This window comes from Pelophylax lessonae (assembly GCF_965119305.1).
Source record: "Pelophylax lessonae genome assembly, chromosome: 3".
NCBI classification, from domain to species: Eukaryota; Metazoa; Chordata; class Amphibia; order Anura; family Ranidae; genus Pelophylax; species Pelophylax lessonae.
The window spans coordinates 25,538,605-25,653,973 of NC_138770.1; the positions used below are offsets into that span (position 1 = coordinate 25,538,605).

The 115,369-nt window shown below is 45.7% G+C and overlaps 1 protein-coding gene and 2 pseudogenes across 3 annotated transcripts; 2 read left to right on the plus strand and 1 right to left on the minus strand.

Moving 5' to 3' along the window:
- Window positions 1-1,262: 1,262 nt before the first annotated feature.
- Window positions 1,263-58,767, plus strand: LOC309550251 (uncharacterized protein; the record flags this gene model as incomplete). Its single annotated transcript, XM_082250661.1, has 3 exons — window positions 1,263-1,315; window positions 8,548-9,129; window positions 58,503-58,767. 3 exons carry the CDS (start codon window positions 1,263-1,265, stop codon window positions 58,765-58,767), a joined length of 900 nt encoding a protein of 299 aa, XP_082106787.1.
- Window positions 58,768-59,915: 1,148 nt separating this feature from the next.
- On the plus strand, window positions 59,916-72,207 carry LOC309550252 (annotated as a pseudogene). Its single transcript has 2 exons — window positions 59,916-60,756; window positions 71,197-72,207. The product of its transcript is annotated as an uncharacterized misc_RNA (transcript).
- A 24,389-nt stretch (window positions 72,208-96,596) lies between these two features.
- Window positions 96,597-98,382, minus strand: LOC309550253 (annotated as a pseudogene). The gene is made up of 2 exons: window positions 97,652-98,382; window positions 96,597-97,017 (listed from the first exon to the last, which is right to left on the minus strand). The product of its transcript is annotated as an uncharacterized misc_RNA (transcript).
- Window positions 98,383-115,369: the final 16,987 nt, after the last annotated feature.

A 115,369-nucleotide genomic window follows, 5' to 3' on the forward strand; every position in this document is an offset into this window, starting at 1 on the left:
TTGTATTGAGGGAGGTGCTTTTCCTAGGGGAAGGCATGGATCAGTGCCTCTGCTTTGCAGGAACACAGGATCCATGCTTTCCCTACTGACATAACGGCAATCTGCCTTGTTTACATAGATGGATTGCAATTCTGCCTGTGTACCGAACGATCAATGGGTGCTGGCGGACATCGCATCTGCGGGACCTGCTGTGTAGAATCACAGTGGTAGTGAGCCGCTGGCAGCGCGCACTTGTGCACACTACCTGGAAGTGCAGGATCACGTTTATATACGGGGTTCTGAGCAGCACGGCTGCCCTGTAGCAATAAAACTGCTATAGGGAGGTCGGAAAGTGGTAAAGACTTTTTTCACACCCCCAAATTTTGAGTCCCCCAAATATACATTCCAGACTCTGAATCTAGTAGGTGTTTAAAGCAAAGAAACAAAAAAAAAAAAACTGTGTGAGGTCAGCCGGGAAATAAATACAAAACTGTTAATCCGAGCATGAAGCCTGCCTGGCCAGGAAAGGGGGGGGGTGAGCGTGTGAAGGTAATAGGCAGTAATATATTTCTCCCCCCCCCCCCCTGGTGGGAGTGGAGATGACCCATCTATAAGGATATACAACACAAGGCTGTGTTCGCACTACGAGACGTTTCTCGGGGCTGCAGTTCCTCTGAGCTCCACAAGCTCGTGATCTCACTTCTACCCAGACAGGAAGTCTCTATGGAAGACAGGAAGTGATGGCAGGTACAGACACAAGTTCCATGTGGCACAAAGGAGAGAGGAGACATTGCTGGAAGTGGCAGTAGAGGAGGTAATAAGATCTTATTTTCTATTTACACCCAGTAACCCCCCCCCCCCCATCACGTCCGTCCTCCTTCTCCATAGTCACTGTTTATCTCCAGCAGCTGATGATATGCACATATATAGTGTGGAAAGCTAGATCAACCCCTTCAGGGTCGAAAAATTATCTTGAGATTATTCTGGAGATTTGTCACCTTTCCCACCAATCATCTTCTCACCTTAGCAGTCTCTTGTAACGAGGGATGAGGGTTCTCCTGAAATTTGCCCTTTCACACCCTTCCTCTGAAGACACAAATATCTTCATGCTTCCCTATATTAACCATGTGCCTGCCCCTCCTGTAGGCCCAGGATCGGCATGGTGGATGGAGTGGAGGGTGATCAGTTCTCAGATCTCTTCTCTGGTGAATGAATGCTGAAGAGATGAGCATTTCATCACTTCCAGGTTTAGTGCCATTGTTCCCCGGTCACTGTGGTCAGGGATGAAGCTGGTTGATCCCAATCTGTACTTCATCAGCTTCACTGGGGTCCATAGGTGACTTTGGAGGTCTAATAAACCCCTAATGTCTCCTTAACCGGTTGCCGACCGCCGCAAGTACATATATTGCGACGGTCAGCCCCGGGCAGGCATAGTGATGTACCGGTACGTCACTAGCCCGGGAGCCAATAGCGGGCGAGTGCGCGTCGCCGGAGGCGCGCTCCCACCTCGGCTCGTTCACGGACACCTCCATGCGTGTGACCGGTGGACCCGATGTCCGTCGGTCACTCGCGAGCGTCCGCTGTGAAGGGAGAAAGGCAGGCGGCTAATGTAAACAAAGCCGCCTGTCATTCTTCCCTGTGAAAAAGCACTGATCTAACGGTCCTGCTATGTAGGACCATTGATCTGTGCTGTTACACACACAGCCACATCCCTGCACAGTAAGAATCACGCCCCTAGTGACACACATAGTCACTGCATCTCTAATAAAGTTAACCCCTTCCCTGGCAGTGTCATTTTTACAGTAACAGTGCATATGTATAGCACTGATTACTGTAGTAATGTCACTGGTACCCCCAAAAGTGTCAAAAATGTCAGTCAAGGGTCCGATCTGTCCACCGCAAAGTCGCAGTCCCGCAAAAAGAAATCGCAGATCGCTGCCATAACTTGTTAAAAAAAAAACAACAACAAAAATGACAAAAATCTTTCCCTTAGTTAGTAAACGCAATAACTTTTGCGCAAACCAATTAATATACGCTTATTGTGATTTTTTTTTTTTTACCAAACATAGGTAGCAGAAAACAAATTGGCCAAAAATTTTTAAAAAATTTGATTTTTACATTTTTTTGGGTAATTTCATATAAAAAAATGTGAAAAATATTGTTATTTTTGCAAAATTGTCGCTCTTTTTTTGATTATAGCGCATGATCAAAAAATCGCAGAGGTGATCAAATACCACCAAAAGAAAGCTCTATTTGTGGCAAAAAAAGGACATCAAATTCGTTTAGGTACAGCGTCGCACGACTGCGCAATTGCCCGTTAAAGTCACGCAGTGCCGAATCGCAAAAAATACCCCCTGGTCAGGAAGGGGGTAAAATCTTCCGGGGGTTAAGTAATTAAAGAGGACCTGTCATTTATATTACGCTGTCACAAAGGGGGTATTGGCCGCACACTAGAGTGAGAGCAATGATTCTGGGGCCATTATTACCGGGTTTCTCTAAACGAATGACCTGTAGGAGCTTTTATAGCGTTGTCTTTGCACCATGTTGGGTAGTGAATTTAGTTACCATTTCATGGGAACACAGAGTTTTAAGGGTTGACATAATTGTGTGTGTGTGTGGGGGGGGGGGGGGGCTTTGTTTTTACAAGTTTAAAATACAGATTTTATTGTGTGTGAAAATGTTATTTTGTTTAAAGCCCATCTCTGGGGAAACAAAAAATTACCAAAACCCAAATGAGCATTTAACCCTCAAATAATGGGGGCAGCCCCACTTCAAGGGTTACATGGTCATTTTGGTGTAGGGAACCAGTAAAAGCACTTTTACTTATCCGATCCGCTGATCTCTCAATACCGACACTCTTCTCTACTCCCCTACACTCTGGCAGTGGACTGTCCCTCCTCCTGTCCAATCAAGGGCTATGGGCTCTGCATTGGTCTTGATTGTCTCAGAGAACCTGTGACCACTCTTTATAAAAAGATCCCCCTAATTAACCCAATCTACATGTTCCAATTCCCACTAGGGGCAACCCGCCTATAACCCCTTATATTCCAATTCTAATATTGTCCAACCAATGCAATCCAGATAATTCTTCATTATCCGTCTACAGAGAAACCCGCATAGATCACATAACCACACCAATGAGGATGGAGGAGGATCGGTGTCACATGACTGAGAGGTTATTAAGCCACACCCTGGAGATTATCTACCTGCTGATCGGAGAGGTGAGGAGGATTCTGGGAGGTCACATGACATCACTCTTATCTCTATTAATAAAACACAGACCTGACTGGAGAGGTGAGGAGGATTCTGGGAGGTCACATGACATCACTCTTATCTCTATTAATAAAACACAGACCTGACCAGAGAGGTGAGGAGGATTCTGGGAGGTCACATGACATCACTCTTATCTAGTCTGGTCAATAGACCATGTTCTTATTATAGACATGTAGATGATGTCAGATGATTGATATCGGTTTATCTTTCTCCTGATCTGTAGGATTGTGTTGTAGTGAAGAAGTCTACTGGAGAGCCAATCTCAGGAGGATGGAGCAGGACCCAAATCCCCACCATGGTGCCTCCACCTCATTCTCCTTTACCTGAGAGGAACAGATAGCAGAAGATCCTGGAACTGACCACCATGATGGTCCATCTGCTGACAGGAGAGGTGAGCGGTGCTGGGAATTCTGGGACATTATCCAGTAACAGACAAGGGATGTGTCTGGATGGTGACTGTATCATTGTGTGTGTCAGGTTCCTATAAGGTGTCGGGATGTCACTGTCTATTTCTCCATGGAGGAGTGGGAGTATTTAGAAGGACACAAGGATCTCTACAAGGACGTCATGATGGAGAATCAGCCGCCCCTCACATCACCGGGTAAGAGGAGACTTTATTGTAAAGGAGAGAGCAGTACGGAGGATCCACCTAGATCCCCCATCATCTGATAAACACATAGAAACAATGTATTCAGTCAGTGTGTGTGTTTCCTACAGATGGATCCAGTAATGGGAACCCACCAGAGAGATGTCCCCGTCCTCTGTATTCCCGGGATTCCACACTAGAAGGTCACACCATCCCCCACCATCATCAGGTAGATGAGGAACAATCACTGATAGTATCATTAGGATCTGTATATTATCTGCATTGTTACCATTGATGTCATTTTTATTATATATTCAGAGTGGAAACCTGAGAGATTCTAAAGTTGAGGTTAAAGAAGAGATAAAAGAGGAGGATGATGAGGATGGGGTGATGAAGGAGTCAGAGTTTCTAAAGGAACACAAAGATCTGTACCAGGACACCATGGTGGAGTCATCCAGCTACAGAAACCCACCAGAGAGATGTCCCCGCCCTCTGTATTCCCGGGATTCCACACAGGAAGATCACACCATCCCTCAATGTTACAAGGTTGGAGGATTGGAGTATCTAGAACATGGACTTCTGGGGAGGATGTGTTTTTTTTTTTTTTATAATATCACAGTTTTAAAGCTTATAACCTACAGATGATATTCTCTCGAATTTTCTTGATTTAGAGTGGAGATCCAATCGATATAGAATTTGAGGTTAAAGCAGAAGAAGAAGAGACGTATGTGAGGGATGATCAGCAGTCTACGGAGGAGGATGGAATAACGGGGACATTTATAGAGGAGGACACTCCTACAGAGATCAGCACAGGTGGGTCATTAACACTAAATACATACATGACATAAATACATGTAATCCACCACTGATTACTGAATACCAATATTATGAGTCCTGACCCCTCCACTATATACTCTATGTTGTACATTACAGACTTCTGCTCTATCTCCTCTACCCACCGCTACACTATCTCACAAAAGTAAGTACTCCCTTCACATTTTTGGAAATATTTTATTCTATCCTTTCATGTGACAACACTGAAGACATTACACTTTGCTACAATGTAAAGTAGTGAGTGTACAGCTTGTATAACAGTGTCAATTTGCTGTCCCCTCAAAATAACTCAACACACAGCCATTAATGTCTTAACCGCTGGCAACAAAAGTGAGTACACCCCTAAGTGAAAATGTCCAAATTGGGCCCAAAGTGTAAATATTTTGTGAGCAACCATTATTTTCCCCTCTTGGGCATGGAGTTCACCAGAGCTTCACAGGTTGCCACTGGAGTCCTCTTCCACTCCTCCATCACGAAGCTGATGGATGTTAGAAACCTTGCGCTCCTCCATCTTCCATTTGAGGATGCCCCACAGATGCTCAATAGGGTTTAGGTCTGGAGACATGCTTGTCCAGTCCATCACCTTTACCCTCAGCTTCTTTAGCAAGGCAATGGTCGTCTTAGAGGTGTGTTTGGTGTCGTTATCATGTTGGAATACTGCCCCGCGGCCCAGTCTCTGAAGGGAGGGGGATCGTGCTCTGCTTCAGTATGTCAGAGTACATGTTGGCATTCATGGTTCCCTCAATGAACTGTAGCTCCCCAGTGCTGGCAGCACTCATGCAGCCCCAGACCATGACACTCCCACCACCATGCCTGACTGTAGGCAAGACACACTTGTCTTTGTACTCCTCACCTGGTTGCCGCCACACACACTTGACACCATCTGAACCAAATAAGTTTATCTTGGTCTCATCAGACCATAGGAGATGGTTCCAGTAATCCATGTCCTTAGTCTGCTTGTCTTCAGCAAACTGCTTACGGGCTTTCTTGTGCATCATCTTTGGAAGAGGCTTCCTTCTGGGATGACAGCCATGCAGACCAATTTGATGCAGTGTGCGGCGTATGGTCTGAGCACTGACAGGCCGACCCCTCACCCCTTCAACCTCGACAGCAATGCTGGCAGCACTCATACGTCTATTTCACAAAGACAACCTCTGGATATGACGCTGAGCACGTGCACTCAACTTCTTTGGTCGATCATGGCGAGGCCTGTTCTGAGTAGAACCTGTCCTGGTAAACCGCTGTATGGTCTTGGCCACCATGCTGCAGCTCAGTTTCAGGGTCTTGGCAATCTTCTTGTAGTCTATGCCATCTTTATATAGAGCAACAATTCTTTTTTTCAGATCCTCAGAGAGTTCTATGCCATGAGGTGCCATGTTGAACTTCCAGTGACCAGTATGAGAGAGTGAGAGCGATAACACCAAATCGAACACACCTGCTCCCCATTCACACCTGAGAACTTGTAACACTAACGAGTCACATGACACCGGGGAGGGAAAATGGCTAATTGGGCCCAATTTGGACATTGTCATTTAGGGGTGTACTCACTTTTGTTGCCAGCGGTTTAGACATTAATGGCTGTGTGTTGAGTTATTTTGAGGGGACAGCAAATTTACACTGTTATACAAGCTGTACACTCACTACTTTACATTGTAGCAAAGTTTCATTTCTTCAGTGTTGTCACATGAAAAGATAGAATAAAATATTTACACAAATGTGAGGGGTGTACTTACTTTTGTCAGATACTGTATACACATAATATGGATTCTCTTTGTTACGCCTATTTCTGGACATTTTATATCTGATGAAAAAATCAAATGAAAATGAAAATAAATTTCTTCCCCCAAATCTGTGGACAATAAGTGGGAAATAATAATCCAATCTGTGCGATATCACCGCGCCGTGTAACAATCAGACTTACAATTCAAAAATATGAAATCTATTAAACAGTGTCAGGAAATGAATAAATAGTAATGTGATCGTCCAATAAGAGGATAGAAATGTGTGTCATGTGACACGTGTCATCAGTCAGGGCCAATATAAATGATAAAGTGCGAGTGCAGAAATTGCAGATGAGAAAGGTGCTGGTGGTCACTTCCACTCACCTTACCATCTGACTCCTGTGTTACCAGCGAGTCCCACAGATCCCTTCCCCCTCTAGGGATATCGCTCACTCCTTTCCTCCTTCCTCTTCCTCCACGGTATATATGGGGGGGAGGGTAGAAAATAACCCCCCTCTAGTGCTCTCCGTCTATCTGCTTTATTCAACATTAAAATCCAAGATGATAGAATTACAAAGCCGGGACTTGAGCAGTGCGGACTAAACAAGCTTCACAATGTGATCCTTCACTCAGATACCCCTTCCCTGGGATGGCCGAGATGGGACGTCCCTGCGCAGGCTCCGCCCATATTTTCTACCCCCCCCCCCCCATATATACCGTGGAGGAAGGAGGAGAGGAGGGAAATTATTTCCCACTTATTGTCTACAGATTTGGGGGAAGAAATTTATTTTCATTTTCTTTTGGGCTGCATTTTATTTGTTTTTGTGTTTAGTGAAAGAAACTTTCTGAATGTAAGCTGCCATTGGCTGAATGTTTCTGTGAATATTTATACACCATTCTTTACACTACATGATTGTACCGATTTTATTATTTATTTTATATCACATTTTCTATCTGTTGATTTGATTGGAGGACAGACTTTTACATGTTGATAATAATGTGATAACATCCTCCAACTTTGGGACCTTAAACAGAAAGTGGTAATGAGGGAGGAGTCAGTAACCCAATGATGGTGGTCTTCAGGATCAGTCCAGTCTTCATCTTGGTTGTTCTCCCCCCCCATCCTCACTCTCTGACCTCTGGTGGGGCTCAGCCCCGCTGTTATTCATGACTAAATCATGGACTAAATAAGGAAATGCAGGACTTCTTGTGTTGGGAAGATGGCAATGAGTGATAGAGGGGGAGGGGGCACTCATCCTATAATCCCCTCATCACTGTCACTCCTATAAAAGACAGTTCTCGTTGTTTCCTCACTCTCTGACTAAGGTCCATGAATACAGAAATGAACTGGTAGGAGATCAGAGGACCCATTTACTAGTTACCTTGAGGGGGGAATTGTAAGATCCTCAGAGACAAAGCTGCCTGATGTGGGCGGAGTCCTGGTTTAGGAGAACCAATCTGCTGATGTCTAGTAAATAATCTTTTTATTTCTATTTTAGTAGATGGACGGGAGATGAGGAAAACCTCAGAGGATTGTCTCACTTTGTCTCCAGACTGTAAAGTAGAAGATGAGGACATCACACAGTATAGTCCAGGAGAAAACCCGGCTACCTCACATGTCCATCCGCCACCACACAGTGTAGATGGACCATTGTATTCCTCTTATCCTGAGGAACCTCAGACTGTGAGGGACGGTGCCGGACCATCGTATTCCTCTTATCCTGATGAACCTCAGACTGTGAGGGACAGTGCCGGACCATCGTATTCCTCTTATCCCGAGGAACCTCAGACTGTGAGGGACAGTGCCGGACCATCGTATTCCTCTTATCCTGAGGAACCTCAGACTGTGAGGGACTCTGCTTTCCTTTCACCAGATAAGAGGTTCTCCTGTACTGAGTGCGGGAAGCGTTTCAGTTTTAAATCCAAACTTAATGTGCATAAAAAATATCACACTGGTGAGAAGCCGCATTCCTGTCCTGAGTGCGGGAAATGTTTTTCAGAGAAGTTCAGTCTTTCCAGACATTAGAGATTGCACACTGGTGTGAAGTCGTATTCCTGTCCTGAGTGCGGGAAATGTTTTTCAGATAAGTCCGCTCTTTCCAGACATCAGAGATTGCACACTGGTGTGAAGTCGTATTCCTGTCCTGAGTGCAGGAAATGTTTTTCAGATAAGTCCACTCTTTCCAGACATCAGAGATTGCACACTGGTGTGAAGTCGTATTCCTGTCCTGAGTGCGGGAAATGTTTTTCACAGAAGTCCAATCTTTCCACACATCAGAGATTTCACACTGGCGAGAAGCCGTATTCCTGTCCTGAGTGTAGGAAATGTTTTTCATATAAGTCTGCTCTTTCCAGACATCAGAGAATGCACACTGGTGAGAAGCTGTATTCCTGTCCTGAGTGTGGGAAATGCTTTTCACAGAAGTCTGATCTTTCCAAACATCAGAGATTGCACACTGGTGAGAAGCCGTATTCCTGTCCTGAGTGTGGGAAATGTTTTTCACAGAAGTCTGCTCTTTCCAAACATCAGAGATTGCACACTGGTGCGAAGCCGTATTCCTGTCCTGAGTGTGGGAAATGTTTTTCAGATAAGTCCACTCTTTCCAGACATCAGAGATTGCACACTGGTGAAAAACCGTATTCCTGTCCTGAGTGCGGGAAATGCTTTTCAGAGAAGTCCAATCTTTCCGTGCATCAGAGATCGCACACTGCTGAGAAGCCATATTCCTGTCCTGAGTGCGGGAAATGTTTTTCACAGAAGTCCAATCTTTCCATGCATCAGAGATCTCACACGGGGGAGAAGCCAATTTCCTGTCCTGAGTGAGGGAAATGTTCCTCACTGAAGTCCTGTCTTCCTGTACATCAGGGGTTCCACACAGCCCTTGAGGTGTAATAGTGCCTTGAGTGCGGGAAATGTCTTCTATATGAATGTTGGTGGACATGTGGGGAAGAAGCACACCCTGATATACACCTCAGATATACTCCATGGCTGATCTTCATCATGTAAGAAACACTTCAATAAGGAGATCAGAGATCACCAAAGACATGGATGAAGTGTTGTCCCGGGTTGGCCATTAATAGCAGGAGAAAAATAAAAATGGAGGGCCCTGCCACCGGCGGCCATTTGCATTGGCTGGGAGCCCAGCTGTTAGCGGGTGGCCATTAAGTGTTAGACACGTGAAATTCGTTTCGGTGCAAATACAAATTCCGACATATTTTTGGTTATTCCTAGATTCGGATGTATCCAAATCTCCAAATGAAATTGTAATGAATTTTGTTGAAATCTGTTAAAATTTGTTTTGTTTATTCATTTTCTAACGAATTCCAACTTTTCAGAACGATTCGAATTCGGATCAGTCAAAAAAAACAATCGACCAATGCTAATTCTTTGTGAAGAAATAGCTGGTTGTTAATCAGCAAGCCGGGAAGCCGCCCGCCCGCATCCTTACCAACCATGACTCATCAGCTGTCAGCGGGCTTCCCCACTGACAGATGAATGGAAAGAAAAGAATGCCGGCATTTCCCGGAAATAGAAAAAAATGATGTGCTCCCCGACCCCCAGTCCATACCAGGCCCTTAGGGGCCAATATTGAAAAAAGGTGATGTAGACAGGTGGCCCGCCTCTTACCAATGTAAATGCGGAACCTGCAGTAGGCAGAGGGCCTCCATGATGGCGAGAGCGTCTTTTTTTATTTATTTTTTCGGGTGCGGCAGGCATTGTGATTGATGACGGATCTACATTGGGGGAGGCTGGCTTTTATATTTTTAATAAAGAATTTTTTAAAAATTGTGTTTGTGTATTTATTGCTTTTTGACACTTTTTTTAGTGAATAGGTACAGGTACTATGGTCCCGATACTCATTCACATGGGGGGGGCAGGATCTGGGGTCCCCTTGGTAAAAGGGGCTTTCAGATTACGATGATCCCCCTGTCTGCAGACCCCCACAACCCCAGGCCACGGTTGTGGGAAAGAGGCCATTGTCCCCATCAGCATGGGGACAAGGTACTTTGGGGTGGGGGGGGGGGGCAGAACTGCCAGAAAACACCCACCCCCACCCCATGGTGAGGGCATGTGGCCTTTTATGGGTTAGAAGGGGGGGCGCTCGCTTGTCCCCCTTTTCCTGACTTGCCGAACTGCATGCTCAGGTTAAGATCTGGTATGGATTTTGGGGGGACCCCACGCCATTTATTTTTTTTACATTTTGGCATGGGCCTGGTATAGACTGGGGGGGAGGGGACCATACGTCATTTTTTTAATGAGAGTCCCAACATCCTATCTGTTCAGAGAAATGGAAACTACAGATGTTCACAAGGAACCACTGTCATATGTGTGGACTTTAAGGGCACAGCATGAGACAGATAACAACTCCATGGATTTATCCTAAAATAACATTTATTGATTTATCTAAAACTAGATCTCAATAAAATGAGGAAACTGACCTCAAACTGAGCTCAGCTCGTACACAGGAGATCAATGTCTCCTACTAATTTCACTCATGTACATCATACATATATAAGGATAAGTTGGTATATATCATAAGGTTCGTGTAGGTATAGATATTTCCTCTCTTCACTTAGATGTAACATTTAGTGATGGCCATGTACTTTATTACTGAATATATCTTATTACTATTATAACAATCTCCTTACTATATGGATTTTTTTTGTCTCAGCTTTTTTTGTATACATGTCTGCATCATATTTGTTACTGATGTCAACATTTGTATCAATTACTGTATGTATAATAAATGACTACGTTCAGATTCTATTTTTGTATATCTTAGTTGATGACTGGCCTCATATAAAGTCCTACGACCTCTGTTTTCTGTTTGCATTAACCAATCAGGGATGGAGGCATGTCACTGTGTTTGCTTTGGATCATATTCCTCTATCTTCGTCTGTTCACTAGTCAACGCGTTTCACACAAGGCTTCTTCAGGACTATGAAGATGTACAGACAGTTTTCTCTTAAAATTAACAGACTCGATATTAGTGTTTCATAGACATAGAACATAATCTGTATTTATGTACATCATAATAAATACAAACATGGTTTACTAGCACATGGCATTCCTTCCAACCCCCAACAAATTAACCCGACCTGGGGCGGACACAGGGGGAAAATCAGAACAAAATGTGTTGTGTATATAGGTATCTGTCCTGAAGATCCTAGGTACAAGATAAAATATACAGTATCTCACAAAAGTAAGTACACCTCTCACATTTTTGTAAATATTTTATTCTATCTTTTCATGTGACAACACTGAAGAAATGACACTTTGTTACAATGTAAAGTAGTGCGTGTACAGCTTGTATAACAGTGTATATTTGCTGTCCCCTCAAAATAACTCAACACACAGCCATTAATGTCTAAACCGCTGGCAACAAAAGTGAGTACACCCCTAAGTGAAAATGTCCAAATTGGGCCCAATTAGCCATTTTCCCTCCCCGGTGTCATGTGACTCATTAGTGTTACAAGGTCTCAGGTGTGAATGATCAGCAGGTGTGGTAAATTTGGTGTTATCGCTCACACTCTCTCATACTGGTCACTGGAAGTTCAACATGGCACCTCATGGCAAAGAACTCTGAGGATTTGAAAAAAAGAATTGTTGCTCTACATAAAGATGGCCTAGGATATAAGAAGATTGCCAAGACATTGAAACTGAGCTGCAGCATGGTGGCCAAGACAATACAGTGTTTTAACGGGACAGGTTTTATTCACAACAGGCCTCGCCATGGTGGACCAAAGAAGTTGAGTGCACGTGCTCAGCCTCCTTGCCAGAGGTTGCCTTTGGGAAATAGACCAATGAGTGCTGCCAGCATGGCTGCAGAGGTAAAAGGGGTGGGGGGGGGTCAGCCTGTCAGTGCTCAGACCATACGCCGCACACTGCATCAAATTGATCTGCATGGCTGTCATCCCAGAAGGAAACCTCTTCTAAAGATGATGCACAAGAAAGCCTACAAATAGTTTGCTGAAGACAAGCAGACTAAGGGCATAGATTACCAGAGCCATGTCCTGTGGTCTGATGAGACCAAGATAAACCTAGGTTAAGATGCTGTCAAGCATGTGTGGCGGCAACCAGGTAAGGAGTACAAAGACAAGTGTGTCTTGCCTACAGTCAAGCATGGTGGTGGGAGTGTCATGGTCTGGGGCTGCATGAGTGCTGTCGGCACTGGGGAGCTACAGTTTATTGAGGGAACCATGAATGCCAACATGTACTGTGACATACTGAAGCAGAGTATGATCCCCTCCCTTCGGAGACTGGGCCATAGGGCAGTATTCCAACATGATAACAACCCCAAGCACACCTCCAAGATGACCATTGCCTTGCTAGTGTTTTGCGTGCGTTTCTAGTGCGGTTTCTTTGCGGTACAACCAAGGAAACTTAGACCTTTGTGGTGTGTAAATATCCTTTACTATGAAAAAACAATCTGTACATACAAAACTATTACAATATTTAGGAGCATAATACAAGACTAGCAGATACAGATAAAGATAAAGGAGATATACTTAACTAAAGAAGTTTGTAGCCATGGAGTCTCATTCCAAAGCACATGGCTCAGGGAAGTCAGGTTTAGCTTCTTGCTTCATAGATGTTCCGTTTGAGACTGCAAACTTGCAGCTTTGAGCAGTCATTTAGACTTGTGATTAAAGAATATACCATCCCCCCAAACCAACACCATTTGTCCTGAGAACAAAAGGGCTGTTTATCCATTGTACAGTGACTTTGAAGGGGGGGTTAGGCTTGGCCAAACTTCCTTCCAAAATCTTTACAAAAGAAAACTATCATTTAGTGGGCCACTGTCAAATATGCAATTTCCACAACACTCCACCCCTTGGCTCACAAATGACATAATGCCTCCAACTTTACATAAAGACATCTAATAATTCTCCCACCCCCTGGTTTATCTTAAATAAAACACAATGGGGGAACTAACTAAAATACAACCCCTCCTATAACTATGAAGGTATTTCAGTCTTTGGCTAAAAGTTCATTAGAAAAGTCCAATCCAACGTTCTTTAGAAAACAAGTCCAGGCTTGTAATACATCAAAAGGCCTTGCTCTCCATAGCTCTTGCGGTCTTCCATCATTCTGTCCATCATGTAACCACTTTCTCTGGTCTTCCTATGGATCAAATCGGAGACAGCCTGTGGAGTGGAAAACAAAGCGGATTAGCTGATCCTTCTAATAATACATATACAGTAGATCCCGGCCCTTCAGCTACAATCTCTCCTCTAACTGACTTCTTGCCTGGATCTCCGACCAACACTTTTCCACCTGCCTGTATCCACTTCTGACCCTCCCAAAGGACATCAATAGGGAGGAGAGGAAATATACTGATATTTCCTAGAAGATCACTGCTGTTTATTTTGGTAGGTTTGATATTATAGAGCCTCAGTTTCCACTCTTGCTGAGAAGTATCCACTAACCAATCAGAGTCCCAGCCACTGTCTTGAAGCTCATCTGCCAATGCAAATATAACTTCAAACCTTCCTGCCAGATTCCCTCTCATTCCTAGATAGGCTTCAGCTTCAGATACGTCACTCTTGGTTTCTATGTCATGGGAAGCAGTAACTTGGTACCTGTTAAACCCTGTTCTTTCAGGAACCTTGTGTAAATACTGAACTCTGCACTCTAGCTGTGGAATCTGCACCCCAGCCCCAACCATCCTTTCATATGGTGTGCTTTTGGCTAGTGGCCTAGAATTTAACAACATGACTGCCTGTGTGAGGACCCGATCCCACCCCCTTAGTGTACGTGTGGGTGTAAGTTTGCGTATCTGGTCCTTCAATAGCCCATTGTATCTTTCAATCAAACCAGCTGCCTGTGGATGGTATGGGATGTGACACAACCAGTACACTCCAGAATCTTTGGCCCATTGCTGTACTGTAGATCCGGTGAAGTGTGAGCCGTTATCACTTTGGACTTGTTTGGGACAGCCATACGCAACAACAATTTTCTGTAGCAGTTGAAGTGTTGCGGCTTGATCTGCACGTTTGCAAGGATGAACAAACAAAAGTCCTGAATAGGTGTCCACTGCAGTGCAACAATACCTCAGTCCATTGTTTCCCCGGGGCAGGGGACCGATGAAGTCAATCTGCCAAATCTCTGCAGGCCTCTCTCCCCTCTTAATCGACCCGGTGGAGTACTTTTGCAATGGCCATTGTCGCACTTCTCCACACACTGTACAGTGTTGTGCATATTTAACAGTGGCTCACTAATGATACCTGTCTTTTGTAAAGATTTTAGAAAGGAAGTTTGGCCAAGCCTAACCCCCCCCCCTTCAAAGTCACTGTACAATGGATAAACAGCCCTTTTGTTCTCAGGACAAATGGTGTTGGTTTGGGGGGATGGTATATTCTTTAATCACAAGTCTAAATGACTGCTCAAAGCTGCAAGTCTGCAGTCTCAAACGGAACATCTATGAAGCAAGAAGCTAAACCTGACTTCCCTGAGCCATGTGCTTTGGAATGAGACTCCATGGCTACAAACTTCTTTAGTTAAGTATATCTCCTTTATCTTTATCTGTATCTGCTAGTCTTGTATTATGCTCCTAAATATTGTAATAGTTTTGTATGTACAGATTGTTTTTTCATAGTAAAGCACATTTACACACCACAAAGGTCTAAGTTTCCTTGGTTGTACCGCAAAGTAACCGCACTAGAAACGCACGCAAAACATTTGGGGGCTCGTCCGCGATTTGCGCTATAAATTCAACTGAAACAGACCTGTTTGTTTTCTGTGGTGTTGTGTAGCTTGTGCTAGGTAAAAAATGCTGCGTAAGCTGTTTAGGAAAAGCAAGGCTGCAGAGGTTTCTGGTGTCCAGAAGGAAATGTGCAGTTTACCTATCTGGGCCAGAGACAATGAGTGGGAGTCTATTGCTAAAGTATTTGCAAAGTATGCTTCTCCTTTGAATAAGACTTGGGGTGGTAAAATCTCAGATCATTTTGTAGATTTTAGCCTTAAGGGGTTGGATTTAAGTAAAGCAGAGAAGAGAACAGTTTCCACAGTGGGCTGGTATTTTCTTCATTCTCTCTATACAGAATCACAGAGAAGGGAGAAGGCAGAGGCAGAAGTTAAGTTATTGAAAGACCAGCTAGCAGTTGCTTCAGAGTGTGTGCGTTCAACTGCTAGTAGGGCTGATGATTTGCAAGAGCGGTGTGCAGCCCTCATGACCAAATCAATTAATGCCTTAAGGAAAAGAAAGGGACATAAACCTGTTAGTAAAGCCAGGGTACGTGCCATTGTCACATCCCAAAGCTGGGATTGTGAGGATGTCTCCTCCAATGATAGTGAGGATGAGGAGATAGAATTTGATGTTTCTGATGATGATCATCCAATGGGAAAGAAAAAGTGTGCCAGACCTCTCATTACTAAGCATAGGAAAAGGCAACATGATAGAGAGGATATGGCAGATGGGGAGGTGCATTATCGCAACCCCAGAGATGTTGAATTTGAAGAAGTCAGGGAGTTTACACAAACTGAACTCCATGAGCTGGCAAAACAATACAAACAAAGGTCCGGGGAACCCCTATTGAGTTGGCTCTTACGTTTGTGGGATGAAGGGGCGGACAGTGTTGTTTTGTCAGGCAAGGAAGCAGTGGCTTTGGGAGTGTTAACCCATGATCCACAATTGCGTCAGGCCATGCGAAAAGCCCGAGAGTTTAGTGTGAATTTTTCACTCTTAGACCTCGTGAGAGATGGTATAGTCCGAGTATACGCTAATCCTAGTGACCTGGAAAATACCTACTCGTGGAGAACATTAGGAGAAGGTATTTCCAGGTTACGTGAGATGGGTTGTATAACCGGATTAAATACATTTCCAGAATGGATGGGTCCAGATATGGAACCCTTCACGTCTGCTCTGCGCTCTAAGCTAATGAAGTCTGCACCATTTAATCTCAGGGCTCCTTTATTGTCTTTGCTGGGAGGCCTGGGTTTAAACAGCAAAATTCATGAAGCAACAACCCTTTTAAGCCAGTTGGGGGAGCTAGAGGAGACTAAAACAAAACCTGTCAGGGCAGTAGATAAGGTCAGACAGGCAGAGAACAGGCTGAAAAGGACTTTTAAAGAGAAGAAAGGGAATGTGGGAGAGAAGACAGGAGGTGAAGAGAAAACCAGGCTAGTTATCTCTAGGAAACAAATGTGGGTAGACCTATTAAAAGGCAGGAGTACCTAAAAGTGAGATAGATGGCATCTCTACTGCAGAAATTTTGAAGCGGTGGAAACATTTAGTGGGGAAAACTGTCAGGGTTAGAAACACTACTCCTAGTGAAGATAACATCAGCCTAGATTTAGAGACAACAGAACAGACCCCTCCTGTTAGTCCCAAACCCATTCCCAAAACTGAACATGAACCCAAACCCAAATCCCTTTATCCTGGGGAGGAGTTAGAGAGAATTAGAAAAGGGGATTGGGAGGTTCCTTATCCTTTATGAAGGGAAGGTGGGTCTCCTGTAATAGCAATAAGAACAGTGACAGCAGGAGACCGACGCCCATATGCACCTGTCACTGTATGGTGGGGGAAGTCGTCTCCTCCTACACATGTCATGGCTTTAGTGGATACTGGAGCTGAAGTTACACTTTTGCAAGGAGATCCTTCCCATCACAAAGGAGAAGTGATTTATGTAGAAGGTTTGGGAGGGCAAACCACACCAGCAGTTAGGACACGGGTGAAATTGGCTATTGGCAAGGGACCAGGATTTTGGACAAATGTTTTGGTATCAGAGTTACCTGAAAATATTCTTGGGATGGATGTACTTCAAGGTCAGTCTATTCAGACTGAACAAGGTACATTCACATTCGGGTATCCTGATAAAACGTATCTGGTCAGGGCGGTGAAGGCTGTGGTCAGAGGTCATGCAAAATGGACCCCTGTCTTTATTCCTCCACCAGAGAAGCCAGTCTGTCTCAAGCAATACAGACTTCCTGGAGGCCACAAAGAAATTGGGGAGACTATTCATGAACTATTAAGAGTAGGGATCCTTAGACCTGCTGTAAGTCCATTCTCATCTCCGGTGTTCCCAGTAAAGAAACCTGATGGGACATATAGAATGACTGTGGATTACAGAGGTCTAAACAAAGTGGCACCTCCATTAAAGTCAGCTGTACCTGATATGATCTCGATCATTGAGAAAATTGCTAAAGAGGCAGGAGAATATCATGCTGTGATAGACCTGGCTAATGCTTTCTTTTCGATTCCAATAGACCCAGCGTGTCAGAACCAGTTTTCCTTTGTGTGGAATGGCCGCCAGTAAACTTTCACTGTTCTTCCTCAAGGATACCTTCATTCTCCAACGATTTGTCATGGACTGATTGCCCGAGATTTAAGCACCCTAAATCTGAAAGTCGCTGTGTTTTACTACATTGATGACATCATGATCTCTGGAACAAAGGAAGATGCAACTGAAGCACTGCACCTGCTGATACAGCACATGGAGAACAGAGGGTGGGCTATCAACAGAGACAAAGTCCAAGGACCTGCCACAGAGGTGAAATTCCTGGGAATGATGTGGACTGGGCCACAGAGGAAAATTCCAGAGACAGTTGTGCAAACTATCCAGGCATTGTTGCCACCTACTACCAAAAAGGAGGCACAGAAGTTCATTGGAGTTGTGGGATTCTGGAGATCATTCATCCCACATCTTGGACTGATTCTGAGGCCTATATACAATGTCACAAGGAAAAAGACTGAGTTCACGTGGGGTTCAGAGCAGCGGACCGCATTCCTGGCTGCTAAAGAAGCCATTTTGCAGCATCAAGGATTGGGACCTGTGAGACAAGGAGTACCATTTCAGCTGGATGTAGTTGAGCAGGATGGTACAATATCTTGGAGTCTGTGGCAGCCAAATGAAAAGAAGGGACTGAGAGCAATACCCATTGGATTTTGGTCCAAACAACTTACAGGGGCACAGAAGAGATACACGCCTCTAGAGAAGTACCTGTTTGGGGCCTACACAGCACTTCAACACGTAGAGACCATTACAGGAAAGGACACAGTCACCATCCATACTGCATTGCCAATAGCAGGATGGGTGAGAGATAATGGACTGACCACTAGGGCAGCTGTAGCCCAGAACCAAACACTGATGAAATGGAAATGGTACCTTCAAGAAAGAGGGGTTATTGCAGCTGGGGATGTCAGAGACATTTCAAAACAGTTAGCTGGGCTTGTCACTTTTACCAGCACCCATACAGAAGAAGAAATTCCTGTGCTGCAGTCATCCCCCATTCACGAGGCTCCACCCTTTGAGTCTCTGTCAGATAAGTTAAAGGAGTCAGCATGGTTCACTGATGGTTCAGCCATAGTCACCTCGTCTGGTCGTAAATGGACAGCAGCAGCCTACAACCCGAGTACAGACACAGTCCTGCAGGAGACCGGAATTGGAGGGTCCAGTCAGTATGCAAAGTTGAAAGCTGTAGTGATGACTCTTCAGGAGGATCTTTCTTCCCATGTCACTATCTACACTGACAGCTGGGCGGTCTTTAAAGGACTGACAACTTGGATGCCCACGTGGAAGTCCAATGAATGGTTGATTCATGGAAAGGTGGTGTGGGGAGGCAAGGAAGTCTGGGACTTCATCTGGAAGGAAGCTCACTCCCGCACCATAAAAGTGGGGCATGTTGATGCACATGTGCCCCTGGTCCCAGACTTTGAGAACTATAACAGAGTGGCAGACGAAATTGCCAAGGTGAATGCAGTTGTGCCAATTGATCCTGTCTTGATGAACTTGGCCAACTGGGCCCACAAACAATCTGGACATTTGGGGCAGAAAGCCACATATGAATGGGCACAGCAAAGAGGATTGCCCATATCAATGGACATGATAAGGACTGTAATAGGCAACTGTACAGTGTGTGGAGAAGTGCGACAATGGCCATTGCAAAAGTACTCCACCGGGTCGATTAAGAGGGGAGAGAGGCCTGCAGAGATTTGGCAGATTGACTTCATCGGTCCCCTGCCCCGGGGAAACAATGGACTGAGGTATTGTTGCACTGCAGTGGACACCTATTCAGGACTTTTGTTTGTTCATCCTTGCAAACGTGCAGATCAAGCCGCAACACTTCAACTGCTACAGAAAATTGTTGTTGCGTATGGCTGTCCCAAACAAGTCCAAAGTGATAATGGCTCACACTTCACCGGATCAACAGTACAGCAATGGGCCAAAGATTCTGGAGTGTACTGGTTGTGCCACATCCCATATCATCCACAGGCAGCTGGTTTGATTGAAAGATACAATGGGCTATTGAAGGACCAGATACGCAAACTTACACCCACACGTACACTAAGGGGGTGGGATCGGGTCCTCACACAGGCAGTCATGTTGTTAAATTCTAGGCCACTAGCCAAAAGCACACCATATGAAAGGATGGTTGGGGCTGGGGTGCAGATTCCACAGCTAGAGTGCAGAGTTCAGTTTTTACACAAGGTTCCTGAAAGAACAGGGTTTAACAGGTACCAAGTTACTGCTTCCCATGACATAGAAACCAAGAGTGACATATCTGAAGCTGAAGCCTATCTAGGAATGAGAGGGAATCTGGCAGGAAGGTTTGAAGTTATATTTGCATTGGCAGATGAGCTTCAAGACACTGGCTGGGACTCTGATTGGTTAGTGGATACTTCCCAGCAAGAGTGGAAGGTGAGGCTCTATAATATCAAACCTTCCAAAATAAACAGCAGTGATCTTCTAGGAAATATCAGTATATTTCCTCTCCTCCCTATTGATGTCCTTTGGGAGGGTCAGAAGTGGATACAGGCAGGTGGAAAAGTGTTGGTCAGAGATCCAGGCAAGAAGTCAGTTAGAGGAGAGATTGTAGCTGAAGGGCCGGGATCTACTGTATATGTATTATTAGAAGGAACAGATAATCCGCTTTGTTTTCCACTCCACAGGCTGTCTCCGATTTGATCCATAGAAAGACCAGAGAAAGTGGTTACATGATGGACAGAATGATGGAAGACCGCAAGATCTATGGAGAGCAAGGCCTTTTGATGTATTACAAGCCTTGACTTGTCTTCTAAAGAACGTTAGATTGGACTTTTTCTTATGAACTTTTAGCCAAAGACTGAAATACCTTCATAGTTATAGGAGGGGGTTGTATTTTAGTTAGTTCCCCCATTGTGTTTTATTTAAGATAAACCAGGGGGTGGGAGAATTATTAGATGTCTTTATGTAAAGTTGGAGGCATTATGTCATTTGTGAGCCAAGGGGTGGAGTGTTGTGGAAATTGCATATTTAACAGCGGCTCACTAATGATACCTTTCTTTTGTAAAGATTTGGAAGGAAGTTTGGCCAAGCCTAACCCCCCACCCCCCCTTCAAAGTCACTGTACAAACAATGGATAAAAAAGCCCTTTTGTCCTCAGGACAAAGGGTGTTAGTTTGGGGGATGGTATATTCTAAATACTTCTGGCCAAAGCTGCAAGAAAGTCTTCAGTCTCAAACGAAACATCCATGAAGCGATGACTACTGACTTTTCTCTGTGCCATGTGCTTGAAAGCAAACGGGACTCCATGGCTGCAATCTTCTTTTAGCTAAGTATATTTGCTTTATCTTTATCTGTATCTGCTAGTCTTGTATTATGCTCCTAAATATTGTAATAGTTTTGTATGTACAGATTGTTTTTGCATAGTAAAAGCACATTTATACACCACAAACGTCTAAGTTTCCTTGGTTGTACCGCAAAGTAACCTTGCTAGAAACGCAAGCAAAACATATGTGTGTGTGAGTTATGTGTGTGGTATGTGTGTGTGAGTTATGTGTGTGTGGTATGTGTGTGTGGTATGTGTGTGTGAGTTATGTGTGTGGTATGTGTGTGTGAGTTATGTGTGTGGTATGTGTGTGTGAGTTATGTGTGTGTGATATGTGTGTGTGAGTTATGTGTGTGGTATGTGTGAGGTATGTGTGTGGTGTGTGTGTGAGGTATGTGTGTGGTGTGTGTGTGTGGTATGTGTGTGTGGTATGTGTGTGTGAGTTATGTGTGAGGTATGTGTGTGGTGTGTGTGTGTGTGTGTGGTATGTGTGTGTGAGGTATGTGTGTGTGGTATGTGTGTGTGAGTTATGTGTGTGGTATGTGTGTGTCATGTGTGTGGTATGTGTGTGTGAGTCGTGTGTGTGTGAGGTATGTGTGTGTGAGTCGTGTGTGTGTGTGTGAGGTATGTGTGTGTGTGGTATGTGTGTGTGAGTTATGTGTGTGGTATGTGTGTGTGAGTTATGTGTGTGGTATGTGTGAGGTATGTGTGTGTGTGTGTGTGTGTGGTATGTGTGAGGTATGTGTGTGGTGTGTGTGTGTGTGAGGTATGTGTGTGGTGTGTGTGTGAGGTATGTGTGTGTGGTATGTGTGTGTGAGTTATGTGAGTGGTATGTGTGTGTGAGTCATGTGTGTGTGTGTGTGGTATGTGTGTGTGAGTCGTGTGTGTGTGTGTGTGGTATGTGTGTGTGAGTCGTGTGTGTGTGTGGTATGTGTGTGTGTGAGTTATGTGTGTGTGTGTGAGGTGTGTGTGTGTGAGGTGTGTGTGTGTGGTATGTGTGTGTGTGTGGTATGTGTGTGTGTGTGAGTTATGTGTGTGTGTGTGAGGTGTGTGTGTGTGTGGTATGTGTGTGTGAGTCATGTGTGTGTGTGTGGTATGTGTGTGTGTGGTATGTGTGTGTGTGTGTGTGTGTGTGTGTGAGGTATGTGTGTGTGAGTTGTGTGTGTGGTATGTGTGTGAGGTATGTGTGTGTGTGTGTGTGGTATGTGTATGTGTGAGGTATGTGTGTGTGTGTGGTATGTGTGTGAGTTATGTGTGTGATATGTGTGTGTGTGTGGTATGTGTGTGTGTGTGAGTTATGTGTGTGTGTGTGTGTGAGGTATGTGTGAGGTATGTGTATGTGAGTTGTGTGTGTGTGTGTGGTATGTGTGTGAGTTATGTGTGTGATATGTGTGTGTGTGGTATGTGTGTGTGGTATGTGTGTGAGTTATGTGTGTGATATGTGTGTGTGTGTGGGAGTTATGTGTGTGTGTGTGAGGTATGTGTGAGGTATGTGTGTATGAGTTGTGTGTGTGGTATGTGTGGGAGTTATGTGTGTGATATGTGTGTGTGTGTGGTATGTGTTGGGATATAGCTTAATCATACTGTCAGAAAAGCATATAATGAACTTGGCTGCCAATATCATTTGTTAAAAAGCGTATTCTGTGTATTTCAGATCCTTATGCTGCAAAGTCGCCGCCACAGACCTTCAGTTTGGACAGTAAACCGAGCTTCTGATTGGTGGGATGTCATTGTTCCCAGTTTTACAAGCACTCAGTGGCTGGAGAAGTTTAGAATGTCAGGAGAAACATTTGCCTACTTGTGTAATAAAGTGCGTCCAGTGATGGAAAGACATGACACAAACTTTCGTGTTTGTGTTCCTTTAAAGAAGAGAGTAGCCACTGCACTGTGGAAGCTCGCAACTGGCTCTGAGTACAGAAGTGTTGGACATCTGTTTGGTGGAAGTATAACAACTGTTTGTCGATGTGTCCATGATTTCTGCGCAGCAGCAGAGATTTTGTTGGTACCAGAACAAATTTGTTTTCCAGATCAGGAGAAGTTTAAAGAAATAGCTGCCTACAATGAGAAGAGGTGGGGGCTTCCACAGTGCATTGGTGCTATTGATGGATCTCACATACCCATCATAGCACCACAGGACCATCACTGGGACTATTTCAACCGTAAAGGCTGGCACTCCATCATCCTTCTAGGTGTTGTTGATGGAAAGGGACTCTTCTGGAATGTTTTTACTGGGCTGCCTGGAAGCCTGCATGATGCTCGGGTTTTGAGACTGTCCACACTGTGGGAACTGTTAATTCGTGGAACCCACAAACCAGCTAAAGGCCCGTACACACGTACCGATCGTCGGCATACAAACGTCGGTGGACGAAGGATCTGCCGATTGTACGCGTGTTAGTATGGTGCCTCCGACAGATGTCTGCGCACAATCCGCGGACAAAAGTCTTTCTTGCAAACATGAAAATTTTTGTATGCCGACACCAGAACGGACGATTGTTCGCCTGTCAGTACACAATTCGGCCGACACACAGCTACAAATCCCAACACGCATGATCAAACCAAATGAGTTCCCGGAAGAATTTTCTCTAGTAAACTCAACATTTTATTCAGAAAGAACTTTCGGCTCGCGGAAGTCCAAGAAATAGGTGAAATGCGGAGCACATGCTCATCTTGATAAATGTGAGAAGAAGGAAGATGCTGCTCATAATGCCATACTTTTCTAATAAAAAGGCATGTGTTCTGTTATGATGAAGATAATGTTTGTCTATTCTATCTGTTCTATCAAATTTTATAATTAAATAATTTGAACTCTTCACCATTATTTTTGTATTTTCACACCAAAGATCTAACTATTGATATGACCCTTTATTCTTGTCTGAATTAATGTCTAAAACATATTTTTCAGGTTATGCACAATATTAAACATGTTAACAAATTCAGATAGGCCATTTTTTATTTTCATTTTCTTTATTTTTTGGATCTCAGCAAAAAAAAACCAAAGCAAACATCAATACTTTCCGTATAATAAACTAAACATAAAAAAGGTCCATTTGGACAAAATTAAACTAGAAACTGGCAAACAGGGGTAAAATAAATAATAGGGGGTTACAAAAATTAAAGTTGCTGGTAACTGTAATCAGGTTGCCATGAGGGCAGGTTTGGATCCTGCTGGCCATATTGCCACTGGCCATGTGGCATTTGGCGAGGTGGTGGGTGTTGTGGAGGTGGAGGTGGAGGTGGAGGTGGAGGGCACGGGTGCTCCTGGCATGCATGGCTGTGCTCAGTAAGTATGCCGTTTTCAGCCTTTTGCAGCACATCAAGAATAATTTTTCTGGCATACTGACACTGCCTGAGGTCCACCTTATCCAAAATTTTTGCCGTCATGTTGCCGAAGGACTCATTGGCCTCCGGTTTCCGACGTAGGGCTATGGTGGCCTCCTGGATAAATTCATCGGTTATGTCATCCACGTGCTTCCTCTTTTGCCTCCGTTTGGCAGGAGGAGGTGGTGGTGGAAAGAGTTCCACAGGCTCCTCAGGCTCCGCAGGCTCCCCAGGCTCCTGGCTGCAACCTGGCTCCTCCTCAGTGACACTTCCCTGTTGATGAAATGAACAATTGGTTAGAATGCTATAGTGTATATAAAAATGCATGTTTGTTATATTATTGTGAACAAATAGCAGACTTTACATACAGTGGCGTATCTAGGGTCTCCAGTGCCCTTGTTGAGGAGCTGTATTTGGCAACAACCCCCCCCCCCCAAGATCAATGTAAAACTGTAACCCACCCCCCAAAAAAAAAATTAAAGGGCATTAAAAGTTTCTAATTTGCCCCTTGTTTGCCCAGTGTAGAGCTCTCTAGTGGGCAATCATTGTCTCAGGTGTGAAAAAGAAAGAGAGGGTTGAGAGATAGAGAGAGGGAGAGAAAGAGGGGGTGTGAGAGAGAGAGGAGGGGGTTGCAGAGAGAGAGGGGCCTGAACTTGCAGAGGGCTTGATGTAGGGCATTGAGGGTGAAGCAGTGCAGGGAAACAGGAATAAGGAAGCCACCTGCCTTGCTGACCCAGAGTGAGAGACCAGAGACATGGAAGCAAGGATGGATGGATCATTTGCAGGAGCTGTTAGTTTTGTATTAAAAAAGGTTGAGCCAGAGGAATGCTGAGGCTACAGCAGTGTTTGTTAGGACCAGAGGTGTGCTGGGGATGCAGCAGTGTTTGTAAGACCGGAGGTGTGCTGGGGATGCAGTGAGAGGCAGTCTCAGTCTCCTGGTCTTTTGGCTCAGCTGCTCTCAATGTTTTACACCTGCATGAAGCTGCTCTCAATGTTTTACACCTGCATGAATCCGCCTGCAAACTGGGGGTTCTGGGGTGTGCAGGCTGAGTGGATTGTTAAAATAAACAATAAAACAATGCCAATGTTTTTGTGACCCACCCCCCTTGGCCTGCGCCCCTGGCGGTTGCCTGTCATGCCAACCCCTTGCTATGCCCGTTTACATAAAGGGTCAATTATGGTTTAGCTTATAATTTTGTTACATGATTACATTTTAGCAGACAATATATTGTGAAATGCCATACCTGAGTAAAACTCTCCTCCAGGAAATCCTCATCCTGGCTTGGATCAACCGACACTGAGCCCTCTGCCGAAGTAGAAGGCAGTGTTGAAATTGACGGCCTGGATTCCATGGTGTCTGCCAGGAATCGCATGTTATCATAGTACCACAGCCGTGGTACATATACATTCCGTGCCCCTGCTCCAGACTGGGTGGACTCCTCTATTTTTTTTAACTCCCGCCTGTAGGCAGTGCGAATGCTGTTTATTTTTTTGCGGATATACTCAAAATTTGCCCCAGGACAGACGGGCTTGTAGAAGGCCACCAAATGTTCCATGGCCTGTTTTCTGAGTTTTCTATTTTTATAATCTGCGGACTTGACTTGCCACAAACACGGCAGTTGCCTGAATTCATCAATGAAGCTGATGAGGAAATTATGGCTGGTGAAATTGTCCACCATATTGCAGGACAGTATATGCCTGCAAGACACAAAACAACACAAAACATATTAAAATAGCATGTATTTTGGCACATAATAAAGATATTCCTAATAAAAGCTGTATAGGGCCCAAAACACACACTTTCTATTAAAAGAGTCGTACCTTTGTTTGTGGGGAAAAGTCGTGATTCGCCGCTCGATCGTGCTCCAACTCTCGATATGTCCGCTAGCGAATCGTCGGCCGAACGATCTGGCGTCCTTTAAATACAGCGCAGGCGTCAACTCCTCCTCCAGTGGCGGGCTTGTGCAGGGGTGTGTACGTGCCGAAGATCAGGCCTACATGCGGCACTCACACCTGAGGCAGTGGAATAATCATTGTTTAATTAGGAACCATGTCTCAACAATCTGGGAGCTCAATTAGTGGGGGCCGAAGTGATTGGGCCACCCGAAAATCAAGGGCTACACCCATGTCAAAGCCAGAAATGGTGGAGATGGTCTCCATTTTAGAAAAAATGGATTACGATGGAAAGTTGGCAAATTACGATCGGCCCAATGCCAGGAAAGATGGCATCATGGACAAGGTGGTGGCCTGTTTGGTCAAAAAATTCGGTGTCGAGCGATCGAAAGATCAGATTCGGAAACGGTGGTCTGACCTCAAACACCGTGAGCAGGATCAGCTTTCCCAAATCCATCAGATTTTGAAAAAAAGTAAGTTTTATTTTTTTTTTTTTTTTTAATCATGCAATATGTTTTTTATAATTTGGTGTATGTTGTATTAACATGTCTAGATTATAATGTCTATGTAAAAAGTTAGATTACTCATTTTAGTTGTCATGTCGTGATTTGATCGATCTATTGTTGATGTTTTAGTAAATGACATTAAAAGTCAGGAAGCCATAGTTAAAAATATATGTATTGTGTTGCAACGAACGTTCTTTCCTGCACGAATCTTCTCAGCAAACATTCCTATTAATCACAGATTATTATTCAAACCTTTAAATAGGAGAAAAACGTAAACTCCGTGCCAAACAATGGGAAAGGAGGAGGAGAGGTTTGGCAGCTCCATCGGCAGTTGTGGAAGAAGATGAGGACATGGGCACAGAAGGTGGCACAGATTCCACTAAAGGTAATTGGTTCCTATGCACTGTCAAACATTAATGTACCATATTTTTCGTAGATAACCATGTACATGTCTTCATATTTGTTACTAAAAGAGCTATCAAGCAGGGCACCATGTCCTAACAAATGTACCTCTTGTGACTTTTATGATATGGCCAATGTTTTGTATTATGTAGATGAAGACATTATGCCTGAGGTGATTCTGGTGGAGCCTACAAGTTACCAGACACCAGAGCAACAAGAAGGTTGGTAGTCACAGATTTTTGTGTAGTGGGATCATAGAAATATGTGTATTTGCAATGATTGTTTAACCTTATATTCTTGTATTCCCTTACAAATTTACATTGCAGATGTTGCGTCATGCCAGGATGTGGCATCCCCAGCCAGGTCTGAACCAATATCTCCTGGCAACTTGCCAAGCAGCATGGAAGCCACTTCAGAAACTGTGGAGGAACCAGGACCAAGTGTCCAAGAGCCAATTGTGTGCCCACGTAGGTTTTTTCAGAATGATTTTTATCAGTGTTATTTTTAGCCTCCAATTTACAACACTAGTTCCCTATGGGAGCCTCTTTATTTGAATGGAAGTCGCACCGTAAGTCGGATCAGGATGCTCTGACTTGCGGGGCCACTTGCGTTGTGAAGATTTTTGAGGGGGAACTACACCAAAAAATTGAAGAACCCACCGTGGGTGTCCACCCCAAGTTTACAACCAGGCCTTTTGTGTGTGTTATTGAGTTTGAGGGTATGCCCACAACAAAAAGACAGCGTGGGTTACCCCCAAAACCCCTACCAGACCCTTATCCAAGCATGCAGCTTGTCAGGCCATGAAAGAGAACGAGCAAGCGGACCAAACACCCCCTGGACCACAGCAGGACACATGCCCTCAACATGGGGGGGTTTTGTTGCTTTGGGCCAGGGGGCCTCTGCACCGCACACACAAAAGCACCTTGCTCCCATGTAGAGGAGGACAAGGGCCTCATCCCCACAACCCTGTCTGGTGGTTTTGGGGGGTCATGCGGCCAGGGGGTTCCTAGGACTTTGGAAGCAACCTTTAACAAAGGGTGGCCCCCAGATCCCAGACCCCAATCCCTATGTGAATGGGTATGGGGTACATAGTACCCCTACACATTAACCACATAAATGGAAGTGTATGTGAATAACGACAGGAGACGTTTATGAAATGTTCTTAAATATCTTCATCCGGTCTTCTCCACTCTGCTCTTTGGATCTTCTCCTCTCCACTCTTCTGCTGTCCAATCTTCTGCTCTTATGTTGTCTGCTCTTTTGCCCTAGGCTCTTCTTCTTCCTCCTGTCCTCCTCCGATGCTGTTGCCGTGCATTCTGCCCGTCTCTGGTCTCTGTATCTTAATATATATACATTACGACCATGCCCTCACAATGACGTCATCATGCGTTCACACCCCTAATAAATCTATAGTAAGCTCAGGAGACCGGCAGAATCATCAGCAACAGCATCGGAGGAGGACAGGAGGAAGAAGAAGAGCCTAGGGCAAAAGAGCATAAGAACAGGGTAGGTATTAACTCGAGAGGAATTTAAGATTACCTGGACACCAAATGTTTCTCTATTATTATGACCTCATGTAGGTGATTCACATTGACTCTTTTTTTTTTTTTTTTTACAGACCATGTTTTACATAGTTGCACATTAGCCAAATTGACCCGTGAGGCTCTCCAATGCTGCGCAGACCTGGAACAAATAAAGGAGACTGCAACGGCATTACAAATCAAAATGCGCAATTTTGTGGACATGATTGGCAAATTTTAAGCCACAATTTTCCTACGTTTTTAATGTTTGTATTGGGATGTTCCTGATGTTACAAATTTTTTATAATGTTTTATGGCATTTTAATTACACTCAGATGTTAAAGAGTGTACCCAAGTTTGGGAAAAGCACTTTACAACACCCTAACCCTAACCCTAACCCTAACCCTAACCCTGTGAATGTTTGATACTAAAACATTTTTACATTCAACAATGTGTGTTCAATTCTTTATTAGACTTTCGTTGGGGGGTCGAGGTCTAAAGCTGTGTAAAGAAGCACTAAATGTATGATGGCTGTCCTATTCACATATTTACATGTTAATGAAAGCATTTTGGACACTGCCATATGCGAGTTGCTGGAGGTGTCAATGAAATGTTAAAGATACCCCCAGTTTTAACGCATATCACAGTGCGATCTGACATTTCACACAGGATCGGATCACACAAGTTTGAACGACTGTGCGATCCTATCCTGATGCGGCTGAATAAATGCATCATGTGCGACTTTTGTGCGAGTGCAGTGCGAATTGAGCCATACAAACTGTATAGCTGATTTTCGCATGAACATCTGATCGCATGTAATAAATGTAGCACCACCCCCGCAGGAGCTGCTGATTATATTATTGGGTCTACACCCTGCCTAACAACCCAATCAAATTGGCTCGATCCCTCCTCAGGCACAACTGACCCAGAATAGGACTGGACTATCAAATAGATACACAGGTTGGAATACAATACTTCACTATGCAACAATACCTTGTTACCTTCTTGGATAGTAGTCCTTCTGGGTGACACAATGGAACAACGCACAAGATTGTAATTAACCAAACTTAGTTTACTATGTATCAAATTGAATAGGGGAGATACAATACAATACAATACAAGTCCATAAAAGGTTATTTAAAACAGCTTTAAAAAGGTAAAAGAATACCCCCACACTCCTCCTGCATTAAGGCTAGACACAGTACCAGGTAGGTGGGCCTATCTGAGTCCCTCCCCCAGAGTTCTCTTCTTTCTTGTTGATCTTCGCTAGCAAGTTTATTGAATAGAGCTCATTTGTAATCCAGATTAGGAATAAAGATCAAGAGAGAAAAAAAACAACGAGCTGTTAGTTGTCACCGCAGGGTGTCTGCGTAACTGAGCAATAACTTCTGCGAGAGAGATAAGCCTCTGGCGACTCCTTTACAGACCTTATTGTTTGTCTATGAGTCTCCTGAGAGAGTATGGTGATAAACCCCGGGGTTTTATCACCTCCTGCTGCGCTACCGCTATCTGTAGATAAAACTGTCTCTTCAGCAGATAAAGTCAGTTATTGGGCATGTGCCCTCTCACCAACAGAAGTTTCTCCTTCGCGCGCTTCCACTGCGGTCTCAGTCCTTTGGCTATATGCCAGCCGCGCGGGGTCCTTCTGGCGGATGACTTCCGGTCTCGGCAAACAGCAGTATGACCTCCAGGAATGTGCCTCGTGCTTGAGATGGGACGGTTCCACGTCGTCCCTCCAGGCTAAAAGGCTCTGGCCCAATATCCAGTGTCAGTCCTTCACTCTCGCTCGCTGGTTCCTCAGAGTCCAGCGCAGAAAGGCCCCCCCCCTCCGCGCGCTTCTCTCTTCCTTTAAATAACCTCCCCCATAGTGCCGTGCGGTGCAGCCGTGCACCCTGGATCTTGCAAAGCAGCCTGGGAGATGTAGTTTCTTCATCTTGTGAAAAGGAAGTCACAGCCCGGGAAATTCCATGCAGCTACCACTAGAGGGAGCCTAGTTCCTGGATCTTGCAAAGCAGCCTGGGAGATGTAGTTTCTTCATCTTGTGAAAAGGAAGTCACAGCCCGGGAAATTCCATGCAGCTACCACTAGAGGGAGCCTAGTTCCTTCCCACATATCAAACAGTGTCTTTAGGCATGTTTAACCCCGCTACACACTCCCCCCACTTGAGAAACTTTGGTCCCCAAAGAGGTCAACAGTATGTACCCTAGTGCATAGGTTGGCATTATACAACAAAAACATTAACATTTTGCTGAAATAAGTCAATCTGAATACATCCAATTTTGTATTCTAATAGCAGTGCAACAGTAAAACGATAAAGTGCAATTAATAAACAAATAAGTGATTTCTACAGTGTTAATATAGTGCTGATTTCTAGTGCTTTTATATAGTGCTCCTTTAAAAAGCACATGTGCCTTTGCAATTTCTTAAACACTTACATCTTAAAGTTTGTGTTGAAAAAAAACATCAAAAGGTGAGAAAGAGAAAAAAACATATAGTGAGGTCAGAGCAACAAAATGTGCGCAAACATTAACTCACAAAGTAAACCAAATTGTGAACATCAAAAACTGTGCTTATTATAATGGCCAAACCCAATATCCTTATGTACAAACTTAAATGCAAACGTTTTCTACTTCAATACTTTGTTCTCATGATCTCTCACAGACCCCCCAAAACTTGGGTGGCTTGTACAGTTGTGCCTGGGGGTGAGCTAGGGTTGTCCCCCACCAAATCTACAGTGGAGGAACTAGGCTGGTCAGGAGATCTTTTGGAGGTAAAAACAGCTTCTTCCGAACATTCACCCAATTGATCATAGGTCAGTCTCTTAGGTGGGTGAATGACTCTCCTTTCCCTCTGTTCCCGTGGAGGCATGCTCTCAGAGGTACTAGGATCAGGCACTTCTGAGGATTCTTCCATGTCCCCCTCCTCATGTTCCAACACAGAGGCACCTGATGGTTCAAGAGAGGTCAGTTCTTCTTCAGAGAAGGGTGCAACCTCCTCCTCAGGATCTTCATCCTCAGCTGCTTCTTCTGGAAGCATATGAAAGGGTATGAATTCAGGGGCTTCTGCCCGAAGGGCTCCTCTATCAGCCAAGTCAGACGAAGACAGGGAGGCAGGTGTGGGTTCTGGCAACTGAGATGACCACAACCAGTCGGGTACCTCCTCTTCATCTTCCAAATCTTCAGATGGAGAACTTCCCTCTCCCTCATCTGGGAGCATCGTCTGAGATCTGGTAACTGGTCTGGACCGGCGAGAAGTCGAAGGGGCCGCTGACAAGTCTTCCACAGGGGGCATACGAACCGCTTCAGAGAGAGGCAGCAAATGGTTCCGATGCCAAGCCTTCAATGGACCCACACTTCCCTCAGGCCGAATTTGGTACACAGGAAGGTTTGGCAGTTGCTTACAGATAACATAAGGTTGGGACTTCCAGCGGTCTGCCAACTTGTGTTTTCCCGGGACACCCAAGTTTCTCAACAAAACCCTGTCCCCTGGTTGCAGGTCATGGATCCGAACTTTTAGGTCGAAATTTTTTTTATTCCGCAGTCCACGTTGATCACATGTGGCCTGAGCCTTGTCATAGGCCGCTTTCAGACTCTTCCGCAGTCGGTCCACATATCCTCTATGCGATGCTGAAGAGGTATGATCAGGCGAAATGCCAAAGGCCAAATCCACTGGCAACCGAGCCTCCCTTCCAAACATCAGCCGATAAGGGGAATATCCAGTAGCATCACTGACAGTGCTGTTGTAGGCATGCACAATGGCAGCTACGTGCCTGCCCCAATGCTGTTTCTTCTCTGAGCTCAAAGTCCCCAACATATCCAAAAGAGTCCTGTTAAATCGTTCAGGCTGGGCATCCCCCTGTGGATGGTAGGGAGTGGTTCTAGTCTTTTGAATGCCTAACATATCTAACAGTCTCTTGATCAGTCTGCTTTCAAAGTCCCTTCCCTGATCAGAATGGAGGCGCTGTGGTAACCCATAATGTACAAAGAACTTCTCTACAAGAACTTTGGCTACCGTTGAGGCCTTCTGATCCCTTGTTGGGAATGCTTGAGCATATCTGGTAAAATGGTCTGTTACCACAAGGACATTCCCCTGGCCACTCAGATCAGGCTCTAAGCAAAGGAAATCAATGCACACCAGCTCCATGGGTCCCTGACTTTGTAGATGGCCCATTGGGGCTGCTTGACGTGGCAGAGTCTTCCTCTGTATACACCGGACACAAGAATGACAGTATCCTTCAACTTCGGCCCTCATACAAGGCCAGTAGAACCTGTCCCTGACAAGCTGAAAGGTTCTTTCGGGCCCCAGATGGCCATGATTATCATGAAGAGCGGCCAGAACTCCCTCTCTGTATTTAGCTGGTAAGAACAGTTGCCACTTCTCCTCCAGATCTTCAGATGGACCTCTCCGGTAGGCCACTCCTTCTCTGATCTGTAACCGGGTCCACTCTCTATGCAACAGACGGGCCCCCTGAGGGGAGTCAGTTAGAAGCAACTCAGGGCTCTGGATCTCCAGGGCTTCCAAGAGAAGTTTTCCCAAAGGGTCTTCCAACTGCTCCTTCCGCAAGTCCCTTTTGGACAGCCGGGGCAAACCCTCCCCTTCAACTTGGGTCACCTGGCAGTAGCATTTGGGTACTCCGATAGCCGAAACCCCAATCTCTTCTGCTCTTGACCCTCCTCGGGATCGAAATTCAGTTCCCTGATATAGGGCACGCACCCCTTCTGGAGCCAAATGAGTCCATTCTTCCGCAGGTTCCTGTGGAACATGCAACCTTCTGGATAGGGCATCTGCATCCCTATTTCCGATTCCTGGCCGATACTTCAGGCTAAAATTGAAGCTAGAGAGGGCAGCCAACCATCGATGTCCTGTTGCATCCAGCTTGGCCGTAGTCAACAGATAGGTGAGGGGATTATTATCTGTCTTGACAATGAATTCAGCTCCGTACAGGTAGTCTTTCAATTTGTCAACCACTGCCCACTTCAAGGCCAAGAATTCAAGTTTGTGAGTAGGATAATTCCTTTCAGCAGGCAGTAGGCTTCTGCTCACATAGGCAACAGGTCGCAGATGACCCTCATGCTCCTGATAAAGTACCCCCCCCAGCCCATCTCGGCTGGCATCAACATGCAGTTCATATGGTTTTGTGGGGTCCGCATAGGCCAACACAGGGGCAGTGGTTAGGGTTTCCTTCAGCTGGACAAAGGCCCCTTCGCATTCCGGGGTCCACTGATCCTGGATGGATTCCTTAGCCTTCCGGGGGCCTATGGTGGACTTCGCCGGCTTTACCAACTCAGGGACATCATCTTCTTCATTCTTCAGGAGCTCATTTAGGGGTCGGGCAATCTGGGCGAACCCCTCCACAAACCTCCTGTAATAGGAGCAAAAGCCCAAGAATGACCGGAGTTCGGTCACATTTGTGGGTCTCGGCCAGGAAGCAACAGCATCCAGCTTGTCCGGGTCAGTGGCCACCCCTTCTTCAGACACGATATGGCCCAGGTAATGGACCGAGGACTGATAGAATTGGCACTTCTCAGGAGAAAGTTTCAGACCTTCTTCATGTAGCCTCTTCAAGACCTTTTCCAACCTCTCCTCATGTTCTTCTAAAGTTCTGCCAAACACGATAACATCATCCAAGTATACCAGTACCTCTATCAAATTCATATCTCCAACGGTCCTCTCCATCAGCCTTTGGAAGGTAGCAGGGGCCCCGGACAACCCCTGAGGCATGCGATTGAACTCAAAGAACCCCACAGGGGTGATGAAGGCTGTTTTCTCCCGATCTTCAGGGTGCATGGGGATCTGATAATACCCACTCCTTAAGTCCATCACACTGAACCACTTCGCCCCTGACAGACTCTGTAGGGCATCTTCGATTCGAGGAGTGGTATACTGGTCTGGGATGGTTCTTCTGTTCAGCGTTCGGTAGTCGATACAAAGCCTCAAAGATCCATTTTTCTTCCGGACTACCACTATCGGGGAAGCATACGGGCTCCTGGATTCTCGGATAATCCCGATCTTTTTGAGCTCTGCCAGCTGTTGACGTAGATCTTCTAAGTCACCTAAGGGGACTCGCCGGACTCTCTCCCTGAAAGGCTTGTCCTCACTCAGGCGGATCTTATGAGTGGCGCTCCTGGCACATCCCACGTCAAACTCGTCCTTAGAGAATATTTCCCTACATCGAGCAAGTTGTGCCTTGGCCCTCTTCACCCATTCCGGCGGGAGGGCAGCGTTTCCAGAGCAAAGCTCCTCTATAACCGCTTCACCCTGTTCCTTTTCTTTGAAATCAATGGGGGCAACTGGTGTAATAGAGGTGTAATAGAGGTGTTTCTGACACTCACTAAAACCCTTCCACGGTTTTCCTGTAACACCTTCAAAGGGATCACCTCAGGGATCACTTCTATCCCTCTCTGTCTCTCCTTTTGACCTGATTCAAAGATAATGAAGGGACCCGGCTGTTGCCATGTGAGTTTAACAGAAGCCTTAAAACAGGCCACCTCTCCTGGCTGTAAGACCTTTTCTGCTCTATCCAGCTTCCAGAGTCGTCCAACTCCTTCTGCGGGGGTCTCTTGCTCCAACACTAATCGTTGGTAGGCCTGCCGTAGCATGGGATGGATCCTTGGCGCCTGAGCATCTTGTCCCTGGACCAGTTGTATCAGAAGGCGCCTTACCAGGTCAGTGTTTGTTCCTACGATGAGAGAGCTTTTGTTGGCCCCTGGTGGACGAGGACAGACCACCGCTAAGGTGTCGAAGGTTTCCGCTTCACCAGCCACTGATGGATCAAAGGTCAACTTGATTGGCAGATACCCGTCATAGGGAAAACTTTGGGTCCCAATACCCCATATCTCCAGATCTTCCAACTTCTGCAAAGGTAGATGGGTAAGATATTTATCATAGAAGTCTCTATACAAAAGAGTCACCTGGGCCCCTGTGTCAAGGAGGGCTCTTGTGTAAATTCCTTCCACCTGAACCGAGACCACTGGGGAGGGCCCGACCAAGTTAGTTGGGAATTCTCTTGATGTAGCCTTGTTATCTGATTCAGTTCTCTGTACCCTGGCCCTCTTCTCCTTTTTCTTCCTTGATCTAGGCCCCCGCCGAATCCGGTGTGCATTGACTTTCCTTCCCTCAGTAACCCGGAGTCTAGAACTGGGGGTGTTATATTTGGGTCTGACCCCCTGACTCAGTTTCCCTGATCCTGCACCACTTCTGGAGTCCCTTAAGACTGGCGGACACCCGGTTGACTCCTTCACCGGTGTCCTCTGAAGTTTCCCGCTGGCTCGCGAGGTTTCGCGGCAGCATTTCCTGAGCTGGGACATACCCTTCTAACATGCCCAACTCCCCCGCAGTTGAAACAAGTTAACAATCTTACAGGCCGTGGCTCTGGATCTGTGCTGAGACTAACAGGTTCATCTGGCCTCTCCGATATACTCCCCTTGGGTAGAGTGGATACCTGACCAGTCAGGATGGACACCATTTCTATCAACTGAGACACTTGGGTCTTTAGGAGTTCAACTTGAGAGTCACCCTCTTCCACACTTATCACTCCAACCCGGGCAGTTGAGTCAAACTGCCGACTTTTCTTCTTGTTGTCCAACATGACCTCTTCCTCTCTGACCATTCGAATCAGATCGGGGTATTCTAGAATGCCGCCATCTCGACGAGTTCGTAACAGTATGGCAATGGGATCTAAAGGTTGAGCCCCTTTCAGAACCTGTCGTGCACGAGTCTCATCTATTTTCCGGGGGTCTATTCCTTTCTTTAACAGAATCTGGTGGATAATCCTATCCAGACGTTTAATGAATTCGGACAACTTCTCCCCCTCTTCTTGATAACAGTGGTCCAACTGGTAGAGAAGTTCAGCCGCGTTCTCCGTCCGACCAAACACATCTTGCAGAATGTCCAAATAATCCTGTGCAGTGCAGTTCTTCTTGCTAAGCTTTAGATTACGTACAGCCTCTAATGCAGGTCCCCTTAAACTCTCTGTGATCCTCTGCTTCTTGTGCTGTTCTGGTACCTCCCATTCCTCCAAAGCCTGAGTGGCGGTATCTAGCCACTCTTCGAACCCATCTTCTGCTGAAGGCACAGGCTGTTTCCCAGAGAATGTCCGGAGCTTCCTATATCCAGTCATCAGATAGCTCGAGGAGTCCCTGCTACATTTTGCCACAATCTCCCCAAGAACAGCACACAGTTCTGAGCTAAAAGTCGACAAAGGTGATGACTCAGGATGCCCTTCTTGGACACCTTTTTCTTGGCTGGATACCCCAGGGGTGGTGGATGAGGGACCCGCAGTAGGAACTCCTGGATGTATCAGGAAAAGTTCTGTTTGGTCAATAGTTTTTACACTGTTTCCGTTGAAATAATCAGGGACCCCTTTCCTCCACTCACACAGTGCATACGTGTGTGGGGCAGTGGTGTCAGTTTTTATGTCAATCACCCAGAATTTCCTGTCTGTGGATAGTGCCCTTAAAACAGGGAGGAGCTTTTCTTCAGTCCAGGCTTCTCCCTTGATTTCAACCACCAGGCCATTTTCCACTATGACATTCTCTTCCTTGCACCACTCAGCAGCAGCGACAGGATCCATTTCTGCGTGGGAGGGGATTCTGGGGCTGAGAGGGTTGTGTTGCAGGACTGTAGAAATCCCGGACGAGCCCCCACGTGTAGCACCACCCCCGCAGGAGCTGCTGATTATATTATTGGGTCTACACCCTGCCTAACAACCCAATCAAATTGGCTCGATCCCTCCTCAGGCACAACTGACCCAGAATAGGACTGGACTATCAAATAGATACACAGGTTGGAATACAATACTTCACTATGCAACAATACCTTGTTACCTTCTTGGATGGTAGTCCTTCTGGGTGACACAATGGAACAACGCACAAGATTGTAATTAACCAAACTTAGTTTACTATGTATCAAATTGAATAGGGGAGATACAATACAATACAATACAAGTCCATAAAAGGTTATTTAAAACAGCTTTAAAAAGGTAAAAGAATACCCCCACACTCCTCCTGCATTAAGGCTAGACACAGTACCAGGTAGGTGGGCCTATCTGAGTCCCTCCCCCAGAGTTCTCTTCTTTCTTGTTGATCTTCGCTAGCAAGTTTATTGAATAGAGCTCATTTGTAATCCAGATTAGGAATAAAGATCAAGAGAGAAAAAAAACAACGAGCTGTTAGTTGTCACCGCAGGGTGTCTGCGTAACTGAGCAATAACTTCTGCGAGAGAGATAAGCCTCTGGCGACTCCTTTACAGACCTTATTGTTTGTCTATGAGTCTCCTGAGAGAGTATGGTGATAAACCCCGGGGTTTTATCACCTCCTGCTGCGCTACCGCTATCTGTAGATAAAACTGTCTCTTCAGCAGATAAAGTCAGTTATTGGGCATGTGCCCTCTCACCAACAGAAGTTTCTCCTTCGCGCGCTTCCACTGCGGTCTCAGTCCTTTGGCTATATGCCAGCCGCGCGGGGTCCTTCTGGCGGATGACTTCCGGTCTCGGCAAACAGCAGTATGACCTCCAGGAATGTGCCTCGTGCTTGAGATGGGACGGTTCCACGTCGTCCCTCCAGGCTAAAAGGCTCTGGCCCAATATCCAGTGTCAGTCCTTCACTCTCGCTCGCTGGTTCCTCAGAGTCCAGCGCAGAAAGGCCCCCCCCCCTCCGCGCGCTTCTCTCTTCCTTTAAATAACCTCCCCCATAGTGCCGTGCGGTGCAGCCGTGCACCCTGGATCTTGCAAAGCAGCCTGGGAGATGTAGTTTCTTCATCTTGTGAAAAGGAAGTCACAGCCCGGGAAATTCCATGCAGCTACCACTAGAGGGAGCCTAGTTCCTGGATCTTGCAAAGCAGCCTGGGAGATGTAGTTTCTTCATCTTGTGAAAAGGAAGTCACAGCCCGGGAAATTCCATGCAGCTACCACTAGAGGGAGCCTAGTTCCTTCCCACATATCAAACAGTGTCTTTAGGCATGTTTAACCCCGCTACATAAAGGAGCAGTGGGCTACGATATTACATGCCATCAGATGTGCAGTGTGAATTGAGACATACACTTTGTATGGCTACATTCGCACTGAACACGCATACAAGTCGCACATGACCCTTTATTTCTGATGTATCTGGATTGGATCGCACAGTGCTTAACACTTGTGGAATACAATCCTGTGCAAAAAGTAAGTGGCGGGTCACCCTTATGCAATGCTGGAAGGCTGCAAAGTCGCAGACTTCCCGCATCGCATAAGTGTGACTCAACACTCAAGGTACTAGCAGTCCTAGGATTCAATATGGCATTGATATTGCCAGTAGCAATCAGTGTAGGGAGATCAGTGTAATCTATAGTGTATTGCTTGTTCGTTGCTCTAGTTCACTTTCCATTACCTATATATATAACACTTTGAGATGAACAATGATCAAGTTTCACATAACACTGACATATCCTAACATTGGTGGGCAGTGAGAAGGATGTCATAAATGAACACAACATAACAGGTGTAGGTACTTTGTTAATACCCTAATGTATTATATGAAATATATAGTATGGGCAACTTCTGGACAATGAACACCAATGTAAGGTGACATTAGATGAACCTTGGGTGTGACCTAGTTCTCAATGTGACAGGGTTTGTGTACATTTTGTGGGGTGCAGAAGGCCCTTGTATTTACACCACTGGCTAAAAAATAACACATGGCCATCATCACTTTGGATCAGCTGGTGAGAGACTACAGTCAAGAAACACACTGATGAATGTATTAACCCTTCCAAAGTCACACATATATAACACATGATTAACCCAAATAATTGTGTTTGGCATATGTGCCCAAATGATTATAATCCACAATACAGAATCATTGCAATTTTTGTTTAATGTGTTGAAAAATAATATATCTCTGACATTTATCTTGTGTGTCCAATCTTTAACAAGATTAATGGGTGTGTGACAGTGATTGCTGCCAGGACACAGCTCCTCTCCCCACGAAATAGTCCAGATATTCCTGGCGGATCTGACGGGCCCTGTGTGATGCCAATGCTGACCGTCCAACTTCCATTGACGGCATGGACTCCACTTGGTTAGAAGGTTGGGCCTCTCCACTTGTACCTGGCATAGCAGGGTCAGTATCCAGTTGCTGCAATACATAATTTTGTGCATTCCTGCGTAGGAAGTTGTGCAAAATGCAGCAACACAAGACCACATTATCCACTTTGTACAGTGCCAGGTTTATGGACGTCAGGAATATCCGGAACCGGTTGGCCATTATCCCGAAGGCATTCTCCACAACTCTGCGAGCTCTGGACAACCGGTAGTTGTAAATCCTTTGGTCTGGGGTGAGGTTCCTCTGAGGGTAGGGCTTCATGAGATGCTCCCCAAGCGCAAAAGCCTCATCTGCGATAAACACAAAGCTCATACCCTCAACAGTTTGCTCCCTGGATGGCAGGTTCAGAGTGCCGTTCTTTAGACGACGAGCGAACTCCGTCTGATCAATAACTCCCCCATCCGAATTGCGGCCATTTTTGCCAATATCCAAAAAAATAAACTCATAGTTTGCATTAACTATGGCTAGCATGACTATACTAAAAAAACCTTTATAATTATAATAAAATGTGCCGGAATTCGGAGGGGGGACAATGCGGACGTGCTTCCCATCAATAGCACCCCCACAATTGGGAAAATTCCACTTCTCCAGAAATTGAGCAGAAATCTCCAGCCATTGCTCTGCGTTTGAAGGAAACTGTGGGGAAAAAATAAAAAAAATAAAATTAGTGCTTGAGCACATCACATTATTAATTACACACACAGTTGTCTGTTAAATGCTTATGCAACTTGCTAAAAAAATATACAACAGGAAGGCAAAGGTTTGGATATGGGGATGTAACATCTACATACATTTATTTTCAAACTCCTATTGTTCTTATATTGTAAAGGGCCATACACACTAGAAGATTCTCTGAAGACTTTTTCGTGCAGATTTACCTTTTCTATGTAGTGCAAGGGCCTACCAGATTGCATAGGATTTGAAAGTGTTTGTTGGACCTCATATTATTTGGTTTTGGTAAATCGGAAGGATAAATTGTTCTGACAATCTTCTAGTGTGTATGGCCCATTATACTCACCAGCTAGAGCTGAGATTTACAAACTACGGCCCTCCAGCTGTTGCAGAACTACACATCCCATGAGGCCTTGTAATTCTCTGACATTCACAGACATGACTAGGCATGATGGAAATTGAAGTTCGTGAACAACTGGTGGGCCATAGTTTGAAGACCTCTGAACTTGAGCTTTGGTATATGCTGACTTTGAGATTTAGCATGTGGGTGGGGGATGGGTAAGTAAAACTGGGCATTTATACATCAATAAGGGCTTGTGGTCAGTGAAGGTTTTAACATCATTACATAAACATACAGAATCATAGGTGGGAATGGATGGACTGATGTATTTTAGATAAATCATTAACTAGGTACTAAAACATTGGCCAAGGAATAATTGTTTGAGGGAAAGCAATAAAATGACCCAAATTCAAAATACTGTTAACAGGCAATGCGTTTAGGGACACATAGGAGAGAATGCTGGGGTGGTTAGTGGGTAATTTTACAAATGGTTAAAGATAATCTACATCTTTACTACTATGTGCATGCGGACAGAGGGTAGTTTACAAATAATGGCCTGTGTCAATTGCTGTACATCCAAAAACATCATAATTCGGGTGAAACTAGTAATACATGTAATGTAATGTAAAAAATCAAACATACCTTGATATAGTCCTTCTGCAAGACCTTGATGATGGCAGAGCAGGTCTCAGGGATGATGATACCAAGAGCTTGGGGGGAGATGCCTGTGGTGAACTTCAGATCCTGCAGGCTTCTCCCTGTTGCAAGATACCTCAACGTCGCAATTAACCTTTGCTCAGGAGTAATTGCAAGCCGCATACAAGTATCCTGCTTCAGAATATAGGGGGACACCAGGGCAAGAAGACGGTAAAAGATGGGATCCGTCATCCTCAAATAATTCCTGAAGTCATCAGGATTATTTTCCTGGAGCTCCCTCAGCAAGGACATATGAGAAAATTGATCACGGTTAAGCAACCAATTTTTCGTCCAGGAGGTCCGCTTCTTCTTCCTATTGCTCGTACGTCGTCTCAGAGCCAAAACTCCAACACTAACGACAGCAACGGACGAATTCACGGTCGCCATAATAAATTCTCGAACGATGTCTCGGAAAATAGCGAAATGTCGTCAACCAAACAAATGCTACCGAAATCAGCGCGAGATGCCCAGAAGGGTCACGGCCAAACACTCACTTCCTCTTTTGTAGCGGCGAACGTGCGTGGAACGTAGTGACGTCATTTTCTGTCGGAAGACAAATGTCCTGGGCAAGTTTAGAGCACTTTTCAACAGACAAACAACAAACACACCAGCCGCGAACATTTGTAGGACGTTCTGTCGGCCGACGATCGGTACGTGTGTACGGGGCTTAACACTAGAAACATTGGTGGTGTGAATGTTGGCTACTACATCCTAGGAGATTCTGCCTATCCCTTGCAGCAATGGCTCATAAAACCATTCAGTGACACTGGACGGCTGACAGCAGAACAGCAGGTGTACAACATGAAAATCTCCAGAGCACGTGTAGTGGTAGAAAATGCATTTGGTAGATTAAAAGGAAGATGGCGTTGCCTTATGAAAAGAAATGACTGTGCAGTTGACCTTGTGAAATCTATGGTCCAGACATGTTGTGCGCTACATAACCTTTGTGAGAGTCATGGAGAAGCCTATGAGAGTTCATGGGATTCACCTGTAGTGGCACTGGCACAGGCTGTAGAGGAGGAGGGCAGGGATGTACGTGAGGCTCTGATGCGTAACTTGAATAGTTGACTCCTGTCAAGCTATAGCAAAAATAGTACCAAGTATAATGTCTCGCTTCCCTTTTTCTTTTAAAAGTGCTTTAATTATTGTGGTATGGTGATTTGACAGATCATCAGCACAGGAGGTGAGAAGGCTATCATCACCACCGAGCATCGCTGCTGACCACACCACCTGCTACTGTATACCTGCTACGTCAAGTAACACTAGACGTTATTGGCCGCCCGCCGTACTTTGAATACCGAATTCATACGTTCAGATTCACCAATTCGACAAAATCCCGGCGTTAGACAAATAGCGGGACTATGAATTAGGCCCTAAGTGTTAGACACGTGAAATTTGTTTTGGTGCGAATACAAATTCCGACAAATTTCTGGTAATTCCTAGATTCGGATGTATCCAAATCCCCAAATTAAATTGTAATAAATTTTGTTGAAATCTGTTAAAATTTGTTTAGTTTATTCATTTTCTAACGAATTCCAACTTTTCAGAACGATTCAAATTCGGATCAGTCAAAAAAACAATCGACCGATGCAAATTCTGTGTGAAGAAATAGCTGGTTGTTAAGCTGCAAGCCGGCCGCCCGCATCCTTACCAACCATGACTCATCAGCTGTCAGCGGGCTTCCCCACTGACAGATGAATGGAAAGAAAAGAATGCGGCATTACCGGCAATAGAAAAAAACAGCGTGCCCCCCTCCAGTCCATACCAGGCCCTTCGCGGTCAAAATGAAAAAAAAATCCCAGTGTGGTTTCTTCCCTGAAATCCATACCAGACCCTTTATCTCATCATTCAGCCCGGCAGGTCAGGAAAGTGGGAGGGACCTTGGTAAATGGGGCTTTCAGTTTATGATTAGCCCCCTGCCTACAGACCCCCAAAACCACAGGCCACAGTTGTGGGGAAGAGGCCCTTGTCCCCATCAGCATGGGGACAAGGTGCTATGGGCTGGGGTGGGAGAGGTGCCTCAAAGCACCCACCGGGTATGGGTTAGGGGGGGTGCTTGCTTATCCCCCCTTTCCTGACCTGAACTGCATGCTCAGGTAAAGGTCTGGTATGGATTTTGGGGGACCCCACGCAATTTATTTTTTTTACATATTTGCGTGGGCCTGGTAAAGACTGGGGGAGGGGACCCCACATAATTTTTTTTTAAACATTTTTCTAGGGCCGGGCAATGCCGCATTCTTTTCTTTCTATTCATCTGTCAGTGGGGAAGCCCGCTGACAGCTGATGAGTCATCGGTTGTTAAGGATGCGCCCCCCGCTTAACAACCAGCTATTTCTTCACACAGAATTTGAATCAGTCGATCGTTTTTCGACCGATCGGAATTTCTAAACAAAAATAAACAAATTCCGAAACCGAACTAAAGGAATTCCATAATGAAACAAAATTAGTAACATAACGAATCAATCCGAATCAAAACAAATGTTTCCATTCTGCACATGTCTCCTAAGCGTGCCCAGCCCAGATATAGCAGTTGTGTTCCTGCCTCTGGGATCCGGGTCGCCCTGCGGATGCATCGATTGCCCTGTGGAAGAGGTCTGGGACACATGAGTATGTTTGGCTTGAGGTCAGCAGAAGGGAGCAGACGCCATGCGAGCTGCTAGGGAGTAACCAAAAGGAAAACCTATGGAGAGGACTCTGCTCTCTGGGTGATCGATGTGCATTGCAGCATCTTATCAAAGTTTGGTGCAGTCGCCTACCTTTGTCTTCTTTTCTGTCCTGAGGAGCAGGGGCGGCCCGTCCATTGGGGGCGCAGGGGCACTGCCCAAACCCAAATCCCCTAATCTACATGCAGGGTGCCGGACGCATGGATTCCAATTGGGCATTTTTTTTTGAAGCACATGATTAGAGCCAGAGCCTCTATTAGGCTTCAAAAAGGGAGGGCTCCGGGCACAGAGCACTGCCCCCTGAGCCCACCCAGTTGTGTGACAATAGCGAATGAATATTCACTGTTGTCACACTGACTCTCCTCCCAGCCAATCAGGAAGAGGGTTGTGAGACCCCTTTCCTAATTGGCCAAAAGGAGAAGCAATCTTACTGGCCAGGAAGAGGCAGAAGACACGTGGCTGGAGGAGGAGAGCGGCTCAGCCATCCAGCACTCCCCGACTCAGACAGGAGGGAGGAGAAGGTGAGGAGGCAGAGGGGGGGGGGGAATGTTTTACTGACTGACTGACTGGACTGGCTGAACTGACCGACCAAGGGGGGTAGAGGGGGGTGCATTGGTTTGCCGACTAAACTTATTGACTAAACTGACTGAACTAACTGACTGAACTAACTGACTGAAATGACTGAACTGACCGACCAAGGGGGGTGCACATTGGTTTGCCAACTGTACTAACTAACTGACTGGACTGACCGACCAGGGGGGGGGGCACACTGACCTCCAGCATACAGGGGGCACACTGACTGCCAGCATACAGGGGGCGCACTGAACTCCAGCATACAGGGGGCACACTGAACTCCAGCATACAGGGGGAACACTGACTGCCAGCATACAGGGGGCACACTGACTTCCAGCATACAGGGGGCACACATATCTCCAGCATACAGGGGGCACACTGACTGCCAGCATATAGGGGGGTACACTGACCACCAGCATACAGGGGTCACACTGACCTCCAGCATACAAGGGCACACTGACTGCCAGCATACAGGGGGCACACTGACTGCCAGCATACAGGGGGAACACTGACCTCCAGCATACAGGGGGTACACTGACCTCCAGCATACAGGGGGTTACACTGACCTCCAGCATACAGGGGGAACACTGACCTCCAGCATACAGGGGGTACACTGACCTCCAGCATACAGGGGGTTACACTGACCTCCAGCATACAGGGGGTTACACTGACCGCCAGCATACAGGGGGGTACACTGACCGCCAGCATATAGGAGGTACACTGACCTCCAGCATACAGAGGGTACACTGACCTCCAGCATACAGGGGGTACACTGACCTCCAGCACACAGGGGCACACTGGCCTCCAGCATACATGGGGGAACACTGACCTCCAGCATACAGGGGAACACTGACCTCCAGCATACAGGGGGCACACTGACCTCCAGCATACAGGGGGCACACTGACCTCCTGCATACAGGGGAACACTGACCTCCGGCATACAGGGGGCACACTGACCTCCGGCATACAGGGGGCACACTGACCTCCGGCATACAGGGGGCACACTGACCTCCGGCATACAGGGGGCACACTGACCACCGGCATACAGGGGGCACACTGACCACCGGCATACAGGGGGCACACTGACCTCCGGCATACAGGGGGCACACCGACCTCTGGCATACAGGGGAACACTGACCTCCGGCATACAGGGGGAACACTGACCTCCGGCATACAGGGGTCACACTGACCTCCAGCATACAGGGGTACACTGACCTCCAGCATACAGGGGGCACACTGACCTCCAGCATACAGGGGGCACACTGACCACCAGCATGCAGGGGGAACACTGACCACCAGTATGCAGAGCCACTGGTTACCAGTACACAGAGGACATAAAAAATACAGTAAAACATCTACAATGCAAGTAAAAAAATCTGAAAAACAATAATCTTGTTAGCTGGTTCCCTCATCTAACGTGCAACAATAAAAAGCCAAAAATGCAGCACTGCCCTACACTTCGTCTATAATATTCTACAAATGGACTTATAAGTGCAATGGTGACACCTATACATGAATATCCAGTGCAAATCCACCAATGTATTGCAACATAGCAGTGATGGTGTCACCCCCTCTGCACAAATATTCTGAGAAATTGTAGAGCTTCAATGTGCAAATAATGGTGAAACCCCCCACATACAATAATAATAACAGAGATGCTAATCATCCCGTGTATTAGAATATAGGAGTGATGGTGTCACTCTCTCTGCAAAACGGAAGAAATATTGCAGAGCTTCAATGTGCAAATAGTATTGACACCCCCCCCCCCCGATATATAATCATAATACAATGCACAATTGATGTGCATATTTTGTTATTATGATTATATATATATATATATATATATATATATATATATATATATATATATATATATATATCGGGGGGGTCTCACCACTATTGCAGCTCTGCAATATTTCTTACCTTTTGCAGAGAGGGTGACATCATCACTCCTGCCCTGGTTGGATTTGAATTTTGCTGCCCCCCCCCCTCCAATTTTTTCTTCTTTTCTTCTTAACATTTGGTAGTTATATCCCCAAAAATTCTAAGAAGTATCTTTTTTTTTTCTATCTCATGGAGGAAATGTGAGAAATAGCGTATTTATCTTACAACCACTCCATAAACACATCCCACAAACACCGCACATATCATTTGAAGAAAACATGCTTATAAAATAGTTTACCATTTGCCAATAAAAAATAAATGTCCCCAGATTTAATTTTAAAAATCTGGTCACCTTATTGTAATAGGCAGTAATATATTTCTCCCCCCCCCCCCCCTTGGTGGGAGTGGAGATGACCCATCTATAAGGATATACAGTACATACACACACAGCACAAGGACGTGTTCACACTATGATACGTTTCTCAGAGCTGCAGTTCCTCTGATCTCCACAAGGTGGTGATCTCACTTCTACCCAGACAGGAAGTCTCTATGGAAGACAGGAAGTGATGTCAGGTATAAAAAGGAATTTCCGGGGGATAGGTGAGTTGGGACGAAGTAGCAAGGAGACATTGCTGGAAGTGGTAGCAGAGGAGGTAATAAGATATTATTTTCTATTTACACCCAGTAACCCCCCCCCCCGTCATGTCCGTCCTCTTTCTCCATAGTCACTGTTACTTCTTTTATCTCCAGCAGATGATGATACACACTTATATTATTATTATTATTATTATACAGAATTTATATTGTGCCAGAGGCGCCGGGCCCCGGTGCAAGAAACAAAGAAGGACCCCCAAACCCCTAGCTGGGGCCCTTCCCTTCAAGCCTGGTGCTCTTCACGTGGATCCTGGGGCCCTTTGCTCTCATTGTGGGGCCCTTTATTACAGTCTTGCAGCAGGACCCTTTCAAAGTTCTGCAGTGGGCCCCTTTCCTGCCATCTTGGGGCCCTTCCCACAGTGGTGGAATGCCAGGGCCTGGTCGCAAGTGTGACCTTTGTGATCCTGGAAGTTCCCCCACTGGTGTCAGTAGTTTTTATTTTTTGATACTTTAAATGTAGTATTTTTATAATTTTATTTTATTTTTTCACAATGTCACTGACTATGACTCTGTTCATTTCATAAAAGGACCCCTTCCTGGTTCTCTATTGTGACACATCCCCTGCAGCAGCTGGCAGGAGAGGGGAGGGAGCACAGTGGGGGGTGGGGGGGCAGGGGTGCACACAGGGGCCCAGAGACAGCAGAACACAAGTGAACTGGATAGGAGGAGTTGCGGGGGCAGCATACAGAGGAACCAATCTCCTCCATTTTCCTCCTGCAGCTACAGCAGGAAAAAGGAGGACAGTAATTTCTCTACATGCTGCCCCCACCACCCCTCGTATCCAGGTGGAGCATGGGGCCCGGTTGCAATTGCAACCCCTGTAGTTACGCCCCTGTATTGTGCCAACAGTTTGCACAACGTGACGGCAGACAGTACAGTTACAATGCTCATTAGAGGTTACAATCTAAGAAGGAGGGTCAAAGGATATGTCACGGACCCTACTCCCCCCCCCCTTCTTTTCCTCTCTTCTGCAACCCCAGTACTTTACTATCTTCCCCAGCATGGGATTCTTTTCTCCCCCCTGGCTGCTCACTCCTTTGCCTGCCCCCCCCACTGTGCTGTCCCTCTCCCCTCCCCAGCAAGGTGCCTGAATGTCTGCTTCTCCGCCTTCATGCTCACTGTGGACAATGAACACATTCCTTGTGTGGGCTCAAAAAGAGGGGGGCGGGGCTGGTTGCTGGGGCAACTGGACGCCAGGCTGGGAGTTGCCTGGCCCACCTGCTGGGACACAAGTCCTAAGATATTTAAGCTGAGTGAGAGTCTCTCCTGGGTGTAGTTCATCTCTGCTGTTTGGAAGACTGTGTGTCCCTGGGCTGCGGCCAGGGAACACAGAATCCCCTATTGGTTCCTGCGGGCCTCTTCAAACCTTCCTACAACCTGGATTTTGGATTTACCCTGTCCCTTCCTACAACCTGGATTTTGGATTTACCCTGTCCCTTCCTACAAACTGGATTTTGGATTTATCCTGTACCTGCCTGCTGGTGAGTGGATTAACACTGGGCCTACCAGAACTCTGCCTGAACTTTGTCACCTCATTGTTTGCCCTGATCTGTGTGTGGCCCAATCCCTCGCTGGCCAGGACTTTGCCCATTCTATTGGGAGCCCCCTGTTACGGACTAACCCGTTTATCTGCAACTCTGTCCTACCCATGTTGGGTCTGACCCTGGGCACCATTGTTTGGCCCCTTTCTTTGTGAACCTACCCGCTACCGTTCAATAAAAGGCTTTGTTGGCACTCCTGCTCTCCATGTGCGTTCTGTCTTACCTACACTTCCGTCACAGGATACAAAAGGCAATTACTGTGGGGGATGAGCTGATGGAGAAAATAAAACTCCAGTTAGGTGAGGCAGGAAAAGCTTCTCTGAAGAGAAGGATTTTCAGGGATGAACTAAAAGTGGTCAGAGTAGGAGATAGACAAATTGGGATAGGGAGTTCCAGAAGATGGGAGAGGCTCAGGAGAATCCCTGGAGTCAAGCATGGGAGGAGGTAACGAGGGAGCTAGAGAGCAGGAGGTCTTGGGAGGAACAAAGAGAATGTTTTGGTTGGTATTGTGAGACTAGGTTAGTGATGTAACTGAGAGCTGAGTTTTGGATGGCTATCGGGGACACTGAATGGGGGCCAGTGGAGGGATTGGCGGGGGGGGGGTGTAGGACACTAAATGGAAGCCACTGGAGGTATTGGCAGGGAGGGGTGGAGGACACTGAATGGAAGTCGGTGGAGGGATTGGCAGAGAGGGGTGGAGGACACTGAATGGAAACCAGTGGAGGGATTGGCAGGGAGGGGTGGAGGACACTGAATGGAAGCCAGTGGAGGGATTGGCAGGAAGGGGTAGAGGACACTGAATGGAAGCCAGTGGAGGGATTGGCAGAGAGGGGTGGAGGACACTGAATGGAAACCAGTGGAGGGATTGGCAGAGAGGGGTGGAGGACACTGAATGGAAACCAGTGGAGGGATTGGCAGGGAGGGGTGGAGGACACTGAATGGAAACCAGTGGAGGGATTGGCAGGGAGGGGTGGAGGACACTGAATGGAAGCCAGTGGAGGGATTGGCAGAGAGGGGTGGAGGACACTGAATGGAAACCAGTGGAGGGATTGGCAGAGAGGGGTGGAGGACACTGAATGGAAGCCAGTGGATGGTTTGGCAGAGAAGGGTGGAGGACACTGAATGGAAGCCAGTGGAGGGTTTGGCAAAGAGGGGTGGAGGACACTGAATGGAAGCCAGTTGAGGGATTGGCAGAGAAGGGGGGGTGGTAACCCATGAAAAGGTAATCTAATGAGGAGGAAGTTTCAATAGTTGAGGCAAGAGATGACCATGGAGGGAACTGGGAGCTTTATGGTGTTATTGGTTAGGAAGGGGGGTATTCTGGAGATATTGAGGAGGCTAATTTGGATGTGGGGCCAAAAGGATAGTTCAGAGTCCAGGATTACACCTAGCACCCTGAAATGCAGGGACGAGTGGAGAGTTGAGAAGTTGATTTTGACACAGAAGTCAGGGGAAGGGGCACGTGGGGAAGGAAATATTATGAGCTCATTTTTTTTGATAGATTGAGTTTGAGGAAGTGATGTGACATCCATGTTTATATGTCTTTTAGTAAATTAGTTACATGTGAGGAGACTGATGGAGCTGAGGGGTAGAGACAAATATTTGGGTGTCATCAGTGTAGAAATGGTATTGGAAGGCATGGAGGCTATGAGCTCACCCAGGCAAGAGGTTTAGATGGAGAACAGGAGTGGTCCAAGAACAGAACCTTGTGGGACCCCGACCAAGAAAGGAAGAGGAGAGGAGGAAGTAAAGTTGTGACTCTGAAGGTGTGGTGGGATAGGTAGGATGAGAACTAGCGAAGAGTACAGTCACGGTCACGGAGACCAAAGGATTGGAGTTTTTTAAGAAGGAGGGGGTGGTTTACTGTGTCAAACGCAGCAGAGAGGTCCAGAGGTAGGAGTACAGAATAGTGTCCATTGGATTTGGCCATTAGCAGATGTTTTGGGAGTTTAAGGAGAGCGGTTTCGTGGAGTGTTGAGGATGAAATCCTGATTAAAAGGGATCAAGAAGATTATTGTCAGTGAAATGGGCGCTCAGTTGTTTGTAGACTAGACATTCAGGAAGTTTGGAGGAAAAGGGGAGCAAGGAGATGGGGTGTAGGTTGTTAAGATTGGTGGGGTCCAATTAAGGTTTTTTAAGTATGGGAGTGATGCCTGAAGAGAGGGAGTGATTGAAGATGTTGGATAAAGAGTGTAGGATAGAGTCAGAGGGTGACCGCAATATTTGCAAGGGTCCAGGGAGCAGGTGGTTAGGTGGGTGTTGAAAAAAGTTTAGCAACCTTGTGTATAGCAGCAGGGTTGAAAAATGGAAGAGTTGATTGTGCCGGTGAATATGGAGTGATATCTGTACAGGGGAGATTTCATCATGAATTGTATCAATCTTTTTTTGTAGTGATTGGCGATCTCCTGGGCAGTGGATCAGTTAGTGGATGAAGGCAGTGGAGTACGAAGTAGCGTTAAGGTCAGAGAAGGGTTGATGGGCATGGGAAGATAAGTTGTTAATGAGAGTGATAAAATAGATCTGCTTGGCAGTGAGGAGACAGGATTTGTATTTTTTGAGGGCAGATTTATATTGGTTGAAGTCTTTAGAAGACTTATTCTTACACCACAGGCGCTCAAGAGATGTTTTTTGAGACTTCTCATCTGTTTGCCACGGTTGTAGGGGTCGGGGCCTAAATCTGTGTGTACTGAGGGGGGTGAGCTCATCCAGGGTGGAGGACAGAGATCTATTGTAGACAGAAGTGGTTAGATTGGGGCAGGGCATGGGTGAGATTTTGTCATAGAGGTGGTCAGTAGCAGGAAAGAGAAGGGTTAGGTGGCAAAGGTTTCTATGGGTAACTGTTAGGTGGTTGGAGGGAGAAGAGGTGAAGGTCTCGGAGATTATGAAACTAATATTGTGGTGATCAGAGAGAGAAAAAGGATTGTTGGAGAGATTGCACCGAGTGCATAGGTAGGAGAATACATAGTCAAGGGTGTTGCCATCAAAGTGGAAGCATGAATCTATTGCTTCAGGTCAAAAGAGGAGTTTAGACTGAAAAGTTTAGAAGTAGCAGGAGTGTTAGTTTAAGTCACCAAGAATGATTTTGGGAATTTCAGAAAAGGGAAAGTAGGGTGGCAAGTCATCAAGAAAGGTTGATATGAGTCCAGGAGGCAGATAGATCACAGCACTTCTAAAAGAAACTGGGGAAAATCAATATATACAATGTGCCTTAAATGAGGAGAGTGACAGAGAGGCAGGTGGGTGAAGTACCTGAAAGATGCTATGTGGGGCTAGAAGGATTCCCACTTCACCTCCCTTCCATCCACAGGGTCTGAGGAAGTGAGTCCATTGTTACATAGTTAGTGAGGTTGAAAAAAGACATCAGTCCATGCAGTTCAACCTATTATGTGTGTGTGTGTGTTTGCTTTTAACCGTACATTGTATACCCCTGTATGTTGTACATTGTATACCCCTGTATGTTGTGGTCTTTAAGGTGCCCATCTAATAGTTTTTTGAAACTATCAATGCTCCCTGCTGATACGACTGTTTGCAGAAGAGAATTCCACATCCTTACTGCTCTTACAGTGAAGAACCCCCTGCGTATTTTAAGGTTTCCTCTAGTTTTAGTGAGTGGCCACGTGTCTTCTTGTTTTTTTCTTTCTCTGAATAGGTTTTTCCATATGCTAGGGTTGCCAGTACAGTATTTGTACATTGATATCATATCCCCCCCTCAATCGTCTCTTCTCCAGAGAGAATAAGTTCAGTGCTTGTAGTCTTTCCTCATAGCTGATGTCCTCCATTCCCCTAATTATTTTTGTTGCCCTTCTCTGGACTCTTTCCAGTTCCAGCACATCCTTCCTGAGGACCGGTGCCCAGAACTGGACAGCATACTCCAGATGTGGCCTGACCAGAGTCTTGTAGAGTGGGAGAATAATCTCTTTATTTCTGGAGTGAATCCCCTTTTTTATACATTCCAGTATTCTGTTGGCTTTGCTTGCAGCAGCTTGGCATTGCATGCCACTGCCAAGCCTGTTGTCCACCAGTACCCCCAGGTCCTTTTCCATTGTAGACCCAGAGGTTTCCCCCCCCCCAACCTAGTGAGTAGCTTGCTTTCTGGTTTCTGGCACCCAGGTGCATTACTTTACATTTTTCAACATTAAACCTCATGTGCCATGTAGTTGCCCACACCATTATTTTGTTCAGGTCCGCTTGTAAGGTTTCCACATCCTGCCCAGAAGATAGTGGCATGCTTAGTTTAGTATCATCCGCAAATACTGAGATTTTACTCGATATCCCCTCTTCTAGATCATTTCTGAATAAATTAAACAGGATTGGTCCCAGGACAGAACCCTGGGGGATCCCGCTTTCCACACCTGCCCAATCCGAGTACTCCCCATTAATCACCACCCTTTGCAACCTCCCCTGGAGCCAGTTCTCTATCCAGGTACTCACCTTTATGGTCCATACCTACCTTCCTTAGTTTGAACAGTAAGCGTTTGTGGGGAATGGTGTCAAAGGCCTTTGCGAAGTCCAGGTACACTACATCCACAGGCCTTCCTTTATCCAGATACACCACATCCACATGCTTACTTTTATCTAGGTGGCAGCTCACTTCACCATAGAAGGTTAATAGATTGGTTTGGCAAGAACGATTTTTCATGAATCCATGCTGATTACTACTAATAATACCATTTTCATGACTAAAGTCTTGTATGTGGTCCCTTAACATCCCCTCCAAAATCTTGCAGACTACAGATGTTAGGCTGACCGGCCTATAGTTACCCGGGATATATCTCGGCCCCTTTTTAAATATTGGTACCACGTTGGCTTTTTTCCAATCAGCTGGCACCATACCCGTCTGTAAACTATCCTTAAAGATCAAGAATAATGGTCTGGCAATCACCTGGCTGAGCTCTTTAAGAACCCTCGGGTGCAAGCCATTCGGTCCCGGTGATTTATTTATGTTAAGTTTCTCTAGTTTAGTTTTAAGTCTATCTTCTGTTAGCCATGGCGGTATTTCCTGAGGTGTGTTGTTTAGTTCGGCCTTACAAGCTAGGTTCGTGTAGCCCCCGATTCTTTTGTGAAGACTGAAGAGAAGAAATTATTTAACACTTCCGCCTTTTCTCTGTCCTCAGTGGCCATATTTCCTTTGTCATCTTTTATGGGGCCAATGTGTTCTGGCCTCGCTTTCTTACTGTTTATACACTTAAAGAATTTCTTGGGGTTCTTTTTACTCTCCTCCGCTATATGTCTCTCGTGTTCTATTTTAGCCACCCTGATTTCGTCTTTACATTTCTTATTACACTCTTTGTAATGCTTGAATGCTGCCAATGACCCCTCAGTCTTGTATTTTTTGAAGGCCTTTTCTTTAGCACTAATATGCATTTTTATGTTGGAGTTTAGCCACCCAGGGTTTAGTTTTGCTCTTTTAAATTTATTTCCCTTTGGAATGCACTGGTCAATCCCCTTGTTAAGTATGCTCTTGAAGCACTCCCATTTTTCCCCCGTGTTCTTTGTTCCCAGGGTTCTATCCTAATTTATATTTTCTAGCAGCGAGCGCAGTTTTGGGAAATTGGCTCTTTTGAAATTCAGCGTCCTATATTACCCCTCTGCTTCCTATTACTGTAATTAATACTGAAACTTATTGACCTATGGTCACTGTTTCCTAAGTTGCCCCGTATTTCTATATCCTTGAGCAGGTCTGTATTGTTGGTAATCAGTAGGTCAAGTACCGCATTGTTTCTTGTCGGTGCATTCACCATCTGACCCATGAAATTGTCCTGCAAAACATTTAGGAACTGCCTAGCCTTGGCTGAGTGTGCAGTTCCTTCTGCCCAGTCTATATCAGGATAATTAAAGTCCCCCATTATAATGATATTTCCCATCCTTGCTGCCAATCCTATCTGTAAAATGAGGTCCGCCTCCCCCTCCTCCCTCTGGTTGGGGGGCCTATAGCATACGCCCAATATTACCTTCCCCACCGTGCCTTCCCTTTGAAATTCTACCCATAGGGATTCTGCCTCATCCATAGCTCCATTATTAATATTATCCCTCATATTTACCTGTATACTGTTCTTAATATACAGACATATCCCTCCCCCTTTTTTACCTTCTCTATCCCTGCGATAAAGGGAATACCCCTGAATGGTCGCCATCCAGTCATGAGAGCTGTCAAACCAAGTTTCTGTTATCCCCACAAAATCTAAGTCCTCCTCAAACATCAGCAGCTCCAGCTCTCCCATCTTGTTGGCCAGGCTTCTGGCATTGGTATACAAACCTCTTAATTTTGACCGGTTACATATATCCTCATTTGATGTTTTTAGGCTGCTCTCTTGATTTTTCCCCATACCCACCCTGGGTATAGGAGCTCCGAACACCCTACCGCTAATGCCCCCATTTCTGCCCTCTGAAACTTGCTTTCCACTGGCTAATTCTACATCTGTACCCTCCCCCCCATCACCTAGTTTAAAAGCCCCTCTAACTTTTTGTCCATCTTCTCACCCAGTACGGCTGCACCCTCCCCATTTAGGTGCAATCCGTCCCTACCAAAGAGCCGGTGACCGACTGAGAAGTCGGCCCAGTTCTCCAGGAACCCAAAACCCTCCTTACTACGCCAGCTCCTGAGCCACTTGTTAACTTCCCTAATCTCCCGCTGCCTCTCTGGTGTGGCTCGAGGTACAGGTAGTATTTTGGAAAATTCTACCTTGGAGGTCCTACACCTCAACTTAGCTCCTAAGTCCCTGAAATCATTTAGGACTCTCCATCTTCCTCTGCCTATGTCATTGGTACCCACGTGTACCATAACAGCTGGGTCTTCCCCAGCCCCACCCAATAATCTGTCCACCCGATCCGCGATGTGCCGAACCCGAGCGCCCGGCAAGCAACAGACTGTTCGGCGCACACGGTCTTTTTTGTTTGTTTTTTTGTTGGGAGTTTTCTACTTATGGTTGCTCTTTGTGTGTGTGTTCTAGTGTGGCTGAGGCCCTCTGCCGGGCCCCTGCTGCTGCCTAGACGGTGGGCAGGTGGCCTGGCCCTTCTGGTGTCAGTGGCGTGGTGGTGTATGCCTATCCTATTGCTGCTAGAAATCCCAGCTCTTCATGGCGAAGGTTGATGTGATTTCTTGGAATGTGCGGGGTATGAACTCTGCGGTCAAGCGCTCCCTGGTCTTCACCTTCCTGCGCAGATATACCCCCCACATTTGTGTCTTACAGGAGACTCACCTGCTGGGCTCTCGTACTCTGGGCCTGGGTGGGCTCTCATTACCATGCCACGTATTCCTGTTACACCAGGGGAGTCAGTGTCCTCGTGCACCAGTCCCTGCCTTTTCATTTGTTGGAGGTTCGGACCGACCCGGCCAGCCCCTATGTACTGCTACATGCTACCATACACTCTGTGCCCTTCCTCTTGGTGGGTCTTTATTTGCCTCCCCCTGTTGACCATGATTTTCTTTACACCATTATGCAGCTGACTATTTCTTTTGATGTATCTAATGTACTATTGTTGGGTGATTTCAATATGTCCCCCACTCTGGACCGCCTCCACCCCCCCTCGGGCTGGTGTGACGCCTTGGCCCGCTGGATGTCCACCTTCTCTTTGATGGACGTCTGGCGGTGCTTACACCCATCGGATAGGGCGTTTACCTGTCACTCGGCCTCTCATCGGACTTTCTCCCGAAGTGACTTAGCCCTGGCCACTTTGAAGGTCGTTCGAATGGTCACATTGGCCTCTATTCTGCCTAGGGGTATTTCTGACCATGCCCCCTTTTTGCTTTCCCTCCGGGTGTTTGCTGAGAGGTCGGGTGGTGGCTGGCGACTGTCCAGATACTGGATTATGGAGCCCTCTATTTTTGCTGCCCTGCCAGCTGAGTTATCCCACACAATGTTATCTGGTCACACAATGAAGAGCATCCTGATCCCTTGGTCTTGTGGGATGCCTTCAAGGCCTGGCTGCGGGGTATGTATATCACTCGTATTGCTGTGGCCCGCAGAAGGTCCATTATGCATCCTTCCAGCGGGCGCTCCGTGATCTTTCGGTGTGCAGGGCTGCTGCCACTGAAAAGCAGAGGTGGGGGACTTGAGTCACATGACTTGACTTAAGTCAGACTTAAGTCACCAGTTTGAGGACTTGAGACTTGCTTGACTAAAATTAATAAAAGACTTGACTTGACTTTGACTTGGTATTCATGACTTGAGACTTGACTTTGACTTGAGACATATGACTCCAAATGACTTTACTTTTTTAAGTTATTAAATATTAGCATTTTCTCAAGATGTTTTAAGGCAAAATGAATGTGCCTGTTATGTTTCTGACACCACAGTCACTTAAAACACCTCAGTGTGTTCTTATTTTTAGGACACTGGCTGTTTAACAATGGAAATACTTAAAGCGGAGTTCCACCCATTTTAATAAGTTTAGATGTACGTAATCCCCTTTAAAATGCTTTTACCAATGTAAACTATTTATTTTTTTTTTTGCAAGGAAATCCCTTTTTTTCTTCTTTATTCATCCGCATTTCCGGGTCTGGCTGCCTATAGGCGATTATGTCACTAGGCGATTTGCAAGGGCTGCTGGGATGTAATCGCCTGGTGACGAAATCTCGCATTATTACACCGGCACCAGCTGTACTCAGAGATGTATTGCTTGGAGTCCGCGCTCCGTGAGAGGAGACTCAAAGTAATACATCCCGTAAAGTTCACTGAGAGGAGGCGGGGCACGGACGAGATTTCGTCACTAGGCGATACGCAAGGGCTGCTTGGAATCGCCTATTGACGTAATCGCCTATAAGCGGCTGGACCCGGAAGTGCGGATGAATAAAGAAGAAAAAAAGGTATTTCCTTGCAATAAAAAAAAAAAAAAAATGTTTCCATTGGTAAAAGCATTTTTAAAGGGGATTACGTACATCTAAACTTATTAATTATTTTGAGCTGTTTGGGCATTCAAAGTATTTCTTTAATATGCCAAGAAAAAAGCACTAAGCAGTTTTGTTATGTTGAAAATAAAACAAAACCTTTCCTGACCACTGACTTTTAACTGATTTAAAGGTGAAAATTGGGGTAGATCAGTATTTTGACTTGATTTGTGACTTGACCAAAATAAATGACTTGACTTGACTTGCTTGACTTCTATCAGTGACTCGACTTGACTTGCTTGCTTTTCGCCACAGTAACTTGGGACTTGCTTGAGACTTGAAGGTTAAGACTTGAGACTTGCTTGTGACTTGCACATGTGTGACTTAAGGCCCGTACACACGTACCGATCGTCGGCATACAAACGTCGGTGGACGAAGGATCTGCCGATTGTACGCGTGTTAGTATGGTGCCTCCGACAGATGTCTGCGCACAATCCGCGGACAAAAGTCTTTCGTGCAAACATGAAAATATTTGTATGCCGACACCAGAACGGACGATTGTTCGCCTGTCAGTACACAATTCGGCCGACAGACCGCAGATTTGCAAGACTGGGCATGCTCAGAAAATAGAAAACACAGGGAAAGTTAACCATTACATGACATCACTTCTGCAGTCGGCGGACAAAATTCTTGTGCTGTCCTTGTGCTGTCTTTGCACTTTTCAGCAGACACCGACATCCCGGGGAGAAAAGAGGAACATTTGTAAGCCGACCATCGGTACGTGTGTACGGGGCTTTACTCCCATGTCTGCTGAAAAGTCCCTTCTCTCGACAGCCCAACGTATTTTTGAATATGGTGACAAGAATGGGCGCCTCTTGGCCTGGCTGTCGAGGGAACAGACTGCCGTCACACACATTGGTTGGATCCGGTCGCTGTCAGGCACCCTGTTGTCTGAATTACCTGATATTAATGATTGTTTTTGGGATTATTCTCTCACTCTATACACTTCTAGGGTGAATTATAGCGCAGATGATCTGGAATGTTTTCTAGCCGGTATTTCGCTCCCGGAATTGGATGATGAGGTTAGAGACCGCTTAGATAGTCCTATCACGCTGGAGGAGGTCCAGATCGCTCTGTCTCGGATGCAGTCTGGCAAGGGCCCGGATGGTATCCCTGTGGAATTTTATTCCTCTTTTCAGGAATCCCTGGCTCCACGCTTGGTGGAGCTGTTGAGTCGGTTCACGGACTTGGACGCCTTGCCCGGACTCCTTCTCTGAGGCCCTCATTGTACTAATACTTAAGCTTGGTAAGGACCCGGAGGACTGTGCCTCGTACCATCCTAATTCCCTGCTGAATGCTGATGCCAAGCTCTTGGCCAAGGTCTTGGCCATTCGTTTGACCTCGGTCATTGAGGATCTTGTGCATGTGGATTAGACCGGTTTTATGCCAGAGAAGGGACGGATATTTATCTCCGTTGTCTTCAACTGAACCTCTCTGCCTCACATCTTAATCCTGGTCAATGGGTAGTGGCCTCCCTCGACGCGGAGAAGGCCTTCGACTCGGTCGAGTGGCCCTATCTCTGGTCTGTGCTCCGTCGTTTTGGGTTTGGCCCTTGCTTTATGGGTTGGTTGCGCCTGCTCTATCGTTGCCCGCTGGACCGAGTTCGCACTAATGGTCCTACTTTTGCTGCCTTTCCGTTGCGTAGGGGGACAAGGCAGGGGTGCCCTCTCTCGCCGGGTCTTTTTGCCCTGGCGGTGGAGCCCCTGGCGGCCTTGCTTCACTCCTTGGAGGCTGTGCGCGGCTGGTGGATTGGTCCGCTTGAGGAAAAGGTGTCCCTGTATGCTGATGATACCCTGCTCTATTTAGCCGATGCATCCTCGTCCCTTCAGGCTGCCCTGGCCATTTTTGAATCCTTCGGCTGGTTTTCGGGGATACGTATTAATTGGACCAAATCAGTTTTGTTTACCCTGGATCCGAATGCGAGGACCCTGGCGGCCCCTTCCCCCCTGTTGTCGGTTGACAAATTTAAGTACCTGGATGTCAGGATCACTAAAGACCCCAGAGATTACCTCTCTCGCAATGTTGCTCCTATCCTGGACCGACTTCGTGAGCGCTGTGCGGGCTGGGGGTACGTGCCTCTGAATCTTTTGGGCCGCATTAACATCATCAAAATTATTTTTTTGCCTAAATTTCTTTGTTTTTCGCCATTCCCCATCGTGGATCCCCACCGTTTTTTTCCGTGACCTGGACGCCTGTATCGGCTCTTTTTTGTGGGCTGGCTCGCATCCCCGGCTGGCGTGCTCTACCTTACAACTCCCGGTGTCCTCGGGGGGGACTGGCCCTTCCTCATTTCAAATTTTATTTTTGGGCGGCCGTCCTGGTTACCATACACTTGTGGTTTGCGGGGTCTAGGTCGAATGCAGAAATGTGCCTGGAGGCTGCTTGTCTGAGCTCCCTGGCGGGTCTCGGCAACCTGGCCTACCGTGGCGCGGGTGCTTATCCGTCTCTTCCCCTCCCCACCAGGACTACTCTCCGGGTTTGGAAGGTGGCCAGAGTGCGGTTTCTCCAGCCTAATACTTGGTCTCCTTATCAGCCCCTGTGGGGCAACCCGTCGCTCCCTCATTTGCGGATGCTTCCTGATCCGCAGGTGTGGGCCCGATGTGGCATCCAGCGGCTAAAAGACATTATGCCACTTGGCACACTTCCGGACTTGCGTGGCTCCTTCGCCCTGCCTCACTGGATAGGTTTCCGCTACCTCCAACTGCGACATGCGGTTCGTGCCCAATTCCCGACCACCCCGGTACTACAGACCGATTGTCTGGAGGATGTGCTCGTGCAGGCTGAGCTCCCCAAGCCTCTTTCTGCCCTTTACGCTACCTTGTTGGTTACGGACTCTCCTGCCCTGGAGCGTCTTTGGCAATGCTGGTCTTCGGATTTGCCTGCCCTAGATAGGGAGGAATGGGAGGACTACCTGGGAAATGGTTCCAGATCGGTCATTGCCTCTAGAGACAAACTTATCCATACTAAATTTCTGCACAGAGTTTATTTCACTCCACTGGGACTGCACAGAATGTATCCTGCGAGATCGGCCGACTGCCCTAAATGTTTAGTAGCTGAGGGCTCTTACTTGCATATGTTTTTGACTTGCCCACGGGTGGAGGAGATTTGGGGTGCTGTGTTTGACCTCCTGAACACTCGTCTCCATCTCACTGTCACACACACCCCGGAGCTGGCACTCTTGGGCATTCCTGATAAGGTTAGACGCTGTAAGTACTCGCGGCTGATGATTTCTTTGTTGCTGTATTATGCTAGGAAGGAAATCATTCTTCGCTGGGGTTCTCCCTCCCCCCCACGCTGACTGCGTGGGTGGCCCTTGTGAACGGCGCTCTCCCTCTGTACAAACTTACTTACATTAATAGAAACTGTCCCCACAAATACGAAAAGATTTGGCAGCCCTGGGTGGATGGTGCGGTTTATCTCCACTTCTCCTTGCTGCTATTTGACTCACTTGTCTGCCGGTTCTGTACCTGTTTACTTCTCTATATATTTTCTGTTACTGTATGTATGCAATGTTTCCCCACCACGCTTACTCGGATGCTACTAGCGCGCTGGTTTCTCCCATCTGTCTATGTTACTGGCCAATGGCTACACGTTTGTTGTATACTGTTGTTTAATTCTGATTTTTTTCAATAAAGAGCAACCTTGTTTGTAAAAAAAGAAAATTGTGTGGATTGCTGCTCTTGCCAGAGGGCATGGGGTGATGGGAGATTTGGGTACAGTTAAGCGATGGAGGCCCAGGGTTTGGGGTTTAATCTCTAGAGGTTGGGAGAAGCAGAAGGGTGAGGGAGGTAATATGGGATTGCAATTTATATGAAGGTACATGCCTCAGGGTTCTGGAGGTTTTATTAGCATGTGGGTTTAGAATTAGCAGGAGTTGGTGAGTGCAGTCATAGGGAGAGGACAGAAGTGAGGGTGATATATACAGGCTGTGGGGTGGAGAAGAGGGGTGAAGAAAGACATTAAGGAGTGAGGACACAACTATCAGAAGGATTTTTTAGAAAGTGCATGTTACAGAGAGGAAGGAGAGCTGAATTAGGAAACAAGGTCACCTGCAGTCTGTTTGGCGTTTTTCAAAGTAGTTTGCTGTGTATTCTCGCTTTGTGCAATCGCTGAAGTGCGCCCACTTAAATAAAGAACCCACTTATAGAAAGATGTGTGCTCCCCAGCCATATATAGTGTGGAAACTTAGATGTACCCCTTCAGGGTCATAGCATTCCCCCACTTACAGGGCTGATACATTTCCTTCATTTTGGTGATGTCACCTTTTCCACCAATGACCTTCTCACCTCATCAATCTATTGTAGAATTACTAACAATGTCACGCTTACCCCTAACGCAGGTGGTCAGACACTATAGCTGGCTTCTGTGTTCTTCGCCTATAGCAGTCTCCTTTCCCATAAGGCAAGCAGGCCTACCAATACTCAGTTGCCCCCCAGGACTTAAACACAATGCTATGATGAATGTTGGCAGAAAAACTATCAGCGCAGTTATCACCACAAAATAAATTAATTAATCTCAGAGCAGGGATATAATCAACCAGTGTACAAACCCAAAACAGTGTATAAAATAAGAAGATCCGGCAGCTAAGACAAAATAGCGTTATTCACTTACACAATACAATTTGATCAAACTTAAAAGGTGCTGCTCGGGAAACAAAGTGTAACATATATTGGAAATCAATCTGTGTATACAATAAAAAGTGCAATCTCAGTGTCCATAAATCATAGGTGCATTCCGGTATCCAGAACTGTGATCACCCAATAACGTGATTAGTACAAAATACTGTGCTCCATTCCACCGCCACCAGAGATCTAAGCCTCTCACCTTAAACTTTGACCCAGAGACCTGAGCCAAACAAAGCTTTTACCCCTCAGGGGTCACAGGCAGGTGTCACCGGATGGTGTGGAGGTTTCACTAACGAATGCACTGGGACCAGCTAACCGCGATGGTTCCGCTCTCACACAGGGCACAGAGAGATCACCACATAAGCAGAAAAGCAGAAAGAAATCTAATGCTCTCTAGAGCTCTACTGTTGAAGTCAGCGCCCTGTCGGCAAAGACGTAACGCGTATAGGGGGCGGAGCCTTTCCTGCTGCTGGCTGCATCCTCTCTGTTGTGCGGTCTTATTGTATTACGAGCGTGTCTCCAAGAAGCTGTTTGTGAGTACCTTTATTTAACCACTTCCCGCCCACCCTATAGGCGATTGATGTCCGGAAAGTGGTTGCATTTTTCTGAACGGACGTCATATGAAGGCGGCAGGATAATGCGCTCTGCGCACCCCGTGATGCGGCGTGTCACACTGACACACCGCATCTCCGATCTCGGTAAAGAGCCTACTGACGTAGGCTCTTTACCATGTGACCAGCCATGTCCAATCACGGCTGGTCACATAGTACACAGGAAGAGCTGTTGATCGGCTTTTCTCAATACGTGCCTGACGGGCACAAGTAAAGGAGAGCCGATCTGTGGCTCTCCTGACAGGGGGGGTCTGCACTGGTAATCAGAACATTGATTACCAGTGCAGACCCTCGGGGGGGAGGGTGCCACTAGAACCACCAGGGATGCCCACCCATGACCCCAGGGATGCCCACTATGGCCACCAGGGATGGCAATCAGGGCTCAGGGAGCCCACCAGTGCCCTCCCCATCAGTGCTGCCCGCCAGTGCCCTCCCCATCAGTGCTGCCCGCCAGTGCCCTCCCCATCAGTGCTGCCCGCCAGTGCCTATCATTGCCATCTATCAGTGCCCATTATTGCCCACCAGTGCCACCTATCAGTGCCCACCGATGCTGCATATCAGTGCTACTTATCAGTGCCGCATATCAGTGCCTCCTCATCAGTGCCTGTCAGTGCAGCCTCATCAGTGCAGGAAAAAACGTATTTATTTACAAAATTGTATAACGTAAACAAAAAAACTTCTTTTTTTTTTTTTTTAAACTTTTCGGTCTTTTTTTTATTTGTTTAGCAAAAAAGAAAAAACCTTGCGGTGATCAAATACCACCAAAAAAAAAGCTCTATTTGTGGGGGGAAAATGACATAAATTTGGTGTAGGTACAGTGTTGCATGACCGCGCAATTGTCATTCAAAATGCAACAGCGCTAAAAGCTGAAAATTGGCCTAGGCAGGAAGGGGGTGAAAGTGCCCTGTATTGAAGTGGTTAAATAAACGGCTGTATATGCTTTACCCGCACGGAGAGCATTCGATTTCTTTCTGCTTATGTGGTGATCTCTTTGTGCCCTGTGTGAGAGCGGCACCATCGCGGTTAGCTGGTCCCAGTGCATCCATTAGTGAAACCTCCACACCATCCGGTGACACCTGCCTGTGACCCCTGAGGGGTAAAAGCTTTGTTTGGCTCAGGTCTCTGGGTCAAAGTTTAACCACATCCATACAGGGCACTTTCACCCCCTTCCTGCCCAGGCCAATTTTCAGCTTTTAGCGCTGTTGCATTTTGAATGAGAATTGCGCGGTCATGCAACACTGTACCTAAACCAAATTTATGTCATTTTTCCCCCACAAATAGAGCTTTCTTTTGGTAATATTTGATCACCGCAAGGTTTTTTTTTTTTTTTTGCTAAACAAATAAAAAAAAAAAAAAAGACCGAAAAGTTTGAAAAAAAAAAAAAGGTTTTTTGTTTATGCTATACAATTTTGTAAGTAAATAAATTTTTTCCTGCTCTGATGAGCACTGATGAGGCTGCACTGATGGGGTGTCACTGATGGGGTGGCATGATATGTGGCACTGATGGGCACTGATATGTGGCACTGATAGGTAGCACTGATATGCAGCACTGATGGGCACTGATAGGCGGCACTGATGGGCACTAATGGGCACTGATAGGCAGCACTGGTGGGCAATAATGGGCACTGGTGGGCGGCACTGATAGATGGCAATGATGGGCACTGGTGGGCAGCACTGATGGGGAGGGCCCTGGCGGGCTCGCTGAGCCCTGATTGCCATTCTTGGTGGCCATAGTGGGCATTCCTGGGGTCATGGTTGGGCATTCCTGGGGTCATGGGTGGGCATCCCTGGTGGTTCTAGTGGCACCCCCCCCCCCCAAGGGTCTGCACTGGGAATCAATGATCTGATTACCAGTGCAGACCCCCCCCCCTCCCCCCTGTCAAGAGAGCCGCAGATTGGCTCTCCTTTACTCGTGCCTGTCAGGCACGTACTGAGGAAAGCCGATCAATGGCTCTTCCTGTGTACTATGTGACCAGCTGTGATTGGACACGGTTGGTCACATGGTAAAGAGCCTACGTCAGTAGGCTCTTTACCGAGATCGGAGATGCTGTGTGTCAGTGTGACAAGCCGCATCACCGATCCCCGCTCTGTGCACCCCCTGGGGGTGCGCAAATTGTATTATCCTGCCGCCGTCATATGACGTCCGGTCAGGATAATGCAACCACATTCCCGCCGTCAATCGCCTATAGGGCGGGAAGTGGTTAAGGTGAGAGGCTTAGATCTCTGGTGGCGGTGGAGTGGAGCACAGTATTTTGTACTAATCACGTTATTGGGTGATCACAGTTCTGGATACCGGAATGCACCTATGATTTATGGACACTGAGATTGCACTTTTTATTGTATACACAGATTGATTTCCGATATATGTTACACTTTGTTTCTGGATACCGGAATGCACTTATGTTATATGGACACTGAGATTGCATTTCCATTATATGTTACACTTTGTTTTTGGCGCAGCACCTTTTGATCACAATGCTATGATGCCTGGCCACCCCACCAGGGCAGGAACGAACTGAGCACAGCAACCAGGTACTTGCGGTTGGCAGACAGGCAGAGTGGTTCAACGACAGTCCAGTTACAAGGCAGGCAAGGTTCAGAATAGTCAGGGTCAAATCCGTAGTCAAAAGGCAGACAGAGTTCAGAGAGTAGTCGAGATCTGAATTTGAATTAAGGCCTTCAACAAGGGAATCCAAACAGCAGGGTAGACCAACAGAGAGCTTGGAGCATGTGTTACAAACGCAATATCACAAGCATGAGACTGCGGGCTTGGCTGACTTCAATCAGATTTGGTCTCCACTCAGAGACTGACCACATCACTCACTGTGCAGATAGACAGAAAGAAAGAATGCATCACAGCCAAAACCAGGATGCTGGAATGAGGAGCAATAGCACAACTGTCAGGAACCATAAACCAGGCAGTGACAGAAAATGTAATTAAAAATCACACCTTTAATGTAATAGCAAAAATAACACAGAACAGGAATGTAGTCAGAAGCCAGGGTTAGGAAGACAGAGCGGTAATCAGACAAACCGGGATCAGAAATCAGCGTTGTCAGAAGCCAAAAATCAGGATCAGAAAACAGAAGAGATGTCAGCCAGGGCAAGTCATAACAGGAACACAGCAGAGACATGCTGGAGATGTTGACCAGGCAAAGGCACGGAGGAAATCAGCAAGGTAGTTTAAATAGCAAAAAGGGGCTGGCTGTAGGCTGGACTAATGAGGCAGGTAATGGTAACCAGGTGAGTCACTGTGGAATAATGAGTGGCTGGTAATTACCAGACAGCTGAGCAGCCTCTGTGCAATGAGTAGAGAGCTGCTATTAATAGCAGAAGCCCAGCCCTGACAACAACACACTCCTGACAAACGCATTGTACTACTTTTATTAGTGGGGGGGGGGGGTGTATTTAGGGAGGATTGGAATATGCATGTCTTTATTTTTTAGGATTCAAATAAGAAGAGTTACATAGTTACATAGTTAGTGAGGTTGAAAAAAGACATCAGTCCATCCAGTTCAACCTATGATGTGTGTGTGTGTTTGCTTTAAACCGTACATTGTATACCCCTGTATGTTGTGGTCTTTAAGGTGTCCATCTAATAGTTTTTTGAAACTATCAATGCTCCCTGCTGATACGACTGCTTGTGGAAGAGAATTCCACATCCTTACCGCTCTTACAGTGAAGAACCCCTTACGCACTTTAAGGTTAAACCGCCTTTCCTCAAGTTTTAGTGAGTGGCCACATGTCTTATTGTATCTCCTTTCTCTGAATAGTTTGTTCCTTATGCTCGGGTCACCAGTACAGTATTTGTACATTGATATCATATCCCCCCTCAATCGTCTCTTCTCCAGAGAGAATAGGTTCAGTGCTTGTAGTCTTTCCTCATAGCTGATGTCCTCCATTCCCCTAATTATTTTTGTTGCCTTTCTCTGGACTTTCTCCAGTTCCAGCACATCCTTCCTGAGGACCAGTGCCCAGAACTGGACAGCATACTCCAGATGTGGCCGGACCAGAGTCTTGTAGAGTGGGAGAATAATCTCTTTATTTCTGGAGTGAATCCCCTTTTTTATACATGCCAGTATTCTGTTGGCTTTGCTTGCGGCGGCTTGGCATTGCATGCCACTGCCAAGCCTGTTGTCTACCAGTACAAGAAAGAGGAAAAAAATTTAATTTGCAATAAATATCCGGAATCGTGTTTTTTTTTTTTCTTTTTCACAATGATCCCAGTCTCAGATATTCATCCTAAAATGTGATCAGTAAAGTCACCGGAGTAAACGGAGATCACAGGAATATGATGTGTCCTGACAAAGCCCACAGAAAAAGTTTTTTAATTGTAGAAGAGGTGGGAGGCACAGGGAGAAATGATTCTTTGTGTGCAGAAACCTCACACAGCGCCCCCCCAGCTCCTCCTCCCAATGTCTCTCCATTCAGAGTCAGAGAATCCTATGACACCACACTGACCACACAGCTCCTCCCCCAATGTCTCTCCTATCAGGGTCAGAGAATCCTATGACACAGAGACGTAACTAGAACCTTCTGGGTCCCAGTGCAAGAAACCATGAAGGGGCCCCCCTGAGTCCCGGCCAGGGCCCTTCCCACTTATCCCTGGTCTGGAGGGCAGCAGGACCTGGATAGGAGGGCAGCGGGGTTGACACATAGAGGAACAAATCCCCTCCTGAATCCGCAGAATGCCTATGGGAGGGAGAGGAGGGAAACTTAGCTTTTAGCAGCTGCAGGAGAAGAATGGAGGGGATTTGTTCCTCTATATGCCGCCCCCCCCCCTCCAGGTGTACAGGGGAAACACATGGGCTATTGCAGTTGCGACCCACTTTAGTTACGCCCCTGGGATAAGTGGCAGCGGTGGTGGTGGGGGATGGGACCAGTGGTAGCAGTGGTGGTTGGGTGGAGATGGAATCAGTGGCAGCGGTGGTGGTGGGGGGATGGGATCATTGGCAGCTGTGGTTGAGGGGGAATGGAATGGGATAAGTGGCAGTGGTGGTGGAATGGGATGAGAGGCAGCAATGGTGGAGGGGATGGGATGAGTAGCAGCGGTGGGGAGGAATGGAATGAGTGGCAGGGGTGGTGGGGGGATGGGATGAAATGAGTGGTGGTGGTTGGGGGGGAATGGAATGGGATGAGTGGCAGCAGTGGTGGTGGGGGCTGGGATGAGTGGCAGTGGTGAGGGGGAGATGGGAGCAGTGGTAGTGGGGGAATGGGATGAGTGGCAGTGGTGAGGGGGGCATGGGATCAGTGGCAAGGGTGGTGGTTGGGGGGGATGGAATGGGATGAGTGGTAGCAGTGGTGGGGGGGATGGATTTAGTGGCAGCAAATGTGCTGGTGTGTGGGGAGGGGGATCAGTGGCAGCGGTAGTGCTGGTTGTGTGTGTGTGTGTGTGTGTGTGTGGTGGGGGGGGGGTGGGAATCAGTGGCAGTGCTGATATTGAGGGATGAGATCAGTGTCACTCCCTCTCTTGCAGATCACTTGGTCCCTCCTCCTTGCTAGGTCTCAGTGTATCTTAGGCTTTCTTCCTGTGTCTCCAGTAACTCCTATCATGGGGTCTCCTCACACGGTGAAGAGCTCCTCCCCTTTCACTCTACTGGCCCAGCCCAGGTCATCTGATTTTCTCTTTCAGTCTCCCAACATTGTATCTTCCTCCCCTACTGAACTCAATGGGCGGGCAGAGAGGATGGACAGGGACTGTGTGCGCCTGTGAGAGTGCACATTAATGACCAGTGTACGATCTACCGAGCAGCGGCGGGCCCCCCTACAGTGGCGGAACTGCAGGACCCCTTCTGCTGCAACCCTGGAAATTCCCCCACTGCTATGACATGACACTGACCACACAGCTCCTCCTCCCAATGTCCCTCCAATCAGAGCCAGAGATTCCTATGACATCACACTGACCTCACAGCTGCTCCCTCCAATATCCCGCTATCCGACTCTTTATTTCTGATGCTCTTAGGATGTGGGCTGAACCCCAGGCCTCCTTACTGTCAAAGTAGGGATGTTGGACCTGCATTGTATGTAATATCAGTAACCTCGGAATGAAGTGGGGTTTAAATAAAAAGAGACCTGACCAGTGAGGTGAGGAGGATTCTGGGAATGTCATTTATTTTACTATTTGTGTTCAAATCTAGAGTTTTCCTCCTGTGAAATCTGGAGATCATATGACCATCACATTGCCTCCACCTCCCTCCCTGATAGAATAGAGAAATAAAAAGAAGATTTGAGAAGTCACCAGAGAGATCATTGAGCTGCTGACAGTAGAGGTGAGCGGTGCTGGGAAGGACATCATGATGGAGAATCAGCCGCCCCTCACATCACCGGGTAAGAGGAGACTTTATTGTAAAGGAGAGAGCAGTACGGAGGATCCACCTAGATCCCCCATCATCTGATAAACACATAGAAACAATGTATTCAGTCAGTGTGTGTGTTTCCTACAGATGGATCCAGTAATGGGAACCCACCAGAGAGATGTCCCCGTCCTCTGTATTCCCGGGATTCCACACAGGAAGGTCACACCATCCCTCACCATCATCAGGTAGATGAGGAACAATCACTGATAGTATCATTAGGATCTGTACATTATCTGCATTGTTACCATTAATGACATTTTTATTATATATTCAGAGTGGAAACCTGAGAGATTCTAAAGTTGAGGTTAAAGAAGAGATAAGAGGAGGATGATGAGGATGGGGTGATGAAGGAGTCAGAGTTTCTAAAAGAACACAAAGATCTGTGTCAGGATACCATGGTGGAGTCATCCAGCTACAGAAACCCACCAGAGAGATGTCCCCGTCCTCTGTATTCCCGGGATTCCACACAGGAAGGTCACACCATCCCTCAATGTTACAAGGTTGGTGGATTGGAGCATCTAGAACATGGACTTCTGGAGAGGATGTGTTTTTTTTTTCATATATAATATTACAATATTAAAGCTTATATCTTCCAGATGATATTCTCTCTCATTTTCTTGGTTTAGAGTGGAGATCCAATCGATATAGAATTTGAGGTTAAAGCAGAAGAAGAAGAGACGTATGTGAGGGATGATCAGCAGTCTATGGAGGAGGATGGAATAACGGGGACATTTATAGAGGAGGACACTCCTACAGAGATCAGCACAGGTGGGTCATTAACACTAAATACATTCCTCCACCCATACTGCTCACTGATTGGTCCAGAGTAGGGTGGGAACTGGCTGATATCAGCCTGTAATACCCTGGTCACTTTCCTGACCTGTGTTCCCCATCCTGTATTCCTGTATTTCTCTCGGATAATCTTCCTTCTCTGTGCTGCAGACACAAATTATGTCTTTAGACTGGATTTATGGGGATTCTGGGGTTCAGCTGGCAGCAAAATGTTGATAATTACCATAGGTGTTGCTTGACCTATGCACCTGGGGTATGTACCTTGGTTCTTCTGCCCCATGCCAGGGTCTAGCAAGATCTCTGACAGAAAAATTCTCCTGGGGTTACTTGCTCTGTAATTTGCTGGCTGTGCCGGGTGGAGGGATATGTCTGTATAGTCTCACACCCAAGTCACTGAGTGCAGTCTCAGGAGATGGGAGGCAGCGGTGTGCGACCTCTGCAACTGATTACTGAACACAAATATTAGGAGTCCTGACCCCTGCACTATATACTCTATGTTGTACATTACATACTCCTGACCCCTGTACTATATACTCTATGTTGTACATTATATACTCCTGACTTCTGCTCTCCCCCCTCTACCCACTGCTATATATATGCACATAATATGGATTCTCTTTTGTTACACTCATTTCCTACCAGATGGACATTTTATATCTGATGATTTGATTGGAGGACAGACTTTTATATGTTGATAATAATGTGATAACATCCTCCAACTTTGGAACCTTAAACAGAAAGTGATAATGAGGGAGGAGTCAGTAACCCAATGATGGTGGTCTTCAGGATCAGTCCAGTCTTCATCTTGGTTGTTCTCCCCCATCCTCACTCTCTGACCTCTGGTGGGGCTCAGTGGCTTTTATTCATGACAAAATCATGGACTAAATAAGGAAGTGCGGGACTTCTTGTGTTGGGAAGATGGCAATGAGTGATAGAGGGGGAGGGGACACTCGTCCTATAATCCCCTCATCCCTGTCACTCCTATAAAAGACAGTTCTCGTTGTTTCCTCACTCTCTGACTAAGGTCCATGAATAAAGAAATGAACTGGTAGGAGATCAGAGGACCCATTTACTAATTACCTTGAGGGTGGAATTGTAAGATCCTCAGAGACAAAGCTGTCTGATGTGGGTGGAGTCCTGGTTTAGGGGAACCAATCTGCTGATATCTAGTAATAATCTTTGTATTTCTATTTTAGTAGATGGACGGGAGATGAGGAAAACCTCAGAGGATTGTCTCACTTTGTCTCACTTTGACTGTAAAGTAGAAGATGAGGACATCACACAGTATAGTCCAGGAGAAAACCCGGCTACCTCAAGATCGCACACTGGTGAGAAGCCGTATTCCTGCCCTGAGTGTGGGAAATGTTTTTCACGGAAATCCACTCTTTCTGTGCATAAGAGATCGCACACTGGCACAAAGCCGTATTCCTGTCCTGAGTGCGGGAAATGTTTTACACAGAAGTCTGCTCTTTCCACACATCAGAGATCACACACTGGTGAGAAGCCGTATTCCTGTCCTGAGTGCGGGAAATGTTTTTCAGATAAGTCCAACCTTTCCAGACATCAGAGATCGCACACTGGTGAGAAGCCGTATTCCTGTCCTGAGTGCGGGAAATGTTTTTCAGAGAAGTCCACTCTTTCCACACATAAGAAATGGCACACTGGTGAGAAGCCGTATTCCTGTCCTGAGTGTGGGAAATGTTTTGCAATTAAGTCACATCTTTCCACACATCAGAGATTGCACACTGGTGAGAAGCCGTATTCCTGTCCTGAGTGCGGGAAATGTTTTTCAGAGAAGTCTGCTCTTTCCACACAGAGATTCCACACTGGTGAGAAGCCGTATTCCTGTCCTGAGTGCGGGAAATGTTTTGCACAGAAGTCCCATATTTACAGACATCAGAGATCGCACATGGGTGAGAAGCCGTATTCCTGTCCTGAGTGCGGGAAATGTTTTGCACAGAAGTCCGCTCTTTCCACACATCGGAGATCTCACACGGGGGAGAAGCCATATTCCTGTCCTGAGTGCGGGAAATGTTTTTCACAGAAGTCCAATCTTTACACACATCAGAGAACTCACGCGGGGGAGAAGCCACTTTCTTGACCTGAGTGCGGAAAATGTTTTTCACAGAATTCCCATCTTTCCAAACATAAAATATCTCACACAGGGCAGAAGCCATATTCCTGTCCTGGGTGCGGGAAATGTTTTTCAGTCAAGTCTTAACACACATCATAGATCTCACACAGGGGAGAAGCCGTATTCCTGTCCTGAGTGAGGGAATTGTCCCTGAAGTCCTGTCTTCCTGTACATCAGAGATCCCACACAACCCTTGAGGTGTATTAGTGCCTTGAGTGCGGGAAATGCCTTCTATATGAATGTTGGTGGACATGTGGGGGAGAAGCACACCCTGATATACACCTCAGATATACTCCATGGCTGATCTTCATCATGTAAGAAACATTTAATAAGGAGATCAGAGATCACCAAAGACATGGATGAAGTGTTGTCCTGTGTTGGCCATTGATAGCAGGAGAAAAATAAAAATGGAGTCCTTACCTTTCATTGGCTGAGTACATTTTGTGCGGGAAGATTTTACAAACACTTACAGATCTGGTTGTTGTAAATGTGTTGATGAAATGTGACCCGCATTCCCCCAGTCATGGTGAATTGGAATTTCTTATAATGGTCAGTTCCATCTAGTGGCTATAATGTGCTTTCCTGACAGATGTCCATGGCAGCATACGTTTGGGTAGCCCCGCCCTCGTTCCTCCCCCATAAGACCCCACCCCCATAAATGTTCAGGATAAGCCAATGGCTGCGTTCCTTTTTTTGTCCTCCTCATTTATTGGACAATTTTTGTATGAAGTTTTTCTACCTATTGGAAGTATTGGTGGGCGGGTCTGGTGCTGGGCAGCTGTGCGGGATGTCAGGAGCTTCCTTTGGTATCCAGAAGTCTTCCAGGATGTCCCGAGTGGTCATTGAGTCCCCAGCTATCAGCGGGGTGGTGTTATGGCACACTTATGTAGAGGATCCATGCCTGGAGAGTGGGCCCTGCCATCGTTGGCCATTTGCATTGGCTGGGAGCCCAGCTGTTAGCGGTGGCCATTAAGTGTTAGACACGTGAAATTCGTTTCGGTGCGAATACAAATTCAGACAAATTTTTGGTTATTCCTAGATTCCGATGTATCCAAATCTCCAAATGAAATTGTAATGGATTTAGTTGAAATCTGTTAAAATGTATTTCATTTATTCGTTTTCTAACGAATTCCAATTTTTCGGAACGATTCGAATTCGGATCAGTCAAAAAACGTTCGACCGATGCAAATTCTGTGTGAAGAAATAGCTGGTTGTTAACCACTTGCCGACTGCGCACAGTATATTTACTGCGACAGTCAGCCCCGGCCAGGCAGAGTGACGTAGGTCTACGTCGCTACTTGCCGCCGGTCCTGTGCGCGCTCCCGCCGACACCGATGGCTCGATTGGGTTCAGAACCGATCAGTCATCAGGTCCAGGCCAATGAATTTTGGCCTGGACCTGTAGATCGGTCCTGCCCAATCGGCTTCTGTTCTGAGTCTGTGAAATGTAAACACAGACTCAGAAAAGACGTGCCCTCCTCTCCCATGATCCTTTTTGGATTCATCTCGAGAGGAGAGCATTTCTAACTGTAAGTACTGCACCAAACACAGTCACACACAGCTAGATAGGCACATTTACCCCCCAATCGCCCCCCCAATTAACCCCTACAGCACCTGACACAACACACACTATATACAGCATATAGCAGTTACCCATATACCTGTATAAGTGTGATTTGTGAACAGGTGTAGCACTTGCGACCCCCCCTTTTCCACTTGAATTACCCGCCACCCCCCCTAATAAAGATTTGAGCCCCTGATCCCCCCTGACCCCCCCCCCCCCTGATCACCGCTAGTTAACCCCTACACCCTCTGTCACATCAGCACTAATACAAACGTAATATACAGTGTTTTTGTATATTTGTATTAGTGTCATTGTGATCAGAATTAGCGCAGGCGACTAAGTTTCTGTCCCAAGAAGGTTTAGGGTCCCCGCCACCCGCCCAATAAAGATTTAACCCCCTGACCCCCCCTGATCACCCCTACACCCCCTGCCATAACACACACCGTATACAGTATATAGCATTTTCTATATACCCGTATAAGTGTGACTTGTGACCAGGTTTAGCGCTTGCCACCGTTTCTTTTATCCGTAGGATACCCGCCAGCCCCTTCCAATAAAGATTTAAACCCCTGATCCCCCCCTGATCACATCCCGTTAACCCCTACACCCTCTGTCACATTAGCACTAATACACACATAATATACTGTTTTTACTGTATTTTGTATTGGTGTCATTGTGACTTGAGGTTGCGCTAGCGAGCTAGTTTCTTTCCCAAAGGAGGTTTAGGGTCCCCGCCACCCCCCCCAGATCCCCGGCGCATAGTTTAGAAGTAATCCCTTGATTACCACACACGCACGCACGCACATACACTTCCATTTCTAGTATAGTGTTTGAACAGATCAATATCTGATCTGATCAGAACTATACTAGCGCCCCCATAGTTTAGGGTTCCCAAAACGCAGTGTTTGCACGATCAGCACTGATTCCGGCCAGCACCTGCGTTTAACCCTTTCACCCAGGCAAGTGTAGTAATCAATAGATTACTGTCACTTACAAAAAAACACAAGACACAAAACCGCTGTGTTAGCAGAGTCAGGCCTGATCCCTGCTAGCATTAGCAGTTTTTTTGGTAGCGCTTGAAATAGTCTTCGACAACCAGGTGCTTTTATTACCTGTGAGTCGCATCACTGTACGGGTAAATTTAGTTACCAAAATGTCTAAACGTTCGTACAATGATGAAGAGGCTCTCAGTTATATGCTGACCGGGTCATCTGATAGCGATGGGGAAGCTACAATGACCGAATTAGTGTCAGTATATGAACCTGATGACAGCAGCGGCTCCCTGACAGACAGCTCCGACGACAGATGGGTCCCTGTTAGACCCAGGCGTACCCGACCCCATTCTGGAGTTGTTGAGATGCAGGAATCGCAGGGTGCTCGTATGGAGCAGAGTGTGGTTACTAGTGCCGCTCATCCTTCTGGCGACCTGGCAAGCGCCAGCGGCCTAGTACACCCTGGACCTAGTACAACCAGCACTGCAGTAACACCTGGTGACGTGGCGAGTCCCTTAAGTGCAGTTGAAGCTGGTGCGGTGGTTAGCACAAGTAGTGGCCCGCAGCCACCGCGTATTCGAAGACAGGCCCGTAGAGCCCATAGTGCCCTCCCTGATGCACTGACATATCCCAATTGGCAACCCACTGATTCTACAGCGCCAGTACTTCCCCCCCATTCACTGCCCAACCTGGAACCCACTTGGAGACAGCTGGTTTTACGCCCCTGAACTTTTATGAGCTGTTCTTCACGGAAGATCTTTTCAGATCTATTGTGGATCAATCAAATTTATATGCACAACAGTTCATCGCCGCCAACCCAAATTCGCCCCTTGCCAGACCATTCGGCTGGAAACCTATAACGGTTTCCGAATTTAGGATCTTTCTGGGCCTTTCCCTCCACATGGGCATAACTAAACAGAGTGAATTGTGGCTATATTGGTCCACTAGCCCACTTCACCATATGCGCATGTACTCTGCCTCCATGTCCAGGGCGAGATATGAGCAAATTCTGCGATTTATGCATTTCAGCGACAATGAAATCTGTCGTCCTCGGGGAGACCCTGCATACGATCGGCTCCACAAAATTCGGCCCCTCATAGACCACTTCAATCAGCGGTTTGCAGCCTTGTTTACCCCCGAACAAGTTGTCTGCGTTGACGAGTCCCTGATTAAATTTACTGGCCGCCTTGCTATGAAACAGTACCTCCCCAGCAAGCGTGCCAGATACGGGGTCAAGCTGTACAAGCTCTGTGACAGGGCCACAGGCTATACAGTTAGTTTCCGGGTCTATGAGGGAAAAGATAGCTGTGTGGAGCCCCCCAACTGCCCAGACTACATAGGGAGCAGCGGTAAGATCGTTTGGGACTTGGTGTCACCCTTATCCGGAAAGGGGTACCATTTGTACGTGGACAACTTTTATTCAAGCGTGCCACTATTTAGTCACCTGCTCGAATTACAAATTGGCGCATGTGGCACCGTGCGACCTAATCACCGGGGCTTCCCCCAACGGCTTGTAGATTCCCGTCTTAGTCGGGGGGCAAGAGCCTGCTTGAAAACTGACAAATTGCTTGCGGTGAAGTGGAAGGATACACAGGATGTTTGTTCTGTCCTCCCTTCACGCAGACACGACGATCCAAATCACTACGGCAACTGGCGTTGTGGAGAAACCCCTCTGTGTCCACGAATATAACCTTAACATGGGAGGGGTGGACCTTAATGACCAGCTTTTGGCGCCGTATTTAGTTGCCCGTAAAGCCAGATGCTGGTAGAAAAAAGTGTCTGTTTACCTTTTCCAATTGGCTATGCTGAACGCCTTTGTCCTATACAGGGCGTCAGGACGAACTGGATCTTTCCGGGAATTCCAGGAAGAGATCATCCTTGCCTACCTGTACCCAGGAGGCATGCCTGTCCAACTTCCCCTTCCAGATGCAGTGAGCCGGCTGCATGAGAGGCATTTTTCACATGTCCTCCCGCGTACACCTACCCAAAGATGGCCCCAAAGACGATGTCGTGTCTGTAGCAGGCGCGGATTTAGGCGTGACACCCGTTATTATTGTCCCAAATGTCCTGACCAACCTGGTCTCTGCATCGGGGAATGTTTTGAGCGCTACCATACACTAGTGGAGTATTAGTGTAGGGTACAGCACGACACAGTGTAGGGCAAACAAACACAGGGTCTCGAAGGATGTTGGATGTCCATCGACATTTTGAGAGACCTAAGCTGGAAGAGAAGATCGCAGTCCCAAATCAAGACATGAAGAAACAGTTAGAAAGAAAAATAAAAGGATCCAAAAACTGTTGTTGTGTCAGTAATTTTATATGTCCTTCTACTCTTCTTACTGTACTTTTAAATGTCCTTTGTTTGTTTTTTCATTCTTTTGTGACCTGTTTCTCTTGCAGGTACTCGTCGGCTACCACGCATTGATTTTATATATTCTGACACTAACAGTGTTTGCGCTCAGCATATATGGATACCTTTGCTGATAGCAGCTGTGGTGATTTTCTGATTTCAGCACTGCAGTTAAAATCCTATTTTGGTATACGTGGATAGCGCCATGTATACCCATCATTAAATTCAGTGGGTGGTTGTTTGGGCGGTTAATGATGAGTAATACTACGCATTATTCCTGTGCTGATTTCTGATAGGTTCTCTTTTTTTCCGTTCAGCCCACAAGCTGCATGAAAAAAAAAAAAAACCTATATGCCAAACAAGGACCAGCAATGTACTGGTACGTTGCTGGACTTTGAGTGGTTGTACCAGGATGATGCCTGCAGATTTAGGCATCATCTTGGTATTGTTTTTTACAGCCAGCGGTCGGCTTACATGTAAAAGCAATCCTAGCAGGTAATTGGCCGCTAGACTGCTTTTACATGCAGTGGGAGGGGCCTCCCCCCCCCCACCGCAGCCTTCCGTGGTTTTTCTCGGGCTCTCCTGTCCCACGGGTTAACCCGAGAGTGCAGCCGGTGGTTCAATTATCTAAGCATAGAGATAATTGAAGATTAGAATGGCTCCAATCCTCTCTATGGCCTAAGATACCAGAAGCTACGAGCATTTCATGACTTCTTTTTCGCCAGAAATAAACAGGGCCATTGGGAAATAGGGAAAGTATTTTATCACACCAATTTTGGCGTGGTCAGATGCGTTCAGGTCAGAGGAGAGATCTAGAGTATAAAAGACCCCAATTTTTTTAAAAAAAAGAGTACCTGTCACTACAGATTGCTATCATAGGGGATATCTAAATTCACTGTGATAGCAATAAAAATGATTTAAAAAAAAAAAATTAAAGGAAAGGTGTCAAAATAACATAAAAAAGCAAAAAAAAAAAAAAAAAAAATCGAGCCCCCCCCTTTCCCCCCGTGCTTGCGCGCAATGGCACACGCAAGCGTTGGTCTAGTGTCATATGTAAACCGCAATTTCAGCATACATGTATCGCCGTGATCGCCAGATCGAGTGCAGTAATTCTTGCAGTAGACCTCCTCTGTAAGTCTAAAGTGGTAACCTGTAGAGACTTTTAAAGGTTTTTAAAAATGTACATATGTTTTTGCCGCTGCGCAGGCGTGCGCAATTTTTAAAGCATGTCATGTCAGGTGTCTATGAACTCGGCATAAGATCATCTTTTAAATTTTACCAAAAAAATTGGAATTATATAGTGTATTTGTGCAATAAATTAAAAAAAATGTATTTTTTTTGCAAAAATTGCGTTTGGAAAATCTGTGCGCAAATACCGTGTGACAAAAAAATTTGCAACATCCACCATTTTATTCTATAGGGCCTCTGCTTTAAAGAAATATATAATGTTTGGGGGTTCAAAGTAATTTTCTAGTAAAAAAAAAAAATTTTTCATGTAAACAAAAAGGCACAGAAAAGGCTTGGTTTTCAAGTGGTTAGAAGAGTGGGTGATGTGTGGCTAAGATTGAGCATAAAATGCCGGGACAGTTCAAACACCCCCCAAATGACCCCTTTTTGAAAAGTAGACACCCAAAGCTATTTTCTGAGAGGCATATTGAGTCCATGGAGTATTTTATATTTTGCCCTAAGTTTCAGGAAAATGACAATTTTGTTTTTTTTTTTACACAAAGTTGTCAGTAAATGATATATTGCTCACACAAGCCATGGGTATATGTGAAATGACACCCCCAAATACATTCTGCTGCTTCTCCTGAGTACAAGGATACCCCATGTGTGAGACTTTTTGCCAGTCTAGCTGCGTACAGGACCCGGAAAACCAATCCGCACCTTCTGGCTTTCTAAGGGCGTAAATTGTTGATCTCACTCCTTACTACCTATCACACTTTTGAAGGCCATGAAATGCCAAAATGGCACAAAACCCCCACAAATGACCCCATTTTGCAAAGTAGACACTCCAAGCTATTAGCTGAGAGGCATGATGAGTCCATGGAATAGTTTATATTTTGCCATAAGTTTCAGGAAAATTATTATTATTTTTTTTTTTTTTACACAAAGTTGTCAGTAAATGATATAATGCTCACACATGCCATGGGTATATGTGAACTGACACCCCCAAATACATTCTGCTGCTTCTCCTGAGTACAGGGATACCCCATGTGTGAGACTTTTTGGCAGTCTAGCCGCGTACAGGACCCGGAAATCCACTCCCCAACTTCAGGCTTTCTAAGGGCGTAAATTGTTGATCTCACTCCTTACTACCTATCACACTTTTGAAGGCCATGAAATGCCAAGATGGCACAAAACCCCCCCCCCAAATGACCCCATTTTGCAAAGTAGACACTCCAATCTATTTGCTGAGAGGCATGGTGAGTATTTTGCATCTCTCATTTTTTTTGGAAAATGAAGAAAAAACAGGAAAATGCATTTTTTTTCTTCTTTTTTCAATTTCCAAAACTTTGTGACAAAAAGTGAGATCTGCAAAACACTCAACATGCCTCTCTGCAAATAGCTTAGGGCAGTGGTTTTTAACCTTGTTGAAGGTACTGAACCCCACCAGTTTCATATGCGCATTCACCGAACCCTTCTTAATTGGAAAAATAAAATATGATTTTTCCAAATTCAAAACATAGGTATATATTATTTTAGGTATATATTTATACATAGGTGCACACAATGAACAAAACCATTAAGAACAAAGAACAAAACCATTAAAACATGATTTTCACACAAAAACAAAAACATAATAATGAATATTTACTGCAAATTAGTGTGACTTCTGCTGTTGTCTTTCAGAGACCAGTTCAGAAATGCGCGGCTTTATCTTGGCAAGTGCCACTCATGTCATTTTCGCAACAAAGTCTGTTCCTTTTCTTTGCTTTTATGTCCAGCATCCCTCCTTACAGCAGGCCAGGGTATAGATCACCCCCTATACAGTAGGCCAGGGTGAGGGGGATCTATATGGGGGACCCCGGACCTCACCTCACCCTGGCCTGCTGTAAGGGGGAGATCTATATGGGGGACGGGACCTCTCCTCACCCGGGCCTGCTGTAAGGGGGGATCTATATGGGGACCTCTCCTCACCCTGGCCTGCTGTAAGGGGGGGAATCTATATGGGGGACCTCCGACCTCACCTCACCCTGGCCTGCTGTAAGGGGGGATCTATATGGGGGATGGGACCTCACCTCACCCTGGCCTTCTGTAAGGGGGGAGATCTATATGGGGGACGGGACCTCACCTTACCCTGGCCTGCTGTAAGGGGGGATCTATATGGGGGACCTGGTCCCCCATATAGATCCCCCCTTAGAGAAGGCCAGGGTGAGGTCCCCCATATAGATCCCAGGTCCCCCATATAGATCCCCCCCTTACAGCAGGCCAGGGTGAGGTGAGGTCCCGTCCCCCATATAGATCTCCCCCCTTACAGCAGGACAGGGTGAGGTGAGGTCCGGACCCTGGCCTGCTGTAGGGGGGGATCTATATGGGGGACCCCAGAGTGACCTAACCTCACCCTGGCCTGCTGTAAGGGGGGATCTATATGGGGGACCCCAGAGTGACCTAACCTCACCCTGGCCTGCTGTAGGGGGGGATCTATATGGGGGGCCTCACCTCACCCTGGTCTACTGTAAGGGGGGATCTATATGGGGGATCATGTCCCCCATATAGATCCCCCTTACAGCAGGCCAGGGTGAGATGAGGTCCTGTCCCCCATTTAGATCTCCCCCCTTACAGCAGGCCAGGTTCCCCATAAAATAGATCCCCTTTACATAGTCTTCTCAGTGTTCTCACACAGTCAGTCAGACAGTCAGTCACTAGACTAGTACAGCCAGTACTACTCCAGTCCTACCTTTTTTTCACCTGTGTCCCGACTCCCGATCACAGGCTAGGTTTTCCTCCTGCAGGCTGCAGCACCACTGTCACCACTGGCTCTCTGGCCTCTCACCTGCCGGCTTCTTCTGCTGCTGTGGCTGCCTGGCCTGGTGGTTCTCTCCCGCGCTGCGCTGGGCAGCCGCTGCACGGGTTAGTCCCTCCCCCAGACAGTCCTCCTGCACAGCCAGCAGTGAGAGTGAGTCAGGGGCAGAGAGAGCTGCGAGTGCGAGCAGACTCAGCGGGCGGCAGCGGCCAGCCTATCATGACAGAGTGAGTGACATGACACTGCGGAGCAGATGCGCCCCCCCCCCCCCCAGATGTTGCGCCCGGTGCGGCCGCCCCCCCCCCTGCACCCCCCACGCTATGCCACTGGATGTTATGTATTTCCATGATGACGGCGAGGAGCGGGAGTGGAAGGACATGCCCGAAACTGGAGCAATAGTCCCTGACAGCGAAGTGGTATTAGCGGAGGGTGTGCCGAACCCTCGAGACTGACCCACCGAACCCCTGGGGTTCGATCAAACCCAGGTTAAGAACCACTGGCTTAGGCTGTCTACTTTCCAAAAAGGGGTCATTTGGGGGGGGGGGGTTTGTGCTGTCTTGGCATTTCATGGCCTCCGAAACTGTGATAGGTAGTCAGGAGTGAAATCAACAATTTACGCCCTTGGAAAGACTGAAAGTGGGGATTGATCTTCGGGGGCCTGTACTCGGCTAGACTGCAAAAAAGTCTCACACATGGGGTATCCCTGTACTCAGGAGAAGCAGCAGAATGTATTTTGGGATGTAATTTAACATATACTCATGGCATGTGTGAGAAATATATATTTTAGTGACAACAAAAAAATATATAAAAAAATAAATTGTAATTTTCCCAAAACTTGTGGCAAAATATAAAATATTCCATGGACTCACCATGCCTCTCAGCAAACAGCTTGGGGTGTCTACTTTCCAAAATGGGGTCATTTGGGGGGGGGGGTTTGTTGTGGTATCTTGACATTTCAGGGCCTCCTAAACCGTTATAGGTAGTGAGAAAATGCAATGAAAAATGTACGCCCTTTGAAATTCTGATGGTGGTGATTGGTTTCGAGGTCCCGTACACAGCTAGGCTCCCAAAAAGTCTCACATATGTTGTATCCCTGTACTCAGGAGAAGCAGCAGAATATATTTTGGGGTGTAATTACACATATACCCATGGCATGTGTGAGCAATATATCATTTAAATTACAACTTTGTGTAAAAAAAAAAAAAAAAAATTTTTTTTTAGTTATTTTTCAAACACCTGTGACAAAAAAACGGAAAATTGTTATCAAATACTTACCGTAATTTTCCTTTCCTGATGGACTCCATGGCAGCTTACGTGTGGGTTAGTCCCGCCTCCTCCTACCTCATAGGACCCTACTCCCATAAATTTTTACTCCGTGCCAGAGGCCGTGTTCCATAAATAGCCTACTCCAGCAGATGGGAGGGGACTCCAGCTGCCATGGAGTCCATCAGGAAAGGAAAATTACGGTAAGTATTTGATAACAATTTTCCGTTTTCCTGACAGACTCCATGGCAGCTTACGTGTGGGAAATAACTCGCCAAACACACAAGGGTGGGAAACTGCTGGCCAAAAGAAATTTAATTTGCACCATCAACAGACAGTACTTGCAAACCAAAGTTAACAGAAGACAATGAAGCTGGCTCAATACAATAATGAGTCATGAAAGTGTTAATGGAAGACCATGATGCCGCCTTGCATATTACTTCAGGGGCCACATGACAAGAAGCCGCCCAGGACGTGGACACCCCTCTTGTCGAATGCGCGGTCACCGCTTCTGGAGGAGCCAAGCCCTTAGCCTTATATGCCCATTGGATGGTCTGAACAATCCATGCCGCTATGGATCTTGAAGAGGCCCGCAAGCCCTTGTTCTTTCCGTGAAGGAGAACAAATAGATAATCTGAACGCCTGAAGGAAGCTGTTGCATCCAGGTACAGTCTCAGAATTGCACCCACATCTAATGGATGTGTATCCGGATCATCTGACGATTTGAATGTTGGAAGGACAATCTCCTGGTTCTCGTGGAAAACAGAGACCACCTTGGGGTGTGATCCCAACATGGGGATAAGAACCACACGATCTGGGAAGAAGGTCAGGAATGGTTCTTTGCAACCCAGAGAACTAATCTCGGAGACTCTTTTAGCCGAGGTGACGGAAACCAAGAAGGCCGATATCAGAGACAGATCTTTAATGGAGAGTTGCTCCGTGTGACTTCTTCTGACGTCAGAAAGGAAGTTCAAGACGAGTGGAAGATCCCATTTAGGGAACCTTGGCTTCCTCTGTGGCCTGAGTCTGGAAGCTCCCCGAAAGAATTGACGAACAAGGGGATGAGACGCCCAAGAAGTTCCTGTAAAGGCTGAAATAGCAGAAACTTGCACACGTAGTGAGCTAACGGATAATGGTAGGTCCAGTCCCGACTGCAGGAAACCAAGAATATGCTGGATATTCAGGTCATTGCATGACCCCCCTTTCTTGGTAACGAAATCCATGAACTTGGACCAGATCCTTCCGTAGACCTTGTTAGTGCCCGCTCTTCTGGCACTTAAGAGAGTAGAAATTGCCCCACTCGGGCAACCTAACGCCTCCAGCCTTTCCCTCTCAAAAACCATGCCTTCAGGTGCAGAGGAGCCGGGCATGGGTGTAGAGTTGCTCCCTGGGACAGAAGGTCCGGCCTGATGGGTAGAGTAACTGGATCCCGAAAACTGAGGAGCATCAGCAGTGGAAACCATGGCCTGTTCGGCCAGTATGGGGCTATTGTTAGCACTTCCACATCTTCCATCCTGAGCCTCGCCAGGAACCGGAGAATGACAGGAACTGGGGGAAAGGCATATGCCCTGTAGAATCTCCAATGGTCTGTCAGAGCATCCGTCCCAAAGGCTTGGGGACAACGGAACCTCACATAATACTTCGGAAGCTTGTGATTGCATGGAGATGCAAATAGATCCACTTCCGGGTGAAATTCCAGAGAAGTGAGCCACTGGAAGACATCGTTGTGAAGGCTCCATTCGTTGTTGTCCAAGCGGACTCTTGAGAGGAAGTCCGCTTGAACATTCTGTACCCCTGGAAGAAACACTGCAGTGAGGTTGACCAGGTGTTTCTGGGCCCAATATAAGATTGGATCTACCTCCTTCAACAGGGAGCGACTGCGAGTGCCTCCTTGTTGCTTCACATAGGAGACCGCGGTCGTATTGTCCATCCTCAGGATCACAGAAGTCCCTTCTATTAGGTGACGGAATGCTTTCAGAGCGCAGAACGCGGCTCGCAATTCTAGAGTATTTGACACTACCCTGTGAGCTTGGAAATCCCAGCTGCCCTGGGCTATCTCTGTCTGACAGAGGGCACCCCATCCGGTGTTGCTGGCATCCGTGGTAACTGTGATCCAAGAGATGGGCATGATGGAATGGCAATTGAGGAGATTTTTGCTCTGCAGCCACCATGGAAGGCTCTCCCGCATTGATGATGTTATGCGAATTAGGTGATTTTGATCTCCTGGACGCCACTGATGGAGAAACCCCACTTGGAAAGGCCGCATTTTCCACTGTGCCCACTTCACCATTGGAGTCGTGGCTACCATGGTCCCAACCACTCTTAGACACTGAGATGCTCGAAGGTGAGTGGCCGTCATAGCTAGGCGTACCCTGTCCCTGATTACCGGGATCTTCTCGAGGGGCAAAGAAATTGTGCCTCGACTTGTGTCGAACTGAGCTCCCAGAAATATTAACGACTGGGTAGGCTCCAGGTGGCTCTTCTCCATGTTCAGTAACCAGCCGAACTCGCGAAGAGTGGCTATTACCTGAGACCTGTGTACCAGAAGTTGTTCTCGGTCTTGTGACAGCAGGAGCAGGTCGTCCAGATAATGGTGTAGACGGACGCCTTTGGTCCTGATCAAAGCCACCACTGCTAGTAAGACCTTTGAGAATACCCGCGGCGATGTAGTAAGCCCAAACGGGAGACAGACAAATTGTAGATGATTCTGATCTACTGCGAATCGTAGGAACTTCTGGTAATCTGCTGCCACTGGCACATGGAAATAGGCGTCCTTGAGGTCGATTGACACAAGCCAGTCTGCCGGTTGTATTGCTTGACGGATGGTGAATAGCGTCTCCATCTTGAATTTCTCCTTCTTGATAAAAGAGTTCAGGTGCGTGAGGTCTATGACCGGTCTCCAAGCACCGCTCTTTTTCTGAACCAAGAAGAGAGGGGAGTATAGACCCTGGAACTTCTCGTTGGTTGGAACTGGAACCACTGCGCCTTGAGCCACCAACAGATCTACGTAAGACAGAAGGCCTTGTCTTTTCTCTTCTGACTGTGGCAATGAGGTTGGAATGAACCTCAGTCTGGGCGGACTGCAGAATTTCCAGGAATGGCCTGTTGATACTGTCTTGACGACCCAGAAGTCGTTTATCGAGGCTGCCCAGACGTGTTGGAAGCGTAGTAGCCGAGCCCCGACTTGCTCCGCCTGGGCAGGCACAACGTCAAAAAGACTTCGTGGCATCCCGACCACCAGAAGACCCTCCTCTGGGTGCTTTCTGTCCTGAAGGCTGCGGTCTTCTCCAGTTCTTTCGGAATTGACGGCCAGGCTTATATAGGCGGGCATCCCTTGATCGATCAGCCCCTTGCCTGGGCTGAGACCTTTTCTGGTCCAGCAAGCGCCTATCCTGGGGAAGGAACCCCGACTTACCACCTGTGGCACGGGAAATGGCGCTTTCTAACTTGTTGCCGAATAGGGAGGACCCCTCAAATGGAATTCGGCACCAGGCCTGTTTTGACGCAGGATCGGCCAACCAAGGATGTAACCAAAGAGCCCGTTTTGCAGTAACCGATGAAAGCATTACCCGTGCCGCAAGGCGGACCATGTCTAGGGAGGCCTCCCCCAAAAAAGCTGCCGCCAGCCTAAGCTCATGTATTGGCGAATTTCTTGCGACTTCTTCCGACACGCTTCTGAGTGTTGTGTCCACACTGTCTGTCCACACCTCCATTGCTTTAGACAGGGCTGCGAAAGCCAATGCTGGCTTGCATGCCATTCCTGCTGACACATAGATGCGCTTGAGGTCTGAATCAATGCGTCTCTCAAGGCCATCCTTAAAGGTGACTGTGTCTTCAAGCGGAAGTGTGACATGACGCACCAGACGCATCAGTGCTGCATCCACCAGAGGTGCAGATTCCAGGTGTTTAACCTCTTCCATTTTAAATGGGTACATTTTATTCATTTTGGAGAGTAGAGAGTTTTTTCTCTCTGTGCAGCCCCATTCGTCTGTAATGATTTCGCCTACCTCCCCTAACAGGGGAAAGAAAGGGCGTTCCTTTTTGAGGTGCTTAAAATACCTCTTCTGTTTAGAGGGTGACTCTACCGGCTCATCCCACTTCAGGGCTTCCTTCACAGCTTTAACCAAGGAGGGAACCATGGCAAAGTCAAAACCCGCACCAGAGTCGTCTGCTTCAAGCTCACCCTCAGAGTAGTCAGATGAGGAGTGACTGTGCTGGGAAGGCCCAGGGATATGAATATTTTCACCAGCCGGAGTACTCGCCATCCTGGGGGAGGAAGTTCCAGCACGAGCAGGATCCAAGGTTTTTAAGGACTCCTTAACTACTCGCCTGACCAGCGACTCCATCTGCTGGTTGCTGTCTTCCCTTTCGTTTGCAGCATGTGCAAAACAGGGCTCACAGAGCGACTTTCCATCAGGCACCTGTGCCCCACATCCCCAGCAGGATCTTTTGTCAGAGTGGCGGTGTCCTGAAGTAGCTCCAGACTCTTCACCATGTCGCCTAGAGGACGATCGATGGCGCCTGGAACTTGATGATGAATGCCGCGTTTGCGACCTGGGAGGATCTTTATCTTCACGGGCTGAGTGACGTCTTTCAGACCTAGAAGGGCTTTAGGAAAGAAAATAAAGACTCAACAGAACAGCAGAAAAAAAACCCTAAACATTACAGGTAGAGAAATAAAAGCAATCTTACCTGTAATGTAAGGGCTGGCCACCAGGGGGCGGTGAGACATCCATATAACTTTAGGAAACTGCAAGAGATTATGAATGAGTGACATGCAGAAAGCAGGCAGGAAGCCTATTCAGCATAATCACAGCCATCTCTCACCTTTAAAAGATTCCTGCAGAGCACGGGGAAGCCGCTGGAAACACTGCTGAACAAACCCACAGATAGCTGAAACTGACAGCTATTTGAATTTGCTCCTGGAATGTTGTCACCGCCCCCCTTCCCCCACCTGTGCAAACCAAGCCTCGATTCAGATCGAGCCTGGAAGGCACCACCCCCCCCCCCCCCCCCACCTGTGTGAACCAAGCCTCGATTCAGATCGAGCCTGGAAGACACCAGGAAGCAGTGGAGCGGAGGGGAAGGACGTGGAATGGAACACCATGCATCCCACAGCCAAACTAGACTCCAGGGAGAGATAAGTAACAAACAGGAGAATATACACAAACAAACTGCTGCCATAGAATGTAAAGCAGGATACATCACCACTTCCACGACCAGACCTTGGACCATACGGACACCGCGGCTGCACACATGATGGGGAGTATTAATGGGCCTCCCGCTAATAGCTGGGACGATTGGCCAAATGTTGCTTTGCCTGCCATTGGCCAGGTTTGTAAGCTCTTCTGACAACTGACTCCACGCCCCTGTCCTACCCCGCTAATAGCTAGGGCGTGCTGGACATGAAGGGGACACCACTCGATCCGACGTGCAGACCGCCAGGCCTGAATCGGGAATCTTCATGAGGTAAGATTTGACCATAATCCTTTCAGGAGGAGGACAAAAAAGGAACACGGCCTCTGGCACGGAGTAAAAATTTATGGGAGTAGGGTCCTATGAGGTAGGAGGAGGCGGGACTAACCCACACGTAAGCTGCCATGGAGTCTGTCAGGAAAATGAAATATTCAATGAGCTTAACATGCCTCTCAGAACATTCCTTAGGATGTCTACTTTCCAAAAAGTGGTCATTTGGGGGGGTCTTGTACTGCCCTGCCATTTTAGCACTTCATGAAATGAGATAGGCAGTCAGAAATTAAAGCTTCGTAAATTTCAGTATTTACACCATAGTTTGTAGACGCTATAACTTTTGCGCAAACCAATAAAAATACGCTCATTGAATTTTTTTTGTCAAAGACATGTAGCTAAATATATTTTGGTAAAAAAATGACATAAATTGAGTATATTGGATATTTTTTAAAAGACAAAGTTGAAAATGTCATTTTTTTGCTAAATTTTCACTCTTTTTTTATTAATATCGCAAAAAATAAAAATTGCTCAGGTGAGCAAATACCTCCAAAAGAAAGCTCTGTTTGTGGGAAAAAAAGGACGTAAATTTCGTTTGGGTACCACATTGCATGACCGCACCATTGTCAGTTAAAGTCGCACAGTGCCGAAGCACAAAAAGTGGCCCAGACGTAAGACAGCAAAATGCTCTAGTGGTAAAGTGGTTAACTAGATTAACATTAGGAATTGTAGGCCTAACATGTGAGGTTTAGAAGTAACTGGAAAAAGATGGTGAAAAGTGGGTAAATGTAACAAGGTATGATAGGAGAAAGGGAAGGACGTAGAAGGAATAACTCTACCAACCCTGGATATGGGGATTTGAATGTGCCACAATATTAACAGCAAGATAGATTAAAAGGAATTAATACATGTTTATTTGAAAATATAAAAGGGATACAGTCAGTAACAATGACAATTATAACAATGCATGTATAAAATGTGTCACAAGTCCTATGAATGAACGGTGTGATCTAATTAAGGACCTACGCGTTTCTCTCACATTTGATGAGCTTCTTCAGGATCGAAGTGTACATGCATATAGAATAAAGTTTCTAAATAACAATACGTATCAATATACATCAAACCGTATACATAATCGTAAATATGATACAATTTATTTATAATCTAAATCAGTGGTGGAAATGATAATGAAGGAGCAGGTACCGGGGATAGATAATAATAAAAAAAAGGGAGGGGGAGAAAAGTTGGGTGTGAAGGAAAACAAACTGGACCTAGCCAGTGGTGGGGAAAATCCAAAACTTGGAAGGGAGAGGGGAAATGGGAAACGACCCCTAAAAAGGCATAAATGTAATATGAAAGACATACATATACCCTTAGCCTAAAATAATTCAGTAAGTATCGGTATATCATGTGAAACATAAAAGGAAAAAGAAAAAGGATAAAAACGGGAGGAAAGGGAAGGAAAGAAGGAGAGAGAGAAAGAGGGAACAGGGAGGAAAGAAAAGAGGGGGGAGGGAAGGAGTGGAAATAGGGAAAGAGGGGGGGGGGGTGAGAAAAGGCCAGGGAATGGAAAAGGAGTGAGGAGAGGGGGGGGGGAGTGAGGCAGATGAGCAAAAATGAAAGATAAAAAATATAAATGTTGAAGAAGCCAGTTGGGTATTACAATGTGTGAAAAATGAAAAATAAAAAGCGTGTATATAAAATGCAAAAAGTGTGAGGACAGGAAAAAAACGTGATATCTAAAGTGAAGAAAGTGATAAGAAAAAATGAATATGGAGAGACGCATAGTAAAAATAAATGCATATAAAGCAGAGTGCACTTTGCTAAATGGGAACCAATATATCAGACACCCACCCAAAAGGAAAAAGTGAGAAAGAGAAATCAATCAAAAAATATGAAAAGCACCAACCAAATCTAAAAAAAGGGGGGGGGGGGGGATTAACCATATATTTTGGGTCAAGGCAGGACTGTAGTATACAACGAGCGTAAGGGGGGGGGGGGTAAGGTAAAAGGGAGGGGATCTAACCCACATGTAGATCCCCTGAATCCAATGACGCCAAATGGGACCGATCCTAAGATAAAAGAATCTGCATATACATCCAAGCAAAAACAGGAAAGAGGGAGAAACAAAAAATCCTCATATAAATGGCTTGTAACATCAATCCTACATACATAAATTATTCCAGCATAAAAATTGTGTATACATTAGAGGTGCGCATCTTCACTGGTCTCGCGGTTTGATTCGATTAGATTCCACGATGCATCACAATTACTGCGCATGGTTTTTATCAAAAGATTCAACCAGTCAGAAGAACTCAACTCTATAAAAAAAAATGAGGCTCCCCCTAATATACTACAGGAGACGGTCAGAGACTGCAGATATGTTACAAGAGAGGGTCAGAGACTGCAGACATGATACAAGAGATGTTTAGAGACTGCAGACATGATATAAGAGGTGTTCAGAGACTGCAGACATGATACAGGAGATGGTCAGAGACTGCAGACATACTACAGGGGATGGTCAGAGACTACAGACATGATACAGGAGATGGTCAGAGACTGCAGACATGATACAAGAGAGGGCAAGAGACTGCAGACATGATACAGGAGATGGTCAGAGACTGCGTATATAATACAGGAGACGGTCAGAGACTGCAGACATGATACAGGAGATGGTCAGAGACTGCAGACATAATACAGGAGAGGGTCAGAGACTGCAGACATGGTACAGGGGATGGTCAGAGACTGCAGACATGATACAGGAGATGGTCAGAGACTGCAGACATGGTACAGGAGATGGTCAGAGACTGCAGACATGATACAGGAGATGGTCAGAGACTGCAGACATAATCCAGGAGAGGGTCAGAGAATGCAGACATGATACAGAAGATGGTCAGAGACTGCAGACATGGTACAGGAGATGGTCAGAGACTGCAGACATGATACAGGAGATGGTCAGAGACTGCAGACATAATACAGGAGAGGGTCAGAGACTGCAGACATGATACAGGGGATGGTCAGAGACTGCAGACATGATACAGGAGATGGTCAGAGACTGTGCATATGATACAGGAGATGGTCAGAGACTGCAGACATGATACAAGAGAGGGCAAGAAACTGCAGACATGATACAGGAGATGGTCACAGACTGCGTATATAATACAGGAGACGGTCAGAGACTTCAGACATTCTACAGGGGATGGTCAGAGACTGCAGACATGATACAGGAGAGGGTCAGAGACTGCAGACATAATACAGGAGATGGTCAGAGACTGCAGACATAATACAGGAGAGGGTCAGAGACTGCAGAGATGGTGAGAGACTGCAGACATGATACAGGAGATGGTGAGAGACTGCAGACATAATACAGGAGAGGGTTAGAGACTGCAGACATGATACAGGAGATGGTCAGAGACTGCAGACATAATACAGGAGAGGGTCAGAGACTGCAGACATAATACAGGAGAGGGTCAGAGACTGCAGACATGGTACAGGAGATGGTGAGAGACTGCAGACATGATACAGGAGATGGTCAGAGACTGCAGACATGGTACAGGAGATGAAAAAAGTATAAGGTGCATTAAATATAAAGTGAGCATAAATATGATCATGACATTAGTTGCATCTCCATACCTTCTTGAACTCTTAATTTTATACATCAGATTATCCATACACATTTGTATTCATTTTAATAGGTTTGTCCCCGTTGTTCCATTCTGCATGTGTTCTTCGAGATGCTTATGTCAGGCTGTAATGGAAGAAGGGCGCTTCCGGTTCAACAGTGGGCTTCATTTTATTTTAGTGACGTTTTGGGACAATTACTGTGTGGTACTATTTAACCACTTGTCGACTGCTCACATTGGCAGTACTGCGGCAAAGTGACTTGATAAGGTCTGGCGACGTAGACCTATGTCACCAGACTCTCCCCTCTCTCGGCGGTGCTTGTGCGCCGCCGGAGGCTCCCTCACGCTGTATTCAGTCACAGGGGAGGAGAGGCGGTGATCACCGCCGCTCTTCCCCAATCGTCGGGGATCGAGTGAGGAAATCTGCCTGCTTGTGTAAACATAGCAGGCGAATCTCCTATGTGACAGACAGTCACAGATCACAGGATTCAGCATAGCTGAACCTGCGATCTGTGTCTGTGTCACACAGTCCCCTCCCCCCACACATGTCAGTAAGCATGAGGCACACATTTAACCCCTTGATCACCCACAGTGTTAACCCCTTCCCTGCCAGTGTCATTATTACAATAACAGTGCATATTTATAGCACTGATTACTGTAGTAATGTCACTGGTACCTCCAAAAGTGTCAAAAATGTCAGTTAGGGGTCCGATCTGTCCGCCGCAATGTCGCAATCCCAAAAAAAAAAAAAATTGCAGATCACCGCCATTACTAGTAAAAAAAAAAAAAATAAACAATAAAAATGACAAATCTTTCCCGTAGTTAGTAAACGCAATAACTTTTGTGCAAACCAATCAAAATACGCTTATTGCGATTTTGTTTTTACCAAAAATATGTAGCAGAAAACAAATTGGCTTAAGAATGTTAAAAAATTTTGATTTATAATTTTTTTGGGAATATATATATATATATATATATATATATACATATACACACACACATATATATATATCAGAATGTAAAAAATATTGTTTTTTTTTTTTTTTTTAAATTGTCGCTCTTTTTTTCAAAAATTAATAAAGTTTCACAGGTGATCAAATACCACCAAAAGAAAGCTCTGTTTGTGGGGGAAAAAAAGGACATAAATTTAATTTGGGTACAGCGTCGCATGACCGCGCAATTGTCCATTAAATTAACGCAGTGCAGAATCGCAAAATATAGCCTGGTCAGGAATGGGGTAAAATCTTCTGGTCCTAAAGCGGTTAAAAATACGCTCATTGAGAATGTTTTTGTCAAAGACAGGTAGCTAAATATATTTTGGCCTAAATATATGACAAAAATTGAAAATATTGGATATTTTTTAACTGTCAAAGTAGAAAATGTCAATTTTTTTGCAAAATTTTCGCTCTTTTTTTATTAATATCGCAAAAAATGAAAAGCACAGAGGTGATCAAATACCACCAAAAGGAAGATCTGTTTGTGGGGAAAAAAAGGACGTAAATTTTGTTTGGGTACGGCGTTGCATGACCGCGCGATTGTCAGTTAAAGTCACACAATGCCAAGTTGCAAAAAGTGGCCTGGACGTTAAGCAGGAAAATCCTCCGGTTAAATATTAAGTTCCCAATCATCCTATATATTTTATCATTATTAGTGATTGTGGTCCATATTTTAATATTTGGCGCTTTTAATATAGTTACCTTTGGGATCAATTTAGATTGAGGGAAAGTGGTGTTAACAGGATATGGATTCCGTTTCGGCATTCGGTATTATGTTGCAGACACCAGAAGCTGCAATCCTTGATTGAAATATAAGGGCGGAAGTGACGGCGCATGCTGTCCTCCAATCTCAGTTGACACCTTCTAAGGGGAAACGCGTCAGGTCGGAGAAGCCGTGCCGTCACTACTCGCGGTCCGCACTGCAGGCGGCCGCTAACACTAAGGAATTCAGCGTCTGTTTATCTTCGGCTAATGTAAGTGTTATAAAATCTTTGTAGTCTCAGTCTTCAATGATTAATGCGATAACCGTAACTACCACGACCTGAGGTGTGTCAAAGTTGTGCTGGTCAGTAAACATAAAAGAGGGCATACTCGGCATACTCTAAGTATACAAGTGTCTGAAATAGAAAAAAAGGGTGGGATATGGGTGGGAGAGAAGCAGAAGCAAACACCCAAACATGTGTCTGCCAGAGGAGGAGGAATATATACCCCCCAGACTCCTCCTACAAATACAGGCTGGCCAACAATGGCCCGCCTTCCAACTTGTAGTCTGAGTCTTCAATGATTAATGCGATAACTAACTACCATGACCTGAGGTGTGCCAAAGTCGTGCTGGTCAGTATACCTAAAAGAGGGCAAAAAACACCAGAGTAGGTATGAGGGAAAATGCTTAATGACAGGATAACATGAACAATGCCCTTATGACTTTGGCGTGGGGTTCTGGTATATATCGACTGTAACAGGAGGAATTCCAGTGTCCCATATATTTGATGATGCGTGAAGGAACCCCCTGTTTGGAGGCTGCGGACGCTGCACCGCTCCTAAAAGAATGTCCTGAAAAGTGTTTCGGGTTTAAACCTAAATCCGTTAACAAAATCCTAACGTGAGAAATGAACTGCTCGGAGGTGAGAGGACGTGTTGGGAAAGGAAGTAATGGACTGTTAAGGGGAGCAGCTGCAAATTCTTTGACGAGTAGGTCAAACACAACTACTAGGCACCAGCTACTTTAGTTCTGTAATAATTCACTACAAATCCCTGGCTCCTATGCCTGTTTTATTGCTGGGAAGTTGCAGAGAAAAATGGTCGGGGTACCGAGTGAGACTGCCTTTGAGTAGCACAGGTGCATGACAACTGGCCTGGGACACCTCCCCGGGTCTGAGGAGACCAAGAAACTTAAATAAATGGCTGCTTTGAGAACTAAACTGGGACCTACACCAAACGGGGAATGGGACAACATGTCTGACATGCCTCTGAAGACCTGACCAGTAACTGGTAAACGTGTTAAACGTGACTGCCCCTGAGTTTTCTGAATACCCCTTAACATAGCTTTAAGGGGGTGGGCTGCAAAAATGGAAGGACTGCCAGGATCCTGCAGGGACCTGAAATGCTGATTACCTGAGAGATATAACTTGATAGTATTGAACGATAGGAACAATACACTATGGCAATAGGCAGCGAAAGTCATCACATATTTGACATCCCCAGGGGAACTGCAAGGGTATAGGGACATGAACTTGACTAAAGTCTTCCAACCTGCAGTGTAAGCTTTGATTGTGTTTCTGGCTAACGAAATATAAACCAGGTCAACCGCCTGGGCCCAGAGTGCGACTAATCCATGATCAGTAGGGAAAAAGGTGGTTCCATCATAGCTACCGGATCTGCTTCTGGATGCTGTAAAGAAAAATTGTGGGAAATTAAAACGAGATAAGGCGTCTGCTGCAATGTTGTCGTTACCACTGATAAATTCACCAAGGAAATTAAATTTGTAAGTAAGACCTAACCATTTCAACCTGCGCATAAAGGACATGATGATTAGGGACCCAGATCTACCCTTATTGATAATTTCGGCTGTAGCCAAAATTATCAGTAAAGAAAATCACAGTGTTGCCAGACCAACCAGGGCCCCATGTGACTGCTGCAGCAAGTGTTGGGTAGATTTCGAACAAAGCTGAAGTCTGAGCAAAACTGGGAATGTTGAACACTTCTGGGGGCCAACGACTTGCCAGCCATTGACGCTCACAAATGGCCGCAAAACCTACTGAGGCTGTGGCATCTGAAAACTTTCTAGGGGACCTAGTTGTAGGTTGAGGAATGAACATGGAAATACCATTCCATTCGCATAGAAACTGGTCCCACATGAGCAAATCAGCTCATGCATCAGCTTGCAAACTCATCAGTGAGTCAGCGTCCTGGTGCAGGGGCAGGAGAGCCAATAACCTAGAAACAAAAGATCTACCCTGTGGAATAATTCTCATCGCGAAATTAAGCATCCCCAAAAGAGACTGTAACTCTTTTTTGGAACAGACCGGGGACCGAACAAACTTGCGAATGACCTGACAAATTCTGACAAGTTTCTCCATGGGCAAGCTAGCAAGCATAAGATTGGTATCGAGAGTTATGCCTTAAAACGAAATGCTATTGGAAGGACCAAATACATACAAACAGATCCTGGCGCTGAAGGACAGATGTTCAGGGGTCCCAAAGTGAAATGGGGTGGACCGATTTTAGCCAAAAGGCTAAGAGTCATGTCAGGGTTGCAGCCAACCCAATGCCCAGATCCTGACTGAGAAACAAAACATACAACAAATAGATGGGTATGCTGGCGCTCCCAGGACTGATGACAATGGGCACTTTGAAATCACTGGTCTTGAATAGTCATTTACAGTGGTTTTCATCATTTTTATAGTTTTCAAGTGATTTTAAATAAACTTGACATTGTTCATTATGACTATTCAAGACCAGTGATTTCAAAGTGCCCATTGTCATCAGTCCTGGGAGCGCCAGCATACCCATCTATTTGTTGTATATTGGAAGGACCATCTACTTTATGGGCAGCCATGGGGACATTCAGGTCAGAAAAAAGTTCCGTTAGGGATTGAAGATCCCTAGGCAGCTGACCAGGTCTTTCTAATAACAGGAAATCGTCCAGATAATGGATGACGCTCTGACAATCTTTGCAATTGACCAGTATCCAATGAAGTGCCTGGGCAAAGGTATCAAACAACCAAGGGCTGCTCTTGGACCCGAAAGTCAATTTGGTGGCAAAATAGTAAGGCTTACCCCATTTGATACCATGCCATTGCGAGAAGGCCGGTTTGATGGGGAGCAATTTGAAAGCCTCAGAAATATCCGCTTTGGATAACCACGTACCCCTGCCTAACTGCAGGATGCACTGAACGGCCAGATCCACTGATGAGTATTTGAGAGAGAATTCTTGCGATGGAATGAGTGAATTAAGGCTTGGAATGTGCGACGAATGATGAGCGGACAAATCATAAATTAAACAATATTTATTAGAAAATTTCCCCTTCACCACACCGATAGGGCTAACCCTCCACATGTAAAATGGTGATAAGACGAAAGGACCAATTACAAAACCTTTGGCCACCTCTGCCTCCAATAGCTCATCAACAATAGGAGCATGACTGCCTGCCGAAACCAGGTTATTACATTCAAAGGTCTCTGAGGGTAAAGTGATAAGGCCTGTGTGAAAACCTACAGAAAAACGCTCCAGCAGGAACTGTCTGAAAGAAGGGGATGGATGGTGTTCTAAACAAGCCTCCAGAAAAGACACATTGACTCAGGTTAGTCAGGAACAACTAAAGGGCTTGACAAGACAGGCAGATTTGGGGTGTGCTCTGAAGCAATTAGCGCAGATATGCAGGAGCCTACATTGGTTATAGTTGCAGCCTGTGTAGTTATAATTATTGCACAACTGCGCCTTACCTAGGTAATGAATGGGCCTGTCCAGCTTGTCCACCTGACCCGAAACCTTCGTAGAGGATCCACTAGCCTGTCTAGTGGTACTGGAGTCAAAAGAATGATCAACATTGGGACACCAAATAGTGGTGTGTGCGGATGATTGACATGTGCCACATACTGGAGATTTCTGGTTGGCGAAGTGCCTGCAGAACAGCTCCATGTCAATGTTGCTCCAACAAGTAACCACCTGGAACTGAGCCCAGGTGGCCGCCACTTTAGCTGAAAAGGACCGGTGGTAGTCATAAAATGTAAAACCACCATTCCCGTGAGCAGAGATGTATAGTAACTAAGTAGAACTACTTCACTACTGTACTTAAGTACCGAAAGGCGGTATCTGTACTTTCCTAGAGTAGAATTTTTTTCTCCTACTTCCACTTTTACTTCACTACATTTTTTCAATGATTTCAATACTTCTACTCCGATATTTTTTTTTTTGTCCTGCATAGTTACTCGTTACAATTATAAAAATTACCACTGCCAGAACAGTAGATGGAGGTTTCATGAAGCTCAAAACATTGTATTATCAGCGCATACGAAAATAAAAGCTACTGTATGTATAAATAAAAGCTGCTTTTGAAATAATAAAAAACAATATGATGTTCATACTTTTGACTTCTTTCTTTAATAACTACATAACACAGTACTTGTACTTTTACTTTAAGTACTTGAGTAGCAATTTTTTTTTCAAAACTACTGGTACTTTTACTGTTCTTGAGTAGCAAAATGTAAAAAAAAAAACTACTTGAAATACTTAAGTACAAGAAATGTTGAATACTTTAGTACTTCTACTCAAGTCACTTTTTGATCGAGCACTTCCACTTCTACTCAAGTCACTTTTTGATCGAGCACTTGTACTTTTACTCAAGTATGGGTTTCGAGTACTTTATACAACTCTGCCTGTGAGCCAAGTCCACTATTTTATGTAAATACAAATCCAATTCCTCCCTCCTGCCGGGCTGACTGAGCAGATGATGTCCCTACTGTATAGATGCCAAATGCGAGAACGAATTCTGCTACATCTAGCTTGCGTTTGAGCCTGGGATCCTTTGACTTAAGAATCACCGAGACCTCCCCGCAAGCATATGATTTGTTCTCAGAAACATCTTGGGAAGCTATAAGAAGGGAAGCCAGGTTACATCTTTCCCTTCCAAAATGTCCTTTTTTATGTTGGCAGGGATGAAATGGGCCGGGGATTCTGAAGGCAAAACAGCTAACGGTGAAGGAGCCGCCACAGGTAAAGATATGCAGATATTACCTGCAGAAGCATTAGGCTGTGCTAACCGACGGGTTTCCATAACCTCTATCCTGTTTTGTAACTGTAGCAACGATGAAGACCGAGTATTTAGGACTGTATGTATCTGAGTGAGAGAGGTAAGCACGGATACGTGTTCAGCACTGGTGGATGGGCATGGCTGAGATGGACTAGGAAACAATAATTTGAACAATTCCGCCTTCCTAGCTGTAGCTGAAAAAGGAATGCTCCTGCACCAAAGCTCGGCTATCAGCTTGGGTATAGTCCAGTTCCTTAGGGATGGGATGCTACCCTGCTCCAAACCCCTAACCGGAGTAGGAGTGACAAAGGTAGATTCGTCACTTTCAGATACATGCGACATGTTAGATCTGTGGAGAAAAATAGAAAAGTTTCTGATAGACAAAACTGTTTCTGAAACAATGACACCCCCTCGTAACTAATTATGTATGTTGATGATGTAGCTGCCACCTAGACCAAGGCAAGCAGAGCGCGTGAGAATGTATCTGGTGACCGTACCCTGGTGTGTATGCAGTAAGCGAGCCCCGAGTAACCTGTAGCGCCAGACCAGGCAATTAGAAACGAAACACTCAGGGCTAACGTATCTACAGACCGTGGTAGGTAGAAATAGGAGTGTATCGTAATGAACGTGCGACATATGATATACAGGCGAGGAGATTGTATGTGCTACAACCAATTAAAAACAAAACCTCAGCCTGTATGGAACTGTAGACGTGACAGGTCCTGGTATGTGTGACAACTAACTGCACAACCCCTGACATGACAGGAAAATACAAGACAATATGATGAACACACAAAACAAACCTGCTAACCCTCAGCATAACCTAGGATCCACCTGAAACAATATTATAGAAATGCAGAAATGCAGTGACTACCATCAGGCGATACATATGGAGCCATGATGATAAAATTCCCAATAGTCTGTCATCATTGCACGACACACACAATTTTTTTTCGTTCAATATATTTTTTATTCTAACTTTAATTTTAACAAGAGTGCAAAAAAAAAAAAAAAAAATAACAAAATGGTAAAGGAGGAAATCCAATTGGTCAGGAAAATGACTTGTCTGGAATGTGGAGGCGGAGTAGTTATTAATTTGTGTCCAATACAATACACAACGTGTTACATTATTATAACAAAGTATTGTAGAAAAGATCATACCATAGAAAATGGAGGAAAGGAGAAAATAAACCCGGAGATGAAGGGGACATTTGTGTACGAGGAACACCTTAACAATTACCACCATTTTATTCTCCAGGGCCTCTGCTTTCAGAAAATATATGTTTGGGGGTTTTATCTAATCTTCAGGCCCAAAATCTGCATTTTACCATGTGTGCAAAAATAATGCAAACACAGCTCTGGCAGTGAAAGGGTTAATGTGAGCTAGATGGGATCACTCTGCTGTGGTCACATTAGAGCTCCCCCTAGCTGCAGCCTGGTAATAACATTGCTAGGAGGTCTATTCATTTATCTGCTACATACTTCCCATCTTTATATAAACATCTCCTGACATTTAGGGGTAAATATTAGAACATTTACATAGCAATTCTCTCAGTGACAATGCATATACGTTCCTTCTGTGTGATTGGGGAAACAATGAGTGCCGGGTCACACTTATGCGATGCAGGAAGGCTGCGAATTCGCAGCCTGTTCCTGCATCGCAAACTTGGCAGTTCACACTGCCATATGCGATACGCTGGGGGTGTCAATGAAATGTTAACGACACCCCCAGTTTGATCGCATATCGCAGTGCGATCTTTACAGTTCGCACAGGATCGGATCGCACAAGTGTGAACCACTGTGCGATCCGATCCTGATGCGGCTGAACAAAAGGGTCCTGTGCGACTTTTGTGCGGATGCAGTGTGAATATAGCCATACAAAGTGTATGGCTGAATTCGCACCGCACAGCTGATCGCATGTAATGAAGGAGCAGTGCGCTCCGATAATACATGCGATCGCCGCAGCCGCAAGAGTGTGAACCGGCCCTGAATGTTATTAGGGGATGTGCTGTTCTGGTTGAATATTTTTCATTGATATAAAATGGAAAATGTTGCATTTGGACACTAGATGGCGCTAATTGCTATGATACTTAGCACCATCTAAAGGCCAAATTAGGAATTTTTGGTTTTAAATCAATAGTTGGTTTAATCCTGTGGTTTTATTTTGTTTATGTCCTTTAATGTATACTGTACTCATAAATACATGGGTATGACCTCAGGTATCTGTATGACCTCCCCCCCCCCTCCCCTACATAGGAAGCTAAGGGGTCTATGCAAAAAATATGTTGGGTGAGTGTGACAAGCATGTATCCAGGCTTGACAAATTCTGGCTGTATTCTAACACAGTAATTTCTTATAATCGTCAGCTCCAACTAGTGGCCATAATGAGGTATTAGTTCCAAAATACCTCAATCAGGAAAAATAGTTCAGTACCGCATTATGGCCACTAGATGGACCCAATGATCATAGGAAATCACTGAATGAAATCAAATAAGAACAACAATTGTCATGGATGAATGAATGCTTGTCATATTTGTTCATATATTTTATAAAAACTAAACATGTAAGTGAAGTGATAACTATTGAGCCAATCACTTCATCAAACCACACATAATATCTCCCTTCAAAGGGGAAACAGAAATTATTTACAGAAAATCAAACAGTATAAATATTTTCCAACCAATAACCTCCACCCAGACAAGATATGTAGAAATATAAAGACAAGCGGTGTTACCTCTCGTGCCGCACTCCGCCAAGTCACCCAAACCCACACAGGAGCAAAGGAAAGAAGTTCTCACCTAGTTTATCTCCAAGTTCTCCTTCCCTCCTGTTGGGGGATGGGAGAAGGATGGAATGAAGACAGAGAGACACGCTTCGGGGTCACCACTGGTAAGTAGAGCCTTGAAATGAAGGACATCAACTTCAGAATTTCTGTCTTGTCTGTGTAAAGTTTACTGATAAAGATATATGGGATCTCACAGCTTCTAGCTCTGTAACCTGCTATATCATTATCAGTAACCGTCACACAGACAAGCAAGACATTCTGAAGGTGATTCCTTAATTTCACGGCTCTACTTACCACTCTACACCCCAAAATTTACTCAGCCAATGAAAAGCCAACACGGTACAACACTTCATCCATGTCTCTGGTCATCTCTGATCTCCTTATCAACTGTTTCTTACATGATGAAGATCAGCCATGGAGTATATCTGAGGTGTATATCAGGGTGTGCTTCTTCCCCACATGTCCACCAACATTCATATAGAAGACATTTCCCACACTCAAGGCACTAATACACCTCGAGGGTTGCGTGGGATCCCTGATGTAGAGGAAGACAGGACTTTAGTGAGGAACAATTCCCTCACTCAGGACAGGAAAGTGGCTTCTCCCCCGTGTGAGATCTCTGATGTGTGGAAAGACTGGACTTCTGTGAAAAACATTTCCCACATTCAGGACAAGAATACGGCTTCTCCCCCGTGTGAGATCTCTGATGTGTGTAAAGAGAGAACTTCCGTGAAAAAGATTTTCCGCACTCAGAACAGGAATGTGGCTTCTCCCCCGTGTGAGACCTCTGATGGTTGTTAAGAGAGGACTTCTCTGAAAAACATTTCCCACACTCAGGACAGGAATACGGCTTCTCCCCTGTGTGAGATCTCTGATGTGTGTAAAGATTGGACTTCTGTGAAAAACATTTCCCACATTCAGGACAGGAATACGGCTTCTCCCCTGTGTGAGATCTCTGATGTGTGTAAAGATTGGACTTCTGTGAAAAATATTTCCCACACTCAGAACAGGAATGCGGCTTCTCTCCTGTGTGAGATATTTTATGTTCATTAAGACGGGATTTAATACGGAAACACTTCCCGTACTCAGTACAGGAAAACCTCTTATCTGTTGGAAGGACGGCACCGTCCCTCACAGTCTGAGGTTCCTCAGGATAAGAGGAATTCGATGGTCCGGCACCGTCCCTCACAGTCTGAGGTTCCTCAGGATAAGAGGAATACGATGGTCCCGCACTGTCCCTCACAGTCTGAGGTTCCTCAGGATAAGAGGAATACGATTGTCTGGCACTGTCCCTCACAGTCTGAGGTATCTCAGGATAAGAGGAATACGATGGTCCGGCACCGTCCCTCACAGTCTGAGGTTCCTCAGGATAAGAGGAATACGATGGTCCATCTACACTGTGTGGTGCCGGATGGACATTTGAGGTAGCCAGGTTTTCTCCTGGACTATACTGTGTGATGTCCTCATCTTCTACTTTACAGTCTGGAGACAAAGTGAGACAATCCTCTGAGGTTTTCCTCATCTCACATCCATCTACTAAAATAGAAATAGAAAGATTATTACTAGACATGAGCAGATAGGTTCCCCTAAACCAGGACTCCGCCCACATCAGACAGTTTTGTCTCTGAGGATCTTACAATTTCCCCCTCAAGGTAACTAGTAAATGGTAGAGGGTGACTAGGTGTCCCAGGAGCCACACTCAAGTCAAGACCTGCTGTATGATAGTAAATGGCATTCTCAGTCTGGACCTACGCCAGGCCACGCCTTGATGTGCGGGACACCTACTCACTATCTACCGATATAAAATGTCCAGCTGGTAGAAAATGGGTGTAACAAGAGAGAATCCATATTATAAGTATATATAGCAGTGGGTAGAGGGGAGAGAGCAGAAGTCAGGAGTATGTAATGTACAACATAGAGTATATAGTGCAGGGATCAGGAGTATGTAATGTAAATATAGAGTATATAGTGCCGGGGTTGGGAGTTTGTAATATACAACATAGAGTATATAGTGCAGGAGTATGTAATGTACAATATAGAGTATATAGTGCAGGGGTCAGGAGTATGTAATGTACAATATAGAGTATGTAGTGCAGGGATCAGGAGTATGTAATGTACAATATAGAGCATATCCACTTGACCCTTGGAAGATTTTACCCCCCTTCATGACAAGAGCATTTTTTGCTATTCAGCACTGAGCTACTTTAAATGCTTCAATACCTGGCACTTTCACCACCTTCCTGCCCAGGCCAATTTTCAGCTTTCAGTGATGTTGCACTTTGAATGACAATTGTGCGGTCATGCACCGCTGTACCCAAATTACATTTTTATAATTTTTTTGGGACAGATAGAACTTTCTTTTGGTGGTCATCACTGGGTTTTATTTTTTTGTTAAAAAAAGATCTTAGTTTCTGTTAGAAAATTTAGTAAATAAGTACATTTTCTCCTTCACAGGTGTGCACTAATAAGGCTGCACTGATGAGGAGGCACTAATGAGCACTGATAGGTGGCACTAATGAGCACTGATAGGTGGCACTGAGAGGAGGCACTTATGGGCACTGATAGGCAGCACGGATTGACAACATTGATGGTCGCTGATGAGCAGGCACTGACGGGCACTGACTGGCATCACTGATGGGCACTGTTGGGGCTGTACTAATAATCAGGGCACTGAATATGTGTGCAGGTCTCCCCTGGGAGGAAATGCTTTGGATCGGCTCTCCTCTCTTCATACACTGTCAGTGTGAGGAGAGGAAAGCCGCCAACTAGAGATGAGCTCAGGCGTGTTAGGATCGGAGTCCCAACCCAGCTGAGCAATCCATCCCGGAAGCCATCACTGCACATCACCAATCACAGACAGCCTAGTCAGGGCGTGTGTATGTGCAGCTGCGGGCCAGGAAATTCCTCACTGGCGGCATTGGTCAGGTGGGTTGGGACTATGAACCGCACAAGCCTGAGCCCATCCCTGGCTTGATGAATGAATGAAATTTCAGCAAAATGGACTCGCCTGCTGCATCATTTTCTCACTTTGATTTTCGGGGGGGGCCTTTGAATTCAGCCATCTGTAGGGTGATAATTTTCATTTCCATCAATTGATGCGGCATCCTTTAGTTAGCCTGGAACATTTTGGGCAGTTTTGGGACTTTACATGAGACACCGGCGAGCACTGCACAGCGTCTCTATCCCTGTATATAACAGAACTGAAGAGAAAAAGGGGATTATTATTATTGGGATGGGGGTGTGCGTTTTTCCAGCTGGTCATTTTTTAGTTTGCACCCTATGGCTTCCACATAGCCATTCGTTTTTCAATACCAGTCAAGGCTGGGAGCAGGTTGGGGGAGGATTGGGCCACCTCCAGCTCACCTGTTTCCCATCCATCCATTAGCATTCATGTACTCCCATGTTTGGAGACACTCAGTTTGAGTAGTGTTAGGTAGTGTTTAGGACTGCAGGATACACAGGGTGCCTTGGAGTGGCCTGCAGCTTATACATGCGTTTGCAAATGTGTGTTAACTAAACCCCTGTTTTTAACCTATTATGTTAGACAGGTTTATTTGGTTTGTCAGCAGACTGGTGGGTAAGTATAGCAAACTAAGGGCTGGCTGGTTTCCACACACACACACACACACACACACCTCATTTAATCCCCTTTTTCTCTTCAGTTCCTAACACATTAGCCAGTCCATACCAGTATAGATCCTAACACAATACCCAGTCTTTACCAGTATAGATCCTAACACATTTCCCAGTCCATACCAGTATAGATCCTAACACAACACCCAGTCCATACCAGTATAGATCCTAACACAATACCCAGTCTTTACCAGTATAGATCCTAACACATTACCCAGTCAATACCAGTATAGATCCTAACACATTACCCAGTCCATACCAGTATAGATATCCAGCATGATATTTTTCCCCATTGAGATCTGATGGGTTTTCAGAGTGTTCCTTTCATTTTTTTGAGCAGTGTATAATACAAAAATGTATGAATCCTGAAGTACTGACGGCCGATCTAATTTCCTCCATGACCGGGCACAGCCAGCACATAACAGAACAAGTGACCCTGGGAGAATGGTTCTGTCAGAGATCCTGTTAGAACTGGGATATGCGGCAGAAGATCCAAGGCCTATACTACAGGTGCCTAGGTCAAGCAACACCTATTGTGAAAGTTAACATTTACAGCTGAACCCCCATAATCTACACCAATACAGGAATACAGGAGGGTAACACAGCTCAGGAAAGTAACCAGCGAATTACAGGCTGATATCACCTAATCCCCACCCTACTCTGGACCAATCAGTGAGCAGTATGGGTGGAGGAATGTATTTAGTGTTAATGACCCACCTGTGCTGATCTCTGTAGGAGTGTCCTCCTCTATAAATGTCCCCGTTATTCCATCCTCCTCCATAGACTGCTGATCATCCCTCACATACCTCTCTTCTTCTTCTGCTTTACCCTCAACTTTTATATCTATCAGATCTTCACCCTAAATCAAGAAAATTAGAGTGAATATCATCTGTAAAATATAAGCTCACCTAAAAAAATCCACACATCATCTTTATGTCCCTGTTGTAGATGCCCCGTCCCACCAACCTTGTAACAGTGAGGGATGGTGTGATCTTCCTGTGTGGAATCCCGGGAATACAGAGGACGGGGACATCTCTCTGGTGGGTTCCTGGTATTTGGTGGCTCCATCATATCCTTGTGTCCTTCTGAAAACTCCTCCATCACTCCATACTCCTCATCCTCCTCTTTATACTCTTCTTTAACAACAATATTATAATCCCTGAGGTTTCCACTCTGAATATATAATAAAACATTCATTGTAACAGTAACTGTGTATAAATCAGAACTACCAATAATTGTCAATCATCTACCTGATGATGGTGAGGGATGGTGTGACCTTCCTGTGTGGAATCCCGGGAATACAGAGGACGGGGACATCTCTCTGGTGGGTTTCTGTAGCTGGATGACTCCTCCATGGTGTCCTGGTACAGATCTTTGTGTTTATTTAGAAGCTCTGACTTCTCCATCACCCCATCCTCATCATCCTCCTCTTTTATCTCTTCTTTAACCTCAACTTTAGAATCTCTCAGGTTTCCACTCTGAATATATAATAAAAATGACATCAATGGTAACAATGCAGATAATGTACAGATCCTCAGTATACTATCAGTGATTGTTCCTCATCTACCTGATGATGGTGAGGGATGGTGTGACCTTCCTGTGTGGAATCCCGGGAATACAGAGGACGGGGACATCTCTCTGGTGGGTTCCCATTACTGGATCCATCTGTAGGAAACACACACACTGACTGAATACATTGTTTCTATGTGTTTATCAGATGATGGGGGATCTAGGTGGAGCCTCTGTACTGCTCTCTCCTTTACAATAAAGTCTCCTCTTACCCGGTGATGTGAGTGGCGGCTGATTCTCCATCATGACGTCCCTGTAGAGATCCTTGTGTCCTTCTAAATACTCCCACTCCTCCATGGAGAAATAGACAGTGACATCCTGACACCTTATAGGAACCTGACACACACAATGATACAGTCACCATCCAGACACATCCCTTGTCTGTTACTGGATAATGTCCCAGAATTCCCAGCACCGCTCACCTCTCCTGTCAGCAGCTCCATCATCTTCTTGGTGACTTCTAGAATCTTCTGCATGTTGTGTCTCTCAGGTTTTAGGGAGTCACATGGAGGCACTGTGATGGTCATATGATCACCTGACTTCAGAAGAGGAAATCTCTGTATTGAGGAACCAATAGGAATATCATGTTAGAATCCCAGAATTCCCCTTATCTCTCCGATCAGGTCTGCGTTTTATTAATAGAGATAAGAGTGATGTCATGTGACCTCCCAGAATCCTCCTCACCTCTCCGGTCAGCAGATAGATGATCTCCAGGGTGAGGTTTAGTATCTTCTCAGTCATGTGACTTTGGTCCTCCTCCGTCCTCATTGGTGCCATCATCTATGAAGATTTCTCTGTAGACAGATAACATTGATAACAGAGAATTATCTGGATTGGTATTGGTTGTACAATAAAAAGATGAGGATATCAGGGGACAATATGAAGGTCAGAATGTATTTAGGCACTATGATCCCTAGTCTGAAAATACTTAATGGGGACAGTTTAGTGTTTGCTAGGATTCTTGCAGTCTTGTAAAATTTGGCCTTGTGGATCACAAAATCCATTCTTTATGTTGGGTGTGAGATGAGGAGGAGATCCAGGAATCAGGATAAAGGTCAGGACAAGCAACAGACGAGCGCATCCAAGAGATGAAGCCGGGGTCACTACACAGAAAATCAATCCGAGGAAACAACAGGCAGGACGAGGAATGACCATAGATACATGGAAATTCAGTTGGTTCAGCAGGGATCGGTCACATTTCCATCCATGTGTGGTCACTGCCGAATAAAAGTTACTCGATCAGCGGCTGCAGCCAATAGTTTCATCACTGATTTGTGTATTCAGAATACAATAGTGCAGCGGGGAGGATTCCCCCATCCCCCTCTAATATGTACATGAGGGAATCACTTCCGTGTTTTCACTCCCGCTGGCTGAACGATAAAACTGAAGCATGTATGGTCAGCTTTGGAAGCAAGATATATTATATAGATTTCCACACTATATATGTGTGTATCATCATCTGCTTGAGATAAAAGACGTCACAGTGACTATGGAGGAAGAGGACGGACATGAGGTGGGGAGGGGGGGTTACTGGGTGTAAATATAAAATAAGATCTTATTACCTCCTCTGCTGCCTCTTCCAGCAATTTCTCCTCTCTACTTCCTCCCAACTCACCTCTCACCCGGAACTTCCTGTCTGTACCTGACATCACTTCCTGTCTGTCTTCCATAGAGATTTCCAGTCTGGTTGGAAGTGAGATCACCACCTTGTGGAGCTCAGAGGAACTGCAGCCCTGAGAAACGTCTGGTAGTGTGAACACGGCCTTGTGCTGTGTGTGTATGTACTGTATATCCTTATAGATGGGTCATCTCCACTACCACCAAGGGGGAGAGAAATATATTACTGCTCGGGGGGAGACATTTTGGCACCTTTGATTTTGCAGTAAAATTGATTGCAGATTTAGTCATGTAGAACATCTGTTATATTGATACAAAGAACCCCAGCCGAGAGTAAAGGGTGGAAATGGCTCCCGATCCCCAGATTTGAGCAATTATGTCACCAATATAAATGGAAAAAACCCGCGCTATGTGTAACAACTCAAATACCTACAAAAATAACTTATACCGGACTGCTGCTGTAACAAAGGTAAGTATTCCCTTTATCAACTAGAAGAGCATTATGTGACACAGCGCTGTCCTAGTGTGTGTGCACATAAATTATCACAAATACACTAAAATATGTGGATACATTCATATATAAAGTGCTAGGTGCTCAAAATAATATTCTCTGCAGATCTACTGCTTCCACTTTACACCTAATTCATTGATCTCATTATTGCACTACTCCCAAGGGAGCTGCTGAGTGTGGGTCCCCCTTGGTTACCGCTAGCAACAACAGTACCTTTAGGCCCCTTTCACACTTGTGCAACTTCAAAGTCGCACGATTTTACTGTGACTTTGTTGCCGCACTTTTGACACGACTTAGATGCGAGTTTGACTGGGCTTGAATGTCTTTGGCCTCAAAACGCATCAAAATCGTGCCAAAGTAGTGCAGGGACTACTTTGAAGTCGGCGCGACTTCAAGTCGCACAGATTTGAATGGTACTCGTTGGAAATAATGGAGAACGACTTGCAAGAAGAAGAACTTGGGAGAAGGGATGAGTGGGATACTCTAACAACTGAACTATGCACAAAAAGCTTGCAGATCTTGAAGACAGATCGCATCAGAGTCTCCCAGAAGGGGCGTGGTGAGTGGATGACGCGGACAAGCCTCGTCTAAGCGACGGCTCCACGAGACCGACGGCTTGAGCGGGGATATGCCATCGAGGTGAGCGGCAGGCTATGACATCGCCGGCGAGGAAGACCAGCAGTACCCGATCTACCCAAGCCACCTGAGCCACCCGACTCACTTGAAGCACCCGGTCCTCCTCCCACGCTGCTTACTCTACACAGACCGCCGGAACCGCGGCTGGGAAGAGACAGAAACAGAAGAGGTAGCCGCCTCCAAAAGTGCTACCTACAAGCACAATAAAGAGATATCTATCATCTTCAGCTGAAATTACTTCAAGGACAACGGATAATCTGGGTAAGCACAATAGAGTGGAAAAAACTGTATCTGAAGTATTTGAAGTAACGGCGGCAGTGGAGGCAGTGAAGGAGCTGGGAATCAGCAGCAGATACCCCTTAACATTAGCATATACAAGTTTGCATAACAGTGCTAATATGTCTCCTATGTCTCCTATTTCGTCTGGATCAGATACAGAGTTTATGGGGGACCCAAGCAGCAAACATGGGGGTGCTATGGGACCACCCGGTAGTGATGAGATGCCAGCTTTTATGTGAATATTTAAGAAGGAAATGGCTGGTATGTTCACCAATATGGAGAAATCCATTAAAAAGGAGATTGGGGTGGTAAGGACGGATCTGGCACATATGCTGAATAGAATGGAGGAATCAGAGAAGAGGCATGATATTCAGGAGGATGCAATTAAAGAGTTACAACATGCAGTGGTTACAATGGCTACAATACACAGGACCACCATATATAAGATGGAGGACATAGAAAATAGAAATCGTCGCAACAATTTACGGTAAAGAGGAGTCCCGGAAAGCGTTAAAGAAGAAGATCTTAAAGACACAGTTCAAAGTATTTTAAATAACATCATGGGGAGACCAGCAGAGGAAAATTTAAGGTTTGATAGGATCCATAGAATTACCCGCCCACGTGGTTTACCGACAGAGCTGGTGAGAGATGTTATATGCCGTATGCACTTTTTTGAAGACAGGAATAATATCATGTTAAAATTACGGAATGCAGCACCAATAGAATTCAACGGCACATGTATTAATATCTTCCCAGACCTATCTAAAGAAACGCTAGATCGGAGAAGAGCCTTAAAACCATTATTGCAAGAGCTGAAGGAAAGTGGGGCTACTTATAAATGGGGTTACCCTGCACGGTTAATAGCCTCTAAAGATGGAAAAACACAAGTACTGAGATACCCTGAAGAGCTACATGATTTCTGCCAGGCTTTCCAACTAAAATTAAGGGAGCTACCAGAATGGAAGGATTATATACCCTCGTTTCGGGTTAAACAGGATGAGCAGTGGAAGAAAACATCAAATAAAAAAACCTAGAGGGGAGTGGGGGGAGGCGGGAGGGTCGGAGAAAATGTTGGGCTTCAATTGACCTAAATAATTAAGGGAGTATGGATGTCCCTCAGTCTAGAAATCTAGAGGGCTCTTCTTTTTCCATTTTTGCCCCTTTTTCCATTTTTTTTCAGCTTCTGGGCAGGACTGAACCAGGACTGAAGCAGGACTGAATTCGGGGTCATTTACTGGGCCTATATGGAAATGGAAATGGGGGGAGTGAGAGAATAGAGTTTTAATGAGATTAATGTTTTTGGGTATCCCCTTCTCTCCTTTTTTTTTTTTTTTTTTTTCTTTCCATTCCGTGGAAAATTTGAATTAGGAAAGATATATTATAAGCTGCTGTTATCTATTTCTCACTCCTTCTTCCTCTCTTTTCCCTCTCCTCCCCTCATCCCCCCCTTCCCATCCATCAGTCCATATTTTTTCTCCCACTGTCGCTTTTTTGTTTTCCCTTTTGTTTTTTGTTTTTTTGATAATGGCAAGGAAGAAGTTATATCCATCTTCTGGGATATGTGAATGTGTTCCATGTGTCACGAGATAATATTAAACGAGTTTGGTCAAAATTAAAGTAAGGTATGGGAGGCTCATGACATATGGGACATTTATGAGACACAGGATATGTGCAGGGGAAGATGGATATAATGAATATGAGATAAAAAGCCGTCGGCCTCTAGGGGCCTCGTTTGTCCCAGCATGTTCTGGGGCACCACGCCCTGGCCCGGAGAGGGGAGGATAGTCCGTGGTGTGCACCATGGGGTTCCACATGAATTAGTTGGACCACTGGAGGCGCCCCAGGGTAGACTCTCCTATCCGGACCATTGCATGCACATTGTTGCATGGGAAGTAGGAGAATCTTGGGGTGGTTTGTTGTTGTTAGGGGTGTTTGTTTTTCTTTTTTTTTTTTTTTCCTTTCCCTTTGTATGTGTTTGGAGGGGCCTGCTTTACTGGCAGGGTATATTACATTATACATATTTAGAGAATTATGGCCTCAATCAATAAGGATATGGCTGCACTGAAACTATTGTCATACAATGTAAGAGGCTTAAATGTTCCTGCTAAAAGACATGTGGTGATGAGGGAATTAAGAAGGTTGGGAAGTTCAGTTGTATTTTTGCAGGAAACGCACCTTACACATCAAAGCATGGTGCGCCTATATATCAATAAAATTCAAAAAATTTCCGCGCTAGTGTGATAAATGAAACAATGATAAATGTCTGCAGCCAATACAGAATCAACCAACAATGACTCAAAATAATAATAAACCATAAAAGTGTGGCGCTGAAAGTATAAATCACAATAATGATGAATAGTGTCCAAATGAATAAACAACTAATAATCACAATAATGTGCATATAGGAAAAAAGTCCCAAAGAAAAACTGATGTGAAGTCAATTCATAAATCCGCATGCACAGTAATCCAAGGGGGAATTCTTCCCATGACACCAAGGGTATGTGGAGGAAAGGAACACCTCTGTGATGGGGTAAGAAAAGCAGCTTACCAGATTTCAATGGCTGCTCAACTTAATGAGTCAGCCTCTCCCAGCTTTTAATCAAGACCACTAAAGATTTGATGTTGCATGGATACTTATTCAGTACAGATGGACCACCTTAAGGGATCAGTACAGGATAAAATCTCCTCAATATTTTCCAGCAGTCATAAATGAATATGTAGGGAAAGAGAAAACAAAGCCCATAGCGTGATCCCGTTTAAAATACAATCTTATTTATTTAAAAAAGGTACTCACAATGTGGCATGAATAAACAGGCATATCGATTGGTAATACAACGGATGGAAGTGCGGCGTCCCGCAGACTGTCCCAGGTAGTAGATAATGAAGGCCGGGGACAAGTTTCAAGGGGCGTGTGGACGTTGCGTCTGGAATCGCCAACGTTTCGTCTCAATAGACTTCGTCTGGGTATGATTCCAGACGCAATTCACACGCCTAAGTACCCCCAATAATCAGCTTATTGGCCGTGGGGTCCGCAGCAACCCATCTGTAATTGGCTATGGCGACGAGCGTCTACCAATCCGCAGTATGCGGAAGCGACACTCGTCTGCCAATCCAGTGTCAGCATGTGTGCAGTCGACTGTGGCGACTAACGTCTCCCAATCCACAGTGGGCGGAAGTGACGCCAGTCAGCCAATCCGGTATCGGCAGGAAGCGATGTTCATCATCCCCCGGCGGAAGTGGCCCGACCTGCGTCAGCCAATCAAACGCCGGAGGAAGTGACGTTCACCTCCGGCGGAACACCGTGATGATGAACACCTGCGGAGACCACGTAACCAAGCAGCAGAGAAAATAAACAACATAAAGCATATCGCTCCTCCCGTATCTGATATTAACAAGGGAGCGAGCATTTTAAAGGCATATATAATGGGAAATGTGTACGATATTACAAAAGAGCACATGAAAAGAAATTTATATAATTATAATGAATTTAAAAAGTCTCATGATATATGATTATAATGAGACGTCTGGGGCAAAGTGTCTATTTCATCTGGCTGTAAAAAGACGCCATCTAGTGGCCAAAATATGGTGTGACATTTAAACACCTGTAGAATATATATAAATCCACTAAAAAACATGTGAAAAAAAGGCAAATATTATAAGTGTTCATATTCATGAAAAACTATATAGAAGTGACTCCGTATATTAAAAACAATTTATATAAAGTGAATATAAAAAATTTCTTAAAAAAATCAGTGACGATCACCCATTTAAAGTGCTGAAGCAAAAAATGGCCAATAACGGCCATTATCTGAATATATAAAGTGCAAATGTTATGAAAAATATATACAGCAAGATGTGTATCACAATAATAGTAACACATAGACACACTACCCCAAAGATCTTACAACAAAAAATTCCATACATAAAAACATCAGGAATAAGACAAATTTAAAAAGATAAAATATATTAAAATCAACTATTATTAATAAAAGCATTAACATCCCATTCCACATTTAACCCGAAGGGAGTATAAGTTTTAAGAATGTAGATCCAGCGAGTCTCCATTTTTGATATTTCACGTCTCGCATTGGATCCCCTCCAATGAAAACTTATCTATCCCTATAAATAGCGTATTTTTAGGGTTATTGTGGTGACACTGGTCATAGTGTTTTGATACACTATGGCCTGGGAAGCCCTTCCTAATATTGCCTGCATGTTCTCCCAACCTAACCTGTAATTTTCTCGTCGTGCGGCCCACATACTGTTGTCAGCACTCGCATTGAAGCATGTATACGACATTGGTGGACGAGCAGGTAATAAGTGAGTCAATCTTATACTCTCGTCCTGTTGCAGAGGATGTAAATTTCTCAATTTTCCGTCCCTTGAAGGAGTTGAGAACACAAATTTTACATCTACGGCATGGATAAAAGCCTTTAAAATCGCCAAAGAAGGTAGGTTGGATGGGTCTTTCGATAACATTTTGGGCTATTTTATGTCTCAAGGAAGGCACTCCCCTGAAAATGATCTTGGGATGTTCGGATAATAAAGGGCCCAGAATCCGGTCATTTTTTAAAACCGGCCAGTGTTTTTTAATAATTTTCTTAATCAGAAAATGTTGAGTGGAATAGGAAGTGACAAACGAATTTTTGAAACCTTCGTTGTCATTTCCCTTAAATTTTTGGCGTAATAAAGACGTCCTATCTACAGCCACTATATCTTTAATAGTGGTGTCCAATTGATTGGCATCATATCCCTTTTCTAAGAATTTAGCCTTAAGGATATTGGCTTGTAGTAGGAAGTCCTCCCGTCGGGTACAGTTTCTGCGTAACCGCAGAAACTGGCCTTTTGGGACGGCATTAAGCCATGATTGGTGATGGCAGCTATCACGTGGAATGAAGCTGTTCCGAACTGTTTTCTTGAAATGAGTGGTGGTTATAATTTTATCACCCTGTACCATCAAATTCAAATCAAGAAAAGTGATGTCAGTAGAGCTGCTGGTATGATCCAGTTTAATGCCTCTATTGTTGACATTTAGACAGGAGATAAAGGAGTCAAGCGACGGGGCACTGCCATCCCATAGGAGGAGGATGTCGTCGATATACCTCCGCCACAGAATTAACTGCGGCGGACGGTTAGTAAAGACGACATCCTCCTCCCACTTGGCCATAAATAAATTGGCCAAGCTGGGGGCAAATTTGGCCCCCATCGCGACTCCCCTATTCTGTAGATAGAAGGTGTTATCGAACCAAAAGAGGTTATGTGACATAGCGAATTTAATCATGTCAATTACAAAACTCTTTTGTTCCTGAAGTAAAGGGCTCCAAAGATCAAGGTAATGTTTTACAGCTTCTAGTCCCTGTTCATGGTCTATTACAGTGTACAGCGACGCTACGTCGGCTGTAGCCATAATGTACCCTTCTTTCCAGGAGACTTCTTGTAGAATGTTTAGGACATGAGTAGTGTCCTTAAGGTAGGATGGAAGAACTCGTCCGCATATTTGCCAATCCGGGAGCACAGAGAATCGATCCCACTAATTATGGGGCGTCCTGGGGGCTTAGTGGGATTCTTGTGTACCTTAGGTAAAAAATAAATAACGGGCAGACGAGGGGCTGAGGAGATTAAAAATAATTTCTCTTTTTTACTTAGAATTCCCTCCTCATGTGCTTTGTTCACCAGAGATTGTAATTCTTTTTTGTATCTTAAAGTGGGGTTAGAGGCAAGGACTTTGTAGGTGTCTCTATCATTTAAGATATTCCTCATCTCAGAAATGTAGTCATCTTTATCTAAAACGACTATACCGCCCCCCTTGTCGGCGGGGCGGATATCAATATCTTTATTATTACAGAGAGTCTGTAGTCCTGTATGAAAATCATCCCTATTAGGAGGTCTTTTTACTCTGATATTCTCTATATCTTTAGAAACCAGGTCTTTGAAAACCTGGACTGAGGGGGCTATTTTGCCAGGGGGGTTGAACAAGGAAGCATTAGCCAGAGATGTATGCACATACCTATGATCAGTATTGTTTAAAGTGCGGGTGGGATTGGAGATAATATATCTCTGAATGTTCAGTTTCCTGACATATTTTTGCACGTCCATAAAGACGCCAAATTTGTTTAGCGCCTTAGGAGGTGCAAATTTTAATCCGCGATGGAGAATGGCTTTTTCCTTGTCAGAGAACTGAGCCTTGGACAAGTTAAATATACCTGGGTCTTTTATACTCTCCTTCTTTTTCTTCCTTGTCCGCCTCCCCCCTCTGGTCCCTCTCTTTGGTCTATATGTCTCTTGTTTCCACCTCCCCT